Genomic DNA, 144,179 nt, shown 5'->3' with positions numbered 1-144,179 from the left:
AAACCTGACTGAGGGAAGGTCATGTGACAAACACTATTGCATCTGTACAACTATGTCAGTAGATGGCAGCATAGGGCAATTAACTTAATCACATAATACATTTTTCAACTCCTCAATAACTAGACAACTATAATCTCCAGTAGCTGGGAGAAGGTACTACTAGCTGCAGCTAATGTTGGACGTTGTTCCAATTGTCTGCTGGGCACGCATGCTGTTACTTAGTGTTAAGTCATATGTCTACATGTAATGTTTGTTGGCTTTTTCAGTAAACATTAAGTTTTATTATTTTTATCACGTTTTGCTTGATTCCTTTGCACTGGTGTATGATTTGGAATAGGGCTGGTTTACACTGCTCACAGCTATGCCAACCCCAGTGGTTCCCAAATTCCCTGATAGTTTATTTTGAACCATATTGCTCCAATTTCAAACATCCCCACAGGTATAGAAAATGTTTTTCACAGGATGTTTTACCATCCATAGGACACATGGAAATCCACATATGAGGCCATATGTTGCATTTGCATAGTCATTAACCATCTTTGTAGGGAAGATTAATGAAGCTATCAAAAAGAAAAGTTGGCATTGTTGCCCATAGAAACCAATATCAGCTCACAGATCTTATTTCTGGAGAGCAATGTAATAATAAGCTTTATTTATATAGCATTTACTTAATTCACATTAAAAAACCCTATACATATCATAGCATACATAAGCAAAACAAAATGAGCTGCTACAGGTTGCCTTCACATTGTGTTAACATTGTGTTTAATGTAAATGCTATATAAATATGGTGCAAACATAATGATAATTCTATAAGTGGCCGCACACACGTGGCTTTAACCCATGAGTTTGAAAACACAGAGAGAGATTTGCCTAATCAAACAACTGTTAACTTTAGAGTTTACAAAACACAATTGTTAACACATGTTAGCACTTGCATTAATGTCAGCGTTAACAGTTGTGTTAAACACAAGTGTTAACAGCTATTTAATTAGGCAAATCTCTCTTCAGCTGTTGCAATGCATTTTAAAACACATGCATTGAAGACAAAGTGTGACTGGAAACAGACATGTATGGTAGTCAGATACCACAGACCAGCACGGTGCCGTGGATGGTAGTCCTTGCATCATAGAGTTATATGATGCACAGAGCCCTTCTCCCAACCAAATGAACGGCACATGGCATGTTGCTTGCGGCCTGAAAAATGTACACAAATGTACGTCCTGAACGCAAGCATTGAGGTCTATTCAAAGCGCATATGCACTTGATGAAGAAGGCAAAGCACGTTTGCTAGCATTTAGGTCTAAACATATATGTGTTTTGGGAGTTACTCCCAATGCGCTTCAAAACGAAACTCAAGCGCATCCATAAGTCTGTGGGTGAAGACACACGTGGCGTTTTTGGGCCGTTTTTACTAAGTGCGTTTTCAGATCGTTAAAAAACGCATCCGTTTTTTAAAAACGCATGCGTTTTTTGAAAATGCATGCGTTTATGTCCGTTTTCATTGCGCAATTTCGGAAAAACGGACAAAAACGCATGCGTTTTTTAACGCATGCGTTTTTAACGATCTGAAAACGCACTTAGTAAAAACGGCCCAAAAACGCCATGTGTGTCTTCACCCTGTGGGGTAAGGAAGAATGAATCCAGATTAAAGGGAACCTGGCTGCCTGCCAGCAAATTGCACTGCGTTGGGGGGCATTGGAGTCCCTGGGCCTGGGGTCATCATCATCACCTCCACTCTCTGTTAGATCTTTCCCCTCCCCTCGCCACAGACAAGGGCTGATAGAGATTTGCTTGGAGCACAGATAATGGCTGCATGAGAGAGAGAGCTAGCAGAGCAGAGACTAGTCTAACAGTTTTCATTTTAGACAGTTTTGAGAAATATGCCCCCCCCCCCCCAAAAAAAAAAATCACTTTTTGAAAAGTACAAAGAGAAAATGATATTAGGGACAGCAGACTGAGAACTGTTTAATAGTAGTTCAGTTGTTATATTACGTGAAGAGGTAATTACTTATCAACCAAATTTACAGTACCATTTTAATAGCGGCTGTGTAGAGTTAAAATAGGTTCTAGGACTGACCCCTCAGGAACCCAGCCCGAAAGGACAACAAATACATACAGAAAATGGTGTACCGACAGTGCAGGAATAGATTAGAAATCTAAGAAAGCAGTAGTCTTTCTGGTTATTCCAGGAAATATATTTTTGGCACACCCACAGGATTTCCCATAAATGCTTGATGAACATTAATATTTGTCCCACAAGGTGGGGCTAATCTATAAAATGAAGCCATGATGCAGCTTCCCAGAGCTTCCCCATCCATGCTTACTGTGGGTTACAGAAAAACACTTCTATGGGAGTCGCAACCACTTCTGACTGCATTTGGATGGTTGGAAGTGAGGTCAAGGCTTCATTTTAGGGATAAATATGGGCTTGATATGGGGGATCCACATCTATCAGACACTTTTGATATGCCATAAATATCTTTCCTGGAAAATCCCAGGACGATAAAAGAATCTAGCATCCTAAGAAAGAGTTGATAGTCAACAGTCTTGCCTGCAGAGAAATCTAAAAGACGAATGTACATTTACATTTAAATAGATCATTAGAGTACAGTTTCAGTACCACATAAGTCCGATTAAAAAGGCTTGAGAAGTGGGCTTTTGCGAGTAGGGTCTTCATTACTATTAATTCATCTGAGTATTTTTTTGCTTTGTATTGTCTTGTTTAGACATGTACCACATCATCCGAAAGCACTGCAGATAGTGGATTGGTTAAGAATAAGCCAGGAGTTTGGAGATGAAGAGAAGACTAGAGGTTATGTTGAAGCATAGAAGATCGCTACCAGAAGAAAATTAACAGGAGTAGTGATAGCGGGGGGACTCAATGCGGTATAAGGATAGCTCATGCAGACAGGAAGACAAAAATAAGAGCACTGAGACAACTTCAGTAACTTTGTCAAAGGCGGTGAGTGAACAGAGTGAGGTAAAGGAGAGAAGAGGATCAGTGCTTCTAGGGAATTGATAAAGAGGACCTTTCACCACCTCACTTATATGGAGATTAGCCTTCCATTCTGGAGGAGCCGCTACACAGATTCAGGGGCACTTTGAGGTTTCCTTCTAGCCCCCATGGTTGTGGAGTTATTAGTCCTGAGATCTGACCATTATAATCTGTGTTTGGTCAGAGAGGAGGAGATGGGGCTGGAGCTGGAGGTGTGTGTTATGCTAATTTTCTTTCATACTGTCAGCAGTGAGCTGTAATTTCTCTATGTACATCTAAAGGCTATATTCACACTTTCTAAAATTCTGTTGTGTTTACAAAAATGCAATGTTACACGCATTGTAAACATGCATGCAATGCTATGTAAACGTAAGTGCAAACGAGACATCAATGCATACACCATAAGCATAAACGCGATGCAAACAAGACAAACGCAAACGGCATGTAGATGTAAGTGTAAATGAAAACGTGATGGCACAAAAGTGTAAATGTGCTGTAAAAGCAAGCACCATTTATGTAAGCATAAGCATGTAAGTCAAACTTGACATAAAGCAAACGCAGCATAAGCGTAAACGTGACGCAAAGGCAAATACCACGTAAGCTTAAACATGATTCAAATTCAACACAAACGGAAAATCTGTGTATGCGTAAACACAGCTCAAACTGTGTAAGTGTAAATGTGACACAGATGCATACGCATAAACATAATACAAATGTAAGCCAAACGGCAAGTAAGTGGAAAAGTGCCACAAAAGCAAAAACGCAACACAAACGGCCCGTAAGCATAAACGTGACACAAATGTGACGCAGATACAATGTAAAACGCATAAACATGCTGCAAACGCAGTGTAATTGTGCCGTAAACTTGATGTAAACGTAAACTGAGCATAAGCATAAACGTGATAAGCACAAACACCACATAAAGATGGCGCAAATGGTATGTAAGTGTATACAGAACGCAAACCCCATGTAACCGTAAACGCAACACAAACGCCACAGAAGGATAAATGCGACAAAAGCAAACATTACATAAGTGTAAATTAAAGAGGACCTGTTAACCTTAAAAACACCACTAGAAGCCACTTCCTAAAGTAAGCAGCTCCTAGTGCTACAACAGTCCCAGCAGTGTTACACTGCTAGCGTTATCAGAAACCTCCTAACATCGCATTTGCTTTCACAACCCATTTGCGATGTAAAGGTAATGTCCATGCAAAGTGAACGCAATTTTGAAACAATGTGATTATGCAAACGCAATGTCAACAGAAAATTAGTGGAATGTGTGTGAACACAGCCTTTAGATGAGCATGACTACATCACAGCTCAATATTCATGATAGCTTCTGACATTGCCTGCCACTAATCTAGGAGAGAAGATTAGCATAACACACGCCTCCAGCTCCTCCTCTCTGACCAAAGACAGATTACAATGGTCAGAAACAGGGAATGATATCTCCGCAACTGTGGGGGGCTAGAAGGAAAATTCTAAGTGCCCCTGAATCTGTGTAATAGCCCCATTAGAATAGGGTGCTAATCTACACATGTGCGATGTAGTGAAAGGTCCTCTTTAACCCCTTCCCGACATTTGACGTAATAGTACTGCATCGCGGGAGGTGCGTTCCCGCAAAATGCAGTATTATTATGTCAAGCTTCTGGTGCCGGCTCCTGAACGGAGCCGGCGCCAGAAGCTGCGGGTGTCGGCTATATATTATAGCCGACACCTGCCTCTAACACCCGCGATCGGAGATTTCTCCGATCGCGGGTGTTAACCCCTAACACGCCGCGGTCGCGCTGACCGCGGCGTGTCAGAGGCATTCAAATTTAATGTAAGGTGAATCAGAACCCCCCGCGGCGCTTACCGGGGGGGTCCGCTGCTCCGATCGCAGCCCCGGGACTGCCGGTGCCCGGGGCTGCGAGATCTTGATCCGGAAGCCGGGTCCGTGCCTCCTGGCAGGACCCGGCTGTAAGACACTGTAAGACACTGTGTAATTACACAGTGCAATACATCTGTATTGCACTGTGTAACCTGTAAAATAGCTTGAACGAGTGATCAGAAGATCACTTGTTCAAGCTTAGATGTCAGTAACAGTAAAAAAAAAGTTAAAACAATAAAGGTTTTTTAAAATAAAATAAATAATAAAAGAAAGTGAAAGTCCCCCCCAAACACCACATTTCCCTGTACACAAGTAATAAAGTATAAAAAACACTAAATCACAAAAAAACCCACTTATTTGGTATCGCTGCGTCCGTAACAATCTGTACAATAAATCATAATCTTAATTGGACCCTCTAGGTGAACGTGGTAAAAAAAAAAACCCAAAAACTTGCCAAAAATTAAAACTTTTTATCAAATTGCTTTACAAAAAATGTTCTAAAAAGTGATCAGAAAAAGTTACAAGCGCCAAAATGATACCACTGAAAAGAACAACTTGTCACGCAAAAAATAAGCTCACAAGCAGCTCCGTCAACGAAAAAATACTATAGTTATGCTGCTATAAAAATGGCAATACTAAAACAAATGCAATTTTTTCTATTCTAGTTTTCCTTCAATAAAATTGGACAAATATAAATAAAACTATATAAATGAGGTATCGCCGTAATCGTAGTGATCCGTAGAATAAAGATAATATATTATTGTTATGCTACAGTGAACACCCCCCAAAAAAATGCTAAAAATCCAAAACAAGAATTGATGATTTTATTTTCCTCCACTGTAGACACAGTGATCGGGGCAGAGTGGCGGCTGTTCCTGACAGCCACCAATTGTGCCTTGCGGTCCAGAGGGGTTTTGTTTCCCCCCTCTGTCCATGTTTGCTGTTATTGGCTGGTCGATTTGGTCCAGCCAAAAGCAGCAATATTCGTCACAAAGGGCATCGCTAGGTGAATAAGAGCAACACTTGGTGATAATTTCCCTATGAAAAACAAAGATATGGTACAAAAGCGCTGGCCGTGCACATTGTACAGATTATGCTGTACAACTCTTACGAGCTGTTCCAATGTGCATGTCCTGCCGTATCATTTCTCAGTTTTCAAGAGGAAGATATTAGGAAACTAATATTGGGACAAGAAGGACGTGGCCCCAGTACCTCTGGTTTAGATGTTCCTGTATTTTGCCAGGGCAGCATTTTCCCGGTGAATTCTGCTGCTTCTAAAGGAAGGACTCAATAAAGAGTCTGTTCCAAAAGAGGAGTTAGGATGGACACTATATACTAAGGATGGACACTACATACTACTAAGAGACCTGCGACAACTCCAAGTGTGACAAAAGTTTAGTTGGTCCCTTGGTATATTCCACCTCCTTATACGCAACACATTCACAATTCACGCCCAACCTGTTGTGAATTCAGTAAAATGAATAACTGTAACAACTGTTATGTCCCGTTGCTCCCTATACCCCTCGATTATCTCATAAGGGGCGCCACATAACGGGCACTGAACTTTCCAGAAATAATTGCAATTTCCATCTTGGACTCCATTGTACATCGTATTTGGAAACCACCTGTATGTTCAAAATGCTCATTTCACCACGTGTATTACACTACACCACATATTACACCTTACTATATAAGGGGTGTACATTCAACAATTAGGGTCACTTTTCGGGTTTTCCTCTGCTTTGGTACCACTACGGCTCTCCAAAGGCATCCTGACACATGTGAAGGATTTCTGTAAAATTTAGCCTCTAAAAGACAAACATCCCTCTTTTCCTCTACTGTGCGCCCATAAAGCATTTTATATGCACATGTGGGGTACTTCTACACTCGAGGGAAATAGTTTTACACCTTTTTTGGGGTTATTTAATATATTATCCCTTGTGGCTTACATAAATTAGGAGTAAAGTGACATTTATAGGAAAATTTTCACCGTTTTAATGTTTAGGGCCTAATTGGATCGTTCACCTGTAGGGGCAAATACATATATTACACATTGCGAAATTCTCTAAGGCAGTGATGGCTAACCTATGGCACTGGTGCCAGAGGTGGCACTCAGAGCCCTTTCTGTGGGCACTCAGGCCATCACCAGAGATGACTCCAGATATCTTCCTGCAGTCCCAGACAGCCCAGGACTTGCTGTGCACAGAGCTATTTTGAAGTGACAGCTGGAACTGGGACTATTTTCTGCTTTATTGGTGTCCTCAGGGGGCTGGTATCAATGAAATCTGTGACAGAGAATGGAGTATAAACCACAAATTAAATTTCTGTGTTGGCACTTTGCGATAAATAAGTGGGTCTTTGTTGTAGTTTGGGCACTCAGTCTCTAAAAGGTTCACCATCGCTGCTCTAAGGGGTGTGTGTTCAAAAATTAGGGTCACTTTTAGGATTCTTATCTGTTTTATACCACCAGGGTTCTCCAAATGCATGTCAAACATTTCTGTCAAATTTGGCTTCTAAAATGCAAACCTCCCCCTTTCCTTTTACTGTGCGCCCATACAACATTTTATATACACGTGTGAGGTACTTCTACACTCGAGAGAAATAGCTTTACACATTTTGGGGGGTTATTACATTTTTTTTATCCCTTGTGGCTATAAAAAATTAGGGGTACAATGACTTTTCATAGTTTCTACGGTTGAAAAAAGACACTTGTCCATCAAGTTCAACCAAGGAAGGGAAGGGATTGGATGAGGAAGGGATTTAGGGGAAACAATTCTATATAACATAACCATCTATGTTATTTAGGTGTAAAAAGGCATCTAGACCCTTCTTGAAGCTCTCTGCTGTCCCTGCTGTGACCAGCTCCTGAGGAAGGCTATTCCACAGATTGACCGTTCTCATAGTAAAAAAGCCCTGTCGCCTCCGGTGATTAAACCTTGATTTCTCCAAACGGAGACAGTGCCCCCTCGTCTTTTGATTTGATCTAATCTGAAACAACTTACCACCAAATTTTTTGTATGGACCATTCATATATTTAAATAAATTAATCATGTCCCCTCGTAGTCGTCTCTTTTCCAGACTAAATAAATCTAGTTGTTTTAATCTTTCCTCATAACTGAGACCCTCCATACCCCTTATCATTTTTGTGGCTCTACGTTGAACCCTCTCCAGCTCCAGGGCATCCTTTTTATGGACCGGTGCCCAGAACTGGACAGCATATTCCAGGTGAATAAGAAAATGTTCACCTTTGTCCTATTTAAGCCCTAATTAAATCAAACACCTTTATGGACAAATACTCATATTACACCTTGCTAAATTCTCTAAGGGGTGTGCTTTCCAAAATGGTGACACTTGTTGGGGTTCCCCTCTGTTTTGGTACCGCTACGGCTCTCTAAATGCATCCTGACACAGGTAAAGGATGTTTGTCAAATTTGGCTTCTAAAAGGCCAACGCCCCTCTTTCCCTTCTGAGCTTCACTGCGTACCCATACAACATTTTATTTGCATGTGTGGGGCAATTTTATACACGGGAGAAATGCTAGTACACATTTTTTGGGGTTGTTTCATCTTTAATGACTTATGGGATACAAAAATTAGCCGTAAAAGTGACTTTTTGGGGAAAATGTTAATCTTTTTCCTTTTAGGGACCTAATTGAAGCAAACACCTGTGGGGGAAAATATACATATTACACCTTGCTAAATTCTCCAAAGGGTGCACTTTCCAAAATGGTGACATTTGTTGGGGTTCCCCTCTGTTTTGGTACCACTAGGGCTCTCCAAATGCATCCTGACACATGTAAAGGATGATTGTCAAATCTGGCTTCTAAAAGCCCTTCTGAGCTTCACTGTGTACCCATGCAACACTTTATATGCACAAGTGGTGCAGTTCTGTGCTTAGGAGAAATAGTTGTACACAGTTATGGGGGTTGTTTCATCTTTTATCCCTTGTGGCTTACAAAAATTTGGGGTAAAAGTGACTTTTTTTTAGAACATTTTCACCTTTTTTCCCTTTTGGGGCCTAATTGAATAAAACACCTGTTGGGGCAACTACACAAATTACACCTTGCTAAACTCTCCAAGGGCTGTACTTTCCAGAATGGTGTCTCATGTTGGGGCTTTCCTCTGTTTTGGTACCACTATGGCTCTCCAAATGCATCCTGACACATGAAAACTTTTTCAGCCATATTTGCCCTGCAAAAGCGAAACAACGCTCTTTCCATTCCAAGTGCCCCCCTGTGCCCGTACAGCAGGCTACAGGGACAAAATGGGTATTGGCATGCTCAGGAGGAATTGCCCTAAACATTGTAAAATGCATTTTCCTTTTTAACCCATTGTGAAGGTGCAAATTTTAGTGTTCAATGAATCTATTGTAAGATAAAATTACATTTCTGTAATTTCACTTTCATTTATCTTTCACCCTCATGAAACGCTCATAGGGTTAACAAAATTCCCAAAGGTTGTTTTGAATATTTTCAGGGGTGTAGTTTCTAAAATGGTGTCATTTGTGGGGGTTTTCTGTCATGTAGGCCTTATAAAGTCACTTCTAACTAAACTGACCCTCCAAAAGTAGGTTTTGATGATTTTCGTGAAAATCTGAAAAATTGCACCTAAAGTTATAAGCCTCCTAGCATCCTAAAAAAAAGGAAAAGATGTTTGAAAAATGTTGCCAAGTTAAAGCAGACATATGGAAAATGTTAGTTATCAAGTTATTTTAGTGATATGACCAACTTTCCAAAAAGTAGAAAATTCTGAATTTTGGAAACATTGTTTTTTTCAAAATTTTTGGCAAATTTCCATTTATTTCATAAATAAATACTAAATATATTGATTAAATTTCTCGACCAACATGAAGTACAATGTGTCACAAAAAAAACAATCTCAACTGGATATGTTAAAGTGTTCAAAAGTTATAACCACTTAAAATCTGACATGTGTCTATTTAAAAAATGGGCCGTGTCAGGAAGGTGAAAAGTGGCTTCAGCGTTAAGGGGTTAAATTATTTATTCATTTGGCGAGGTAATGGGAAGAGTTATAGGTGCGGAGCATAGATCTGTAACAGGATATCTATTAATTGATCTACTCTGTATGCTCAAATATAAGCAGAGTTTTTCAGCACAAAAAGTGTGCTTAGAAAAAAAAAATTTGACTTAGATTTGAGGAAAAAAAAAAAAAGAAGAAAATCAGTACTTTCCGACACTCCCCGCAGGTCCTCTTATTACTTGGCAGCAACATTTGCGCGGGCCGTGCACACACTATGATGTCAGAAAGTGAGTGTCAACAGAAAGAAAGAAGAGGTGAATATTGAGTTTATTTTTTGTATACTAGGGGTAGGCTGGCTGGCAATATACTGGGGGAGGGCTGGCAGACTATATACCAGGGGCAAGGTGGCAGACTAGCTATATACTGGGAGTGGGCTGGCTGACTAGCTTTATTCTGTGGGTGGGCTGGTTGGCTGGCTATATACTTGGGGCAGGGGGCTGGCTGGCTATATACTGGAGGAAGGCTGACTATATACTAGGGGACATTGGCTGACAGGTTATATGCTGGGGGGCATGGGCTGACGTGCTATATACTGGCGGCTGGCTATATACTGGGGGGGCAGGAGGCTAAATAGCTATATACTGGAGGGCAGGGGATTGGCTAGCTATATACTGGGGGAGGCTGTGACCAATGCATTACCCACCCTAGGCGAATACTCGAGTTAATAGCTTTTGCCAGTTTTTGTGTGATACAATTAAGTAGCTTGGGTCGGCTTATACTCGAGTATGTGAGTATGAGTATGTGATTTCATTCAGATATTTGGCACACCATGAGGAGCTAAAATCTCTGATGTGCTGTGATTGGTTACTTGCTCCTCTCTTGGCATCTTCAACAACCAAACTGTGATTTTAGTAAAATAAGAATCAAACAAATGTTAAGTTTAAACAGAATGTTTTATTCATATATAAAAAAAAGGCACATTGGAAAAATAAACGTTTGTTACAAAATATGCTGCAGCATGTAGAAAATTGGTAGTACAGAATAAGAACTTGCATCTTTGCCAAACTCTCTGGCAGCAGAATCATATTAACTGTTTTTTCAACAGAATTCAGAAAATACTTTGTGTTGGGTAAACTAAAAAAACTTGTTATTCAACTGTTAGTGGCTGCAAGTCTAAAATAGACAACATTAGAAGTAGTCTACACTGTAAAAATGGAATGTACATTTTGTGCAAAGGCCGCAAAGGCAATAGAACCACATATTCTTTTAAGTCTTTACAGTTAAATCCCTTATAGCAGAATAAAGACCATCTTATCCCAAAATCAGCGAGGCCTGTGGCAGTAGTTAATGTAAGAATTTATTTGGTAACCAAGGCTTATATCCCCTCAAAACACAGACCCCAAACAGTCTGCGTCATCACAAGGACAGACAGAGCTTTTGTTGAGGTTAGTGATCTCAGATTTCCCACTTTAATAATCACCTGTCAACAGAAAGAGGAAAAAAATTATATAAATGTTTCAAAGGAAAAAAAAAGTTGTAAGTTTCATTTAAGTTCTTGATAACCCCTATCAAGTTTCCATAGAAGAGCACAAATATGCCTCAAACGATAAATCAGAATCTTTATTATCATTTCAATCGACAGTATATTACAGCAAATACATAAATACAGGGTGCGAAACGTGCATTGGGGTGTCGGACAGTGTGTACTGGTAGGGCTGTCATGGCGTCTGGTGGGTACTGGTTAATACTTTTGTGTTTGTGACATATGTTTGAATATGTGTTAATACAATGTACAATATTTATTTTCTGAATTGGGCATGTAGCAATAGCAGTACCTGTCATATATAATGTTACATTGGCCTGGATAGTGTTCAGGCCAACACCAGCGTTGCATATACATGTAATAGTGTACCCCTCAGTTTTCCCACAGTGTCCGTATTTGCGTTTGTTTTTAGATGTCCTTTTTTAATGGGGTTTTTTAGTATTTATGTATTTGCTGTAATATACTGTTGATTGAAATTATAATAAAGATTCTGATTAATTTATCGATTGAGGCATATTTGTGCTCTTCTATGGAAGCTTGAAAGGGGTTATTTTGAAGTTTCTGGGGCCTTCCTACTCTTTTGAGCGGAGATATTTGATTAGATAGTGATTTATTCCTGCAGTTAAAGATTTTTCAGTTGTCTTCATTTAAAGGAAACCTACCACTTGTAGTGGCAGGTTTCCGATGGAAATACCGGGCACCAGCTCAGGGTGAGCTGGTGCCGGAGCTTATTTTAGTTAGTGTTTTAAACCGCGGTATCGCGGTTTAAAACACTTTTTAAACGTTATAGCCGGCGCAGGCAGGTACGCGCTCGGCTCTTACCGTGCACGCGGCTCTCATTCACTTCCTATGTAGCCGCGTGCACGGTAAGCGCCGAGCGCGTACCTGCCTGCGCCGGCTATAAAGTTTAAAAAGTGTTTTAAACCGCGATACCGCGGTTTAAAACACTAACTAAAATAAGCTCCGGCACCAGCTCACCCTGAGCTGGTGCCCGGTATTTCCATCGGAAACCTGCCACTACTAGTAGTAGGTTTCCTTTAAGTTCTTACCTTCTTAAACTTCTTGACTCAAATATTTTGTCTTCATCGCTGTCCATTGATCCCAGTTCCATGGTTTCATCATAATCTGAAAGAAGCCCATACTTCTTTCTCTGTGGCTTCTTTTTTAGGCTATAAAATAATAAGGTAAACATTTTTACAAAAGTTGACGTTTAAAACGGCATTTCTAAAGGTCAAACAATAACCCTTTGATGCGCAATGGTCATTTGTACCTGAATGTCCACTCCGTTCTGCTCTTCTTTGAACTATGATATCTTTGCAACCACTTTACACATCATAACAATTTTTACTTTTTTTTTTTTTTCATGATATGTGAGACGTCAACTTGATGGGATAGTTTTATTAATTGCTCAATATGCTCATAAGGGCCCTGTAAATTATGACGGTAGTTCTAATGAGGTTAGAGGTCAGCAATCTTTTATAAAGTGCACTTTTTTATATTGAATAAGCTGAAAGTTCCAACCTTGATACTGCCCTCTGTTATAAAAGATCGGTTTTACATTAAGTCTTTTATACAAATTAGTGGTCAAGCAAAAATTAATTTTATGATTATACTTGCAAACACCAGTTCCTCGGTGTAGGCCGTCTACTTTTGAACTTCTCTCTTCTCTGGCGTGGCGTTGCATAGTATCTAGTGCGGATGCATGTGATGTCTCCTCTATGCCGGAATCCTGGCGTTACAGAGAAGCCGCCAGGCGGCTCAAAGTGATGACAGAGTCCTAGGCAATATCATGCTTGTCTGTCAATGGACTACAATGTATTTAATATAAAAAAGTGCACTTAATAAAAGATTGCTGACTTCATACTAACACCATAACTACCATCACAATTTAAAAGGGCCCTTGAATTTCTGAACAATAAAACTATGTATTTTGAGCTACTATTTTATGGATTGATATATTAGATGTAACTTATTATATGATCATGTTTTTATTGTATATTTTAATATTTTCTGGATATATTCGTCTTATTATTAATTTGGTATAATGAAACAAAAAGGAATATATAGTACATTTCCAAATATATGGGTTCTGTGCCATATTACATATAACATTGGGCACGAACATATATATAAAAAATAGAATGTAGAGTCCCTTCTTGTACATAAAATTATTTTGCTTTATCAGGTTGCAATCCTTCCTGGATTTGAGGGACGGTAGCTCAGCTTGCTACGTAGAAAGAAGGGGTCAACGGAACTCACCCCTCCTACCCCGGCCAGCTTGTGGCTCACGGAACACGTCCGCTCATGTGGACAAGTACATGAAGCTTAGCCAAGAGAAAAATTCAGGGTGGGATAATAGAAGACAGGACTTTCCTGCCAAAGGACAAATCCGCAGAGACATATAGTAGTATCTGAAAAAAGTATGTGGAGAAGTCCAAGTAGCTGTTCTACATTTTTAGGCTACATAAAGTGCCCACCTTGTAGCAAGTGCTTGTATGGAATGGGTACAGATCTGATTTGGAGGAGAGACACCTAGAGGAACTGTAGGCCATGCTAACTTTTTGACTAATACATTTGATATAGTTGCAGATGAAGCTTTCTACTCTTAATTAGCTCCAGCCCAAAGGATGAACAGATTGTCTGGCTTTCACCATGCAGAATTTTTGAAGATATACAAAAACAATTCTCATAATATCTAGATTGTAGATAGAATTCTTCCCCTTCGTGGTGGCCAGTTCCCCATTTCTTCTGACTAAAGAAACTGCAACTAGAAATCTACCTTCAGAGACAGCAGCTTATTAGAACTATTCTGAAGGAGTTCAACAGAAACCAGAACTAACAGACTAGAAACATCTTGTGATGGTAAGAACATCTTACTGTGGGACATAATCTAGAGACTGCTTTTATTAACCTAATCACCCCTGGATGATCTGGCAACTCTGGAAAGAGGATATGACATTATGGCTTTCTTGATTTTAACCCTTTCATAGAAATATAAGAATGCTCTAAATCTAGTGGGGAGTCACGTATGAAGAATAAAAAAAAAAAAAAGTGTTTACAGACTTGGAAATAGATCCTGTAGTTTACGGACTTCCTACTCTTTTAGAAGCCCCTAAGGATCTTGTTACAGAGATTTCTTCCTGTTTCAGAGCATGATGACTTTGCTTTGTCTGTTCCTGTGATGTGAACTGATCCTCCCACTTGGGCTCCCTGACCTTTGTGACTTGTGTCTCTGGTAACTATAAGAACTTCCTTTTGGAACTATAACCTCCCTCCTAGAATCTATACAAGGGGCTATTTTTCATACGAACACCGGCATATGATGAAATTCTAGTCCCTCTGGCGCTGGTGGATATATCAAAAAGCTCCTGCCTCTTGATACATCTGCGTGCCGAGCTGTGCAATATATATTTTTAGAAATATGCACAGCAGAAGAGCTTTCACTTGTAAAAGTTCACTTGCTACAGTAAGTGCGCAGGTGGAGGAGCTTCCCATTCATGCCCACTCTTGCTGGCCATGTCCCTTTGGCGTGGAGATGGTGTAAAGGGGGAAATGATCACAATTTCTTGTAACTCCTATTATTTCAGGGTTTCTACACCAGTTTTCTGGTGTAGAAGCCAGATAAATCTCCCCGTAGGGGTCTAACCAGCAGACTTTCTAGTGAGGATTGCAGCCTATAAAACAGAACTAAGCCCAGAGAACAGCCATGATGGGGCCACCATAAGAACTAGGAGGGAAGTGGCTGGCCTTAAAGAACATCTACCACCAGGATCAAGGATTGTAATCCATTTTGCCATAGGGGGCACGGGCCAGCATATAAGTGTGCTTGGTTTACCATCCTTGATCCTGGTAGTAGATTCTAAGGTTCATTTTAGCCTGGGGACATCCAACGCCAAAGCCACTTTTCAGCTTCCTGACAGGGCCCATTTTTTCAAATCTGCCCTGTGTCACTATAAGTGGTTATAACTTTGGAACGCTTTAACATATCTAAGTGATTTTGAAATTGTTTTCTCGTGAGACTTTGTACTTCATATGTCAGTTGAAAAATTTTGGGGGTATGTTTTGTTTTGCGTTTATCTATGCAAAATAGATATTTGGTAAATAATTGGAAAAATTCTTGATTTTTGAAATTCAAAATGTTCTACTTATTCCATACATAGTCATAACAGCAAAAAAACTTTAACATTCACCGAATGTCTACTTTATGTGGACATGGGCTTTGAACGTTAGGTGCAATTTTTCACATTTTCATTAAAAAAAATGGAAAACCCTGCTATTGAGGGACCTGCTCAGGTTTCAAGTCACTTTAAGAGGCCTAAATAAAAGTAAAACCTCATAAATTACCCCATTATAGAAACTACACCCCTCAACGTACGTAAAACAACTTTTATGAAGTTACAAAATCGGATGCAATTTTGTAATTTACATTTTTTTGGCTAAATTAATGTGTTTTTCATAAAATGTACAAATTCTCAGTGGATTAAATACCAAACGGTCCACAAAATTTGATCCCCAATCTCTCCCGAGTATAACAATTTCCATATGTGGTGGTAAAGTGCTGTATGGGCACATGACAGGGCACTGAAGGGAAGCTGTGCCATTCAGGGCAGATTATGCAATGTCCCTTTTTATTGGCTATACAATCTTTATTTTTTTGGCAATTTGGACATACAAGGGCTTATTTTTTGCGACATGAGATGAACTTTACAAATACTTCATTTTAGTGTGTCATTAGCTTATTGATGAGATTATTAACTCTTGAATGTATAGAGGAAAAGAAAATTGTAAATTTTGGTTTCCTTTGTATTTTTTGGGGGTTGTACATTGTACACTGAAAATACTACCGTATATACTCGGGTATAAGCCGAGATTTTCAGCACAAAAAATGTGCTGAAAAACGTCCCCTCGGCTTATACATGAGTCATACAGTCATAAAAAATCTTTAAAAAATAATAAACTTATATACTCACCCTCCGGTGGCCCCAACCTGCAGCGCTGCTCCCCCGATGTCCGCGCGGGTCCTCTTCTGGCTTCGGCGCCCGTCTTCACTAAGTTCGTGACGGGCGCCGCCATGTTTTTCCTCCAGGCGGCGCCTAGTATGACGTCACCAGTGGCGCGTCATACTAAGCGCCGTCCGGGAGAGAACAATGGCGGCGCCCGGCACGAAGTTAGTGAAGACAGAAGACGGGCGCCGAAGCCGGAAGAGGACCCGCACGGACATCGGGGGAGCAGCGCTGCAGGTCGGGCCACCGGAGGGTGAGTATATAAGTTTATTATTTTCTTTTAATGAAGGGCTGGCTGTATACTAACTACTGGGGGCAGTGCTGTATATACCACTGGGGGCAGTGCTGTATATACCACTGGGGGCAGTGCTGTATATACCACTGGGGGAAGTGCTGTATATACCACTGGGGGCAGTGCTGTATATACCACTGGGGGCAGTGCTGTATATACCACTGGGGGCAGTGCTGTATATACCACTGGGGGCAGTGCTGTATATACCACTGGGGGCAGTGCTGTATATACCACTGGGGGCAGTGCTGTATATACCACTGGGGGCAGTGCTGTATATACCACTGGGGGCAGTGCTGTATATACCACTGGGGGCAGTGCTGTATATACCACTAGGGGCAGGCTGTATATACTATACTACTGGGGGCAGGCTGGCTAGATACTGGGGGAGGGGGGTCTGTGACCAATGCATTTCCCACCCTCGGTTTAAACTCGAGTCAATAGTTTTTCCCAGTTTTTGGTGGTAAAATTAGGGGTCTCAGCTTATACTCGAGTATATACGGTAACTGTAATATTTTTTTTGGTTGACAGTGCTGGTTTAGGGCTTATTTTTTATGTGTTTATGTGTTATGAGTCGTCCTTTTCATTGGTACCATTTTGGCGCACATAATTATTTTAGATCACTTATTAGAACATTTTTTTTAAGTGAGTTTTTTGGGTTTTGTTTATACGGCATTCACCAATCGGGTCCAATAATTTTTCTGAGTTATTGTACAGATTGTTACAGATGCAGCGAAACCAAATATGTGGGTTTTTTTTGATGATTTAGTGGGGTTTTTTTTTTTTAGACTTTATCAGACATGCATAGGGAATGTTTGTGTTCAGGGGACTTTTACTTTAATTCTTTTTATTACAAAGACTAAGTTTTTTTAAACTTTTTAAAAATCATTTTATACTTTTAAACAAGTTGGCTTGAACAAGCGATGCGCTGTCATAGTGACCGCCGCATCTATAGTGCATCGCTGCAGGGCACGGAGGTGCCGATCATTACCATGGCAACCCTGAGGTCCGATAACAGTGCAGCTGTCAGCAGGCTGTAAAAAATACGCCCAAAAACTACATTAAAATTATGAAATGTTCACATCTGACCTCTGAAAATTATCAAATAGTAACATCTACCCCGATATGATACCAAGAAAAAGTACAGCTTGTCCCACAAAAAATAAGCTCTGTAAACAAAAAAAAATATAAATGTTATGCCCATTAATACATAGCGATGCAAATACAAGCAAATCTCTCACAAAATGAGTTCTATATTCTACAAAACAAGTTAACCGTAAAAAAGCTATATAAAAGGGGTATCGCCGTAATTGTGATGACCCATAGAATAAAGATAACACATTATTTTTATGGTACAGTAAATGTCCGGAAAAAATAATGCTAAAAACCATAAACCATAAAATCATTAATGATTATTTTTAACCACCACCAAGAAAGAGTTAATAATAAAAATAAAAAAAAACAGCTATTGAATCCCCCTGTAAATGATGTACCTGAAAAGTGAATCTCATCCACAAAAAAATAATCCCCCATATGTCCAATTTACAAAAAAATAAACATTTTATAGCATGTAAAATGTGACAATGCAGATCTGCTCCAAATGGCGCTCCTTCCGTTCTATGCCCGGCCGTGTGCCCATACAGTAGTTTACCACCACATATGGGGCATCCTCATACTCGGGAGAAATAGGGTTTCAAACTTTGTGGAGTTTTTTCGTCATTTAATACTTTGTGACGGTTTAATTTTGGGCCAAAATTAATATATTGTCTAAAAACATTACACCTTGCATCTAAAGGATTAACACACTTCTTAAAGTTGATTTTTCACACATTGAGGAGTGTAGTTTCTAAAGTGGCATGATTTATGGGGTTTTACTATTAGGCCTCTAAAAGTCACTTAAAGTGTAACCGTCATTCTGAGCAAAAAAAAAAAAACAAAACAAAAATACATAATTCTGCTCCAAGTGTCCCTGGGAATCATTCCTCAAAATATTTTGCCTCTCGGTCCTCATTTAGTACCTTTTTTGGCCCATAGCAACCAGGGTTTCCAGCTCTCAAAAAAAACTACAATCAGCAAGATGAAGGGGCGGAGCCTGCCTCCTGTCACCTCATCACAAGCACGAGGTGCTGACCAATGAGACCAGAGCTATCTATCATCTATCTATCTCATATCTATCATCTATCTATCCATCTCATATCTATCTAGCTATGTACCTATCTAAGTAACACCCCAGCACAGCACATGAGGGCACAGCTTGGAGAGTGTCTCCTGCCACTTCCTTGTGTGAGGTGATGGGGGGAGGGAGGGCTGCAGCTTGTGTCTGTGTGGATTATTTCTTTATACTCAAGTGTAGGGAAAGCTGAGGAGAGATAAGTGTAGATGTTTGGTCACTACATTTAGTGAGGGCTTCTACCTGCACATGACTGAGTGCTGGGGCAGTGACACATGACTGCTGCAGACATGAGGTAATCAGCTGTGAGCAGAGAGGGGGATGGGGGCGTCTCTCCCTCCCGTAGTCTCAGCTTCTTTATGAAGACGGAATGTCCATAGTAACAGACATCTGAGCAGTCACTGCCATCTCGGGGAAGTCTGCAGAATACAAGAGGAAGGAGCAAGATTTGGGTAACTAATCCAATTGCAAAAGTGCTTAAAATTACCTGCCCTACAACATATCAAATGACGGTTACACTTTAAAGCTGGGCAGGTGCCTCTCAATAAGGTTTTTGGCAATTTTAATAAAAATGAGAAAAATTGCACAATTCTGGACCTCTTAACATCCTATAAGAGAGAGAGGATGCATAAAACCCTGTGCCGATATAAAGCAGAGATTAATGTTAGTTAGAAAGTTACTTGCAATTAAAAATGTTTGACCTGAAAAATTCTGTGAAGCTGGGGCAAAAAGAGCCCAGAATACCATAGTAGACTATGAAATTCCATACAATTTACAAAGTAAACATACTATATAAATGAATGTATGTATAGCATACATGAGGGATGTCGAATTACTGTACTGATTTCTCACCTACACGTCCGGATCACAAAGTAGAGTACAGCTAACACACTGATTCCAATCAAAACATAGAAGGCTCGCTGCATCATTTCAAAGTTGTCCCAGAAGGATAACCGAGTAGGTTTTGTAAATGAAGAATTTGTGGCCAGTGTTGAACTGGTAACTGTGACAAGCGTGGTATTTTCCTGTCCCTCGGTACTTCCAGCCACAGGCATCATAAAAATGAGCAAACATGGGTAGCACCACATCTGCAAGAACATACAAAGCAGTGTGTCAAACAATTACACAAAATTCACAGTACCTCCAGGCATGTGAAATACAGCTGACCTCAGCCCATGAGCCCTATCCATGAAGGTTCTACATGGACAACATTGACTATGATTAAGTGGGAATAGCTCATTGGTGGGCATGTCAAAACACAGGTCCCTACTTATTGAAAGCTTTTTATTTTTTACAAAACCACGTTTCACAGCTTTTTGATACAAGAGCCATGAATAGAATATGTTTTTTTATGGATCAAGGATCCGTTTTATTTTTTATTTTTTTAGACAAAAACATGTTTATTGATCATTCATCAATATACATAAATTAATTCAAACAACAAACCAACGAATCTTGCAGTGAGTTGCTGGTTATTACAATACAAAGATGAAATCGACATTATTTCCTAAACATGAAAATGTCAACAGATATATTTGAGGAGGAGAAATCCTCCCTTCACCGTATTTCTCCCAATACTTAAATATGGCACATGTCTACAAAAAGAGTAAGTAAATAGATAGGAAGGAAAAGAAAGAATGAAAAGAGAGATAGGATAGATATGTTATTCTACTGTCCTAATACACTAATGTACTAACAGGGGTCGGATTACTACACAGGACCTAAGGAGGCATCTCAGTTCCCGAATTTATAGGGTATTTATGATCTAATGAACTAAACTAACATTAAAATTAAAATTAGAGGGGCATATTTAGGTTCATATATTTAAACTTAGCCACAGACGCCAGTTATCTTTAAAATGTTTACTTCTTATTATACCTTGTTCCCACATGTACATTTCGTAGCGGTGGCATACATTCATACTCTCTATTATTGAATCCATATTAACATGGCTAGCAGATTTCCATTGTTTTGCAATAATCATTCTCACCACCGCACAGTCTGCTTGTTAGCCATTTCTCGTTCTCAGAAAACCCCCTCATGTATATGTCCAGTAGAGCAATGGCGGGGCAAGGTGGGGTATAAGTATTCCTTATCATTGAAATAAGGTCAAAGGTATAGTTCCATATATGCACCACTCGATCACAGGTCCACCACATATGTAAGGTTGATTCTATGGCCGTACATCCCCTCCAGCAGTACTCGCTGGAATCTTGATTACCCTTTGCAAGTTTTTGGGGAGTTATATACCACCTGCTCCTAATTTTGAACAGATTATCCATGTGATTTGTGCATAGCAGGTTCCTGTTTGAATCCTCTATTGCCTTCCTCCACTGTTCTTTTGAGAAGGACAATCCAAGTTCTTTTTCCCACCTTGCCATATACGGTAATTTACCCCTACTATATCGGTGGATAAGATCCCTATATGCTGCAGAGGTGCCTCCTTTTGATCTAGATGACTTTATATATGTTATGAATCTCAGACTAGTGTAAACCGATTCCTCTGAAAGATCTTTTACTGAATGGAATAGGGATTTTAGCCTAAGATGTTTGAACCAATCCGATGAGGGTATATTAAATTCCTGTCTCAGTTCTCTAAATGGTATCCAACTACCATTTCTCTTCAGGGCCTTAAGATTTTTAATTCCTGCCTGTATCCATACTGTCAAATCAAGGTCATCTACTAGACATTCTACAGATATTAGATCTATTTCATCCAGGGAAGGTTTTATTTTATCCTTAAAAAGATAACAATACTTGCTCCATGCATGCAGCATCGCACCTGTCGTTACTAATATATCCCTCCCTAAAGTACCTACCGTATTTTCCGGGCCATTAGGCGCACCGGAATATAAGGCGCATTAGTCCGATGCGCCTTATATATGTAATAATTCCATATATAAGGCGCATCGGACTATAAGGCGCAGGGTCGGGGGCGTGGCGGAGGTGCGGGGGCGGAGCGGAGACCCGACGGGACGCGACGCCGAGAAGAGACGCGGCAACGCGGGGAAGGTGAGTGGGGAAGGTGAGGGGGAGGTGGAGGAGGGCAGCGGACCATACTTACATAGGTCCCCGCTACCGGAGACAGCAGATCTCCAGCGGGAACTGCAGACCACGCGGCAGAAGTGGAAAGTACGGTAATCTTTTTTTCCCCTTTAGTTCTAGAAGTTTATCCAACAACAGAGCTTTTAATGAGCGTACATTTGCTACCTCTGATTCTATTCTTTCCCACCTATCCTGTACTCTCCCTGCAGACCACCACTTCCTAATAGGTTCTAATAATGCTGCTTCTTGATAGAGTGCAATACTAGGAAGACCTGCTCCTCCCGAACTCTTTGGGCAGTTTAGGACCCTCCTCGCTATTCTTGGTTTTTTATGTGCCCAGACCCATGTAACTAGGTATTTCTCTATTTCCTTAATAACATGCTTAGTTAAAGGAACCGGAATACATCTAAAGTTGTACAGGATTATCGGCAAAATATTTTGCTTGACATAAAAGACTATCTAATAAAGCTGTCACTAAAGATGAGCCTTTTTTACACAACTCTTTGACCTTATCTAGTACAAACTGGCTATTTACTCTTCTTGTATAATCTATTGTCCGTCCTATTTTTATCCCCAGATATACAAAACTTTTTTTTTGCAATTACATATTTAAACCTGTTTGCAATTTCTTGCTCCAATGTGAGACTACCATTAAGGACCAAAATATGGCTTTTGTTCGCATTTACTTTGTAATAAGACAATATTGAGAATTCCTCAAGCGTGTCCCCTAAGGCCTTTAGTGAGACTAATGGGTCGGAACATGAGATCACGATATCGTCGGCATACAAACTAATTTTATACTCCGATATATTTGTTTTAATTCCTTCTATTTCACAGTTATGCCTTATTGAGCACGCCAGCAGCTCGATAAACAGATTAAAGAGCAGGGGTGACAGTGGGCATCCCTGTCTTGTGCCATTACTTAGTTCAAATGATCCGTTTTAAAACTCTAGTCACCCCTTTAATACAAAAACTACACATAGGCTGATTCTTAACAATAAGAAACATGGGTGAGTTAATAGAGCCTGTGTGTACCAAAGGGTGTGTGCCAAGTTAAATTTTTATTGTTCTCATACTATCAATACCTGGGGAAAGACACCAAGCAAAGCACCAGAGCAATTTCAGGCACTACTTTAAAGGGGTTGTCCGAGGGTATAAAGAAACCCTTGGGTGGCTGGGAAGGGGTGGGTTAAATGGGTGGGGCAGTCCCTCCCAGGCTCCAGCCTGCAATCTCTCTAGTCCGTGCCCCATGTAAACAAACAGGGAGATGGAAGCCACGCTGCATTCAGCATCTTGGTGGGTGTGGCCAGCGGGAAGCTGAATGCAGTGCGGCTTCAGTGCCATTAGTTTATATGGGGCCTGGAGCGGAGAGATAAGTAAATGTTTATTTCTTTTAACCCGCCCCATCCCGGCCACCCAAGGGTTTTTTATACCCTCCAACAACCCCTTTATAGTAAATGGAGTGGCATTACATATGCTCCACCAATTATTGAGAACAGGACCCCAATTCTTGTGATCGGAGGGGTCCCTGCAGTTGATTAGATTGTTATCCCCTATCCTGTTGATATAATATAACAATATAACTTTGTACAACCCTTTAAGGATAGGTAATCAATATTAAAATCCTAACAAAACCTTCTACCTGCAGAATCCAACAGAAAAAATTACATTCCACAGATTTAAAAACATTATTATCCATGTCATGTTTTAGTCATAGTTTAACAACACAATGGAGCCATTTTCAAACAATGTTTATAGGCAGTATGTAGTTATTAACATACCTACCAGAAATAATTCAATTAAATAATTACAGTGTCCCATTATATCATAATTTGAAAAACATCTGTGCAATAACTTATCCTTCTAAAAAAAAAAAACGGGTTCAGCAATACAATTAATTTACCAACCTCCATATTTTACTTCTGGGCTGTTGTCTTGTGGTGGTTCTTCAATGGTGTTTTACTAGCTATCAGAAGATGTAAAGAAAAAGAGTTAAAGGCAACTTCATCACAAGACACAATTCACCCACAACTGTTTGACCCCACGCGGGTGCGTAAAATGGTGAAAAGATCAGCAGTTGCCCACACCATGCTCACAGTGCTCTGGTAAGCACAGAAAATGGACAGGGAGAGGACCTTCCTGTCTGCTCAGGTTAAGATTTGAAGAAAAACGGAGCAGTAAGTCAAAAGAAGGTGGCATGATTCACTAGCAGCCTGGAGAAAACTCGACTCATCTCTTCAGAAGTTAACTCATCTCTACTCATTTGCATATCAGAAAAATGTCTGTAATTAAATTCCAGTGCCTCAGTGGCCGTTCATTTTAGGTGATATGGGGAGGACATTTGTCCCTTTACTAGCAGGTATTTCTGGTGTTAGGGGTAAAATTCTGGTTACAGGTCTTCAATAAATTGCAATAATATGATCAAAAGTTGTAACACAGTAATGGTCAAAATTCTGTCGAAAGTTACAGATGTTACAGTCCTCCTACTTTCCAAAGTCTACAGTCTCTGTAGATTGAATCAACTACAATGTCCTGTATACGTTGCATCTGGCATCACTTGCGGTAGGGTAAACTGTTCAATCTAAGTGCCCCCGCACACAACAGTTTTTTTTTTTTCTCCATGTAAAGAGCCATGTGAGAACTTTTTTGGCATAAAAAAATTTTACTTCTCAGTGACGTTATCTATTATTCCACGCTGTGTTATTTATTCTTTGGTTCTGTACAATCACGGCGATACCATATTTATATAGGTTTTATTGTGTTTTAACACAAAAAAAAAAAAAGCTGTAAGGAAAAAAAAATTGTTCACCATTTTCTGACGTTAATAACGTTTTCATACTTCGGTGTATAGAGCTGTGTGAGGTTTCATTTTTTTTGCGAGATGTGCTGATATTTTCATTGCTATAATTTTGAGGACTATGAGACCTTTTGATCATTTTTTAATTAAATGTCTTATGTTACGTTAGGTGGTTCAGTGCCGGCAATAACCGTTTTTATATTTTGATAGATCCGGCATTTTAGGATGCGGTGATACCAAAAATGTAATTTTCACTGTTTAGTTTTATACCAGTTCTAGGGTAAGGGAGGGGCGATTTGAATTTATATTTTTTTCACTATTTCTTTGACCCTCTAGGGTACTTTAACCCTAGATCAGTGATGGCAAGCCTTTTGGTGGCCGAGTGCCCAAACTGCAACCCTTATTTATTGCAAGGTGCCAACAAAAAATTAAAGCATTAACTTATTATTGCTTCCTGTTCTTCAACAACTTTCAATCATTTTGGCCTACTGAGGACAAGATGGAAAATTTGCATCATTTTAGCTTCTTTCCAGTGTCCCTCTGCACACAGAGAATCGAGGGTCAGCAGAAGGTCCTCCAAAGATAATTCGGCCCTATATACTCATTCTCCCTCTTCCTACAGTCCCAAGCAGCAAAGTAAGTATCACTTTAATATAGGACCAAAAGCAGCATCTTTTAAGTTGCTTGGAACTGCAGGAAGATTCTTTGAATCCTGTCTGGTGTGCTGGGGCAATGGCCCAGGTGCTCACAGAAAGGGCTCTAAGTGCAACCTCTGGCACCAGTGCCATAGGTTCGCCACCACTGCCCTAGATGGTCTGGTCGTTCCTACCATATACTGCAATACAACTGTATTGCAGTATATGGCGTTTTGACATAGGATTCATTACAGTGTCTGTCATGGCAACTGATCGCCTCTCCCCGATGACATCAGGGGGAGTGGTAATCTCAACAAAGATGGCGCGTCCATTCGTCTCAGTCTTTTACATGCCGCCGGCGATTGAAGGGTTAACAACCGCCACTGAAAATGCACAGAGGTAAAAATGATTGTGATGTTTGGATGGGGGCAATATAAATTCAACACAAGTCTCAGGAACAACAAACTGGTCCCACCAATGCTTGAGAATTGCCTACTGGAGAACTGCTAAATTTTGCCAATAAATATTTTTAAAAATGGTGGTAGTGTTGATAGATTATGCCATTCTGGTGGCCCATGAGACATTCAAATAAAATTCTTCTACTGAATATGTATTCCATTGGAAAGAACTGTGCTTAGATGAAATAGCAGGCTCAAAAACAGCAAGACCAACTTAACAGCTACACAAATCAGAGTCTCCTCATACCGGACACCAGGCGTTAACCTGACATAGCTGCTTCTACTAGAGAGGCATACAGTGTTAGAAATGCCCTGAATGGTGTGTGCTTTTCACAAACAGGAGCTTATGCGGATACGTCCTGGTATCATGGGGTCCCACAACCTGATAGTACATATCTGCTGACATGACTTGGGGCCAAATACACGCTATCTTACCAGCACCTGTGCCCGGTGCTATCATAGGCAAAGCCGCATGGAGCAGCCTCCCCTGTATAAAGCTTTACTATCTACTACACATAGTCCGGGGAACATCACACAGTACACCAGAGATCCGGGAGACACACTTCAAGGTGTCTAAAGCTACTCACCACCTGTCCAACCGCCGGATACCCAGATGTTACCTTCCACTTCCTGCACCAGCCCCGCCCACCACCACGCGCTGGACACGTCACTAAGCAATGTCATGTGATCCGAGAGGTTAGGGGGGAAATCTATGCTGGGTCATGTGATCGGCCGGAACCTGCCCACGGAAAAGAAGGCGGGGGATAAACAGTTAGATTAGAAAATAAGTGTGTTTGAGGGGACCTGGGGACAATGTGTGTGTGAGGGGCCGCAGGGACCTGGGGACAGTGTGTGAGGGGCAACGTGTGAGAGGCCGCAGGGCCCTGGGGACAGTGTGTGAGGAGCCGCGGGGAACTGGGGATAGTGTGTTTGAGGGGACTTGGGGACAGGGTGTGAGAGGCCGCAGGGACCTGTGGACAGTGTGTGAGCGGCAGGGTGTGAGGACCGCAGGGACCTGGGGACAGCGTGTGAGGGGCCGCAGGGACCTGGGGTCTGTGTGTGTGTGAGGGAGCTAGGGGCAGGATGTAAGAGCCCCTGGGGACTGTGTGTGTGAGGGGCCACAGGGACTTGAGGACTGTGTGTGTGTGAGGGGCCACAGGGACTTGGGGACTGTGTGTGTGTGAGGGGCCGCAGGGTCCTGGGGACAGTGTGTGTGTGAGGGGCCGCAGGGACCTGGGGACAGTGTGTGTGTGAGGGGCCGCAGGGACCTGGGGACTGTGTGTGTGTGAGGGGCCGCAGGGTCCTGGGGACAGTGTGTGTGTGAGGGGCCGCAGGGTCCTGGGGACAGTGTGTGTGTGAGGGGCCGCAGGGACCTGGGGACAGTGTGTGTGTGAGGGGCCGCAGGGACCTGGGGACAGTGTGTGTGTGAGGGGCCGCAGGGACCTGGGGACAGTGTGTGTGTGAGGGGCCGCAGGGACCTGGGGACAGTGTGTGTGTGAGGGGCCGCAGGGACCTGGGGACAGTGTGTGTGTGAGGGGCCGCAGGGACCTGGGGACAGTGTGTGTGTGAGGGGCCGCAGGGACCTGGGGACAGTGTGTGTGTGAGGGGCCGCAGGGACCTGGGGACAGTGTGTGTGTGAGGGGCCGCAGGGACCTGGGGACAGTGTGTGTGTGAGGGGCCGCAGGGACCTGGGGACAGTGTGTGTGTGAGGGGCCGCAGGGACCTGGGGACAGTGTGTGTGTGAGGGGCCGCAGGGACCTGGGGACAGTGTGTGTGTGAGGGGCCGCAGGGACCTGGGGACAGTGTGTGTGTGAGGGGCCGCAGGGACCTGGGGACAGTGTGTGTGTGAGGGGCCGCAGGGACCTGGGGACAGTGTGTGTGTGTGTGTGTGTGTGAGGGGCCGCAGGGACCTGGGGACAGTGTGTGTGTGTGTGTGTGTGAGGGGCCGCAGGGACCTGGGGACAGTGTGTGTGTGTGTGTGTGAGAGGCCGCAGGGACCTGGGGACTGTGTGTGTGAGGGGTAGGGTGTGAGGGGCTGCAGGGACCTGGGGACTGTGTGTGTGTGAGAGGCCGCAGGGACCTGGGGACTGTGTGTGTGAGGGGCCGCAGGGACCTGGGGACAGTGTGTGTGTGAGGGGCCGCAGGGACCTGGGGACAGTGTGTGTGTGTGTGTGAGAGGCCGCAGGGACCTGGGGACTGTGTGTGTGAGGGGTAGGGTGTGAGGGGCTGCAGGGACCTGGGGACAGTGTGTGTGTGAGGGGCCGCAGGGACCTGGGGACAGTGTGTGTGTGAGGGGCCGCAGGGACCTGGGGACAGTGTGTGTGTGAGAGGCCGCAGGGACCTGGGGACTGTGTGTGTGAGGGGTAGGGTGTGAGGGGCTGCAGGGACCTGGGGACTGTGTGTGTGTGAGAGGCCGCAGGGACCTGGGGACTGTGTGTGTGAGGGGCTGCAGGGACCTGGGGACTGTGTGTGTGTGAGGGAGCTGGGGACAGTGTGTGAGGGCGCGTTCACACGTTCCGCTATCGTCGCGTTCATAACGCGACGCTAGCGCACAGTGGGCGGGGATCGGGTCGATCGCATATGCTTTTCCCGGGAAACGCATGCGATTAATAACCCGATCGCATGCATTTCTCTGGAAACATATATGCGATCGCCCCAAACTCCGCCCCCTGTGCGCCAGCGTCGCGTTATGAACGCGCCCTCAGGGACAGGATGTGAGAGCCCCTGGGGACTGTGTTTGTGTGTGAGGGGCCACAGGGACTTGAGGACTGTGTGTGTGTGAGGGGCCACAGGGACTGGGGACAGTGTATGTGAGGGGTAGGGTGTGAGGGGCCGCAGGGACCTGGGGACTGTGTGTGAGGGGCCGCAGGGACCTGGGGACTGTGTGTGAGAGGCCGCAGGGACCTGGGGACAGGGAGTGAGGGGCCGCAGGGACCTGGGGACTGTGTGTGTGAGGGGCCGCAGGGACCTGTGGACCGTGAGGGAGAGGCTGGGGGACCTGTGGACCGTGTGGGAGGGGCCGCAGGGACCTGGGGACAGTGTGTAAGGGGCCGCGGGGACCTGTGAACCTCTTGAAGTATCTGGCAAGATGGAGGAGAGCACCTACCAATGATAATTTCCCCCCTTGTACTTGTTTTTAATCACCTGCATTTCAGTGAAAATGCAAATGAATTCACACCTAGCCCCACCATGTTGCGTTTGAATTGCCTTTCAAAGCACAATGGGGAAAGCACTAAAAGGGGCCAGAGATGTGTTGAGCTGTGAGTCTGATTATATTGGGGTTACAGTGGGTACGAAAAGTATTCCGACCCCTTCAAATTTTTCACTCTTTGTTTCATTGTAGCAAATTGGTAATATTAAAAAAAAGTTATTTTTTTCCCTCATTAATGCACACTTTGCAGAAAAAACAAATGCAGATATTTTTGCTAATTAAATAAGAAATATCACATGGTCATAAGTACTCAGACCCTTTGCAGTATTGAGGTACCTTTTGAGCTAGTACAGTCATGAGTCTCCTGGGGAATGATGCTGTTTTCACACCTGGATTTGGGGATCCTCTGCCATTCTTCCTTGCAGATCCTCTCCAGGTTCAATCAGGTGGGTGGTGAACCTTGGTGGACAGCCACTTTCAAGTTTCTCCAGAGATGGTTTGGGTCAGGGCTTTGGCTGGGCCAGTCAAGAATGGTCACCGATTTGTTCTGAAGCCAGTGGTTTGTTACTTTAGCTGTGTGCTTAGCATTATTGTCTTGTTGGAAGGTGAACCTTTGGCCCAGTCTGAGGTCCAGAGAACTCTGGAAGAGGTTTTCTTTAAGGATATCTCTGTACTTGGCCCCATTCATCTTTCCTTTGATTGCAACCAGTCAACTTGTCCCTGCAGCTGAAAAACACCCCCATAGCATGTTTCACTTGGAATTGTATTTGGCATGTGATAAGCAGTGCCTGGTTTTCTCCACTCATACCGCTTAGTATTAACACCAAAAAGTTCAATCTTGGTCTCATCAGACCAGAGAATCTAATTTCTCATAGTCTGGGTGTCTTTAAAGTGCATCATTTGCATACAGTCTTTAACCCCTTCCCGACATGTGACGTAATAGTACGTCACATGTCTGGTGCCAGTACATGGAGAGGGCTCGCGGGCCGAGCACTCTCCATAGCCGGTAAGTCTTTGCTGCATATCGCAGTAAAGGCTTGCCGGCACCGATCGCGGGTGTTTTACTGTTGATCGCCGCCGTCAAAGGTGCCGGCGGCATCTTTCCGTGGATCGTCGCTCCCCGTGACGCCAGCGGGGAGCGGCGATCCGTCGCCATGGTAGCTTCGGGTTAACCCATTTATTACAATGTGCTATCAGCAGATTGTAATGTATGAGTAGTAAAATCCCCATATACTGTAGTATGGCAGTATATGATAGGATCGTACAGACACCCTAGGGTTAAAGTACGCTAGGGAGTCTGAAAAATTGTAAAAATAAAAAAAAGTTAAAATAAAAAAATTAATTAAAAAACCTAAAAATTCAAATCACCCCCCTTTCCCTAGAACTGATATAAATATAAATAAACAGTAAAAATCATAAACACATTAGGTATCGCCGCGTCCGAAAATGCCCAATCTATCAAAAAGTAGAAAATGGCACTTTTTTGCCATTTTAAAAAAAATTTAAAATTCTATAAAAAGTGATCAAAAGGTCGCACAGTCCTAAAAATGATAACATTGTAAACGTCATCAAAATCTGCAAAAAACGGCACCACCCACAGCTCCATACACCAAAGTATGAAAAAGTTATTAGCGCCAGAAGATGGCAAAATCCCCCCAAAAAACTTTGTACAGGAGGTTTCAATTTTTTTAAATGTATGAAAACATTATAAAAGCTATACAAATTTGGTATCCCCGTAATCGTACCAACCCAAAGAATAAAGTAGACATGTTATTTGGGGTGCACAGTGAAATCCGTAAAATCCAAGCCCACAAGAATACGGCACAAATGCGTTTTTTTACCAATTTCACTGTATTTGGAATTTTTTTCCCGCTTCCCAGTACACGGCATGGAATATTAAATAACACCATTTTGAAGTGTAATTTGTTACGCAGAAAATAAGCCGTCACACAGCTCTGTACATGGAAAAATAAAAAAGTTACAGATTTTTGAATGTGGGGAGTGAAAAATGAAAACACAAAAACGAAAAAGGGCTGCGGCGGGAAGGGGTTAATCCTGGTGGTAAATGTCCTTCAAGGTGTTTTTTTTTGCAAACTGTATGCAGGCTTTCATATTTCTTGCACTGAGGAGAGGTGTCTGCCAGCACACTGTGCCATAAAACCCTAACTGGTAGGGGGCTGCAGAGAAAGTTGCCTTTGTGGAACTTTTCCATCTCCCTACTACATCACTGGCACAGCCACAGTGGTCTTGGGGTTCTTCTTTACCTCTCAACAAGGCTCTTTTTCCTATGATGCTTAGTTTGGCTGGATGGCCAAGTTGAGGAAGAATTGTGGGCATCCCAAAGTTCTTCCATTTAAGGAGTATGGATGCCACTGTGTTCCTAGGAACCTTGAGTGCTGCAGAAATTCTTTTGTAATCTTGGCTAGATCTGTGCTTTGCCACAATACTGTCTCTGAGCTTCTTGGGCAGTTCCTTACACCTCATGATTCGCATGTGCTCTGACATGCACTGCGAGTTGTGAGGTCTTATATATACCGGTGTGTGCCTTTCCTAATAAAGTCTGATCAGTTTAATTAAACACAACTCCAATGAAGGATTAGAACCAACTCAAGGAAGATCAGAAGGAAATGGACAGTATGTGAGTTAACGCTTTGAAAGTACGTCCTTGCGGGAAGTATCTTCCCACACTTGGATGTTCTATTACGACCTGCTTCTGGCACTGTCTCACGAGTCAGCACCGAAAGTAGAGTGTGCCAGCTGTATATCACAGTTGATAGAGAGCTCAAACACCCGTGGTGTGTAGGGGTCTTCCCTGTACAGATCCAATCCCCTGTGCCACTTACTGGGGCATCCAATCCTCTACCGGGTAGCCCCAAGGTCTGCAAAGTGGCCCAGGGCTTCACAATGTCCTGAGCAATCGGACTCCTTCCAGGTCTGACTGTAAACTGTCTGCGCATGCGTGAGCATTCCATATTTTTTTAATACCCTTTAAAAAATGCTCTACAACGTGTTTAAAAAATGTTACGCACTCCAAAATAAGACCACGAAAAAGAACAAATCTTCTCACAAAAAGTCCTTAGCCAGATAAAAACGTTCTGTCTCTGATAAGATGGTGATGCTAAAATTTACAAGATTTTCTCCAAGCTAGTTCAGTAAAATTGGTGGGAAAAAGCCATATTAATGAGGTATTTCCGTTATTGTGGTGAAAGACAGATTAAAAAAATATATACCGTATATTCTTATGGTATGTTTAATGGCTATTAAAAAAAAAAAGCAAAACAATCTTACCAAAAATGTATGATTTTCATTTCCTCCACCAGCAAAGAGTTAATAAAATCTCATCAATTAACTATAGATGCCCCAAAACTATGCACAATAAAAGTGAATCTCATATAGCCTATACAATTTGATAGTCCAAATCTGCTCTGAATGGCGCTGCTTCCATTCTATGCCTGGCCGTGTGCCCATACAGCAGTTTACCACCACACATGGCATATCGGCACACTCAGGAGTAATTGGGTATCAAACTTTGTGGAGCTTTTTGTCATTTAATCTATTACAAGTGTTTAATTTTCTGCCCGAAAAGAATGTATTGTCCAAAAATATACAATTTGTAGACACCTCCTCTTTGTTTTAACCCCTATAAAACACCTAAAGGGTTAACAAACTTCTTAAAAATGTTTCATTCACTAAGGGGTGATGTTTCCATAATGGTTTAATTTATGTGTCTTACTATTATTTAGGCCTCTCACAGTCAATTGAAAGTTGAGCAAGTCCCTATAAATATAGGTTTAAGAAATTTTTCCAAATTGTAAGCCTCATAACATTCTAGTAAAATGTGTGGAATCTGAAACAACCATGCCAACATAAAGCAGACATTTGGGAAATGTAATTTATGAATTCATTTGGGTGCTAAAACTATCTGCATTAAAAGTAGAGAATTTAGAAATTTGAAATTTTTTTTTACATTTTTGAACAAATATTTTTTTTTCATAACTAGACACAAAAGATATCATCCAAATTTTTAAACCAATTTGAAGTACAATGTGTCGCGAGAAAACAATCTCAAAATCCCCTGTGTATGTTAAAGCGTTCCAAAGGTATAACAATTTAAAGTGGCACAGGGCATTTTTGAAAAATGGGGCTGTGTCCTAGAGGCCAAGCTCCTGAAGGGGTTAAATATGCAACAAAGGGTCCGAATACTTATGACCATGTGATATTTCAGTTTTTCTTGTTTAATAAATTGGCAAAAATATCTACCGTTTAAACTTGATTATAAGCCGACTCGAATATATTAACTCAAGTATAAGCTTAGGGTGGGAAATGCATTGGTCACAGCCTCCCCCCAGTATACAGCCAGCCCCCGTTTGCCCTTGTTATACAGCCAGCCCTCTGTTTGCCCCTGTTACACAGCCAGCCCCCGTTTTCCCCTGTTATACAGCCAGCCCCAGTTTGCCCCTGTTAAACAGCCAGCCTCAGTTTGCCCCTGTTATATAGCCATCCCCCGTTTGCCCCTGTTATACAGCCAGCCCCAGTTTGCCCCTGTTATATAGCCAGCCCAGGTTTCCCTTGTTATACAGCCAGCCCAAGTTTGCCCCTGTTACACAACCAGCCCCAGTTTGCCCCTGTTATACAGCCAGCCCCAGTTTGCCCCTGTTATACAGCCAGTCCCCGTTTGCCCCTGTTATACAGCCAGTCCCCGTTTGCCCCTGTTAGACATCCAGCCCCAGTATACAGCCAGCCTCCGTTTGCGCAATTCATAAAAAAGAAAGTATAAGTCAAGCTTTTCAGCACAAAAAATGTGCTGAAAACCCCTAATTATACTTATAGACTTATACTTAAGTCTATTAAAAAAATATGTATTCGCCTTCCGACACGCCTCCACCCGGGAGGTCTTCCTCCTCAGCTTCGTGTCGGCGTGCGGTCTGTCACAGGCATCATGACGTCAAAATGTGGGAAATGCATTGGTCACAGCCTCCCCCCCAGTATATAGCCATTCAGCCCCATGCCTCTGTTATACAGCCAGCCCCTGCTTGCCCCCAGTATACAGCCAGCCCCCATTTGCCCAATTCAGAGCCTGTAGGCTGTATACTGGGGGGGGGGGGGGCAGGGGCTGCAGGCTGTATACTGGGGGGGCAGGGGCTGTAGGCTGTATACTGGCGGGAAGGGACTGCAGGCTGTATACTGGAGGGGCGGGGGCTGCAGGAGGTATACTGGGGGGGCAGGGGCTGCAGGCTGTATACTGGAGGGGCGGGGGCTGCAGGCGGTAAACTGGGGGGCAGGGGCAGCAGGCGGTATACTGGGGGGCAGGGGCTGCAGGCTGTATACTGGGGGGCAGGGGCTGTATACTGGAGGGCAGGGGCTGCCAGTCCCCGTTTGCCCCTGTTAGACAGCCCCTGGGGGGCAGGGGCTGCAGGCTGTATACTTGGGGGGCAGGGGCTGCAGGCTGTATACTGGGGGCAAGGGGCAGGCTGGCTATATACTGGGTGCATAGGGATGGCTGTATACTGGCGGTATGAGCTGGTGTTCTATATATTGGGGGCAAGGGGCTTCTGGGTCTCGGCTTATACTCTAGTATATACGGTAATAACTTATCTATCCGGAGCCTCCCGCAGGTCTTCTCTAATGCAGGTCTTCCCCGCAGATTGCCGAAGCTGAACCGGCATAAGAAAGCATGGCGTGTCAACTGTAACTAACAGCTAAAATCCCTAAAAGAGAAATAGAAACAGGCAGATTCTTGTATTCAGACTCACGGCAGCATACACACTTTATCCATAGGTAAACATAATCGTATAAGCATGATACAGATTCTTAAAACACAACATTTAACATTCTTTAAAACCACTTACTACTGTAGAAAAAAGTAATTACAGCTTAATTGACACACTACTATGATGTATTTGTGCCAAACTGCATACCTTCAAGAAGAAATAAATCTGAGCTTGATAGTACTACATGTATTAGCCCTAAGTACGGGTAGAGTGCATAGATACATAGTGTAGAAGGGTTATACCAATGCTCATAGAGAAAGGTTGGGTTTCACCATTACATCAACTGAGTTATCAGCTTCAGTGTCCAAGTCTTGTCTGGAGACACCTTTTATATCTTATTCTTGCCATAACCCAAATATAACTCCCTGTCCTTACATTTCTCAATGTGGTATGCTATATACCTATTGCATACCTCCCAACCGTCCCGCTTTCAGCGTGACAGTCCCGTTTTATGGGCTCTGTCACGCTGCCACGGAAGGGGGAGAGAATGTCCCGGGCCCCGCCCACTTTTTCCGCTTTGTCCCGCCTCCTCCAGCCCCCGTAGTTTAGAGCTGCAGAGCAGCCAAGGCATGGGGGCCGGGAGGAGGCGGGACCAGCCCCTGCTCCCTCCTCACATGATGTCTGCACCAATCATGTGAGGAGCGAGCTCCGCCCCCGGCTGGCCACGCCCCCTCCGCGAGTCCAGGGGAGAAGATGAAATGACAGCAGGTAAGAGACTGAGGGGACAGGGGGGCCACAGGGAGAGGAGCCAGGAGGAGGATGGAGGCTACAGAAATGACAGGGGGGCTGGGGCACAGGAGGAGGACAGGGGGTGCTGGAGGCTACAGGGGGGGGGGGCTGGAGGCTACTGGAGGAGGAAAGGGGGGCTGGGGCACAGTAAGAGGACAGGGGGGTGCCGGAGGCTACAGCAGGACAGGGGGGGCTGGAGGCTACAGGGGGAGCTGGAGGCTACTGGAGGAGGAAAGGGGGGCTGGGGCACAGTAAGAGGACAGGGGGGTGCTGGAGGCTACAGCAGGACAGGGGGGAGCTGGAGGCTACAGCAGGACAAGGGGGGCTGGAGGCTACAGGGGGAGCTGGAGGCTACTGGAGGAGGAAAGAGGGTCTGGGGCACAGCAAGAGGACAGGGGGGTGCTGGATCCTACGGGGGGCTGGAGGCTGCTGGAGGAGGAAAGGGGGGCTGGGGCACAGGAAGAGGACAGGGGGGTGCTGTAGGCTACAGGGGGGGGCTGGAGGCTACTGGAGGAGGAAAGGGGGGGCTGGGGCACAGGAAGAGGACAGGGGGGTGCTGGAGGCTACTGGAGGAAGAAAGGGGGAGCTGGGGCACAGGAAGAGGACAAGGGGGTGCTGGAGGCTACAGGGGGGGCTGGAGGGTACTGGAGGAGGAAAGGGGGGCTGGGGCACAGGAAGAGGACAGGGGGGTGCTGTAGGCTACAGGGGGGGCTGGAGGCTACTGGAGGAGGAAAGGGGGGGCTGGAGGCTACTGGAGGAGGAAAGGGGGGGCTGGGGCACAGGAAGAGGACAGGGGGGTGCTGGAGGCTACTGGAGGAGGAAAGGGGGAGCTGGGGCACAGGAAGAGGACAGGGGGTGCTGGAGGCTACAGGGGGGCTGGAGGCTACTGGAGGAGGAAAGGGGGGGGGCTGGGGCACAGGAAGAGGACATGGGGGTGCTGGAGGCTACAGGGGGGGCTGGAGGGTACTGGAGGAGGAAAGGGGAGCTGGGGCACAGGAAGAGGACAGGGGGGTGCTGGAGGCTACAGGGGGGGCTGGAGGCTACTGGAGGAGGAAAGAGGGGCTGGGGCACAGGAAGAGGACTGGGGGTGCTGGAGGCTACGGGGGGCTGGAGGCTACTGGAGGAGGACAGGGGGGGCTGGAGGCTACAGGAGCAGGACAGGGGGGTCTGGAGGCTACAGCAGGACAGGAGGAGGCTCGTGGGGGACAGGAGGAGGCTGCTGGGGGACAGGAGGAGGCTACTGGAGGACAGGAGGAGGCTACTGGAGGACAGGAGGAGGAGGCTGGGGACAGGAGGAGGCTGAGGACAGGAGGATGCTTGAGTAGGCTGGGGAACAGAAGGAGGCTGGAGGGCAGGTGGAGGCTGAGGACAGGAGGATGCTTGAGTAGGCTGGGGGACAGAAGGAGGCAGGAGGAGGAGGCTGGGGGACAGGTGGAGGCTGCTAGGGGACAGGTGGAGCCGGGAGGAGGCTGCAGGAGGACAGGAGGAGGCTGCAGGAGGACAGGAGGAGGAGGCTACAGGAGCACAGGATGAGGCGGCTGGGGACAGGTGGAGGAGGCTGGGGGACAGGAGGAGGCTTCAGGAGGAGGCTGCTGGGGGACAGGAGGAGTAGGCTGGAGGACAGGAGGAGTAGGCTGGGGGACAGGAGGAGTAGGCTGGAGGACAGGAGGAGGAGGCTGAAAGACAGGTGGAGGCTGGAGGACAGGAGGATGCTTGAGGAGGCTGGAGGACAGGTGGAGACTGCTGGGGGACAGATGAAGGCTGCAGGACAGGAGGAGTAGGCTGGGGGACAGGAGGAGTAGGCTGGGGGACAGGAGGAGTTGGCTGGAGGACAGGAGGAGGAGGCTGAAGGACAGGTGGAGGCTGGAGGACAGGAGGATGCTTGAGGAGGCTGGAGGACAGGTGGAGACTGCTGGGGGACAGATGAAGGCTGGAGGACAGGAGGAGGAGGCTGGGGGACAGGAGGAGGAGGCTGGAGGACAGGGGGCTACAGGAGGAGGCTGGAGGACAGGGGGCTACAGGAGGAGGCTGGAGGACAGGGGGCTACAGGAGGAGGCTGGGGGACAGGAGGAGGAGACTGAAGGACAGGAGGATGATTGAGGGGGAGGTCGGAGGACAGGAGGATTCTGGAGGGGACTGTGGGACTGGAGGACAGGTGGAGGATGCTGAAGGAGGAGGCCGGAGGACAGGGGGCTACAGAAGGAGGCTGGAGGACAGGGGGCTACAGGAGGAGGCTGGAGGACAGGGGGTTACAGGAGGAGGCTGGAGGACAGGAGGCTGGAGGACTGGAGGCTACAGAAGGAGGCTGGAGGACTGGAGGAGGAGGCTGGGGGACAGGTGGAGGCTGCTAGGGTACAGGTGGAGGTGGGAGGAGGCTGCAGGAGGACAGGAGGAGGAGGCTTCAGGAGGAGGAGGCTACAGGAGCACAGGAGGAGGCTACAGGAGCACAGGAAAAGGCTACAGGAGCACAGGAGGAGGCGGCTGGGGGACAGGTGGAGGAGGCTGGGGGACAGGAGGAGGCTTCAGGAGGAGGCTGCTGGGGGACAGGTGGAGGCTGCTGGGGGACAGGAGGAGTAGGCTGGGGGACAGGAGGAGTAGGCTGGGGGACAGGAGGAGTAGGCTGGAGGACAGGAGGAGGAGGCTGAAGGACAGGTGGAGGCTGGAGGACAGGAGGATGCTTGAGGAGGCTGGATGACAGGTGGAGACTGCTGGGGGACAGATAAAGGCTGGAGGACAGGAGGAGGAGGCTGGAGGACAGGAGGAGGAGGCTGGGGGACAGGAGGAGGAGGCTGGAGGACAGGAGGAGGAGGCTGGAGGACAGGGGGCTACAGGAGGAGGCTGGAGGACAGGGGGCTACAGGAGGAGGCTGGAGGACAGGAGGCTGGAGGACAGGAGGCTACTGGAGGACTGGAGGCTACAGGAGGAGGCTGGAGGACAGGAGGCTGGAGGCTACAGGAGAAGGCTGGAGGACAGGAGGATACATTATGAGCAGGATAGAGAACAGGGTCCACACCATGTGAGGAGTGGTGGGGGTAGGATACAGATAATATTATGTGTAAGTTTGGGGAGATAAATAAAAGTGGAAAACGAAATGTCAAGGGAGGATAAAATTATAGAGGGGGTTTTATATGTTGCAGATTTGCTTTATGGGGTATTATACGGGTCCATGGGAGTGGGGGGTGGCCAAAGTAAGGGGCACTGTACTATGTGGGGACCGTCAAGGTTGATATTATGCTATACTTGTGGGTGGGACAATGGGCGTGGTTTAGAAAAGGGGGAGGGGCTTTTGTCCCTCTTTCTCTTGTCCAAAAGTTGGGAGGTATGCTATTGTACCCTCAACATTAGAGAGTGGCATCCCTACGCATTTCATGCACCCGTTTTAGTGCAGTCATGAGGGGAACATATCCTATGTTTATTGCCTCCCAGTTAGAAGTCTTATCGGACAGACTCTGGGTAAATTAATGCACAGCTTGAAGCGATGACTCTGAAGCTGTACATTAAGTTAGTACATGCTGTTGCAGTGGCTAAGCCACTTGTTCAAATCCTAGTGCGGACAAAAAAAAAAGTTTAATAAAACATAAAACACAATAAAATGTGAAATTCACTACACAAACAGCACATTTTAGGTATTGCCACATCTGTAACAACCCGTGCAAAAAAACAAAATAATTACTGAACCCGTATGGTGAACGCCTTCCAAAAAAAAACACAGCCATTTTTGCACATCCAAACAAACAAAAACACCATAAAAAGTGATCAAAAAGTAACTTGTAATGCAAAAAATACGCCCTAAGACAGCTCAATAAACAAAATAATACAAATATTATGCCGCTTACAAGACGACAATGCAAAATCAAGCAATTTTTCTCTCCAAATTAATTTTTATTGTGTAGAACGAGTCAAACAATCTAAATGAATATAAAAAATCTATATAAATGGGATATCACTGTAACCATACTGACTAAGTAACATGTTAGCTATGCTATTTAGTGTGTAAAACACAAAAAACATGGATTACTGAACAGATTTTTTTGTCAAGGCCCTTCTCAAAAAAAAAAAAGCTAATAAAAGTTAAACAATGGGGTATTGCGCCTCCAAATATAGTGTTTCTGCAATCCTTGAGGGGTCTGGTTTTTAAAATGGGTACAGACTTTGGAGGTTTTTACTGCCCTACTACATATATTAGGCGCTCAGCCAATGAGACGTAGTGCCTGAAATCTGTTCCAGCAAAATCTGCCAATTGACTCTCCTTCCCTTCCAAGCCGCATTGTGTGCCCATACAGCAGTTTGTGATTACTGTGGGATATTACTGCATTCAGGAGAAACTTTGTAACAGACTATGGGGTGCGTTTACATCTTTAAACCCTTTTAAAAATAATTTAGGGGCCATTTATAGGGGGGTTCATTTTTCTTATAGCTCAGGAACTTTTCAAATATATAATGGCACCTGAAAACAACGTCGTCAAAATATGCCCTCCAAAAACTCAATGCCTCCTTCCGTTCTGCGCCCCTAAAGTAGTTTACATTGTCATGTGGGATATTGCTGTACTCGTTAGAAACTGCACAACAAAATCTGATATGTGTTTTCTCATTTAATTCTGCATGAACATGTAAATTTTAGGACTAAATAATCATTTTATTGTCAAAGTGTAAAAATTCCAAATTTTGTTTTAATTCTTGTCAGATGCTTAAGGGCTTAACAAGCTTCACATAGGCTTTACTGCATAGTTTGAAGGTGCACTTTTAAAAATGGGGCAGCATATAAAGCAGACATGGCTAATGTTAGTTAGCAACCAATTTGGGCAGTAAGACTAACTGTATGATGAGTATAACATTTAGAAATCAGAAAAATAGAAACATTTTTTTTAAATTTTCACCACATTTCCATTTTTTTTACAAATAAGTGCAATATATTTCAACTAAAATATAGCATTAATGTGAACTACCACATGTAATGAAAAAAACGTTCCAAAGTTATAACTGTATATTGTGACATGGGCAGATTTGACCTAGCCCTTAAGGGGTTAAAGTCAGCATACCATATATACTTGTGTATAAGTCGAGTTTTTCAACACAAAAAATGTGTTGAAAAAACCCACCTTAGCTTATACAAGAGTCTATTAAAAAAAAAAACTGATATGCTGATGCTTGCCGTGGCTCCCCGATGCTCCCGTACCCACAGCTCTTATGTCTTCTCTCTGCTGTAACAGCCGGCAGAGTGCATGGATGGATGGTTGGCTGGCTGTATACAAAAGGCGGCTGGCTATATACTACTGGGGGCTGGCTATATCCTTGGAGGCTGTGACCAATGCATTTCCCACCCTCGGCTTATACTCGAGTCAATAGGTTTTCTAAATTTGCTGTTATTATACATGTCTGGGTTTTTTTCTATGTCTTTGAGTTGCGTTTTTTTTTTTTTTATGTGACTTTAAGGTGCATATATGGAAATTAAGCATGGCGCCAGTTGTGCTTAGTTTTGCGCCTAAAAAGTCTCTACAAAAAGTCGCAGAACAAAGAAAACATCTGTCTTGGAAATATACATTTAGGAATACTGCAACAGACATACCCACCAGCTAACTTCTTTAGACCCTGGCATAGTTCAAAAATAAATAAAACATGCAAAAAGAAAAGAGAAAAACAGATCAAAATAAAGAAATGTGTCCCCTATTATCTCAGAAAATTAGAATAATTAACCCAAAACACCTGCAAAGGCTTTCTAAGAGTTTTAAAAGCTACCTTAGCCTGGTTCAGTAGACAACACAATCATGGGAAAGACTGCTGACTTGACAGATGTCCAGAACGCAGCCATTGACGCACTGCACAAGGTCGTTACTTAAAAAGGTATTCCCATGAAGACAAGTTTCTTAAATGTCCCCAGGATAACAAAATAACACCGTCTCTAATTCAATTTTATTAACAGAAATGCAGAATTTTACACATATAATTCCAACATGTTTTTATCAGTCCTGGTGTAAACAATTTTGGTTGCCCCTAGACCCGACCCTGTATCTTCTGAGTTTAGGATTGGCAGGCATCTTCTTCTCCTGTCTGATGCTGCACTGAGCTATTCTCCTCTCTGCCTCTAGACCCCACCCTTGCTTTCCAGTACAAGCTCACAAACACAATGGGGCAGATTTATCAAGCTGTCTGAAAGTCAGAATATTTCTAGTTGCCGTGGCAACCAATCACAGCTCAGCTTTCTTTTTACCAGTGCTCATGAATATTTTTAAGGGGAGCTGTGGTTGGTTGCCATGGGCAACTAGAAATATTCTGACTTCCAGACAGCTTAATAAATCTGTCCCAATGACTTTCTGCCAGCAGCTCGTGAGCAGAGTAAAGCTACAGACAGATAAGATCTTTATCTGGGGGAGGCACAAAAGATCTGACAGTATGTGTTATAGGTGAGATATAGCAGGGCTGTGTATGTTGTAGCTGCGATAGTAGTCGTGTGCAATATTAAGCTCAAGGATCTCATTATCTCTGATCTGCCTCATCTCTCTTTTTCTGTGTGCTAGATACTAATAGAGTGTTCAAAAGCCAAATAAAAGTGTATATAAACCATGTATCCTGATAATCCAAGCACATTTTCATCACATAGAACTATAGGGATCATAGTGTGTCTGCTTAGAGAGTCCCTGCTCACACTCTGGAACTTTACACTGACCATTACTGAGTGAGCTAAACAGCAATAAAATATATGTTGTATCAAAGCATATAAATGGGAAGTTAAGTGGAAGGGAAAGTTCAGTAGAAAAGGGGACACGAGTACCCGGGATAACATCAGCCTTGATAGGATTGTTAAAGAATGGCCATTAAAAATTTTTGGTGAGATTCAGGAGTGGACTGCCACTGGAGTTAATTCTTCAAGAGCTACCACACACAGACGTATCGAGGACATAGACTACAAGTGTCACACTCCATACGTTAAGTCACTCTTGACCAATAGACAATGTCAGAAGCATCTTACCTAGGGCAAGGAGAAAAAGAACTGAACTATTACTCAGTGGTCCAAAGTGTTGTTTTCAGATGAAAGTACATTTTGCATTTCATTTGAAAAACAAGGTCCCAGAGTCCGGAGGAAGAGTAGAGAGGCGAACAATCCAAGCTGCTTGAAGACTAGTGTGAAGTTTCCACAATCAGTGATTTGTTTGGGGAGCCATGTCATCTACTGGTGTAAGTTCACTGTGTTTTATCAAGACCAAAGTCAGCACAGCCATCTGCCAGGAAATTAGAATTAAGCTTTTTGGAGATGGAAATGTAATTTTCCAGCAGGACATGCACCTGTCCACACTGCCAAAAGTACCAGTACCTGGTTTAATTGGTCAGAAAGTTGAAACTAGTTAACACTTTAAAGGAAACCTACCACTTCTGAAGGTAGGTATGAGATGTAAACACCGGGCACTAGCTCAGGGTGAGCTGGTGCCGGAGCTTACCTTAGCTAGTGTTTTAAACCGCTGTATCGCGGTTTAAACACATTTTGATTTACAGCCCCGAGGTAGCTTCGGCCACGCTGTGGTGCCCGGTATTTACATCTCATACCTACCTTCAGAAGTGGTAGGTTTCCTTTAAGGACAGAAGCCATCAGATTACCTATAACCTGACTATTACGTACCTCAGGGAGCAACATCAGGCTCCAATGTAATACAATTCATGTACACCCTGGGGCTGTGCCAGCCGCATTCTGAGAGCCGGTGAGATTTGTAAAGAGAGCCAGTGAGTATAATACAGTGCAGCCTGATGTTGCTCTCCAGAGCACCACAGGCTAGTTTGCATATCTTTTAAACTATCATCAGGTAATCCTTTAAGGACAAAACCACATTTTACAAATCTGATATGCAGTCATAACTTTTAAATGCTTCAACATATCCTAGTAATTTTGAGTTTGTTTTTCGTTACATATTGTACATTATTATAGTTGTACATTTTGATTGATGTGATGTGTTTATGAATACAAATAGTTGAGGCATCCAAATTAGTTACTAAATAACATTTACTATATGTTCCCTCTATGTTGGTATAATTTTTTTAAAATATCCTTTTATTATTTTAGGATGTTAGAAGGTTAACAAATTTAATAGCACACATCTCAGGAACATTTACATATAAAGTTTTAAAGGGGTTTGAAAAACCTCTTTAGATTCCCCCATTTTGTTAAACTACCCCATTAAGTTATGCAAAACAGCTTTTAAGTTTGTCAACCCTTTATGTGTTTTATAATGAGTTTATAAGGATGTGACGTGCACAAATCACTTGAGACAGCTCTTTTCTCTGAACTCCTGGCAGGTTGCGGAGATCAGAGCTACTGAGGCAAGATTCTTTCTTTTAGCTATGACTGTTCAGTCAGATTTGACTGACCAATCACAGCAATCATTTTGCAGGGACAGCTGTGAGAGGTCTTGGGAGTGATGATCCTGACGATCAGCCATTTGAGACAGCTTTCACCACTGTTATATCACCTTGTGTTTACACAAATTGACACTTCAACTGAATGACGATATAGATCGTCCTAATGCCACAACAGCAGGGTAATCGTGCCAAATTATCTCGTCCTTTGTATTCAACCAATTAATGAACACTTTGGCATTTGGATAGGTATGAAGAAAATCGCGGCACTCACCAGGAACGCTTCAGTATTTATTCATAACAGAACGCCGACATGCGGCAAGGCGACGGGCTGTTTCGCGCTAGACAGCGCTTTCTCTAGCCTCTGACGTCATCCTCCCGGGGCATGCGTGTTTTAAGCGCTGGCCCCGGAAGGTCGTCATGGATACATGGCAACAACAAAACATGCAGGTGCATAATCATTACAATACGTGATTAAACTAACACTAAGTTAAAAACAACAGCATATAAGGGAATGCAGTTTGCAGGCAATAGTACTATGTGATTAAGACTGGTATGGCTGGTTTAGGTCAAATTGAGGATACACGTACAATATTGGGTTTTACAAAAAAACGCTCAAATCGTTGCGGTCATTCAAACCCAAGGCGCCCATGGCGTTACACCTAAGAATCCATTTAGCCTCGTGGCGCAATAAGGTTTTTTGGCGATCCCCACCTCTTGGATTATTGTCCAGCCTTTCTATACCGGCGAAGCGAAATGGATTCGGTTCGTTAGGGTGGCAAAGTCTTGCGTGCTCGATCAGCCGCGGACAGCCATTCCCAGTCAAAATGGAGTTAAAATGTTCTCTGACTCTGATAAACATACTTCTAATTGTTTTTCCAATGTAAAATTTATTACACGAACAGACGAGGACGTACACTACAAACGTCGTTCTACAGGTCATGAAGCTCTTAATGTCAATTGTTATGCCTCCTAGGTTCAAAGTTTTGGCTTGTAAATTATACCTGCAAAAATTGCAGTGCCCACATTTAAAGTTTCCCTTAGGAGCACCCTTACTGAGCCAATTTTGTCTCGGAACAGAGTATCTACTCTGGACTAGCTCAGTTCTCAATGTGGGGCTGCGTCTGAAGGTAACGAGTGGCTTGTGGGCCGTAAGCTCAGCCAATTTTGGTTCCTGACGGAGGATGTTCCAATGCTTATTGATGGCTTTACAAATAGCGCCATCGTTAGAATTAAACTCAAAGGAGAAAGCAAATCTCTTATCTCCATCATTTCTATATTTCTTTGCATTGGTGAACAGACTTCGTCTAGGAATAGCCTCGGCTTTTTTTAGGGCGGCCTGTATATCCTCGTTTGAATACCCGCGTTCTAAGAACCATGTGGTGAGTTCCTGCGCTTGCTGTTTGAACCTTATGTTGTCACTATTAAGTCTCTTGAGACGAAGAAATTGGCTGAAAGGGACGCCGGATTTGACGTGTGGGGGATGGAAACTATCGTGATGCAGAAGTGAGTTTGTCGCTGTTGGTTTTCTGTAACCTTCCGTAAGCAAAATGCCATCCCCTGTTTTAATCCTTACGTCTAAAAAGTCAAGAGAGTCGCCCCCAAATGAAGAAGTGAATTTCATATTCATGTCATTAGTGCCATTTAGATAGTCGACAAATGAAGTGAATTCGTTATGTGACCCGTCCCAAACAATGAAAATATCGTCCACGTATCTAAGATAAACGAGGATATTTCTGATGAATGGGTTGCACAGAGAGTGGACAAAGCGGGATTCAAAAACTGCCAAGAAAATATTGGCCAATGTACAGGCTACGGGTGTACCCATTGCCGTACCCACTCTCTGTGCATACCAAGAGCCATCGAACATAAACGCGTTATGTGAAAGGACAAAAGTAAGTGCGTCACTAACAAACTCGATATAGTCTGTATCTTTACCTGCGTTCCGCAGGGTCAGGCGGACAGCCTCGACGCCAAGGTCCTGCGGGATGCGGGTATATAGGCTTTCAACGTCAATGGATGCGAGTTGGAAACCGTCTTGCCATACTAAATCTTCGATGGCTAGGAGAAAAGTAGTGGTATCTTTCAAGTAAGCAGGGATATCATTTAACCCCTTAATGACCGCCCTATCAGGTTTTTACGGCGGTCATTAAAGGTACTTCTTCTGATGCGACGCCTTTCTACGGCGGCGCATCAGAAGAAGTTTTCGGGACACCGGGTCTCGCTGGTGCCGGTGTCGGGCTGTGATATCACAGCCCAGACCCGGCACTAACACCCGGGATCGGAAAAACTCAGATCCCGGGTGTTTAACCCCTTGCACGCCGCGGTCAAGCATGACCGCGGCGTGCAAGTGTGTCCCCCGTGGATCGGACCCCCCCGGTGTGCTTACCGGGGGATCCGATCCCTCCTGCCGCTGCCCCGGGTTCCGACGAGTGACCCGGGGCTGTCGGCTCCTCTTCTCACCGGGTCCTGCCTTCCTGGTGCGCATGCTCAGTTACTTTCACTATACACTGCAATACAAGTGTATTGCAGTGTAAAGGCTTGAATAAGCGATCGGATGATCGCTTATTCAAGCCAAGAAGTAGAAAATGTAAAAAAGTTAAAAAAAAAAAAATTAAATCTTTTTATAATATAATTAAATAAATAAATAAAATAAAAGTCCCATAATCTCCCCAGTAACACATAAAATGCAAATAAAGTAAATAAAACACAAAAACACGTACATATTTGGTATCACCGCGTCCGTATTAATCTGTACAATAAATCTAAATCAATATTGAACCCGCTTGGTGAACTACGTAAAAAAAAACTCGAAAAACTTCCCATAATATACAATTTTTCATCAAACACCATCACAAAAAATGTTCTAAAAAGTGATCAAAAAAAGTTACGGTACCTAATATGATACGACTGAAAAGAACAACTGTTTTCGCAAAAAATAAGCCCTCAACCAGATCTGACAACAGAAAAATACAGAAGTTATGGCCCTGAAAAGTTGTCAATAGTAAAAACAATGCGATTTTCTCCAATATTGGTTTTGCTCAGGAAAATTGAGCAAAAATAAGAAAAACTATATAAATGAGGTATCACCGCAATCGTAGTGAACCAGAGAATAAAGATAAAATATTATTTTTACGTTACGGTGAGCGGGGGGGGAAAAAATGCTAACAATCCAAAATAAAAATGGATGATTTTGTTTGTGTCCCCCTTGAAATAGTTAATAAAATCTCATGAATAAGCTTTAGACTCCCAAAATAAATTATTTATACATTGTATCTCATCCCATAAAAAATAAGCCCTCATATGTTTGCATTACCAAAAAAAATAAAAATTTATAGGTCGTACAATGTGACAATACAAATCTGCTGTGGATGGTGCCTCCATTCATTCTATACTCGGCCGTGCGCCCGTACAGCAGTTTACCACCACATATGTGGTATCAGTACACTCGGGAGGAATTGGGCATCAAGCGTTGCAGTACGTTTCATCATTTAATTTATTCTGAAAATGTCAGTTTTGGCCTAAATGAATGTATTTCCAAAAAAATTCCATAGTTTCTAAATCGCAGGTCCATATTTTTTAACCCATGTGAAACACTTAAAGGGTTAATGGACTTAATAGAAGTTGTTTTACATATGTTGAGGGGTGAACTTTCTATAGTGGGGTAATTTATGGGGTTTTACTATTATTTAGGCCTCTCAAAGTCACTTGAAAGCTGAGTTGTCCCTCAAAATGTGAGTTATGGCAATTTTCATGAAAATAAGAAAAGTCGCACCTAAAGTTCTGCACCTCATAACATCCTAGAAAAATGACTGGATGCATAAAATATCATCCCAACATAAAGCAGATATTCTGTAAATGTTAATTATCAAACTTTTTGGGTAGTTTTACTTCCTGTCTGGAAACCAGAACATTTCAAACTTGGAAAATGAAGAATTTTTACAAACTTTTGCCAAATTTTCACTTTTTTTCAGAACGAAACGCAAAACTTATCACTTAAATTTTATAACTAACATGAAGTACAATGTGTCACGAGAAAACATTCTCAAAATCACCAGGATATGTTAAAGCGTTCCGAAGTTATAACCAATTATCGTGAGACATGTCAGATTTGAAAAATCGAGTCTGGTCATTGAGCTGAAAACTAGTGTCGGTGATAAGGGGTTAACAATGGGCGTAATAACCAATCCAAGTATTCAGAGATGGGTTCTGTAATAGACCCTATACCAGCGACGATGGGACGTCCCGGTGGGTCACAGAGGGTCTTGTGGATCTTAGGGAGGAAATACCACACGGGGTAAGTGGGATTTTTTGGAAACAAACGGTCTGCTGTTCTCTTATAAAGGACTCCTTTTTCAACATTACGCCTAAGTAACGTCTGAAGATGTGATGTGTATTTGATGGTAGGGTTCTGGTCGAGACGTTTGTAAGTGCAGTCATCCCCCAACTGGCGTTTCGCTTCCGCTAAGTAGTAGTCTCGCGTCATAACCACCACGTTCCCACCCTTGTCTGCTGGTTTTATAATTATGTCATCCCGCGTCTTAAGATGTTTTAGAGCTATTTTTTCACTAGAAGACAAATTGTCAGGGGTGGTTGGATAAATCAGCGCCCTAACGTCTTCAGTGACGCATTGGACAAAAATGTCTATGGGATGACCAGCCGGCAAGGGTGGGCAAAAAGAGGAGGGGAGCCCCCCTTTAAACTCTTCAATGCATACCTGTGTGGTGTGGTTATTTTTCTTCCTCGACCGCCTCGTCCTGCCCCGGCGGGTACATCGCCTAAAGGGACAGGAACCTCTGGAGTGCTCTCATTGCCCAAAAGGCCGGTATCTTTGTTGCTCGGTCCTGCTTCGTCGGATGGACTGGAGTCAGACTCCGTTGTCCAAAAGTCTGTATTGGTTCTATTTCTGGTATTTCTCCTACGGTTCCCTCCTCTTCTTCTATAGGTGCTGCTATTGAACTGCCAATCGAAACATCCGTCCCTCGTCGAAATCTTGTTTAACGCGAAGGAACTTGTCTCTCTTACGATTTTTCACTTCTATTTGCGTTAAAAGCATTTTTTTCTCCAATTTTTTGGAGAATACTTGAAATTGACTCTCTGAAAGGCGCGATCTTAACTCAGTCTTGGCCTTACAGAGATCTGTAGTGACTGATTCATATTCAATTCTGTTTCTATCCAGCACTAATTGCATTATCTCAAGGGAGTGCTTAAGATGTAACTTCTTCCAGGTATCGAAGAAAGCAGGGTCATCTTTATATTGGGCCGGTTCTTTATATACCCGTAAACCTCTGGGAACACGTCCGTGAGCTTGATAGGACTGTAGAGAGTGATTAGTCCAAAATAGTCTGATTTCCTTGTCCGCAAGCGAGAATACTTTGTGCTCCAGAGTTTTTGTACTAATCATCTGCAGCATGTCCCTTTTGTTGCAAAGTTCAACCTGTCTGTTATGAATAAATACTGAAGCGTTCCTGGTGAGTGCCGCGATTTTCTTCATACCTATTCAAGATTACACTATTTTCCTGCTGAGCACCACCTGTGGCTTCATCTTACTGCAATATATGCCATACGTCACCTTAACGGAACCGGGGCTCAATTGTGCCGCAGGGTGTTTGGGGGTAGTGCCAGAGCCACTTTCTTCTCTCCTTCGTGTGACTTTGGCATTTGGGTTTGAATAAACTGCCTGTATGGCAGAGTATATAGTGCAGACCAAAAGTTTGGACGCATCTTCCTATTCAAAGAGTTTTCTGTATTTTCATGACATCAAAAGTATGAATTATGTGGAATTATATACTTAAGAAAAAATTGTGAAACAACTGAAAATATGTCTTGTATTATAGGTTCCTTTTGGTTTGATTACTGCTTTACACACTGTTGGCATTCTTTTGATGTGCTTCAAGAGGTAGTCACCTGTAATGGTCTTCCAGATATGCTTAGCTTTTGTTGGCCATCACTCTGCAGTCCAGTTCACCCCAAACCATCTTGATTGGTTTTAGGTCTGGTGATTGTGGAGGCCCAGTGATCTGGCGTAGCACCCCCACCACTCCCCTTCTTGGTCAAATAGCCTTTATACAGCCTGGAGGTGTGTTTTGGTCATTGTCCTGTTGAAAAATAAATGATGGTCCAACTAAATGCAAACCGGATGGAATAGCATGTCGCTACAAGATGCTGTGGTAACCATGCTGGTTCAGTATGCCTTTAATTATGAATGAATCCCCAACAGTGTCACCAGCAAAGCACCCTCACACCTCCTCCACATGCTTCACGGTGGGAACCAAGCATGTAGAGTCCATTTGTTCACCTTTTCTGCATTGCACAATGATGCCATGGTTGAAAACAAAGATCTCAAATTTGGACTCATCAGACCAAAGCACAGATTTCCACTGGTCTAAAGTCCATTCCTTGTGTTCTTAAGCCCAAACCAGTCTCTACTGCTGCCCTTAGCAGTGGTTTCCTAGCAGCTATTTTACCATGAAGGCCTGCTGCACACAGTCTCCTCTTAACAGTTGTTGAGATGTTTTTGCTGCTAGAACTCTGTGTGGCATTGACCTGGTCTCTTATCTGCTCTGCTATTAACCTGCGATTTATGAGGCTGGTGACTCGGATGAACTTATCCTCCATAGCAGAGATGACTCCTGGGGCGGACCTCATGTTGGCCAGTTTCTTTATTGCGCTTGATGGTTTTTGCACTTGGGGACACATTTCTTAAAGTAATGATGGCCACTCATTTTTCTTTACTTAGCTGCTTTCTTCTGCATCGCCGCTATCCCCTGGTGTTTACAGTATTGCATCATTGCTATAACATGTCTTGGTGCCTGACTACCCAAAGTAAATCCCTATCTAGTCATCCTTAATACAATAGGGATAAATCTAATCAATCTAATCAATTTGTTAGAATTTTAGCTGAAAAATTGAAGTTGGTGGTCTCAATGGGAGGCTTACCAGGCTTAGGGATGGTGGCTATTAAAGCAGTGAGCATATAAGGTGGAAAACGGCCATTAGTATTTCAGGTAGATCTATGGGGGCAGTGAGTTCTTGTAGGTGCTCAGGGGAAAGAGAGGGTAAGGATAATTTGTTCAGAAGCTCTTCAATCACCAGCTGTGAGGGGTGGGAGATGGTGGTATCATTCTTAAGATTATACAGAGAACTGTAATAATATTATAAAGCTTTTGCAATACCTCAAGGAAAGAAGATATTGGGGCTTCTGTTCTTTAAGAAACCCCAAAAAGTTCTTCCAAACACATAAATAGATTTTTTATGTTATTATCTTCCTATCCTGGAGTAAAGTAGAGATCACTGGCTCTGAAAGTCCTTTCCCCTTTAAGATGTGTCACTCAGCATCCAAGCAGTTAACTTTAGACGAAGAATGTCTGGGTGATGAACTGGCCCCTGAGATAGAAGATCCGGGTCCAGAGGAAGGGTACAAAATTCCCCTGCTGACATCCGAAGAAGGAGAGGCAACTCTCTTGCTCTCTTTTCCCACAACGGGGTATCAAGATTACCTTGCCTTGAGAAAGTATAAACTTCTGAACAACCGTTGAGATGATGGCAAACGAAGGGAATGCGTAAAGTTATACTTAAGGCCATGTCTGGGAGAGAACTTCCAACCCTTTTGAGGTTGTCCTCCTAACGCAAGTAAAAGAATGCTGGAACTTGGCAATTCTTCCTGGATGCAAAAAGGTCCAGTATTGGAGTACCCCATCTCTTGATGATTTGGAGGAAAATCACTGGGGATAGAGTCCATTCTCTCTCGTCCAGGCATACATGGCTCCAAAAATCCACTTTGCTGTCCCTTTTAGATGAACCGCAGAAGAAGGGAAAGAATATTCCTTTCTGCCCAACAGAATATTTGAGATGACAGATTGTTCAGTTTCTTGTTTTGCGTGCCCCTTTGCTTGTTCAGTTGAGCCACAATGGGGTCATTGTCTGACATGATTTTCACATGACATGCTTGGGTTTCCAGGAGACGTCCCTCTGTAGGTTTTTCTTTATGAACCACCAGTTTAGGTATTTCTTTATCTCCTGTGGTATCCTTCTTTTTGCTTCGAGACCCATAATATCCTTGTTCCAAACTCTGTGTGTGTGTCTCGTGTGCATCTGAGCCCATAACACTGAAGATATTGTGGATATGAGAACCCCCATTAACCTCATCACATCTTTGATAGAAGGATCGATGGAGATTGTGCTGCTAGAAGGAAGTCCTCTAGATAAGAGACAATTTGTATCCCTGCTGACAGGCCCAAAAGGAAGCACTCAGAACAGAAAGTGCTGTTCTATCCCCTCTATGCAGACTCCAAACTTGCGACTTTACGTGGATTGGAATGTGATAGTATGCATCTTTCAACTCCACTGTCACCAGGAATGCATCTTTGTCCAGGAGACAAGAAGCAGATTTTATCGTCTCCATCTTGAACAGCTTGTAAAGTAGGCATTGGCTTAGTTGTTTTAAATTTATTATTAACCTGAAGGTCCCGTTTGTTTTTTTCCTCAAGAACATTGAAGATTAGAATCTTGTCTTTTCCTGTTCGTGGGGAACTCTGGACAATACATTCTTGTGCAACAGGGATGAGATTACCTTTACCAAGAATTGATGTTCTTTTGGAGGTAGCTGTACCAAGCAAAATTTGTCTTGAGGGGCCCGGCTTGAAAATTCTAACCGGTAACCTTGACTGATAAAATACAGGATCCAAGGTGATAATGTGATCTTCTGTCAAACCTGGAGAAACCTGGAGTTGATATTTCTATTTTTTTATGTTTTTTTTTTTTTACTGGTATCAGCTCGAACCTTTCTTTGATCACAAAAGGACTTCCTCTGGTTATATATCAGTTCTTGCAGAAATCGCTTCCTCCTCTCAGAAGCCTTTTCAAGAATATCATCCAAGCTTGACCCAAATAGGCAATCACCTTCATGAAGTATCCCTATCAGCTTGTTTTTGGAACCTGTGTCCACAGACCATGTTCTTTTTGAATTTGCAAGGGCCGCCCCTCTTGCTGACAACTTTATAAGGTCGGCTGATGCATCCGCCACATAGTTGGCTGCCTTTTTTTAATAAAGGTAAGGGTGCAATAATGTCTTCTCTTGGAGTTCTTGCTGAGAAATGTTCCCTCAATTGGTCCAGCCACATAGACATTGATCTACTGGTACAAGTGGCCACTATACTAGATCTAAGCATAGCCATGTTGGTCTCCCAGGATCTTTTTAATAGTGATTCTGTTTTTTTGTCCATAGGGTCCTTAAGGAGACTAGTATCCTAGAATGGGAGGGATACCTTTTTATAAATACCCGGGATAGGGGCATCTACCTTTGGTATTTTGTTCCAGATGTTTGAATCTGGTTTGCGGTTAAAGTTTTCTGTAATGGAGTCTCTTCTCTCTGGGTCTTTCCATTTTTTCGAAATCAGTCCTTGTATGTTTGCGTGGACTGGGAACACCCTGGACTTTTTCTCCCCCAAACCCTGAAACATACAATCTTGTATAGACAGCGGTTCCACTGAATTGTCCAGATTCATAGTGGTCCTTACTGCTCCAAGAATCTCATCCGTATCTTCCATGTGACATAATGGCTGACCTGCCGTTTCTTCTAATTCACCTTCCTCTTGGGAAAGATTTCCCCTTCATCTAAGAGAATAGGACCCACTGGTCTGAGGGTATCCTCCAATAAGGCTGCCAATGAAGTAGAAGGTTTAGGAGATTCATTCCACTTCCCCACTGCTACTCCAACTTCATCTTTAATTACTTTTTTAAGCGTAGAGAGAAGAGATAGTGATTTCATCCGCTACATTTTGTATATATTTGGAGCAAAATGCATTTTTGTATGAGGATGACAGCAATTTTTTTATTTTTTTTTTTACAAATTCCCCATTTTTTGGAGGGAGTTTTTGGTGGAACAGTCTCATAAGTGTACACATTTTTAGGACATAACTGTATATAACTGAGGAAGAGCCCGGGCCGGGCTCAAAACGCGTATTATTCAGCTTATGAATAAAGATATTCATTTATGAAAAGAAACTATTCTGAGTGATTTGGCGCCGCTTATAGCCTGGAAGATTGCCATACATTTACTACTCTGTTCTCCGACGAATTCTATCGCTGGAAAAAAACCGGGACGGCTGCCGAGACCACTACAATACCTAAGCTACTATACGAGTTGTACCGCTTGTACAACCAGAAAAGGGAGCAGATTACCAATCATAATTTTTTTTTTTACCAAGCCAGAAACTGCTTTCACACATGTGGCGCTTGTATCGCTTTTCTTTCTTCTCTTTCTAATTCTAATGCTGGACTGGAAGGGGGCAACTAGTTTAATCAAATTTGAAGTGAAGGGGCTTCTGAGAGCCTCCTGAATGTTTTTCAGCATATTCTCATAGACAGCTTTGTTCGATTTCTGGAATGCTTCAAAAGCATCAGCTTCATCAGAGTTAACCAGTTGCTGTATGGAATTGGATTCCTTGGTCTCAGCCGAGGGTCCAGTGATAGCCTTTGGCGTTCTTTGGCTGGGCTTCCTTAGGGGGACAATGAGCCTGCAGGGCTTCATACAGATGACAGGGAGGTAGCAGGGAGCACTATTGCCGAGGTTGGAGGCGGGTGCAGTTTGTGCACTGGTTTTACATGCTTTGAAGTGGAGGATGCCATTTTAGGTGAGTCCACTTGCCTGGGACCTCAGTGGATCAACAGGAGATCGGGATTCTCTGAGAGGTGTTGTCAGACCTGAACTGGAGCTCTGAGGAAGTGGCTGTAGATTTCACTGAAGAGTCTGCTGCTTGGGTGCACCAGAGATGTTCAGGCAGGAGGTGTCAGCGACACTACGGTGGCTACACAGTGCAGAGAAGAAAAACTGTTGGATTTGCCTCTAAGGCTGATTGGAAGTGGTACCTTTCTTGCCCATAAGCTAGCAGGTAGTCGCCCAAGTCCCTAAAAGTGGGATATCTGATTGCTAGCAGTAGGTAAGCTCAGTTTTGGAGCTGTGCTACGACAGTGCTCAACCTTCACACTGCTATTTTCCTTGGCAGCCATGCCACACTCCCACAAGTTCTTCATACCACCATGTACAGAGATGTGTAAGGAGTCATTTTTCGCTAGACTTTTTTTTTTTGCCAAACTTCCACTCTGCCTGCTGCACGAAAATCGTCTCCAACTCAACAGTCCTGTTTTCCTGGTCAATATATCAGTGCTGAGATTAATGTGGGCATTCCTTCCCAGTGCCTCATTCTTCTGATCTGTAACAGAGGAGCCTCACTATTGAGCATGTACATAAAGTGCAGCACACATTCATCTCAACTTAAAGCCTTGAGTTTTGGTCTGCACCATACTGACCGTCAAAGGCCAATGAGCTCTTCCGTAACCGATGACAACGTTCATTGGTGCCGAAAATCAGTTATCAGTGAGTGCAGCTGAGACATCCTTACTCCTGCACGTGCCCTCTCCTGCTCGGCTCTGTGTCCTGACTCCTGACACAGGTTGAATGTGTTGAAGTAAGGACACAGAGGAGACCAGCTCAGTGGAGCAGAAGTTGCAAGTACTTCTTAGCTATACTGCACTGCTCCTAGATCCTCTCGTGCTCTTAGCAGAGCTCTAATTTCTGTCCTGATGCTGGAGCATACAACCAGCGTGGGACACATGGTTGCACATAATAGAGAGAAAAGCTGCAGTCTGGCACAGGGAGGAGAAAAGGGGCTAGGAAACGAGAGGATTTATTTTTTTGTCTGTCTCCAGGATTTGTTTGCTTTGGAGGTCTCCAGTATTTTTATGCTCTGGGGGTCTACCGTATTAGTGGTTTTATGCTTGGGGGGTGGGGTCTCTTGTATTATTATCTGCTAATGGGTCTACAGTATTATTATTGTCTACTCTGGGGGGTCTCTCCATTTATTAACGTTGTCTGCACTGGGGTCTCCACTATAATTGTCTGCTCTTATTGTAGTATTTGGTTTCTAGGGGGTATTTAGAATTTCTGTGGTGACATTTTCTGCTATACTGTGGTTGTTGGTGCATCTAGAGTGCTGGACCAATAAATGTTTTTTGGCCCCCTGGCCTAAATCCTCGAATCAGGAATAGACAGACTGACATTTAAAGGAAATTTCATAATTAAAATTTAATTTATCACTAATTCAACTCCACTAAAATGGTCACAGACTCCAACTCCACAGGCCTGATTTGCATTGATACCATTCTTGGAACTGAAAATCTTGTGATAACCTTTTAAACTGTACAGCGTAAACCAGTTGGAAAAGTGATTTTGTTGAGAAGGATTTTGGGAAGTGAGGATTCCATAACGTGTTTATGATTTTAATTATTTAAATACTGTATATTTGTTCTGGGAAGGAAGATCTTTTAGAGAAATGTATAAATGCATTGTTTATGTATTATTATATGCGCTTATAATGTTGATTTATGTGTTTGTTAAAAAGATAGGTACACTGTAGACCTCTCACACAATTCATTGCAATTCAGTCCTAAACCTTCTACAGTTGAGATATTTTATATTTATTTTTGGTTTGATATCACCAACCGTATAGGCTGCGGCAATTTATTATTTGGCAATATTAGTTCAATTCAGATACTGCCATCTAACCTTTTGACTCCTGGTCAAAATCGGTGCGAGTCTGGACTCATTCACAGTTTTTATTTTTTCTTCTTCGCATACATGCTTCAGTAATTCAGTCATGGTAGAATATAGTTGTATGAGTTGTCTGATCCACTTTTTGTCTATGGCCTTTTTTAATATTTTATTTAAAAAAAAAAAAAAACACTTGGCCAGGTCCTGCTCAATAATTCGTGGATTGTGCATTCTGCACACACACGGGCTTTGGAAGTCACAGTAATGTGTATCAGTATTAGTATTTCAGCCTAGTGCAGCGGTGCAATACCCCCACACACATCCTGTCTTGCCAACCCAGCAAGTTAACGCCCCTAACTACGAGCCATGGCTGTGATTATCCAATGGGACACCCCTGGCCAATCAAAGCCATGGCTAGTTCCTAGTGGCAATAATATGCCATATCGGCTGTTCACACCCTAGCGAGAAGTTTGTGTCCACTCATCTCTAGTTGGAGGTTACATCCCCTATTAGAGATATGTTAGGTGTGAATTTAAAAATAGAGTTGAAAAAGAAAACTTAATTAAAGAAATGTTTATGTTTGAAAAGGAACATTCCATTCAAAGCATCATGTACGTATATGGCGATGCCACAAGCACAAACCAAACTAATTGGTAGTGTGTAGCCTTTATACTGGATCATATTGTATCGCTATGAGCATTCAGTGTGTCTGAAGGTATGGCATTCTAACCTAGCAGCAATGTTTGTATATAGAACTATGTTTTGGGACAATAGGAGGCTATGGTGGTTTTAGTTATGTTCAGACAAGTTCCTTGGGACAGGTCTATGACTTTAGAGCTCCACTGTCTGGCTGTGAGTGGCTTTGGCCCTTTAATAAATCTGTCTGCAGTATTATTCTGTACTACTGCATTGTAGATGCATAGAAAACAGAAATATAGTAAGAAATTTGCAATAGTGTAATGTCAGGATTCTAAATTAAAAACTGGTATGAGTGATTAAAGCGATAACAATCTTTATTACATGAAGTAACATCATTTTCTTGGAATGTGCTTTAATGAAAACGCTCAGAAGACTTTTACACCAATATAACCAAAATACATTGGGACAGATTTACAAATACTGTCTGGCTGGGAAAGAGTTGATAAAAACTATAAAAAGAAAAAATTTGTAGCAAAAGAAATGTGAAAATGAACAAAAAACTGTCTTTGGTTTTGCCACATTTGCTTCAATCTGACTTATAAATGTAGCTTAATATTACACCCCATTAAACAATTTAAAAAAAAAAAGAAAAAAAGATAAAAATTACAATCACCCAAAAAAATCAAGCAAAAATTACATGTCTTTAGAATTTTTCTAATCACACTGTGAACACTGTGAATTAAAAAGTGGAAAAAAAGTGTCGTAATTATAGTTTTTCCAATATCGCCCCAAAAGGGGGTCAGTAAAAGTTTGTAAATAAAATATATCTACTCCAAAATGGTACAATTAAAAATGTGAACCCAATCTGAAAAACGCAAAACTTTATAAGGCAATGGTGATGTAAAATGTAATAGCTTTTCAAAAAAAAAGTTATGGCTTCTGGAGGTGATAGTAAAAAAAAAAGTATTTGAACATTTAGGCCTAAAAAGTAAAACAACAAATTTATCATTGACCAGGACGATCAATGTGGTACATCTTTAGAGATATTTGTCTAATTCTACAAGACCTTTTTGTAGTTTATTCCACCCATTGTTTATAAGTTTGTGGTGAAAATATGGTCAGAATTCTGGTGCATTGTTATTAATGAATCTGCCCCGTGGTTCTAAGAAATAGCCTCAGATATTTAAAATACAGGCAGTCCCCGGGTTACGTACAAGATAGGTTCTGTAGGTTTGTTCTTAAGTCGAGTTTGTATGTAAGTCGGAACTGTATACTTTATTATTGTAACCCCAGTCAAACTTTTTTTGGTCTCTGTGACAATTGGATTTTAAAAATGTTGGGTTGTCATAAGAACCAGAATTAACAATAAATCTTAATTGCAGACACCTTTGATAACTATTACATCTGATTATTGTAGCCTAGGGCTAAAGTACAGCAAATTACCAAAATCCAGAGGTCCGTTTGTAACTAGGGGTCATATGTAAGTCAGGTGTTCTTAAGTAGGGGACACAGCCACACGTTCAAGCTCTGGAAAAACATAACTTTTCCTTGTCTTGTAAACTTATGTAGAGTAGAACACATTGGGGCAGATTTATCAAGCAGTCTGAAAGTCAGAATATTTCCAGTTGCTCATGGCAACCAATCACAGCTCAGCTTCCATTTCACCAGTGCTCATGAATATTTTAACGGGGAGCTGTGATTGGTTGCCATGGGCAATTGGAAATATTCTGACTTTCAGACACTTGATAAATCTGCCCCATTGTATTTATATTCCTGGTTCATTGTAAGGCAAATAAAAAGCTTTAGCTTGTGTTAATGTGATATAATGCAATATATCTACTTCCCTCTATAGTGCTAAATAAGGACATATACCGTATGTTTGTTTTTACAAATGTACATGATACGCAATGACATATTACGCCATTATTCTACCAAAGAAGTCAATTTCGACTACCTCTAATATTGTGTCTAGTGCAGCATTGGTTTTCTCAATTGGGTTAAAATAAAAACTGTCAAAACATATTCCTTTCTATCAAGCATATACACTTAGGTTGTCATATTACATCTCTGTGCGACAATTTGTTTGTAGAAAGTGTTTATAGAGAAGTCTGAATGAGTTCTAGCTTGTTAGCAAATGGGCAGTTATTGGGTACACGTGTTACTATGAATCCTTTTTAACCCCATATTTTGCCCCTGTAAAAGGACCTTTAGTTGTCTTTAGTTATCTTAAAGGAAATCTACAACCTGGATCCCACATTGTTAACCAGGCACACTTACATACTTGTGTGTGTCCCCTCTGGTAGGTTTTGCTCTTCTTTTAGCTTCTTATTTCCATGTTTTGACCAAAAAAAAGCATAAACAATTTTGTAACTGAGCCTGAGGGGCTCCAGACTTGATAGCTGTAAATTGAGCCTATAGCCACTCAGGTAAATTAGCATAATTTTATTACTGTTTAAAAAAAACAGGAGCATAAGAAGCTAAAAGAAGAGCAGATTCTGCCAGAGGGGGCAAACATCTACATGTAAGTGTGATTGGTTTACAATCATTTATCTTTGATGGTAGATTTCCTTTAATTTACAGTAGATAAAAAGGTAACTTATTTGATATCCATGGCCTCTTTCATTCCAAAAGCAACTTTTAAATTATGTTGATAGACCAGAAGGTTTCTGGGGGCGTTGCCATAGCCCCTCCGTGCAGGTTGTTACACTGTGCAGAGCACTACCCCCTCCCAATATTGTGAGATTGCAGCAAACAGATGAAATGCTGAGGAAGCAGGGGGAGGGTGAGACAGTGTAACAGCCTGTGAAGCTGCCGCACGGAGGAGCTCTGGCAATACCCACCAGAGACCTTCTGGCTCATTAGCATAATTTTACAAGTTGATTTTAGAAGGAAGAAGGCCATGGATAACAAATATAAGAAAATTACCACAGCCACAGTGCCTGGATCTATGAGTGGGTGTCCTTGGTTTATCATGCTTGATTTTTAAGGTAATTACCACATCATAGCAAAGGTTAGAATGTCAACCGAGTTAGCTACTCCTGTGTAGGACATGTAAATAAAGTTAAAATTGATGAAAATAAAGTACAATATAGTTCTGAATGACGTGTACAGTGTAGAATACAATATGCTGACTTTTAGTAAGATTTATGCTTTCTGCATTTTAGCTATTTTGAGTAATGAAAAGTAAAAAAATATGATACAATGTTCCCACAAATGGGATGTTGTCCATGTCCCGAAAAGAAATCATTTGTATCTTATATTTGGGGATTGTCCTCTGTATCCTGAAAAAAAAACCATGATGAATTCAATTTTAACCTCACCTTGTAGACTTTAGAATGCTTGCACATGGTATGGAAAAAGCTGACAGCCACTATTGACATGGCTCATCACCTTCTGTTTAAGTTGTGCCACCTGCTCTCTTAATACACTAGCAGTAGAAGCTAGGTCCGTATTCTGTATTTTAAGGTTCTTAACTTTTTCTTCTAACCTTGAAATCCGTTCAAGTTTTCGTTTTCTACATTTGGAAGCTGCTATTCTGTTTCTTAGTTTCTTTCTTTCTGCTTTGATTCTTTCCTGTTTATCCATGTTGATTGGTGATAATGGAGGGCTATCTCCAAAACTAGTCCCTTCTGGGACTATTTGAGGTTCATCCTTAACTGGATGCGGTCTATGTGTAGAATAAGAGAACTGTTGCTTCATGTTGTTAGGCAAAGGAGAGTAAGAGAGATGATCTGTATTGTAGTTTACTGTAGTGCCTACAGCTTCATTAACATAATTGTTAATAGTGTAAACTGAGGTATGCGAGGGTACAGGTGGATGAATGGTGGCAACAGGAGACAGAGAGCTCATTTTCATAGTACTGTTTGTTTGGTCTTGTTCATGCAGATCCTCAATTGGCAATCCTAATCCATCCGCAATGGGCATATTAGGGTACAGACAATGGCTACCAGTGGGACTTGCAGTGACCATGCCATTTGGCTGGATAATAAGTCTCTCAAGATCAAGTGAGGCCAAATTCATAAGGCCAGTGTCAGCAGAGTTTACAAGTCCATTCCCTTCAAGAAGGTGAGGCTCTACATGTAACAGCACTTCTTCATTTATGTTGGCATTCATATCCTTTTTCAAAAATTTTCCCGCAGTGGAATAAGGCATGGGAACTGGGCATCGGTTTAACACATTTTCATGGTAAAAAGACATATTTATATCCTCTGTCACAAGCAGAAACACATTGGAGGCATTACTGGTTAGAAAGCACAGACAGATAAGCAATGCTTGTAGACTTTGGTTATTCCTCACACAGGTCACTTGTATCCATGTGGGATATCTTCTTAGCAGAACACTGTCCTTCCAAATATTCTGATTAGTAAATTGGCCCTGCAAATATGTTCTTTCCTTTAAGGCTTTCTGCAGTTAGTTCTCCGTTCTTTGTCATCTATTTGCAGTGGTAATTCTCCACTCACTTCCTCACTGCTCTCTCATGCCGTAGTGAGCCGTGTCACAGGCTTCTTTCTCTTATATGACTTTCCAAACACATGATAACAATTGTGCTCTAAGATTGGTTCACTATGATGTTCCAAGATTCCCAAATTTGCATAGTTGTCAGGGTAACTTTCTGTATACGGCAAACAGCGAAAGGGAGTATGGGCTTAGGTCATTTCTTAACCCATCAGTTGCTGCACAACGTCCACCAATGAGCAAGGGAATCAACGACATATGACGGTTTATTTTTGTATTAAAGATTTCACTTCAGCAGAGAGAGAACATCATGTATATTTATAGGCGTATGCAGTGTAGTGAAAGTTACTTCAAGGCTTAACTGTTCTGAGTTAGTTGATAGAACAGTTAAAGAAGTTATCTTTATATAACTAAGTGTACATATAAAGAAAGCCTTGAACTAAATGAGATGCAGTTTAACTGGGCATTACCTACTGTCAGTTTTGAAGCATGTTATGATATCAGATGAAATCTGTATTTTAAAGGCATTTTGTCCCTTAAAGGGATAGTCTCTTCTCTGCATCTTTTTATGAGTATATACAAAAGATATGCTATTAATGCCTAAATGATGCACCTCTGCAAATCATCGTGTTTATCTTAATTAGTGCATTATATTTTTAGAGTCATTAACAATCATTGATACATTAACTGCAAAATCCCTGATTCCCTGAAGAGGTGTTTTGTAAGCCTGTGACAAAAGTGTAAGGATTATTTATTTGCAGTAATGTTGTTTCCATTGGTGCAAGTATCTGAGATTTATTTCTGTATTTGAGTAGCTTAAAGGAGAAAGTGATGTCACCCCTGCCCCCCCTCTCCACCCCCTGCTCATGTCTGTTTGTAAAGCATTTATAATGTCTGTGCTTTATCTGCTGACATGCCCTCTCCTCCTTTACACGTGTGAGAGACACAGACATCAGCTACACAAGTACCTGACATGTTCTGCTATACACATAGCTGAATCCTGGAGCAGGTAAATCTCTCATACACAGGGGGCGGGGCCAGCAGCACCAGGAAGTATAGAGAGGAGCCAGCACCAGGAGTGTCACATCATTGTACAGGCTGTCAGTCAAGCACTGGGGGGGGGGGTTGTGCCTGCCACTCATTAATAAACTGGACTGCTGAAAAGACACCTGTCATCATCAGCTCACAAGGATTCTATCCCAGCCTTTATCTAGTCAATTCATACATTAATCATTATAAAATCATCTTTTCTTTATTATGTAAATGAGGCTGGTCACATGATCAGATGTAGTGATGTCACCCCTGTGTATCCCTCCCTTCTCCTTCCCTTGTTCATGTCTGTGTGTAATGTATCGTAAAGCATTGCTACTCTCTGTGCTTTATCTGCTGACATGCTCTCCCTCTTAATACACATGTGTGAGACACAGACATCAGCTACACAAGTACCTGACATATTCTGCTATAACATGGCTGCCTGGAGCTGTTGTATCTCTCCTATACACACACAGGCTGCAGGGGGCGTGGATGCCAAAACCAGAAAGCACATGGAGAAGCCAGTACCAGGAGTGTCACATCATCATACAGGCTGTCAGTTATGTGTATAGGAGTATCTGATATATACATAGGCTGCAGGGGGTGTGGCCACCAGGAAGCAGAGGGAGGAGCCATTACACCATTATACCTCACATCATTATAAAGGCTGTCAGTCAAGCACTGGGGGTTTGGTTGTGTCTCCCACTCATGAATAAGCTGGATAGCTTGAATATGATAATGACTCATTGGACATCTCACATGTCATTTGCATACAGCTTTAGGATCTCATTGCTTAAGTTTACAGGCATCTAGAGGGACAATGAAGAAATAGAGGCAATGCTTTCTAATGGCAGTTCCTGCTCCCTAGTATATAGCCAGCAGCCCCCTATGCTCTGTCTCCCCGCGCACTGCCACCGTATATGGTGGGTTCCGATGGCGGTGAACACACTATGATGTTGGCAAGGGGCTAATGCCATGGTGTGTGCGACGCAGCAGGGACCTGAAGACAGAGCCGCAGCTTCAGAAGACAGAAGCGTACCTTCAGGGGGCGCCAGAATGGGTTTTTTTTTTTCATAGACTTGAGTACAAGCCGAGTAAAGGTTTTTCAGCACATTTTTGTGCTGAAAAACTTGACTTATACTCAAGCATATATGGTATTTTGCAAATACCAGAGCAAGTTTTGAAGAAGTTGACCCTGTATTTTCTTCATATTGACATAAGCCTCCCAAAGTGGGACTATGTTTTTTCCCCACAATCCAGTCTTCCCTATTGGATAAACTTATGAATAGAACGATATACTGCAACCTGAAAAGGGCACCATCTTCAACCTTAAATAACGCTTAGCCAAAGTCTTGGTGGAAAAAACCTTTGAAGGGGTATTTTGGGTATATGATCGTTTAATGCAAAAACCCATAATGCTATAAATAAATTAATACAACAAAACTCTATGTCATACAATCACAAAATGGAGCATAACAGTTTGCTTTCATAATTCCTAAAAATTTTATGGGCTTTCTAAAGTAGGCGGAGTTATCCACAAGATGACAACACAGGATGCTACAACTCCCATGAGCCCTTGGTTTTCAGTAAAATCTCCTCTCTCTCTCTCTCATGATCTGCTCTCTTAAAAAATTCTGCCATTCAGCCATTTGTCATGGCTGCTTTCTTCAACAATTAGCGCCGCATCTGACTGCAGTTTGTACTGGTATTGCAGCTCAACTGTAGAAAAATGGGTGTAGCTGAGCTGCAAAAAAATGCATTGCCTGTTTATGGAAGGAAGCAGACATGTTTTTCAATTCAGAGACCTCTCACCTCTAAATCCACCAAAAAGCAGTTAAAAAAAAAACTGCAAAACATACAGTGCTACTGATAAGGCACTCTCTGAATCCTTCCAACACAATCCTGTGTAAATGCATCCCTCCTGCTCCCCCTCCTAACACACAGTCCCATGTAAACACACCTATCCTGTTCCCCCAGGCTCCTAATATGCTGTTCCATGCAAAAATAAAACCATCCTGTCCCACCAGCCTCCTAACATGAATGCATCCTTCATGTCTCTCCAGGTTTCTAACTTCAGTGCTCTATAGCTCCAGACTCTAACATGCAGCCCCATGTAAATGCAACCCTGTTGTCCCTCAGCCACAACAAATGACATCACTTATGTCCAGTCCTGTTCTGCCTCACACACCTTTACTTCTCTCCTTCACAAACTTCTCTGCTCCTTAATGATGGCTCTGTCCGATAATCGCAATAGGCCCCATCCAGTGGCGTAACTAGGAGAGGCTGGGCCCCATAGCAGATTTCTGCATGGGGCCCCCTTCCCCTTAAAAAAATACACATAAACGTGTGCCTGGCAGGCACACATGGGCGCGCTGGAGAGGAGGAGAGGCGATCGCGGCTCACCCCTCCCCTCTCCATAGAGAATAGAGCCAAATGGTCATTCTTATGGCATAGATAGAGCATGCTCTATCTCTGTTGCGACCACGGGACGAAACAGTGAGTACTCGTTGTGCTCACCATACCGAGCCGAGGCGCTATAGACGCTTATGAGGGATGTATATCGGTCAGCAAATTTGCAGCCAGATATACATTCCCCATACGTTCTTGTGAGTGTACCCCTACCCAGACATATTTCTACAAGTACACAAATTTATACACTGATACATACACACCTTTATATACACATAAAGTTCTACACGTATATATACACATCGCACCCATATAGATACAAGTATACACTTATACACACACATTTATGCACTCATATACATTTATACACTAATATAGAGTGTATACAAACTCACACAGTATATACACTGACCATATACACATACATACAGTATAAAAAGACCAAATACACACATTCAGTATATACAGCATTTATACATACTATGTAGACAATATACACCATATACACAGTATACGCATATATACACCATATACACCGTATATACACCATATACACCGTATATGCATATATACACCATATACACCGTATACGCATATATACACCATATATGACCGTATACGCATATATACACCATATTCACCGTATACGCATATATACACCATATACACCATATACACAGTATATACACCATATACACAGTATATACTCCATATACTGTACACAGTATATACACCATATACTGTACACAGTATATACACCATATACTGTACACAGTATATACACCATATACACAGTATATACGCAATATACACAGAATATACATATATACACAGAATATACATATATACACATATACGCAGTTTACACACTATATACGCAGTTTACACACTAAATACGCAGTTTACACACTAAATACGCAGTTTACACACTATATACGCAGTTTACACACTAAATACGCAGTTTACACACTATATACGCAGTTTACACACTAAATACACAGTTTACACACTATATACGCAGTTTACACACTAAATACAAAGTTTACACACTATATACACAGTTTACACAATATATACACAGTGATAAATACACATGTATATACTTACCTTTTAAGATGTTTGGGTGGCCGTGGAGTCAGGCGGGTGTTCCGGTGGTTATTCGGGCGGGTGTTCGGGCAGGAGGGGGGGGCGAAGGCAGAGGGTGCGTTCGCCGGGCGGGAGGGCGAGGGGGTGCGTTCTTGGGGGGGCGGGGTCGTATGGACGTCAACAGTGCCATCGGTAGAATGTGTCAGCGGCCAGCTTTGCCTCTATGCAGAGGGGTAGGCGGGCCGCGGTCACCTGTGCCGGCTAAGGGTAAGGGGGGTGGCTAGCGGACGGGCAGGTCATGGGGGTGATGGACAGGTCAGGGACGTGGCTAGCAGACGTACGGGTCAGGGAGGTGGATAGCGGAGGGGCGGGTCAGGGAGGTGACGGGCGGGAATTTCAGGGACTGGGCGGTCCAGGAAAGGTGTGTGCCCCAGGAGAAAGGTGGGCGGTAGCCGGGACACAGAGGGGGGGCCCGGGGACACTATCTGCCAGGCATCGGCTGTGCATTCCCGGTCCACTTGCCAAAGCACTGCACACAGGGTCCGTGCATCCCCGGGCCCCCGAACCTCATGGGCCCCGTAGCAGCCGCTACGCTGCTACGGCGGTAGTTACACCACTGGCCCCATCCCCTCCATGACATCAAACCCACAGAAAGCGACCAAACATATTAATAATCACATGACCTGCCCATGCCATGTGTACATATGAACCAGCAGCCATTTTCAGTCCTGCATCTATTACAGTGGGACAAAGACACAGGACTGATTAAGGGACAGTAGCATTTTAATTGTATGGATTCCATAGGGTCAGTAATTGACATATTATTCCCAGGAGAACTCAAGGATGCATATATTCATGTTTCCAGTTCTCCTGGCAGACTGTGGCTTTCTAAGAAGCTCTTTTTGAAGGGGAACAAAAGTCCTTCATCTTCAGTTCACATGTCTGCCATTCAGAATCTTGACTGCCCTAGAGTTTTCACGAAACAATACTTGTGCAGCGCCCCTAGGGGGATTTTTCCAGGCAGGTTTGCTCACTGCATTTAAAAGGTTAACACCCACAATAAGAGCTGCATACACATGGTGCATAGTTTTATACTGGACACAAACAACAATTCCATTGTCTGTTGTGTCATCTGTCAATTCTAAAAGACACACACATACCACACATCTGTAAAACGTGGGGCTGTGCATGAACCCTTAAACTGGCCAGTACTTGGAGGATTGGTTTCTAAGACCAATCCACATCCTATTCATTCATCCTGCCATTGTTATCAGATTTCTTGAAAGAGATGATTTACTAATAAACCACAAAGAAATCTTGCTCCAACTCTGTATGTCGGGTTCATCCTGAAAAGATTTATCCAAACAGAGAATTATCAGAAGAAGGGAATCAGATTTGATTAAAAAACACAGCACAGTCCTGGGACGCCTGTGACATACACTAATTGATGCAGTCCCCTGGGCCAAATTCCAATTCAGGTTCCTGCAATCCAACGTCCTCTTCTGCTGGAGCAGGTGTCCACGGCTTTAGATGATCTGATGAAAAACTCACCCGAGACCAAGAGAGATCTGAGGTGGTGGCTCAAGAAGAGCCTCTTGCTGGTCACTCCTTAACCCTTTCAGGACCTGGCCCTTTTTTGTTTTTTTATTTTAATTTTTTACTCCCCATGATCAAAAATCTAACTTTTTTATTTTTCCATGTACAGAGCTGTGTGACGGCTTATTTTCTGCGTAACAGATTGCACTTCATAGAGATGGTATTGAATATTCCATGCCGTGTACTAGGAAGCGGGGAAAAAAATTACGTCACGGGGAGCGGCGATCCTCGAAAAGATGGCGGCGCCCATGCGCAGCAATCCTTTTGAAGCCGCCGGCAACTTTGCCGGCAGCGATCAGCGGGAAAACACCCGCGATCGGTGCTGGCACCGATCGCGGGTGTTACCAGTAAGCCTTTGCTGCAATATGCAGCAAAGACTTACCGGCTATGGAGAGGGCTCAGCGCGTGAGCCCTCTCCATGCACCCGCGTCCAACCCGTGACGTGCTAATACGCAACGGGTCGTGAACGGGTTAAATCCAAATTCTAAGTAATCAAGACTACAGATGCCTTAACGAACGGGGAGCCCACATGAGTAATGGTCAAGGTGTATGTCGATACCCTCCTCTAAACTTAGAAAATTGACAGTAGTTAAATTGTCTCGGATGTATTCAAGAGCACAGTTCTGAGGGTGCAGTCAGACGTTGCAGTTAAAACTGCATCGCAATCAGCTTTGAGGTGGTTTTAGGTGCAGTTTTGTTAATGTCATAGGTGAAAAACATAAACTGAATCGGTGAACTTGATTATGAAGGGGAAACCTGTTCAACAAATGTCATTCACCTGTTGATTTAATGTTTTTCACTTGTTAAAATAAAAAAACTGCACCTAAAACAACCTCAAAACTGATTGTGATAAAGTTTTAACTGCAACGTGTGACCGGACCCTGAACAGAGTAGGATTAGTTTAATCAGACATTTCTCTAACTGTCCTCTACCTAATCAGGAAGGGGGATCCAGGAGTAATGGTCAGCTGCTGATTTTTACAATAGATGCAATCGAGCCTGAACTAGCAGGTCTTTGACCTAATTTCTCAAGATTGGATCATTGTTGCTCTTAAATGTGATGGCTTCTGATTTAAACAAGGTCAAAACATATGCCTCACTAAACAGAACTTCAGATGGCCATAACTTATAACCAGTGGCACGGACACCATTTTGATTTACCATGCTATTTGAGGGACCATGTATGGAGGCAGTGAACTAGTAGTAGATTAAAGGTGCTGCAGTTAAAACTATGTTAGTTGGATCTTGGGATGGAGCTGGCGCTCCGCTGCCAGGCGAGCTTTCGCCAATCCAAGCCCCTGTCTCTAGGCTACTCCCCAAACAGCACTTCTAAGAACCTTTTGCATAAGATCAAGTGTAGTAGTGTTCTTATAAGTTTGGGTTATGGCGGGTGAGGGGAATGTAAACGACGTGTGGAGGCTGCTATGGAGACAATTTAATTTGGATAGTGCCTGTATGTGGCAGTCCAAAAAAGTTTTCAAACCAGAGGAGCAGGTAGGTGGTCCTCCAGAAAAATTAAATAGATTGAGTGCCTGCATGTGGCAGTCCAAAAAAGTTTTCAAACCAGAGGAGCAGGTAGGTGGTCCTCCAGAAAAATTAAATAAATTGAGTGCCTGTATTAGGCAGTCCAAAAAAGTTTTCAAACCAGAGGAGCAGAAAAATTGTTTAAAACAGAGGACCGGGTAGGTGGCCCTCCAGAAAAATACATAGAGTACTATAGCTAGAGCCAGTTGGCCCTGGCAAAAAATAGGCAGTTTCCGCTTTAGTGTACAAAGAGGAGGAGAAGGAGGACGATGAGGAGGAGGAGTGCATACATTATTCAGGTTAAGCTTCTTTCACCTGGTGGAGAATGGAAATCCTGAGAAATCCAGGCTTTATTCATCTTGATAAGCGTCAGCCTGTCAGTCGACATGCATTCTCACACTCCTTTCCTCTCCAGGGATGAGAGTGGAAAGATTTTGCTTGTACCGTGGACATGAAATCTGAAATCTGCCATATGCGCCAGAGTCCCAACGCGCAAGAATTCACTCCCCTCACTGGCCTGACTGTCCATTTCCTCCTCCTCCAACTCCTCTTCTTCTGCCCATACACGCTGAACAGTGAAGGACTGAACAATGATCCCCTCTTCTGTCTCGCCAACATTCTCCTCCTCCTCCTCCTCCACCTCCTCCGATATGCGCTGAGAAAAAGACCTAAGGGTGCTTTGGCTATCAACAAGGGAATCTTCTTCCCCCATCTCTTGTGACGAGCGCAAAGCTTCCGACTTCATGCTGACCAGAGAGTTTTTCAACAGGCCAAGCAGCAGGATGGTGAGGCTGATGATGGCGGCATCGCCACTGACCATCTGTGTTGACTCCTCAAAGTTACTCAGCACCTGACAGATATCAGACATCCACGCCCACTCCTCATTGTAGACTTGAGGAAGCTGACTGACCTACTGACCTGACTACCAGTTCTGGTGGAAGTTGACATCTTGCAGTCTACAATCGCTCTGCGCTGCTGGTAAACTCTGGATAACATGGTTAATGTTAAATTCCACCTGGTGGGCACGTCGCACAACAGTCGGTGATAGGGCGGTTGGAGGCGGCGATTCGCTGCCCTGAGAGTGGCAGCATCAGGGCTGGACTTCCTGAAATGCGCACAGATGCGGCGCACCTTCGTGAGCAAATCAGACAGATTGGGGTATGTCTTGAGGAAACACTGAACTATGACATTTAACACATGGGCCAGGCATGGCACATGTGTCAGCCTGCCGAGTTGCAGAACCGCCACCAGGTTACGGCCATTGTCACACACAACCATGCCTGGCTTCAGGTTCAGCGGTGCCAGCCACAGATCAGTCTGCGCTGTGATGCCCTGTAATAGCTCTTGGGCGGTGTGCCTTTTATCGCCTAGGCTCAGCAGTTTGAGCACCGCCTGCTGTCGCTTAGCGATGGCACTGCTGCTGTGCCTAGAGCTACCGACTGGTGGCGCCATGCCCACGGATGGTAATTCGGAGGAGGAGGTGGGGTGGGAGGAGGAGGAGGCATAGTAGGCCTTTGAGACCTGGACCGAGGTAGGCCTCGCAATCCTCGGCGTCGGCAGTATATGACCAGCCCCAAGGTCAGACTCGGTCCCAGCCTCCACCAAGTTAACCCAATGTGCCGTCAGCAATATATAGTGGCCCTGCCCGGCAGCACTCGTCCACGTGTCCGTGGTCAGGTGGACCTTGTCAGAAACGGCATTGGTCGGGGCACGGATGATGTTCTCTGACACGTGCTTGTGCAGGGCTGGGGCGGCACATCGGGAAAAGTAGTGGCGGCTTGGGACCGAATACCGAGGGGCGGCCGCCGCCATGAGGTTTCGAAAGGCCTCGGTCTCTACCAGCCTATAGGGCAGCATCTCCAGGCTAAGCAGTTTGGAGATGTGGACGTTGAGGGCTTGGGTGTGTGGGTGGGTTGCACTATACTTCTTTTTGCACTCCAGCGTCTGGGGTATGGAGAGCTGAACGCTGGTGGATGCTGTGGAGGATCGTGGAGGCGAAGATGGGGTTTTCGCACGGGAGGTGTTTGGGACGGGGTCCTGGGCAGGGGGCTGACTAGCAGATGACACAGGGGAAGGAGCAGTGGTGTGCCCGGCCGGAGGTGAACGGGCTTGGTGCCATTGAGTGGGGTGTTTAGCATTCATATGCCTGCGCATACTGGTGGTAGTTAAGCTAGTAGTGGTGGAACCCCTGCTGATCCTGGTTTGGCACAGGTTGCACACCACAGTCCGTCGGTCATCCGGTGTTTCTTTAAAGAACCTCCAGACTTTTGAAAATCTAGCCCTCGCCACGGGAGCTTGACTACGGGAAACATTTGGCGCTGATGTACCAGCTCTGGCCCTGCCTCTCCGTCTGGCCCCACCACTGCCTCTTCCAACCTGTTCTGCTATAGGACTCGCCTCCGTCTCAGAAGCACTGTGTTCACCCGGCCTATCAACCCAGCTTGGGTCTGTCACCTCATCATCCTCCGATCCCTCAGTCTGCTCCCCCCTCGGACTTCTCCACTGTCTGACAACCGTGTCTCCTCATTGTCCGACACCTCTTTACACACTTCTTCCACTACGTCAATAATGTCATCATCACCCACAGACTGCGACCGGTGGAAAACCTGGGCATCGGAAAATAGCTCAGCAGCAACCAGACAAATGGTTTGTGACTGTGGGAAGGGTCCTCAGAGTATGCCGGTTCAAATGCCAAATTTTGCTGTGAGGGGGCAGACTGGGGGGAAGGAGGCTGAGGTGGAGGAGTGCTGATTTCGGTGACATGGGTGGACTGCGTGGAAGACTGACTGGTGGACAAATGGCTAGAAGCATTGTCCGCAATCCACGACATCACCTCTTCGCACTGTTCTGGCCTCAACAGTGCTCTACCACAAGTCCCAGTAACTTGAGACATGATGAACCTAGGGAGTGTAGCTCTGCGGCGTTCCCCTGCTCCCTCATCAGCAGGTGGTGTCTCACCCCGCCCAGGACCACGGCCTCTGACCCCTGCAGTAGTTGGACGCCCACGTCCATGCCCTCGTCCTCTACCCCTAGCCCTCGGGTTAAACATTTTCCAAATTAAAGTGTAAACTTTAAATTTTTTTTTTTTTTAAACAAAACGATGCTATCCTATTGCTATGGCTAGTTTCTAACCTACACTGACAGCACACAACTGGATTTTGTGCTGTGCCTGATGACTTTGAGTTATAAAAAGAAATAAACGTAAAAAAAAAAATCAGAATACTGTGCCTAATTCAAATCTAATGCCTAATAAATTGTCCCACTTCGGTGTTTGAGGTGGATATGTGTGTCACTAAGAGCTAAACACAACGGTCGCAAGTCTCCCTGCAAATTACTCACAATATGGTACTAGCTGCACTACTAATGGCAGCAAGCCCAGCCACAAGCAAACCAAAAAAAAAGGAAAATATAACTGTATTGTAGGCCTACATAAGCCGTTGGGGTTCTCCTATGGCTATTTTCTAGCCTACACTGAAAGCACACTGCTTTGCCAGATTACTTTGAGTTATAAAAAGAAATAAACGTAAAAAAAAATAAATCAGCAGACTGTGCCTAATTCAAATCAAACCCCTAATAAATTGTCCCACTTCAGTGTTTGAGGTGGATATGTGTGTCACTAAGAGCTAAACACAATGGTAGCAAGTCTTCCTGCAAATTCCTCACAATATGCTACTAGCTGCACTACTAATGGCAGCAAGCCCAGCCACAGGCAAACCAAAAAAAAGTAAAATAAAACGTGATTGTAGCCCTAAGAAGGGCTGTTGGGTTCTTGTAGAATCACTCCTGCCTAACACTATTCTAATACAACACCCTAACGCTTTCCCTGACCAGCAGCAGCTCTCTCCCTAGCGGCATCCAGACAGAGAATGATCCGAGCAGCGCGGGCAGGGGCTAGTCTATTCCATGGTCACCTGATCAGGCCAGCCAACCACTGCTATCGACGTGTAAGGGTACCACGTCATGCTGGATGGAGTGCAGAGTCTCCTGGCTTGTGATTGGCTCTGTTTCTGGCTGCCAAAAATCACAACGGCGGGAGATGCCATTTTCTCGAGCTGGCGAAATACTCGTCCGAGCAACGAGCAGTTTCGAGTACGCTAATGCTCGAACGAGCATCAAGCTGGGACGAGTATGTTCGCTCATCTCTATATTTAACCCCTTACTTTACGATTTTACTGCTATTATTTACTGTTATTGCTATTTTGGCTCCTATCACTGAGTGGTGGTCAGTGTAAGATTCACTAAGCTCGTGCACCTGTGTTCCTGCATCCATCGCTTCCCCCACTGAGGTCCGCCGGAGTTCACCTTCTTCTTCCTGGTGCATGTGAGTGCTTGATCTTGCGATACAAATCCTTTTTTAAATTCTGTCACTGATATTCATGCCTTATTTATTTCTGGCAAACTGGCTTTCCTGGGCCTTGCAGAAACATGGCTAAATCCTTCGGACACTGTTTCCCCTGCTGCCCTCAATAAACCTGGTGGAGGAGTTGACATCCTCTTGTCTGACAACTGCTCCTTCAGCCCAATCCCACCTCTATCAACTTTCACTCTTTCGAATTCCACTCCATCTGCATCTATACTCCCGCTAACCTCCAAGTGGCTTTCATCTACCGACACTCTAGTCCTGCCATTGCTTTTGTTGATCACTTTAATACCTGGCTTATTCACTTTCTCTCCTCTGACATCCCTTCAATCATCACCGACACTAGTTTTCAGCTCAATGACCAGACTCGATTTTTCAAATCTGACATGTCTCACGATAATTGGTTATAACTTCGGAACGCTTTAACATATCCTGGTGATTTTGAGAATGTTTTCTCATGACACATTGTACTTCATGTTAGTTATAAAATTTAAGTGATAAGTTTTGCGTTTCGTTCTGAAAAAAAGTGAAAATTTGGCCAAAGTTTGTAAAAATTCTTCATTTTCCAAGTTTGAAATGTTCTGGTTTCCAGACAGGAAGTAAAACTACCCAAAAAGTTTGATAATTAACATTTACAGAATATCTGCTTTATGTTGGGATGATATTTTATGCTTCCGGTCATTTTTCTAGGATGTTATGAGGTGCAGAACTTTAGGTGCGATTTTTCTTATTTTCATGAAAATTGCCATAACTCACATTTTGAGGGACAACTCAGCTTTCAGGTGACTTTGAGAGGCCTAAATAATAGTAAAACCCCATAAATTACCCCACTATAGAAAGTTCACCCCTCAACATATGTAAAACAACTTCTATTAAGTCCATTAACCCTTTAAGTGTTTCACATGGTTAAAAAATATGGACCTGCGATTTAGAAACTATGGAATTTTTTTGGAAATACATTCATTTAGGCCAAAACTGACATTTTCAGAATAAATTAAATGATGAAACGCACTGCAACGCTTGATGCCCAATTCCTCCCGAGTGTACTGATACCACATATGTGGTGGTAAACTGCTGTACAGGCGCACGGCCGAGTATAGAATGAATGGAGGCGCCATTCACAGCAGATTTGTATTGTCACATTGTACGACCTATAAATTTTTATTTTTTTTGGTAATGCGATCATATGAGGGCTTATTTTTTATGGGATGAGATACAATGTATAGATAATTTATTTTGGGAGTCTAAAGCTTATTCATGAGATTTTATTAACTATTTCAAGGGGGACACAAACAAAATCATCAATTTTTATTTTGGATTGTGAGCATTCCCCCCCCCCCCCGCTCACCGTAACGTAAAAATAATATTTTATCTTTATTCTCTGGTTCACTACGATTGCGGTGATACCTCATTTATATAGTTTTTCTTATTTTGCTCAATTTTCCTGAGCAAAACCAATATTGGAGAAAATCGCATTGTTTTTACTATTGACAACTTTTCAGGGCCATAACTTCTGTATTTTTCTGTTGTCAGATCTGGTTGAGGGCTTATTTTTTGCGAAAACAGTTGTTCTTTTCAGTCGTATCATATTAGGTACCGTAACTTTTTTTGATCACTTTTTAGAACATTTTTTGTGATGGTGTTTGATGAAAAATTGTATATTATGGGAAGTTTTTCGAGTTTTTTTTTTACGTAGTTCACCGAGCGGGTTCAATATTGATTTAGATTTATTTTACAGATTAATACGGACGCGGTGATACCAAATATGTACGTGTTTTATATACTTTATTTGCATTTTATGTGTTACTGGGGAGATTATGGGACTTTTATTTTATTTATTTATTTAATTATATTATAAAAAGATTTAAATTTTTTTTTTTTACATTTTCTACTTCTTGGCTTGAATAAGCTATCATCCGAGACCCGGTGTCCCGAAAACTTCTTCTGATGCGCCGCCGTAGAAAGGCGTCGCATCAGAAGAAGTACCCTTAATGACCGCCGTAAAAACCCGATAGGGCGGTCATTAAGGGGTTAAACATTCCCATTGATATAGCTCATTCTGCTACCTCTAAACTCCTCTCGCTTACCACCTCATTTAGCCTTCCACAGCCACTCACAAAGAGGCCCACACGTTTGATCTCATCATCATCCGCCTCTGTTCCCTATCCAAACTCTACTCTCCTCCTATTCAACCACAACGTACTCACTTTCTCTACTAATCTGGTTTCAACCTCTCCTGCAGTCCATCGGCCTATATACCCACGTAGGAATCTCAAACATCTGGATACCTGCAAACTCTCTGCGACTCTCCAACCTCTCCCTTCCATATCCACATTAAATGAGCTAGAAACTCTGCCACCTTCTACAACACCAGTTTCTTCAGCGATGGATGCTGTAGACCCCCCCCCCCCCCTTCACTACATTTAGACAACCTAACCGGCAACCCTAGCACACCAGCCTCACAAAACATATGAGGCAAAGTCCCAGTAGTGCTGAACAGCGTTGGAAGAAATCCCTCTCGAAGGAAGACTTTTTGTAATACGAGCAGGTGGTCTTCACCTACAAATTTGCAGTTGCTAAACTTCATTAATCTTATATCTTCTTTATTATTTTATTATCTTTTAACTATTTTCTGCCTTTAATTCATTTCTACATCCTCCTGCACCCTCCCCAACCTCTCATTTCAGCTGAGGAATTTGCCTCACTTTAAAAACAAAATAGACATCATCAGTGAAAGTTTCAATCTTCATCCCCTGTAACCCAGCCACAACATTCAATACCCGTCCCTATTAACCAACAGTATTCAATTCCAGTCCCTGTTAACTAACTTCTCTTCCCTTACTGATGAGAAAGTTTCCCCCATGCTGTCAACCTCACATCTCATCACTTGTGAGCTTGACCCAATCACATCACATCTTATCCCCAACCTCACCACTGCGCTCATTCCAGCACCAAATCATCTCTTTAACCTTTCTGTATCCATTAGTATTGTTGCATCTTCCTTTAAAGATGAAACTGTCACACATGCTAAAGAAGCCCTCTCTGGACCCATCCACTAGAAAACAATATGTCCACCTAGAACAGTAGTGGCGAACCTATGGCACTGGTGCCAGAGGCGGCGCTCTGAGCCCTCTCTATTGGCACCCGGGCCATCTCCCCAGCATGGAGTTCACCAGACATTACTCTTCCTACAATGATAGGCGAATTTGCCCTCCCCATATGTGGTGGTAACCGGCTGTATGGGCACACGCCAGGGCACCGAAGGGAAGCTACGCCATTCAGAGAAGATTATGCATTGTCACTTTTTATTGGCTATACAATCTTCATTTTTTTTTGGAAATTTGGACATAAAGGCTTATTTTTTTTGTGACACAAGATGCACTTTACAAATTTAGTGGGTTATTAGCTTATTGATGATTTTGTTAACTCTTGAATGTATGGGTAAAAAGAAAACTCAATTTGTTTCCTCTTGTATTTTTGGGAGTGTACACTAAAAATATATTATCTTTATTCTATAGATCACTACAATTACAGTGACACCTCATTTATATGGTTTTACAATTTTACTGTAAAAAAAAAAAAAAAGAGGAAATTGTTTTTGCATCGTCATCTTTTCGGAGATGCAACTTTAAAATTTTATTTGGTTGATGGAGCTGGTTTGGGGCTTATATTTTACGTGTCGAGTTGTTTTCAGTGGTACTATTTTGGCGTACATAATTTTATATCACATATTTTCAGTGTTACAGCTGGGTCCTGCCCGAAGGCAATCTGATTTGTGTTTAATGCCCTTACACGCCCCGTTAATGTGACCGCAGCATGTTAGTTAACCCCTTAAGGACGCAGGGTTTTTTTGCTCATTTCTCGCTCTCCACCTTCAAAAATCCACAACTTTCATTTTTACATGTACAGACCTGTGTGAGGGCTTATTTTGTGTGTAACAAATTTTACTTTCCCGTAATGTTATTTATTTTAACATGCCGTGTACTGCGATTGAAAACAAAATGCACGTGCGTCATTCTTGTGGGCATTTTTTTACAACTTTCACTCTAAAGAACACGCCTACTTTATTATTTGGTTCGGTACAATCGCGGTGATACCAAATTTATATAGGTTTTGTGTTTTAATACATTTTTCAAAAATTAGTGTATACAAAAGAAAAAAATTTGTCATCTTCTGAAGCTAATAACTTTCATACTTTGGCGCACGGAGCTGTGTGAGGTCATTTTTCGAAATGAGCCGATGTTTGCATTGCTACCATTTTGAGGTCTGTGCGACATCTTGATCATTTTTTAATTCCATTTTTTGCAATCTAAAAAGGTGACATTTGGGCGCCATTTCCTGTCTCGTAGGTCACCGCTTTTATATTTTGATAGATCGGGCAGATACCTAATGTGTCTGATTTTTACTGTTTATTATATCAGTTCTAGGGAAAGGGGGGGGTGATTCAAATTTAATATTGTATTAATTTTTTTTCACTATATCTTAGATGGTCAGATCTTTCCTACCATATACTGCAATACTTCTGTATTGCAATATGGCATTTTTTGCAGCTCATTCATTGCAATGAGCCACTGGCTCACTAACAAATCTGCAGAAGCCATTAAGCCTCAGGTCAAACGAAGACCCCGAGGCTACCATGGCAACCGATCGGCGCCCCTGAAGACATTTGGGGGCACGGCCATCATAATAAAGATGGCGGCGCCCGCGCGCTGCCGTCTTTTAAATGCCGCTGGCGACATTGAAAGTGTTAATAGCCGCGATCGGTGCAAGCACCAACTGTGGTTATTAGCGGTGGGGGTTTGCTGCAATATGCAACGATCCCCACCTTTGTATGAAGAGGACTTAGCCCGTGAGCCCTCTTCATACATTCCCTATACCTCTGCGCCAGAGCTTCGGTGCACAGCATTAAGGGGTTAACACCCGCAGCTTCTGGTGCTGGCAAAATGCAGTACTATTACATCAATAGCTGGGAAGGGGTTAACAGTTTCAGCCACCCCCACACTCCAGTCAATTATACCAACCAAGAGGGAAGAGACATGTAAAGTAGTTTTATACAACCTCTAGGATATTCCAAGACAACTCCTTTAAAATTGTTGCACCCAGCTCAATGGGGGAATTATTGTGCACCAACTTTGATAGAGGCCAGATCCCCTTAAACCTCTTGAGGAATCTGTTGATTTATATTGCAAGGATATGTAAAGTTTTCCAACCTACCTTTACAAGGGCCAAGACATCTCACTGCAGCCGTCACCAATGTCCCCCACTGATTTCAACGTCTACAGGTTTAGCAGAGGGGCTTCAAAGAACTATGCTGAGCAAATTTGTTCAGCAGGATGCTAGAGCTCATGCCTGCCTCTCCATAGAGAACATGCCGCCGTATGCAGAGAAAAGGTGCCCCATCTTCACGGAGTGGTAGTGCCTCATGTATGCCACACTGTACCGATCCCATAGAGCGCAGAGTATAGGCCGTGTGTACGTCGGCCATATATATGTGCCCCATACGACAGTGAATGCAGCCCAAGTATTGCAACTTTTTAAAAAGCACAACTGCACAAATTGTAATTTTTAATTTTTATTTTTTAACAAACACCAATCCAAATGCTCCGTTCTCCACTGACAGCCTCAAGACCCCACCTGTGTATAAATAAAAAAAATACATGTTAAAAAAAAAACTTGTAGAATTGAGATTTGGAGACAAGTTACTGCAGTGTGAACTAAAAGCTTGGTTCCATTTTTAGAGTAATCAAATCTCAAAATTTAATCCAACATAGCAATGACCAATGTAACCAGATTTTAGGTCCTGAACACCAAATCTATAAATATAAAAGTATCTTAAGGCTTGTTACTAAATGGGTTGGCTAGCATTATTTAATATGTACCCTGCAAAAATACCAACACTTTAAATGGGTTCACCATTAAAACAAGGAAAACATCAACAGAATAGGCCCCACTTGCCGATTGGGAGTCTCCACGAGTCCCACACAGATCATGGGAACTGGGGTCAGATGTAAGTAGTCGACTGTCCCATTCATTCCTATGGGGCTGACGCAGATTGCCAAGCTTCATATAGATGAATGGGGCAGCTGGAACATGTGCACCTGCTCATCTTTGAGTGACTAGGAGTAGTACTGGGCTACATAAGAAACCTAGTTTAAGTGATCTGTGGGAGTCCCCAACAGAGACCCCCAGCCATTAGCAAGTTAGACCCTATCCTGTGGGATGTTTTACTTTGTGTTAAAGCCTTCAAGGAAGGGGCAGTCATATGGATGCTAGGAGTATTATCTACTGTGCAGAAAGTTACTGTGATCAGAACTGAGCAAAACTGTTAATTGCTTATGGCAACCAGAACAGTTACCTCAGACATCACCATAAATCTACCCCACTTCTAGCTTTTAACTTTTAACATTAGGTGTGGCTGTTAACACTTGTTAAATGTTTGGTTAAAAGCCTAACCAGAGGGCATGCCATCAGTAATACAACCTAGTCAACCCAATAAAGGGGTCTTTTTTGAGTGCTTAATATGCCACTACCAATTCCCACACAATTCCAATATCAATTTATTTAGGGAGGCGATTAGTGCAGATTGTGATTTTTACGGTTTGACACATCAAAGACCCCTAAAAGCCAAGGGCATCCTGATGCTATGGGACAAGGCATTACAATTTACTCTGTACAGAACTGCAGACTATGATGGCGCTATATAAAGCAGAGGCATTTTAAACTGACAATGCACTTAATTTTAAAAGTTTCATTTTACACACATTGCAATAACTATTTTGTACACTGACCTCTCAATGGCAACCACAGATTAGTGTTGTCCGCCCAACTGGTCAAACAAGTTTTGAACCGGCAAAGGTTATCCTCTAATTAATCTGAAAGAAAACATTTCCAGTCAAGACAAGCAATGAGGAAGCTCATTTATCATGTAATTCTATACAATGGCTACATAAGTGCTACCACTATTCACAATGTTAAATCACTGTCACCACAATTCTAGAGATAAGTTTGCAGTGGGTTTACAGAAAAGCTCCAGTTAGGCACCATCAAATTGACTAGACCTGAGAGCTATCCCATTGTATATGCACAACTACCCCATGCAAAAAAAAATTCTGATAATGACTATTAACTTTGCCCATTTGCAAAAAAAAAAAAAAAAAAAAAAAAAAAACCACACCTTAATAGCTGTATTAAAAGTTTGCAAATATCAAAAAACCCACCCTCTAAAGGTTCCGCTGATTTACAAAAAGTAGGACTTGCAATTTGCTGAACATATCACTATTGCATGGGTATGTGATGGTCATTATATTGTCTAATCAGCAAGGATGCAAAGGCAACAAGATGCATGAAACCGTTCACTCAGCTCAGCACTTTAACCAAGAGTTTCAATTTAAGAAATTGCTTCCAGACGGACGAATAGACAAAGGTTTTCTAGCACTGTACATTTCTAGGAAGCTAATGCTAGAGAACCAGTGCTTGAGTCATTTTCAGTGTGAAAGAGCAAACTGTACACTTCATAAGCACGATGAGAGCTTAAGGAAGAGGGATGTGGACATGAGCAAAAGAGTTACCTCAAAATACTGGACTAATTCCGCATATGAACTAGCCAAGAGCAGCTTTCGTCAGGCTTCACAGGATCACAACACTTGACTTCTCCAAGGAAATTGCAGAGTCTGTACTCTAGTAGAGGATTCTCAGAAAGCAACAGCATTGTACCATCTAATATGGTGTGTAGTCTAAATTCCCTGGAACTATGGGGTTAGTACAAACTCAATATTGATCAGTCTAGATTTACCATAAAGCCAATCTTGTGAAATTTTTCCCTACAAAACCAGATAAATTAGGATAAATCTGCAATTCCAATCCCCCCCCCTCCCCCAAAACACAATGTAAATGCATTTCTCTTACTTGTACAGCATTTTTAAGCAATTAAAGCTGCATGGGCTATGCCAATTGCTGGACTAGCTATAAGATTGGCTGACCACCCAACTAATATTTTGATTAGATAACTCATTGTATCCTCAGTAAGAGATATTGCATAATATTATTGCAGTCTGCTTTTAGCTATGCAATGACAGTACATATAGCAATGCTGTACTTTGTTTTGATTATTTGATAAGGTGCCTCTACGAACCCCTTTGTGTGCAAAGCCCAGCCACATCCATGTTGTGCAGAAGGTAAATGTCAGGAGCACGTTTCTTTTCATACGGTCTTTTAATAGGCTTCGTGAAGCCAAACGCAAGTAGAATACAAGAATTGTGTAACCACTTCAATACAATTTCTTCCAGTAAAAAAAGGACAATATAAACAAACAATTTCAAGAACTTGTGACCGTTATTGGAGAGATTGGACAGGAGTTTGCTTTAAGTATATCAAGGAGGTTTAGCCACTATTTACATCGCACCCCGGCTCTGATCTACCTTGTTACACTAAAGGAATTTGTCAAAAGAATGAGGATTTGGGGACATTAACCCCTTCACTATATACAGCAGCAACAGGTCGAGAACCCATGTTGCATTGAGACCAAGTCCTACAGCAAAAAGGCAATAGTTTCCACCAGTGCCACTATAAAAAAAATTCCTGTTGCTGAAGGAGCTGATCAATGCCAATTCACTCCACATAACTCCCAACTAATATGCCTCAAATGAAACAGCTTTGACAGGCTATCATGCCTGCCAACACAGTAACATTAGAAAAAGTGGATAAAAAAATAAGATTAAAATAAAAGCAATTGCCCCATACAGGACAGCTGTTTCACATTAACTAGAGGCAGTCAGAAATATGAAATGTATATAAAAAAAATGAACAGAAGAGGTACTACATATTAACGATTCTGCGAAGCTCCAAAAATCTTTATAAATACAGCCATTGGAAGGACGATCTTGAGTCAGGAAGGTATTTTACTCGTGTGTAGCTGAGAACAAGAAGCAGGCACAGTTGTAAAGCACTTGCATATGGACAGATGGTAGTATAAATGCCCCTATTCTATTTAGTCATTACCCCATATCCCATTCAGGTCTAGACTGCAGCTTTAGGGTTTTTCACTTATTTAAATTTAAGACCAAAACCTTAACATGCATTTAACAAAAATTCCCGTCAGCTATTTAGTAAAAACATGCGCCCCAAGCCCTCCACACCAGATCCCTGTCAGCAATTTACTTACCATAACTGTCATAGCTGTCTCTGTATGAGCCTGAAGATCTATCGCCATAGCTACCTTGACTTCTACCACTGATAATGGTGAAAAAAAAAAAAAAAGTATAGCCTTAGAAACTAAAAAGATATAGCAAGATTGTGACCTGAAACGTAGTAAATACAATAAGCTTCCTAACCTTCCATAGTAGTCACGAGAGCCACCACCATATCCTCCACTCCTGTTGTCGAATCGGCTGCTTCCATAGCCCCTGTCTCCACCTCCTAGTTAGAAAATAAATGCATTATAGAAGCTCTACAATTCAACAAGACTTTAAACTTATGTCTGGTATCAAACAATGAAGACAAATTTACAGAAAATGTTTTAGTGTCACACCTGAATTTTTACATTACAATGCATGGATAGACCAATTAATTCTGCAACCATACATACCACGTCCTCTGCCACCACGGAAGAATCCCCTGCCACCAGAAGAACCTCCTCTGTAACCTCCACGTCTATCCCCAGAGGACTTTCCAGCCTGGTCAACACGGATTTGGCGTCCATCCACAGACTGAAAACAAAGAGGTGCAAGTGGTGTTAGAGAAATTAAAAAAAAAAACCACAAGTTCTAGGAATGTTAAATATAGAACATTGTACATACTTTTCCATTCATTGCTTCCATGGCATCCTTGGCATCATCTGGACTTTCAAAGGTAACAAATCCAAATCCTCTGGATTTCCTTGTTTCCCGGTCCTTCACTACCACCACTGGAAAAGTATGTAATAAAAGCCATTAAAAACCTCACTACAAATGACATATGGTAGCACTTACTGGATAGCAAAAACTATTACACACCTTCACAAATCTGACCATATTTACTGAAAACCTGTTCCAGGTTCTGTTCATCTGTATCAAAGCTCAGACCACCGACAAAAAGCTTTCCTTCATCCTTAGACATGATGTAGTTATCTGTGGAGGAAACAACAAGATCAGACTACGCATTAACAAAGCCAAGATGGCGCCCGACAAGCGACTCGTGGGCGTTCCCTGCAGTCCTGCTGACGCCATCCCCTTCCCACACGAGCAGAGGCAGTCCGCCATTACCAGCGCACCAGCCTAATCCTTTCTATGAGGAGAAATGCACTACTGCAACTAGATACAAACCCGTTTTCAATACGTTACAATTAAAACATTCCTTAGTCTCTTCTCTACAAAACAGCAAGGTCACATCCCACATAAACGAGCATTATAGTATAAAACCCCAACTACATTCATGTACGCAACAGAGCTATCCAGCAACGAACAATAACTATTATGCCATAACTGAAAAGAAAGTAATATAATTCCTCACCTTACTCCTTAGGAGGACGTTAGCACACGAATGACAAAGGACTAAGAATGCCGCAGTGCTCGCGACACGTCCTTATATTGCTTTCATAGCTCCGCCTAGCTTATGTAAATAGCTTACAACGCCTCTGGAATGAACCATATCTTTGCATAAAGAAAGATGACTTATAACAAAAAAATACTAACGTATTCAGAAATGTAATGTACTATTGTAGGTTAAAATGATTTTTTTTTTGCAATTATTTCATTTTTTCAGTTTGTTACAAACGAAACCCCTAATATCGTACAATGCACCCTTCCGCACTGCAGTAACGTCATCGCATTAATATGCGGAACGCGTTTAGTAATAGAAACTCACCGATTGGTTGTCTCTGTTGCCGGGCGTTGTTGGGCAGAAAACAAAGGACGACATTTGACGAGAAGCGCCATTTTGTCGACAACGTGGCTAAAATAGCTTGCTTGCTTATTTATTTTTAGAGCATTTGGATGAATTCACAATGCGCAAAATTTAAAAGTATTTGGTGTTAATACAATTTGGAAGATGTTAGGCGGTAAAATATTTGCAGCACCGTCCGGAGTGAGTCGCTTAATTGTGTATAATGGGGAAGATATGTAATAAAATCACACATGGGGTTTATATGGTTATGCTTAATACACGTAGCAGTGTAGAGAGGTAACAGTGTTAATGATCGCCAGAAAAAGCTGGCAATTTTTTGTAATGTCCTGCATATAGTGGAATACACCAAGTGGATAATACACTGCACATATGCAGGTTATGGGTGTAATATATGTATGCATTTGTGTTATCTGAGGACTCCATGGCAGAAAACCCATGTAGTGTATTTTTTTTGTTCTTTAGGGCGCTGTCCCACATTGCGTTTGCAAACGGAGACCAAACTGCACCCATCGGGGCGGCCTGATCGCATCGGTGTTTCTATGGAAACGTCTGCGATCAGGAACAAGCCACTCGTTCTAGATCTCAGGCGTTTCCATAGAAACGCTGATGCAATAGTTCCGCAGACCAAACCGCAACATGGAACAGCGCCCTTAGGCCGCGGTCACACGTACCGCTAGATGTCCGTTCTTAACGCTATGCAAGCGCACAGGGGGAGGTCCTTGGCCCGAACGCACTTGCGTTTCCAGAGAATCCCTGGAAACGCATGTGCGTTCGGGCCAAGGACCTCCCCCTGTGCGCTAGCGTCGCATCTTGACGGACGCCTAGTGGTACGTGTGACCGCAGCCTTAGTGAAACTGTAGGTTATGCCCAAAATCTCTAATCTCAAACCGCATTGCAATTGCTTAGGGTGATGCCACACATGGCGTTTGAACCCATTTTTGGCCCGTTTTTAAGCAGTCCATTAAGCGCATGCGTTTTTGACAGGTTTGACCAATTATCTTAATTAAAACTGTTCAAAAACGGATGTGTTTTCAAAAAACGCATGCACTTTTTAACAGACTGCTTAAAAACAGGCCAAAAACGGGTTCAAAACACCACGTGTGCCATCACCCTTAGGCCGGCGCCACACGTGGCACTTTGTCTGCGCTTGCAAATGCAGACAAAGTCGCACCCACCGGGCGGGCCTCAGCCCGATCGCATCAGCGTTTCTATGGAAATTAGATCGCAGGCGTTTCCATCGGGAACGAGCCGCCGGTGTTTTGCGTTAATTTAACGCGAAACACCGGCGGCTCGTTCCCGATCGCAGGCGTTTCCATAGAAACGCCGATGCGATCGGTCCGAGGCCCGCCCCGGTGGGCGCGACTTTGTTTGCGTTTGCAAGTGCAGACAAAGCGCCCTGTGTGGCGCCGGCCTTAGGGTGAAGACACACATGGCGTTTTTGGGCCTCTTCATGTATCGGGCTACGAATTTGCAGCGGCGGGGCTATCATATGCTGGCACACGAGCGCCAGCGTATGATAAATATCCCCCATAGTTTTGCCCTTATACAAATCCCTGGTCAGACCCCATATGGAATATTGTGTACAGTTTTGGGCACCAGTGTATAAAAAGGATATAAGAGAGCTGGAACGGGTGCAGAGGAGAGCAACCAGGATTATTAGGGGAATGGGGGGATTAGAATACACTGACAGATTACAAAATTTGGGATTATTCAGTTTAGAAAAAAGACGACTGAGGGGAGACCTCATTACAATGTACAAATACCTGAACGGACAGTACAAGGATCTCTCCAAAGATCTTTTTATACCTAGGCCAGTGACCAGGACAAGGGGGCATCCTCTACGCCAACAGGAGAAGCGATTCTACCATAGCCATAGACAAAGGTTCTTTACTGTAAGAGCAGTGAGACTGTGGAACTCTCTGCCGCAGGAGGTTGTTATGGCGGACTCTATGTACATGTTCAAGAGAGGCCTGGATACCTTTCTGGAGAGAAAAAATATCACGGGTTATGGGGATAAAATATTTATTTAATTCTTAAAGGTTGGACTTGATGGACTTGTGTCTTTTTCCAGCCTTATATACTATGATACTATGATCCGACCCAGTCCAGCTCTGATCCGACCCAGTCCAGCTCTGATCCAGCATCAGCCCCCTCAGGGGGTCATTTTCCTCTGTAACTGGGGCTCTTAATTAGTTCATGTCTTTCACCTGTTCAATTGACAAAACTGCACCTAAAACCACCTCAAAGATGATTGCGATGCAGTTTTAACTGCAACGTGTGAACGCGCCCTAAGAGTTGCCTTGATGAACCAATGACAATAATTTATGACAATAACGAAAATAAGCTCCGGCACCAGCTCACCCTGAGCTGGTGCTCGGTATTTTCAGCTTACACCTACTATTTCACGTGGTAGGTTTCCTTTAAACGGGTTATCCGAGACTACCAATAAATTAGGGACTGGCTGGGGCGGGCTTTAAAAAAAAAAAAAAAGTGTACTCACCTCCTCTGTCGCTCCTGATGCCCACTGTACGTCTGATCTTTAAGCAGAGAGTTGTTGCTTTCTTTTAAGTCTATGATTAACCTCTAGCTGCCATCGGATTTAGAAACCAAAAACTTTGAGAATAAAGATGGATTTTGCATCCATTTTGGATTTTTGGTAGGCATCAACCCTGGTGAATAACACCTAAAACCTAACAATCTGTGGTAGCTAGGTGGAAAAATAATACTGTAAACTTTTGGGAGAAAAATGTCTGATCCTAGAAGGTCCAGATCTGGAGGTGGAGGGAAAAAGATGACTGTTTTCTTCGATAAGGATATTGGTAAGCTATCTGGCAAACAGATGACTAGACTCAAAGCATAGTAAAATGGTTATATTTTTATAGTGTGGTATCCATCCGTAGTTTTAGCCATATGGGCCTATGTGCTAGTGTCATCAACTTTCCAACAAAAGCATCTTTCATTGATGTTTCATAGATTTTCTGCGAATTAACTTTTCTAATCACACCTTCAAAAATGTTTCTTAGCTGACTGAGCAAAATCTTCTTTTGATTCTATACAAGAGGGGGGGGGGGGACATCAGAAGCAAATTTGAGTCCCACCTATAAAAGACTGAGAGAATGAAGAACCCCTTGATTTGTTTTATTTCTCTAGGTTATCACGGAGACAAGAATTTGATTTCTGAGTCTCTTCTGTCCTTCATTTCTGGGTTGCATACACTGTGTAGTGTTGTCCCGAAGATGTTCTTTTCCTGGGCATATGTTGTGGCACACGGGCTCTACTAGCCCCTTTCCCCCCATGGAAGATTTCCTGATTGTAAGGGGCAGGGTGTTGTACTATGGTGAAGTACTCACACTGGCTGGATGAGGAAGACATGGCATACAGGGTTCAACCACACTTGCCTTCCTCCCTGCCCGCTGTGTGTGGAGCATTCTGGAATGGCCTCTTATCTTTCCACTCCACATGTGGAGTGAGGCACTGTAGAGCACAGTTTCTGGCCTATCTAGACTTACCTGCTACCTGAGTGAAATTGCTGCATCCTGGAGTCTTCTGGAAGTGGCATTTTAACACCGAGTACAGGCGCCAAGTTTGATTACTGGCTGCTGGACGCAGGGAAGGAAGACGGAATTTCACTAGAGAAACAACACTTAAGGAGGCCTGGTGTGTGGTGGTACTTGCTAGCGTCTGTTTTCCCGGAGTGCACTTGGCTGTTTTACCTCCTGATTTGCCCTCTGCCTTTGTGGTAGGTAGGGTTACTCTGCTTTGATTCCTTACCCCTGGGGGGGGGGGGAGGGGGGGAGTGGGACCTATTACTACACATGTAAAAGCTTTGCATGGAGCACATTATAGAGTTTTACCTTCAATAATCATCTCCTCTGCTCTGAGGGGTTGTATGTTCTATATGTTATACTATCAGTTTATGATCCATTTAACACATCACCTGTTATGATCCATATATTGTTCGTAAGTGGTCCTCTACTACATGTGTTAGAAGCAAGGGAGCACCTGCCATGAGGCGAGTTGAGAATCTCGCCTCAGGTGGCGGCATTGTGCGCCTGTAGGTCCATGCTGCTGCCTGCCAGTCCGCCCATGCTGCCATCTGCCCGACTGCCACTGCCCAGGCCGGCACATTCCCCTGCATGCCAGCTGGCACATCCTCTTTTCCGCCGGCCACCACATCCCCCTGCCTAAAGTGCAGCCCCACCTGTCCGCTCCCCCCACCCCATCACGCATCCAAATCCCCCGCAGCTCCCTCTCCTCTCCCTCCACCATCCGTTCCGATCCGTCCCCCCCCCCCCCTCAGCTCCAGGTCCCCCTTTCCCCCAAGTGGAGGACAAGGCAGAACCTTCCTGGACATTAAAAGAAAGTTTATCTGTGTATGTATATGTATGTATGTGTATGTATGTATGTATTGTGAGAAAGTAAGAGGTATTGTGTGGGAAAACCGCTATCTGTCCTACAGGCAGATGAAATACATGTGGTAAAAGCCCTGGGTTTGTCTGCAGTAACCCAAGGGTTAATGCAGACATGATAAGCAGGAATAGTCTGTTTTGTCTGTTTTGGCCTAGCTAACACAGACACATTTGTAATGTCCGTACTGGGCCTGCTTATTATGGAGTAGGGGTAGGCTGGTAGTGGGACTCCTACTCCACCCAGGCTTCGGTCCTGGGTTTGTGAATTGCCCACAGGTGCGGGTCATAGGCCTCGTTAGGGCCTGATTTAGTCTGCAGGCCAGAAGCAGTAGGAGAGGCCCTACCTGGAGAGCTGAAAGCGAGATTGCATTCTCACAGCAAAGGTAACTGAGGGCCTCCTGTCTTGCTGCTGGCCAAGAGCATGTGCAAGGCAGCCTGGTACCCGGATAGCTAGGGTCCGTCAAATGTATTAGACAGCGCCTAGCCGGGCAGGAATTACTTTTGTAGCGTTTTTGCATGTGCCTAAGCCAAGGCTGAATTTGTGTTCTGTTTTGCAAGTGTGAATAAAACACTGAAGTTGGACTTAAACCTGCGTGTGTCACTGCTTCCTGCACTGCTACCAGTCAACTACCAGAGCAATTCCCCACACATGGTGGATTGGAGCGGGCAAAGTGCAGCGAAGTATACACTAGTGCATGTCCTGGAAGTCGACAGCACTGAAGCTGCAAGCCACAGCCATGGAGGAGTTAATCAAGCAGCTTGTCCAGTCCAATGTGCAGCAGCAAGAGACAAACAGATTGCTGCTCCAGCAGGTAACAGTCCTGACCGCTGCTCAGCAAAGGACTGTCCCAGCAATGACGGTGAAGGACGCCAGGAAAGAGGTCCGCAAAGCTATGACCAAGATGACCACCGAGGATGATGTGGAGGCCTATCTGACAGGCTTTGAGAGGGTGGCCACCCGAGAGAGGTTGCCACAGCAGCACTGGGCAGAGGTGTTGGCCCCCTTCCTCGTCGCTGATCCCCAGCAGGCATACTACGACCTGAGCGAGGAGGATGCCCGGGACTACTCCAACGTAAAGGCAGAGATCTTGGCCCGACTAGGAGTGGATCAGCATCTACGCGCTCAAAGAGTGAATAGCTGGAGATACCAGGAGGCGCTACCACCGAGGGAGCAAATGCACCAACTTGTTCACTTGGTCCGCAAGTGGCTTCAGCCGGAGACATCCACCCCAGCCCAGATGGTCGAGAAGGTTGTTTTGGACCGCTTCCTGAGGGCCTTGCCGGGTGAGATCCAACAATGGGTGGGACACGGGGACCCGTCTGATGCCGAGGCGCTGGTGGGGTGCCACATTTTCCCGGGGCAAGACAACTCCCAATGTCCGGGATGTACCCCAGGGGAGGAGGAGGGGGGAGGTTCCCACCTGTTGGACCTGCCATGAACCAGGTCATATTGCAGCCCATTGCCCCAATTCCTCAGAGCCCATGGACTGCAGTTCCGCCAGAAGGGTTTCTCTCTATGCTGCCCTTGTCTACATAGCTACTAGACCCGACTCTGCTGATGAGCGCCACCTGTGCCGGGTGACTGTGGCAGGACATCCAGCGTTGGCCCTACTGGACTCAGGCAGTCGGGTGACCTTGATTAATGGGTCCCTCATAGACCCAAAGACAGTCACAGGGCGCACAATTGGTGTCCTGTGCATCCATGGGGACGTAAAGGACTACCCCACCACAGTTATTAACTTCCAGACCTCTTGTGGAGAGACACTACATGAGGCCGCGGTTGTCAAGAACTTGCCCCATGACCTTATCTCGGGACGGGACTTCCCCATGTTCTGGACTCTATGGCGGGGAAACCAAGAGTTGGGGGGTTGTTCTCCTGTGTTGTCTAGTCAGATCTCTGAACCCGAGCCTGATGACCCAGACTCTGGAGTTCCTGCCGTAGGGGTGACCGCCACAGAAGATGGAAGTGTAATGTTTCCCCTAGATGTTATGGCAGGTGAAACTGAGGAGGTAGTGACAGGACCGCAGTTGTCGGATTTGGAGGTATCCCGTGACAACTTTGGTACTGCACAACTCCAGGACCCCACTCTGGTCCGCGCCAGAGAAAATGTGGTAGAGATTAATGGTGTACCTCAGCACCCAGGTGCGGATAAGTTGTTCCCTCGTTTGGTGGTAAATCAGGAGTTATTGTACTGCATTGATAAGGTCCACGGTGAAACCCGGGAGCAGTTAATGGTGCCTCAGCCATATCATCAGATGTTGTTGGACCTTGCACATAAGCATGTGATGGGAGGGCACCTAGGTGCCACAAAAACTCTGGAATGCATCTTGCAGCGTTTTTATTGGCCAGGAATGTATGATAGGGTAAAAAGGTATTGTGAAACTTGCCCTGATTGTCAATTGCATGCTCCCATGGTACACTTTCGAAGTCCGTTGGTACCTCTGCCCATTATTGAGGTACCCTTTGAAAGGGTCGCCATGGATTTGGTCGGTCCTTTGGTTAAATCCGCTCGGGGGCATCAGCATATCCTGGTAGTCATGGACTATGCTACCCGATATCCTGAGGCCATCCCACTACGGCACACCTCAGCGAAACTAATTGCTAAAGAGTTGTTTGCCATGTTCTGCCGGGTGGGACTTCCCAAGGAGATCCTCACAGATCAGGGGACTCCTTTTATGTCAAAAGTCACCAAGGAGCTATGTCGGCTCTTTAATATTAAACAGTTACGCACCTCTGTGTACCATCCTCAGACGGATGGATTGGTAGAACGCTTTAACAAAACTTTAAAAAGTATGCTAAAAAAGGTGGTAAACAAGGATGGGAAGGACTGGGATGTACTGTTGCCATATTTAATGTTCGCCATCCGAGAGGTCCCACAAGCCTCTACTGGGTTCTCACCGTTTGAGTTAGTGTATGGCAGACATCCCAGGGGTCTCCTGGACATAGCCAAGGAGACATGGGAACAAGAGCCCACCCCCCACAAAAGTGTAATAGACCATATCTCAGATATGGAGGATAGGGTGGCGGCTGTCATGCCCATTGTCAAAGAGCATATGGAGGAGGCACAAAGGACTCAAAGCCGGGTTTATAACAGGTCAGCAAAAGTAAGGACCTTTAATCCCGGGGATCGTGTGTTGGTGCTAGTCCCCACTGTAGAAAGTAAGTTTGTCGCTAAATGGCAAGGACCGTATGAGGTTATAGAGAAAATAGGAGAGGTGAACTACAGGATACGTCAGCCCGGACGGAGAAAACCCGAGCAGACTCTGTAAATCTGTTAAAGGCCTGGAAAGACAGAGAGAGTCTGCATACAGAGATGGTTCTGGCTAGTCCACCTCCTGCGATACCCTCACAGGCTGCAGGTAAGCCTGTGCTGGAGGCAGAAGTGCGAATAGCCGATACCCTAACCAAAGAGCAACAGCGAGAGGCTCGAGAGTTTGTAGCAAGAAATACAGATGTGTTCTCAGAGTTGCCAGGCTACACATCTGTAATTAAACATGATATTGTCACTGAGCCAGGGGTAAAGGTAAGATTAAGGCTGTACCGAGTCCCTGAAGCTCGTAGACAAGCCATATCAGAAGAAGTTCAGAAGATGCTGAAACTAGGGGTTATTGAGGAGTCCAAAAGTGAGTGGGCCAGTCCAATTGTTCTAATTCCCAAACCGGATGGGACGTTGCGATTTTGCAACGATTTTAGAAAATTGAATGAGGTGTCTAAGTTTGATGCCTATCCCATGCCCCGGGTGGACGAGCTTATTGAGAGACTAGGGGGAGCTCGGTACTTCACCACATTGGATCTAACTAAAGGATATTGGCAGGTACCCCTGACAGATAGGGCTAAGGAAAAGACCGCCTTTGTTACCCCTGAGGGCCTTTTTCACTATGTTGTGTTACCGTTTGGGCTTCATGGGGCCCCCGCTATCTTTCAACGGTTAATGGACATAGTGTTAAAGCCACATAGGAGATACGCCTCAGCCTATCTGGATGATATCATCATCTACAGCCAAGACTGGGAGAGTCACTTGGCCAAGGTACAGGCCGTAGTAAACTCTCTAAGGGCAGCAGGCCTGACCGCAAACCCCAAGAAGTGTGCGCTGGGAATGGAGGAAACACACTATCTGGGGTATGTGATCGGTCGAGGTATAATTAAACCTCAGGTCAACAAGATTGACTCTATACAGGGTTGGCCTCAACCAGTGAGCACAAAACAAGTCAGGGCGTTCCTGGGCATTGTTGGGTACTACAGACGGTTTATACCGAACTTTGTCCACTCCCTTAACAGACCTGTTGAAGGGTAAAAGGCCTGTCATGGTGCAATGGAATAAACAAGCAGAAGGGGCTTTTCAGGCCTTGAAGTCTGCGTTGTGTGGATCTCCCGTCCTCATTACGCCAAACTTCAAGAGAGAGTTTATTGTGCAGACGGATGCGTCAGATGTAGGGCTGGGAGCGGTCCTGTCTCAGGAGGTGAATGGAGAAGAACACCCCATTACCTACCTGAGGAGGAAGCTCACGCCAGCAGAGAAAAATTACAGTATCGTAGAGAAGGAATGTCTGGCGATAAAGTGGGCATTGGAGTCCCTACGGTACTACTTGCTGGGACGACAGTTCCGTATCATAACTGACCACTCTCCTCTCACGTGGATGAGTAGAACTAAGGAGAAGAATGCCAGGGTCACTAGGTGGTTCTTGTCCCTCCAAAATTTCAGCTTTACGGTGGAGCACAGAGCTGGGAAACTACAGGGCAATGCGGATGCCTTGTCCCGAACGCATTGCTTAATGTCAGGAGTTCGCCCCGGTGGGTCTGAACTGAGGGGGAGGGTATGTGAGAAAGTAAGAGGTATTGTGTGGGAAAACCGCTATCTGTCCTACAGGCAGATGAAATACATGTGGTAAAAGCCCTGGGTTTGTCTGCAGTAACCCAAGGGTTAATGCAGACATGATAAGCAGGAATAGTCTGTTTTGTCTGTTTTGGCCTAGCTATCACAGACACATTTGTAATGTCCGTACTGGGCCTGCTTATTATGGAGTAGGGGTAGGCTGGTAGTGGGACTCCTACTCCACCCGGGCTTTGGTCCTGGGTTTGTGAATTGCCCACAGGTGCGGGTCACAGGTCTCGTTAGGGCCTGATTTAGTCTTCAGGCCGGAAGCAGTAGGAGAGGCCCTACCTGGAGAGCTGAAAGCGAGATTGCATTCTCACAGCAAAGGTAACTGAGGGCCTCCTGTCTTGCTGCTGGCCAAGAGCGTGTGCCAGGCAGCCTGGTACCCGGATAGCTAGGGTCCGTCAAATGTATTAGACAGCGCCTAGCCAGGCAGGAATTACTTTTGTAGCGTTTTTACATGTGCCTAAGCCAAGGCTGAATTTGTGTTCTGTTTTGCAAGTGTGAATAAAACACTTAAGTTGGACTTAAACCTGCGTGTGTCACTGCTTTCTGCACTGCTACCAGTCAACTACCAGAGCAATTCCCCACAGTATCTATATATATATATAAAAATTAGTGGAGAGATGTAGCAGAGTTGAGGTGGATACTTCAACTCTGCTTTGTCTGCCTCCTCTCGGCAAGCTGTATGCATTTTGTACTACATGGTGGCACGCTGTATGCATTTTGTACTACATGGCGGTATGCTGTACGCATTTTGCACTACATGGCGGTATGCTGTATGCATTTTATACTACATGGTGGTACTCTGTATGTATTTTATACCACATGGCGGCATGCTGTATGCATTTTGTACTACATGGTGGTACGCTGTATGCATTTTATACTACATGGCGGTACGCTGTATGCATTTTGTACTACATGGTGGTACGCTGTATGCATTTTATACTACATGGCGGTACACTGTATGCATTTTGTACTACATGGCGGTACGCTGTATGCATTTTGTACTACATGGTGGTACGCTGTATGCATTTTGTACTACATGTCGGCATACTGTGTGCATTTTGTACTACATGGCGGCACGCTGTATGAATTTTCTACTATAAGGCGGTACGCTGTATGCATTTTGTACTGCATGGCGGTACATTGTATGCATTTTGTACTACATGGCGGTACTACATCTGGTCTTGACACTCCCTGATATATTACGTATATGGCTCTTTATGGCTCTCCTCAGGCTACAGAAAGGCATGGTTCACCACTGGTTAGAAGCATGACGCTAGTGCCTTCAATTCTCTTTTTGGGAAGATTTTGTACACCCATAACCAAGAGGCTTCTCCTCTTGGAGAGGTATTAACACTCATGTATGTAGAGCATGTAACCGGTGTCTTGTTTAAGTAACCAACCAGTTGTGTGCTCAGGTATATACAGGCAGGTGTAGAGGTTTATAATCGATGTCCTGTTTTCTGGAAGTAACTTACAGCCACTCATGTGCTCCGGTAAATACTTTCAGGTGTAGAGCAGATAACCTGTATATATGGCAAATACCAATAAGAATACCCAATACTCATGTATAAGTCCTCTAGAGGAAGCGACGGTGAAAGGTACGTCGGGGTGGTCTGTCTTGGATATAATGCAAAGCCCTGGTGGGTAAAGTGATTATCTGTACCTTTGTATGCATACCATGTTATATCCACTTGGACAATGGATAGGGGATGTACATGTGATTGATTGTGAAGACCACCACCGCACTTTTTTGTGTTTTCCCTTCTTTTGAGGTCCACGCCCTTAGACTTTTTCGCCCATTCTCTCTTCGTGTGGCTGTAGTACATCGTCCTCCTGGCTCACCCTATCAGTTTCCTGACCACTTTGCCTCTTGGCTCTCTCACTTTCTATCCTGTGACATTCCAACCATCATCATGGGAGACTTCAACATCCCTGTTAACACTTCCATTTCCCCTCCTGCCTCTCAGCTCTTAGCACTAACTACTTCTCTAGGTCTTTCACAACTCTGCGTTTTCCCCACTCATAGTGAGGGAAACATCCTCGATTTGGTCTTCTCCCGACCATCTTCAATATCTGATGTTACCAATTCCTCCTTTCCACTTTCAGACCATAATCTCCTTTCTTTTACTTTCAATAATCCTTCTCATTCTCAGAATCCTTCCACCCATCATTCATACCAGAACCCACGTGCAATAGATACTCATCAACTCACAGAAAACTTACAGTCTGCACTATCCCCCATATCCTCTTTCACCGGTCCAAACCTGGCTACTAACCACTATAATCACTATAGTCAGAAGCGCACTAGATGAGATGGCACCACTCACTATCCGAAATTTTCAACACACACGCAGGCAACCTTGGCACACTGAACAAACTCGTTTCCTTCGGCAGTGCTCCAGGATTGCTGAACGTCTGTGGAGAAAATCGCGCACATCTGCAGACTTTGTTCACTTCAAATTTATGCTAAAAACTTATAACTCTGCCCTTCACCTTGCTAAACAGGTCTATTTTACTAATCTCATATCCTCTCTCTCTAACAGCCCCAAAAGGCTCTTTGATACCCTTCACTCCTTACTAACACCAAAGGTGCAGCCACCTGTCACAGACCTTGGGGCTGAAGATCTGGCCACCTACTTTAAGGATAAAATTGATTGTATCTGCCAGGAAATAATTGCTCAATCCACTCACCTCTCCAATCCCCTTCCCTCCCATACCTTATCTTGTTCACTCTCTTCCTTTGAGCCAGTAACAGAGGAAGAAGTGTCCAGGCTCCTTTCCTCTGCTCGCCCCACTACCTGCATCAGTGACCCCATCCCTCACATCTGGTACAGTCTCTCTCCCCAGCAGTCACTTCTCACCTAACTAAAATTTTCAATCTCTCTCTCTCTTCTGGTGTCGTCCCCTCTTCTTTCAAGCATGCTGTTGTTACCCCTTTAATAAAGAAACCTTCACTGGACCCATCCAATGCTACTAACTACAGACCAGTTTCTAACCTCCCTTTCATCTCCAAACTCCTGGAACGCTTGGTCTATTCTCGACTAACCCACTATCTCTCAGCTAACTCCCTCCTTGACCCCCTACAATCTGGTTTCCGCTCTATGTATTCCACTGAAACTGCTCTTTCTAAAGTCTCCAATGATCTCCTCACTGCAAAATCCAAAGGTGACTATTCTCTCCTCATTCTCCTGGATCTATCGGCAGCGTTCGATACTGTGGACCACCAGCTCCTCCTTAGGATGCTTCACTCGATTGGCCTAAAGGACACTGCACTCTCTTGGTTTTCTTCCTATCTCTCTGACCGCACTTTCAGTGTCTCCTTTTCTGGATCTTTCTCTTCTCATCTTCCTCTCAGTGTCCTCTCAGAGCTCAGTCCTAGGTCCTCTTCTCTTCTCTCTCTATACTGCCCCCATTGGACAAACCATCAGCAGATTTGGTTTCCAGTATCATTTTTATGCTGATGACACCCAGCTATATACTTCTGCACGAAACATCACCCCTGCCTTAATCCAGAACACTAGTGAATGTCTCTCTGCTGTCTCTAACATCATGTCCTCTATCTTCTTCAAACTTAATCTTTCTAAGACTGAACGTCTTGTCTTTCCACCATCTACTAACCAACCCAACCCCGACCTCTCCATCTCGGTCTGTGGGATCACTATAGCACCGATGCAGCAGGCCCGCTGTCTTGGAGTTGTGCTGGACTCTGACCTCAGAATCCGGCCCTTTCTGACATTTGAAACTTCTAAAATGCTAATTGTTGCACTTATTCACTCTCGACTAGACTACTGTAACTCCCTACTAATCGGCCTTCCACTGACTAAACTCTCTCCTCTTCAATCTATTCTTAATGCAGCTACCAGGATCGTCTTTCAGGCCAAACGCTACACGGATGCCTCCAGTTTGTGCCAATCACTGCACAAGCAATCATCTGATTGCTTGTTCATAATAATACCCTGCAATACTTATGTATTGCAGGGCATTATCAGTGTCAGCCTATGCACTTGCATAGGGTGGCACTCTGCCAGTAAGATGACGTCACAGACGCCATCTTACCGGCAGTTCCTGCATGTAACACTGGGGTCCAGATCGGACCCCAGTGATACCGTAGCAATGATCGGTGCCCCCCGAAAATGATTCGGGGGGGCCGATCGTGGGGGAAAGACACCCCAGATGCATGTTAGATGCCGCGGTCGCGATGACCGCGGCATTTAACGGGTTAATCACCCGCGATCAGAGACAACTCCGATCGCGGGTGTTTCACTGGGGTGCCGGCTATCAGTCACAGCCGGCACCCCGTGTTTCTTGATGCCGGTTCGGCTCAAATCTTGAGCTGAACCGGCATCGGCTCAGCGTCCGATATATCGGACGCTGAGCGCTAAGTCACTGAGCTCAGCGTCCGATATATCGGACGCTGAGCGTTAAGAGGTTAACAACACTCATGTATGTAGAGCATGCAACCGGTGTCTTGTTTAAGTAACCAACCAGTTGTGTGCTCAGGTATATACAGGCAGGTGTAGAGGTATATAATCGATGTCCTGTTTTCTGTAAGTAACTTACAGCCACTCATGTGTTCCGGTAAATACTTTCAGGTGTAGAGCAGATAACCTGTATATATGGCAAATACCAATAAGAATACCCAATACTCATGTATAAGTCCTCTAGAGGAAGCGACGGTGAAAGGTACGTCGGGGTGGTCTGTCTTGGATATAATGCAAAGCCCTGGTGGGTAAAGTGATTATCTGTACCTTTGTATGCATACCATGTTATGTCCACTTGGACAATGGATAGGGGATGTACATGTGATTGATTGTGAAGACCACCACCACACTCTTTTGTGTTTTTGTGGATTTCTATCATAGTTTTTAACTTTGTGTTTGGATTGCCTTGATTTTGTTGTAAATATTGTTTCATTTCAAGTGGAGTTATAGGGGCACATTTACTTACCTGGTCCATTCGCGTTCCAGCGGCGGCTTCTCTGACGAGCGTTCGGGTGTTCCGGTGATTAATGGCGGTCCTGCGCCTGATGTCCACCAGGTGGCACTGCTGCGCCGAAGTCTGCCGAGTTGCCCCAGAGTTCATCGTCTTCATCGTGGTGCATGTGAGTATGGCCCGTGCGACCAATTTTTTTTTTAAATGCGGCGGTTTTTCCGAATCCTTCGGGTTACCGTTCGGCCACGCCCCCCGATTTCCGTCGTGTGCATGCCAGCGCCGATGCGCCACAATCCGATCGCGTGCGCCAAAATCCCGGGGCAATACAGGGAAAATCGGCGCAAAACGGAAATATTCAGGTAACACGTCGGGAAAACGCAAATCGGACCCTTAGTAAATGACCCCCATATTGTTTACTATATGGTTCATGACTACTTCTTCCTATAACCTGTATATATGTTGAGTCTGTAACAGTATTAACACACATGTTTTGGAAGCTGTTACCTATGGCCTATGTTCTTACCCATTTCTGCTCTCCAGTGGAGAGTATACTATATAACCTGTGATACCAATAAGACTGAATCTCCAATATCACCATCTGTACTTTCAGAGTTAGAACATACTGAAAATCTGGTTAAATCCTCACTTACTTCTCTTAGGCCTCATTCACACTACCGCATGGGGGACGTATATACGGCCGACACATATAAGGCCAATATACGTCCCCCATAGACGGCAATGGGAGCACGGCGCCCTACGGGAGCGTGCGGCACCATACCACTCCATACCCCGTGAAAAAATAGGACATGTACTATCTTTTCACGGCATACGGCGCCGTGCGCCATATATCCCTGTGGAGAGGGGCGGGGGTGAGCAGCACTCTCCCCCTCCTCCTCTCCCCGCGCACTGCCGTGTGCCCGCCGTGCTACGGTACGGTGGGCAGTGGTAGTGTGAATCCAGCCTTAGTCTTTTAGCCTGTGACCTCTTTTGGGTGTATTAATATCGCATCTACTCCTGTGTTCTTGAATATAAGATTTTATTCCTGCATGATGTGTATATAACTGGTGGCAACAAATTATACGACCCCTTCTATCCACAGTATAATGACCTGTGATTCCTGTGATTCCAATTGCCTGGGAATGTCTAATAACTCTGCCTTCTCTATCCTCAGGCATATAATCTATGATTTATATGTGAACCTTGCTGTCATCTCTCAGATATGATGGGAAGATATTCTATGGCTCAGTTATACTGTACATGGCTCTGCCACCGCAGCTGTCAGGTATGGAGAGTATCTAACCTACAGATCCTACATACTGTTAATATGATTTTTCTTTACCATCTGTAGTCCGAGGAATATAGAGCATAAATACAGCTGTTTATTGTCAAGATTCGAGATGCGTGAATCCTCTGGACCACCACGGGAGGTGGTACTAGCTGACACCTGGGACCGGAGTCTTTACCAGAGCCCGCCACACGGCGGTATGGTCTTGCTGCGGCAGGGTACCACCAGGTCGTTCCACAGGTGCAACTAGCCAGCGGTGGTAGGCAAGGTAGCTTAGCGGAAGACAGTCTTGTGGTCAGTGCAGGTGGCAGAGATGCAAGGTCAAGTCCAATCTGGGATCAGTAACGGGAGGTCCAGGCAGATAGGAACGGGAACACAGGTACACGGGACACAGGAACACTGGACTCAGGAGCAGGAACACACAGGACGGGAACTCAGGAGCAGGAACACACAGGAATGCAGGAATACTCAGAAATGTCGCAGGGAAGCTTTCTCTAAGGCATAGGCTCAAAGATCCGGATAGGTGTGAAGGGAGAGGCAGGTTTAAATAGCCTCCTGTGAAAATGGCCAGCGCCAATTAATGGTGCGCTGGCCCTTTAAATTTCCTAAAGCTGGCGCGCGCATGCCCTAGGACACGGGGACACGCACACAAGGAGCGAGGCCAGATATCTGGGGCGGGGACAGGTCAGTGGCGCTGCGCCTGCTGGCAGTGAGGGGCACGGGTGAGCCTGCGATAAGGGTCGCATACACCCGTGAGAATAATGGCCTCCCCCTCTCCATGGGCTGAAGAAATCTCTGCAGGAGATCATGGTCCAGGATGTTGTCCTCGGGCTCCCAAGATCTCTCCTCCGGCCCAAACCCCTTACAGTCAACCAAAAACAAACACCCTTCACCATCTTTATATCGAGGATCTCCTTTACTTCATAGATGTCAGAGGAGTCAGCCACAGGAGCAGGAGGAGAAACTTGCCGGGGGAAGCGTTTCAGGACGACAGGCGCAGCTTGTAGGACACCGGATTGATGCGAGTCAGGACCTCAAAAGGACCCAAGAATTGTGGACCAAGCTTGTACCCGGGAATCTTCAGCCCAATGTACCTAAAGGATAACCAGACCTTGTCACCAGGAGAGAAGACTGGAGGAGGCCTGCGTCTCTTGTTGGCCTGGAGCTTGGTATGGGCAGAAGCCTGTAACAACGAAAGGCGAGTCTGCTGCCAGATGGACTTCAGATCTCGTACCAACTCCTTAACAGCAGGGACATCCGAGGTCACAGGCAGGAAGAGGCCGTGGATGCTGTTCATAGACAATTAAGAGAGCGGATTCGGAATCCATGGAGTCATAAGAGAACTTCGCCCACAGCAACAGAGTGGACCAGCCATCTTGACGGGCGAAACAAAATTACGGAGGTAACATACCAGAGTCTGGTTTACCCTCGCCACTTGTCCATCAGACTAAAGGTGGTAAGCTGAGCAGAAGTTCAACTTTACCTGCTGTTTACTGCAGAGAGAAGGCCAGAAGCAGGAAACAAACTGAACTCCCCAATCATAAACAATGTGTTGAGGAAGACCATGTAGCCGGAAGATATGTTGAAAGAAGAGGCTGGCAAAACGCGGAGCAGACGGAAGACCTGGAAGAGGGATAAAATGAGACATCTTCGAAAACCGGTCTGTCACCACCCTGATGACAGTATTGCCGAGAAAGATGGAAGGTCTATGACAAAGTCCATAGCCACGTGTGACCACGGGCGACTGGGTATCGGCAACAGAAACAAGAGACCAGCCAGTTTCAGACGGAAAGGCTTATTACGGGCACAGGAGGTGCAGGATCCCACAAAGTCCTGAACATCCTTGACCAAGTCAGGCCACCAGTAGTAGCGGGAGATGAGGGCCACGGAGCGTTGCAACCCAGGGTGCCCAGCCAGGTGTGAAGAATGTCGCCAAAACAAAATCCTCTTCCGCAGAGCAGGTCGGACATACATCTTGCCAGGGCGAAGCTGCCGAAGATCCACCGGAGCGGCAATAACCAACTGTTCCGGAGAGATAATATGCTCAGGAACCGGCTCTTCTCCAACGACATCGGAGACACGGGAAAGGACATCCACCTGGATATTCTTCTCCGCTGGTCGGAAGTGGATCATCAGGTTAAAGCGGGAGAAGAAGAGTGATCAAGGGGCTTGCCTGGGATTAAGACGTTGAGCTTTCTGGAGGTACGAGAGCTTCTTATGATCTGTGTAAATGCAGACTAGATGGCGAGCTCCCTCCAAAAGATATCGCCATGCTTATCTTCCAGGGCAAGTTTGATGGCGAAAAGTTCTCTATCCCCTATAGAGTAATTCTTCTCTGCAAGAAAAGGTTTTGGAGAAGAAGCTGCACGTGAGCGTTGGGCCCTTAGGACCTCTCTGGGTGAGCACCACCCCTGCACCTACAGAAGATGCATCCACCTCCAGAATAAAAGGCTTCTCCGTATCAGGTGTAGAGAGGAGAGGAGCCGTAGCAAAGGCAGACTTTAACTTTGTGAATGCTCCCTCAGCCGCCAAAGGGCATGGGCATGGATTAGCGCCCTTCTTGGTGAGCGCCATGATGGGAGACACCAGAGTAGAGAAATGTGGGATAAACTGCCAGTAGTAGTTTGCGAAGCCCAGGATCCTCTGGATGGCTCGTAGACCTTCTGGATGCGGCCACTGCAGAACTTCCGACAGTTTGGCTGGATCCATCTGGAGAACTTTGTCGCAGATTATGTAACCGAGGAAAGGTAGGCTTCATTGATGGAACAGACACTTCTCGAGCTTGGCGTAGAGACGATTATCCCGTAGACGGGCAAGAACTTGCCGCACGTGAGACTGGTGGGACTCAAAGTCCGGAGAGAAGACCAAAATGTCGTCCAAGTAAACCACCCAAATAAATACAAAACATCAAGCTCCGGTTTATAGGTTCAGTGTGAACACTGGTCTCCTTATTCAAGGCTCTCAATGCTTGTGAAACTGCTGCATTCAAAGATCACAATAAGACCATAGAAAATATGTAATCCTTCTTTATATGTAACTTGGTTCAAAGACATACAAGGCATCAATACATCACCACACTTCGGTTAGATGTGAACTGTCATTGCTTCCACTGATACAAAGAACGCCCAGTGTGACGTTTCGGAGGAGGTTCCTACTTCCTCAACCTTGTGCTGTGAATGCAAGGTAAGACTTAAAAAACTATGATCTCTACCATCTATCCACATATAAATATAATGAAAAACTATCTACTTTTTATATATAATTATACTGCCAACCCTACTACAGACGATAATGCAGCAAATGCGACAAAACACATAAATATAAACATTAAAGTTACATTGCTCATTGTCTAATTTAGTAATCCAGTAAACCTCACGTTGGAGTAATTTCTTTTTTAAAATCTCCTCATTTCCATGTGGGAAGCTTTCTAACAATAACCAGCTCAATTCACTGACGTTATGTTTTAATTCACGAAAATGTCTAGCTACGCCTGTTTCATGTTTGACCCTTTCACTGCCAGTATTTAGTTCTTTTTCATTCTTAGTAAGATATTGCCTAATAACCGATTTGTGCTCATTCAATCTTGTTTTTATAGCTCTAGTTGTCTGGACCACATATGCCAGCCCACATGGGCAGGTTGGCTATTACATGTAAAGAACCTTTTTATTTGAATTATAGTTCCTTTTCTAAGGTGATTAAAAGAATCCCCTTTAATGATACCATTACAATTTTGACCGGATAAGAAGGCAAAAGTACCTTTTCTTTTCCCTGCCAAAAATGTTTGGTGCGACTTTTTCTTTTCCTGGATATCTGATCTAATTATTTAATTAGCAATTGAATGTCCTTTTCTATAGATAAATTTAGAGGGATCTTTAAACAATACTCCACATTTAGGGTCACGATGTCAGACAAAGATTTGAGACCCGTGGCACGCCGAGAAAGAGAAAATCATACAACTCTGATGATAGTCAAGGTCATCTTAAGGTAATCAATCTTTCAGACTTACCTCTGACAGAGGATCAATTATCTGTATCGTTAGGCCTTAATTTTTGTCCGGTCTCCAAAATGGACGACTTTACAGTCATCAAGGATGTATATTTGTTTGCTCGTAAGTTACTACTTAAAAAACATTTTTCCAAAACTGATCCTCTTGACTCTCCTGATTTGTCTTTAGCCCAAGAGGACCTGGACATGCTCAGGGCGCTAGAAGATTTATCGGGTGACCAACAATGGGTAGCGGGTAAGTTTCCTGCTTTCACTAAGCCCAAATCTACCTGGTCCCCTCAGATGGCGACGTGTCCAGTATGTGTCCGTATGACAGTGAATGAGCTTCGGAAATTACCGCAGATTTGCGGTCCTGACAATCTGAGCTCTAATCAGAGGAAAGCTCTGAAGGAGCCGGCTCAGATGAAAAGTGTTATTTTTAAACCTGCGGATAAAGGGGGTAATGTGGTGGTCTGGCCCAGGGCCATGTACGAAGATTAAGCTCATCGTCAATTGAGTGATGTAAACTGTTATATGCCCTTGAAGAGTGATCCAACCATGGTATATAAAGAACAGTTGGACTTGATTCTTGAAGAAGCACTCAATAACAGGGTATTCAATAAACAAATTTATGATGGTCTTGTGGTAGATTGTCCTGTTACACCCACACTATACCTTCTCCCCAAAATTCACAAAGACCCGTTGAAGCCTCCAGGTAAGCTCATTGTGTCAGGCTGTGAAAGTCTCTGTGAGCCTGTTTGCAGATTCATAGATTTCTACTTAAAGGGAACCTACCACCACAAATCTACCTATTAAGGTATATCGGGTGGTAGGTGGATCAATAGGACATTTAAGGGCTAATCCTCACGTCCCTGCGCTGTTTTGTGAACTTATATTATCGCTTTATGCTAATTTTGTTATGCGGCTACTGGGGCGTGGAGTAGCCGCAGCTGTGGCTACACGGTGCGGCTACTCCACACCCCAGTAGCCACTTTACCCCTCCTACCCACAGAACAGCAGGCCCGCGCCTGTGCGGTCACTGCTCCGAAACAGGGGCGGGCCGAGGCAGGACGGCAGGTTCGTCGGACGAGAAGATTGTGGGTAGGAGGGGTAATGTGGCTACTGGGGCGTGGAGTAGCCGCGCCGTGTAGCCACAGCTGTGGCTACTACACGCCCCAGTAGCCGCATAACAAAATTAGCATAAAGCTATAATATAAGTTCACAAAACAGTGCAGGGACGTGAGGATTAGCCCTTAAAAGGGCTATCCTCACGTCCTATTGATCCACCTACCACCCCATCTACCTTTATAGGTAGATTTGTGGTGGTAGGTTCCCTTTAAGACCTTGAGTGGAAAACTTGCCCTCATATGTCCAGGACTCAACTGATGTCCTAAGATGTATTGATGGGGTGTCTTTGGAACCTGATATGTACATGGTTTCCTGTGATGTTGAGTCCCTTTATACCTGCATCAGTCATGAACTCGGACTAAGAGCGGCCAAATTTTCTCAAACAGTGTAATTTGGATGGTCAACTCATTGATTTACTTCTTAAATTGCTCCGGTTTGTTTTGGAACATAATTATTTCACTTTTAATGACAAATATTTAAGTTCAATATGCCATGAATATATCTGATGGCTTGTTGTTGTCATGGATGTGTTTCATTGACGACATTCTGTTTTTCTAGCAGGGCACCAGACAATCACTTGATGATTTTCTACATGTATTGAATTTTAACAACCAGAATGTCAAACTAACACAAGTGGTGAGCCAAACAAAGATGGAGTTTCTGGACATTAACATCAAAGTAAGTAAGAACGGCCAACTTAACACATCTGTATTCTGTAAAAAAACAGCCGTGAATTCTTTATTATACTCATCTTCATCTGATCCCTCTCATACCATCCGCTCCATCCCTATAGGGCAGTTTTTACAAGCCCGTTGCATTTGTGATACCGAACAACATTTTGAGGATGAAGCAAGTATCCTCAAGCGACGATTCAAACAGCGGGGATACGCCACAAAGAATATTGATGGAGCATATAGACGAGCAAAAAATGAAAACCGTAACCATCTTCTTAAACCCAAAATCTGTATAGGCAAAATTGTACTTTATTTCTGGCATGATGGACTGGTAGGGGGTCCAACCATTACAACATCATATACTGTAATGTGGTTATTTGCTCACTTTATATATATTCCTGGGGTGGCTGACCATCAGTCGAATTAATATTTGTTATTTGGTCTCCTTTATACAAAAAATAATATTTTTTAACCTTTATGACAATATATTTTTTGATTATTTCACTTACCGTATATACTCGAGTATAAGCTGAGACCCCTAATTTTACCACCAAAAACTGGGAAAACCTATTGACTCGAGTATAAGCCGAGGGTGGGAAATGCATTGGTCACAGACCCAGCCAAGTATATAGCCAGCCAGCCCCCTATAATATACAGCCTGCCCCCAGTAGTATACAGCCTGCCCCCAGTAGTATACAGCCTGACCCAGCCTGCCCCCAGTAGTATACAGCCTGCCCCCGCCACTGCTGACGTCATACTAGGCGCCGCACGGGAGAAGAACAATGGCGGCGCCCAACGCGATGTTAAAGAAGACAGAAGACGGCGTGGAAGCAAGAGGAGGAACCGGGAAGCCAAGAGAGGAGCCGCGATGACACGGGGGAGCAGCGCTGCGCATCGGGGCCACCGGAGGGTGAGTAAATAGTTTATTTTTTTTTTAGTCCATTTTTAATTATTTTTTTACAAGTATTGACAAGTGTATAAGCCGAGGGGACGTTTTTCAGCACATTTTTTGTGCTGAAAAACTCGGCTTATACACGAGTATATACGGTATATAATATGAATTTGTCATATAATTGCGTTGTGCAATAACTTTTAATTTTTTATTTGCAATTGGTGTGTTGTGTCTAATAATTTTCACTGCTTTTCACACTGTACACTATGGCGATTTGTGCCTCTGTATTTTTATTTTTTTGAGTGTGTTTGCTTTTTTGCGGTTTGTTTTGTCCCCCCTTCCCCCTCTTTTCTTCTTTTACAATAGGTGTGAGTACCATTTATCAATTAGTCTTCACGTCTTTTATTATGAGGTACCTGAATAATCATAACAGGCGAAGTATTATTGTCCACTTTTTTCACTTTCACCCCTTCACAGCACATCTATATTGCACCTTGCACTCCATTCCAGCATATCACATCCCTCTTTACATCCATATTTACTGCACAAGCTCATCTTCCTTCATACCTTCCTGCATACACTCACCGGCCACTTTATTAGGTACACCTGTCCAACTACTCGTTAGCACTCAATTTCTAATCAGCCAATCACATGGCGGCAACTCAGTGCATTTAGGCATGTAGACATGGTCAAGACAATCTCCTGCAGTTCAAACCGAGCATCAGTATGGGGAAGAAAGGTGATTTGAGTGCCTTTGAACGTGGCATGGTTGTTGGTGCCGAAGGGCCGGTCTGAGTATTTCAGAAACTGCTGATCTACTGGGATTTTCACGCACAACCATCTCTAGGGTTTACAGAGAATGGTCTGAAAAAGAAAAAACACCCAGTGAGCGCAGGTTTTTTGGGCGGAAATGCCTTGTTGATGCCAGAGGTCAGAGGAGAATGGGCAGACTAGTTCGAGCTGATAGAAAGGCAACAGTGACTCAAATCGACACCCGTCACAACCGAGGTAGGCAGAAGAGCATCTCTGAATGCACAGTTCGTCCAACTTTGAAGGAAATGGGCTACAGCAGCAGAAGACCATACCGGGTGCCACTCCTTTCAGCTAAGAACACGAAACTGAGGCTACAATTTGCACAAGTTCATCGAAATTGGACAGTAGAAGATTGGAAAAACGTTGCTTGTTCTGATGAGTCTGGATTTCTGCTGCGACATTCGGATGGTAGGGTCAGAATTTGGTATCAACAACATGAAAGCATGGATCCATCCTGCCTTGTTTAAACGGTTCAGGCTGGTGGTGGTAATGTCATGGTGTGGGGAATATTTTCTTGGCACTCTTTGGGCCCCTTGGTACCAATTGAGCATCGTTGCAACGCCACAGCCTACCTGAGTATGGTTGCTGACCATGTCCATCCCTTTATGACCACAATGTACCCAACATCTGATGGCTACTTTCAGCAGGATAATGCGCCATGTCAGGATAAAGCTGGAATCATCTCAGACTGGTTTCTTGAACATGACAATGAGGTCACTGTACTCAAATGGCCTCCACAGTCACCAGATCTCAATCCAATAGAGCATCTTTGGGATGTGGTGGAACCGGAGATTCGCATCATGGATGTGCAGCCGACAAATCTGCGGCAACTGTGTGATGCCATCATGTCAATGTGGACCAAAATCTCTGAGGAGCTTCCAGCACCTTTTTGAATCTATGCCACGAAGAATTGAGGCAGTTCTGAAGGCAAAAGGGGGTCCAACCCGTTACTAGCATGGTGTACCTAATAAAGTGGCCGGTGAGTGTATATTGCACTTTCTGTTGCCCTCTCAGCTCGCACGTCTTTTTCTCACCACTAGATGTCTCACATGTTCTCTTTTGTTTTTTCCGCTACTGCGCATGCGTGAAATGCGGGCGCTATTGCGCGTCGCGTTGTACAATTGTTATTGCAGTTTTGCTGTAGTTGCACGTTAAGCGTGCCAAGCCTCGATCTGGGACCCACTATTTCGCGATCGCTTGTGCTCCACTTGGTCTTTTTGGAGCGATTTTCCACATTGGACGAGTCTATGGTAAATACACATTTTATTTATGCTGAGCAGATTACTCTTTATTTGATAAGTAGTTCGTCTGGTGTGTTTGGGTGTATGAATGTGTGTGCCTCCCCCCATGTGATGTCATCTTCTTTTTTGTGATTGGTTGTTAGCCCTACCCATCATGCTTAAATAGGTACAATGCCTTTTTGTTACCATTACCCCCTGAGAAAGCGACGGCGAAACGCACGTTCAGTGGTCCATCACCATATTTCCTACAATGCAACTTAGTCAGTATATATGAATTGATATGAATTGTTTTGCACAGTGCACTTTATTTTATGGTCTTTGACTTCTATATGACCTCCTACCAGGATCCACTTTATGCGGGATCCAGTTTACCTATACTCGTTGTATTCATCAACTATTGTATGTGACATTATGTTTTCAGGATTGGTTATGTACTTTTTTTGTCCACCGGGGATTGTTTTATGGGTTGATTTTAATTGTGATTAAACATGTGTTATTGGTTTGTATTATAAATAAAAAAATTATTGAATCTTGCATAAACTGCTGTTTAAAGTCTTTTGAATAGTTTATACGCGGCCTGTATATAGGTATACATAGTTTCTTGGTAGCAGTCCTTGTTTCTTATATAATTGTCTGGACAATTGGTATTTATGGTATATTTTGGTCCCAGAGATGTTTCTTGATATTCTGGTATGAGGCCCTGGTCCTTTGCAGAGCTGTAGATAGAGATGAGGTATTTTGGAATGTAATGGGTACACCACTTTGGATGGTGCCTCATTTTCGTCTGAGGCGTTAATGGTCAAGGGACTCCATTGGAATATAAATATATAATACGTGTGAATTTGGAATAAAACTGAGGGACTAGAAGCTTTTATTGTTCCATTGCATTATTAAATATGGACTATAAATTTCTTGCATACAATCTAGCCACTAGATTAGACCAGAATTCAGAGATCCTCTCCCTAATCCATCCCAACCAATCTGGCTGCCTGGAAAATCTGTGTCCAACAATACAAGTCAGATGACTTTTGGCATCAATCCTGTGGGCCTATTTAAAGGTGATCTATCATGCACTACCAGTTGAGTTTTTTTCGCTACCAACAGATAAACCATTTTCTCCAATTCCTGCAAGATTCTGCTGACTTGCTTCCTGCCCCCTCAACCATGGAGTTAGCTAGCTTACAGTGCCCTAACTCATTTGGTACAATTTCTGCTCTGTCACAGTTCTCTTCTATGCCCTCTTTTTCCTTTAGGTCAGCCGGGGAGTAGATTTTAAACCTTGGTTTGGTACCTTTCCCCATTTTGCTCAAGTATCCATTAACCTCTTCACGCCCATGTACATCATGGAGGGGCTGGGGCTGAAGAGGGCTCACGGGTATTAATCCTACTGAAGCCGCCGGCATGCCACCATCTTTGCTCCAATCCTCACTCCCCGGGATGTCAACAGGGAGCGGCAATCGATTGCCAGCGGCTCATTGTAACTGTAAAAAAGGCCAAATACTGCAATTCAGTAGTATCTAGGGTTAAAGTACCCTAGAGCAGCAGTCTTCAACCACCAGGCCAGCAGTTGGTCTATGAAACTTGGGGCGGGGTGTCAAAACTTACCTCCGGCTTCTTCTATCCCTAGATTCCCTACAGTGCCGGCAGAGGCAAGTCTGTTCTCTGCTGCATGCACTCGCTGTGATGATGTAATCAAGCAGCGACACGGCCGCCTCACAGTGGGTGCGCGGGGCAGAGATCACAGACGCACCTCTGCCAGCACTGCAGGGAATCTAAGGGTAGAAGAAGCTGGAGCCAAGGGATGAAGAGGACGCAGAAGGTAAGAAGTTTCTTTATTTTTTATGGGGCCTACGATGTGAACATTTCTTATGAGGGATGTGTGCATGGCTGGCCACATATTCTGGGGGGACCAATGCTGGGGACATTTTGTCGGTGGGTAGCGGCGTGAGAGGACTACTGGAGGCATTTCATTGGGGGGGGGGCTCTGATTAAGACATTACATTAATGGTGGGGATGCTGCGGCTTGGACATGTTATTAGTGAGGGGAGGGCCACTGCTGGGACATGTTAAGATTAAACAGCCGCTACAGGAAAGGGGCCATTATATGGATTGTGGTTAGATATGGACTATTTGCAGGGCACACAATTTTATTTTCCAGGGACCATGGTAAGAGGGTTACCCCGCCCAATCCCTGGTAAAAAAAAAAAAAATTGTTTGGGTGCAGCTGGTCCCAAGATACAAAAAGGTTGTGCAACACTGCCCCTAGAGAAATGGTGGCAAACCTATTGCACAGTTGCCAGAGGTGGCATTCTGCTCTCTGGGCACCAAAATCATTAACCCATTACAGAGTTCAGCAAACTCAGAATCTTCCTACAGTCCCAGGAGACCGCGCTACACATAATTGTCTACTTGGGACTACAGGAACAGTGAGAGTTGTATAAAGGGCTGCATTATTTTTGGAGGTCCTCCTGCTGGCCCCACATTTCTTGTGTTGTGGTAACAACTTACTGCTCACACTACTGATGGCACTGTGATAAATAATTGGGCTTTGGTTGTAATTTGGGCACTTGGTTCGCAATCGCTGCCCATAGAGCGGCAAAAAAAAAAAAAAAAAAATTTGACCAAAATTACAACTTGCACAGCTCTGTACACTACAGCATGAAAAAAAAACTAACGTGTATTAAAACCTTTTATAAATTTGACATCTCTGCTATCGCACGGAGCCAAAGAAAAAGTAGATGCATCATTTGGAGTGCACAATGTAAGTTGTAAAAACTGAGCCCACAAGAAAGTGACGCAGATCTGTTTTTTTATGTCAATTTCACCACATTTGGATTATTTTTCCAGCTTCCCAGAAAACAGCAGAGAATAGACATCACTGGGAAGTAAAATGTTACGCAGAAAACAAGTCCTCACATGCAAAAATGAAAGTGATGGATTTGATGGTGGAAAGCCAAAAATTGAAAAATGCTGCATCCTGAAGGGGTTAACATCTTTGTTTTAAGAAGGGTATTCAACAACCCAGACTCCAAAAAATTTACCCACTCCTCCCCTAATCAATTTAGAGGATGCACACATGGTGGAGGAAGGTCTGAATCAGGGTGCGTTCACACGTTGCAGAAAAAACAGGTGAAAGACATGAACTGAATGAGTGAATGACATTTGTGGAGCAAGTTTCCCCTTCAAAATCAAATTCACTCGTTCAGTTCACGTCTTTCACCTGTTCAATTGTCAAAACTGCACCTAAAACCACCTCAAAGCTGATTGCGATGCAGTTGTAACTGCAACGTGTGAACGCACCCTCAGGGTTAAATCAGTATATCTTCACTGGGGTAACAATGCATAAACTCAGAACATTTTTCTATTGCCCCCAAACAGCACATCATTTGCTGCCAAGATGATTCCCCCAAGTCAACTTGTTTAAAGCGGAATGGTCTTGGATAGTTAATGGCAAATGTCGGAAATTTTCATTAAGACATCTCTTTAGTTCAAAAAAGTGATTGTTGTGCCCTTGACACTGCAGTTCACTGCCTGTTCTTTGTTTTTTTTTTATACTTATTTCAGTTACTGGCTACATTTGGAATCCACCCCCACCTTGTTCATGCAAGCGCCTCAGTATTGTGTATGTGTAGCTAAGTACTCTGGATTTTTTTGTTATGTTCATCTTCTGGTTATAGCTTTGTGCGATTCCATTTGTAAAGTCTGGCAATAAAAGCTCTTCTGAAGTTAGGTGGGTTTACTGCCAGTTACTGTACAGCATGATGATAACTGGGCAAGGTTGAATTATGGGAGACAGGTAGAAACACAGGCAGACTTGTCTAATGAACATTGTGTACATTAAAGAGGTTGGTCTCTAATCCGTGTCAGATTTTTTTTTTTGGGGGGTGGGGTACACAACCCTTTATCAGTAAGCATTGATGGTGTGAGTAGAATTCTGGCAACAGGTCTTTAACTGGTTCACAACTGCCCACCGTGTATGCAGTCGGGTCCCGCTGCATGGAAAGGCCTCATGGGCTGAGCCCTCTATAGCCGGCAAGCCTTTGCTGCATATTGCAGCAAAGACTTACCGTAACACCCGTGATCGGAGCTAGCACCGAACGTGGGTGTTATCACAGCAATTGCTGCTGGCAGCCTCAAAAAAAGGTGTCGCTCCCCGTGACATCGGGGAGTGGTGATGTGATCTGTCTCCATGGTAGCCTTGGGTCTCCCGAAGACCTGAGGCTATTTTGTTTTAACCCCTTCTATGAGGAGTGAAATCCCCATATACTGCCATACTGTAGTATAGCAGTATATGATAGGATTGATCAGACAACCTAGGGTTAAAGTACCCTAGGGAGTCTGAAAAATATTTGAAAGAAGTTTAAAAAAAATTCAAATCACCCACCTTTCCCTAGAAATGACAAATATAAATAAACAGTAATCAAACACATTAGTATATTTTGATCGGGCATTTTCGGACGCATTGATACCCAACGGTTTTTCAATGCATTTAACCCTGTAATGGAAAAGTGCCCAAAGTCTAAAATGGCACTGCCATTTTGAAAAATATTTAAAAATTCTATTAACCCCTATGGGAATCAGCCTCTTTTGGCCTTAAGGACGCTGCCCCATTTTTCAAGTCTGCCCTGTGTCACTAAGTGGTTATAGCTTTGGAACGCTATGAGATATCCAGGGGATTTTGAGATTAATTTGAAGTAATGTGTCATGAGAAAACAGTTTAAAAATTTGGATGAAATCTTTTGCGTTTAGTTATGAAAAAAAAAAGTTGGGCAAGAATTTGGAAATATTCTTTATTTTCAATGTTCTAAATTCTCTTTTGATGCAGATAGTCATAGCTCCCAATAAATGGTTTTTTAAGATTCCACATATTTTACTAGAATGTTATGAGGCTCAGAATTTAGGTAACATTTTTTGTAAAATCACCAAAACCCTCATTTAGATGGACCTGCTCAACTTCTAATTGGTACGGAGAGGCCTAAATAATAGCTAGACTCATGGAAACTACACCCCTCAACGTATGAAAAACCACTTTTAAGAAGTTTGTTAACCCTTTAGGTGTTTTATAGGGGTTAAAAGAAAATGGAGGTGCAGTCTGCAATTTGTAATTTTTTCACAATACACTCATTTTTGGTGGAAAATTAAACATTTACAATGGATTAAGTGAAAAAAGGCTCCACAAAGTTTGATACACAATTCCTCCCGAGTACACCGATACCCTTTATGTGGTGGTAACCTGCTGTATGGGGTGGGGGCGTGGTGTTTATACATGTGTTTATGGGAAAGTGACATTTTAGGGACTTATTTTAATGTATTTTTCTTACTTATACATACCTGAACTAGCGATGCCGATCGCTGGTTCAAGTTCAATACACTGCTCTACAATACTATTTTATACTGTAAAGCAGGCGCATGCTCAGACAGTTTACAGTCAGACCCAAAGTGTAACCACTCATGTCAACCATTTTTCTATATTCTAGTCCACAAACCCTTGTTACAACAAAACATTTTTTTTTTTAAAAAAAGCTTTATTTCAAAACATTAAACCCCATATATAGCTGACACAGGCACCTGTGAAGAAAAAAAATATAAAGTTAAAAAAGGCCTGCTTAGGCACAATCACACAGAAGAAAATTGACATTACTGTAATCAACTTTGAAAACAAGTTCTGATTGCTATGTGCAAGACTAACTCAATGCCAGCAGCACTTTATGAAGTAACCAGGAACATACATTCCCAGGAAAAATATTTAATGGTGGTGTTCAGGCAGTTATTGTACTTTAGATTTCTGATCAAAAAAAAAAAAAAAGCACCAACACATTTGACATTAAAGGAAACCTAACACTTGAAGTGGCAGGTTTCAGATGGAAATACCGAGCACCAGCTTATTTTTGTTGTTGCTGTATCGCGGTTTAAAACACTTTTGAAACTTTATAGCCGGCGCAGGGAGGTAAGCGCTTGCCGCTTACCATGCGCACGGCTCTCCTTCACTTCCTATGTAGCCGCGCGCATGGTAAGCGCCAAGCGCGTACCTCCCTGCGCCGGCTATAAAGTTTAAAAAGTGTTTTAAACCGCGATACAGCGGTTTAAAACACTAACAAAAATAAGCTCCAGGTAGTTCCCCCCTTATACCTGCCACTTCAAGTGGTAGGTTTCCTTTAAGCAAATAACCAACATAATACCTACCTGAGAATGTACACCTAGTAAAAATCCATGCATCCACAACCATCAAGCTAATTGACTAGAGTAATGATTGGTTCATCAACTTCATCCTAGAAAAAAAACAAAAAAACAAATCATATATAAAGTTGTTGAGTTTACACTAGATCCACAAAAGCACATTTTCATTTCTATAAGTGAGCAGGTTCATATTTACTGTAGGTGGCTGTCCAACAGTTGACTTAGTGGGGAGGAATAAATAGTGACAAGTTTTTTTTTGTGTGCAAGTATTCTGCTCAGTATAATTAAACCAAAATCTGGAGAGTCCTCCAGGCAGAAGACTTCTAAATCTTCAATTTTCTCTGGCCAATAAATTCCAGTAAAAAGAGTAGTGTGAAACTAAGAAATTTGCCAGTATATCCTGAGCAATGTGCAGTAGCTTAACTTTGACATCTACAAACATTTTGGCAATGATAAGTAGCACACTAGGTACCACATTATGTTGAAGCTATTTGCACAAGCACATAATGAATGCAAGAAAGGTAGGTGGACATGAGCAAAAGAGTTACCTCAAAATACCAGACTAATTCCGCAAATGAACTAGCCAAGAGGAGCTTTTGTCAGGCTTCACAGGATGCACAACACTTGACTTCTCCAAGGAAACTGTAGAGTCTGTATTCTAGCAGGAGATTCTCAGAAGGCAACAGTATTGTTCTAGCATTTTAACCCATCCTCTAGAGAGAATCTGAGCTGCTTCATTACCCGTTACTCTATTGTCTGCTTAAAAAGTACTTAGGCAGAAGTTACTCATGTGGGCTCCATCAAAGCCAAAAAGGAACCATTTACACTCAAGGTACTTTTACACAGGCATAGCCCTAGTAGTCACAATTGGCATTTAAACTGCAAAATATAAATTATATGATCATGATTCCCTATTCCATAATGGTGGATTTAATGCAAAAGCAGTAGTTCAGTAAATCTACCATAAACTCAGATGCAGACACCGACAGGTAATCAATATTTGTAATACATGGCCACATTCCGAAGGAAACTTTAAAATTATGCTCATGTGCCTGAAGGGCTGTTATTATTAACAGACCTCTACACTTCCTGCTGATATATTCCACATGCAGAGGGAGAAAGTGGCAAATTAATCTTGTAACCACCTGTGAATCTGCAGCACTGAAAGGCTCTTGCAACACTTAAAGGGACCTCCAGGCACTAGATAAATTTTAGAAAGCAGACCAAGGCTAAAAAGGTAAGATTAATCTAAGCCACTGCTTTGTTATGCATAATTTTGCTAGAGACTTGAGGAATTCCATTAGAGGAAAAGTTACATAAAAAACATCATGGTATGTGACCAAAAGTAGTCTGCATGCCCTCTTAACACTCCATGAAATATGCCAAATACCAAAAGCATCAGTTTGCATAAAAGTCTGGAGGGGGTAGAGGTAGGTAAGAGCAGTAGGTAACTGCTCTTCAGCTCAGGGAGAATGGAAATCTGGCAAACAATGCAGACTCCAAGTCACAAAATGGCCAGCAACAAATATGTATTCCAACAGATTTATTGCAAAGATTTTAGGGCAAGCTGCCATAATAGGCATGTTCTATGCATAGACCAAGCTGAAGAGGAAAAGTGGACAGCAAACTTATTGTATGCATTCCATAATGGGCTAAAGGAAGTGGTTGCATACATGTTCTATTCAAGAGAGACTTTAGCACCATCAAGTCTCATGTGGTGCCCCAGTATGATGATTCATCATTTCAATTTACACCAGTCAACCTAGATTTGTATGGTGAAAGGCATATCTTTAATGGATTGAAATTTGTTTTGCTTGAGACTGCCTATAGACATTACAGAGATCAGAGAATTCCATGGAATATAATTGCTTGCTGTTGCATCTACCTAGTAAGTGTTGTGCAGAAGGCAAGTGTCAGGAGCAGGGTTTCTTTTCAGATGGTCTTTTAATAGGCTTCGTGAAGCCAAAAGAAAGTAAAAATACAATTCTTTAGGCAATTGATAACAGGATTTGCATCTTTCAGGTAAAAAAAACGACAATATAAACAAACATTTTCAAGAACTTCTTGTGGTTTAAAGCAATCGGTTTGCTTTAGTAATATCAAGGAGGCTTAGCCACTATTTACAATGCACCTGGGCTGTAACCCACCTCGTTATACTAAAGAATTCTTCTCAAATTATGCATCAGGGATAGGGCAACCCAAAAGCTACTGGGTCACTGCCCTCTTCAATATAAACAGAACGGAAAGTGATAATGTAGTTCATGGTGCAGGATAGAGCTTGTACATTAATAGATTCTCTTCCTGAGCAGGAACCAGTATGTTACCAATGCTTAGATCTGCCAACTTCAAAACAAGGAGCTCCCATCTAAGCAGCCCAATAGAACAGCAAGACCATAACATTAGAAACAATGCAGTAGTCCAATGTTAGAACTTAAAATCAACTGTTCCAAGTTCTACCAGTGAGGCTGTCAGGAAAATTTAACAAATTGTTATAAATGAACACAATTAGATAAGACTACACGTTAACTGTTGTGCGAAGCTCCAAAAATCTTTATAAATACAGCCAACTGGAAGGATGATCTTGAGTCAGGAGTTTTAGTCGTGTGTAGCTGAGGACAAGAAGCAGGCACAGTTGTAAAGTCACTTGAAGCATAGGTCACAACATTATAATCCCTACAGCAAGATGTCCAGACCCACCCCATGTAGAATGAAAGCTATTGTACCATAAATGTATCAGAATTCAGACAGCCCCTCGTAATGAATAAATGGGCAGCTGAGCAAGGCTATAATGCCAACACACATTCAGCCCACCATCAAAAGCTAAACCCCTTGCATATGTTACTTACCATAACTGTCATAGCTGTCTCTGTAAGATCCACCAGATCTGTCACCGTAGCCACCCTGACTCCTTCCACTACAAAAGTAAAGAATTTTAGTAAACGAAAACCAAAAAGCTGCAAACACACAAGTCAATGTAATTTATAGCTTACCCTCCATAATAATCTCTGGATCCACCACTGCCTCCATAACCACTCCTGTTATCAAATCGGCTGCTTCCATATCCTCTGTCTCCACCACCTTCGGAAAGTAAATAAGCATGTTCAGCAATTGAAACAAAGTTGCAAATTTACATCTATATTCAGTATTTGAGGGGAAAAAAATAAAAATTAAGGCTACATTCATGCTGCCAGGGAGAGGGGGGAGAGGGGGAAGAGCGCTGCCTTCCCCCACCCCTCTCCATAGGTATACATGTCACTGTATTCCAGAGAAAGATATGACATGTCCCATCTTTCTACGGGATGCGGATTGGTGCCACACTACCACTCCTGTTGGGCACTGTGTGCCCATTGCCATCTATGGGGGACATATCTGCCACATATGTCCCCAATATGGCAGTGTGAATGTAGTCTTAAATAGATACAAGGACAAAAAAAAAAAAAAAAATTATATATATATATGCGCAATTTTGCTTAAAGCCTTGTTTCCCCACACTGTCCACCGGAGGTCACACTAAACCACTGGAGTAATGTTGAAGCATTTTTGGTGATAACCATCTAGTTGCTCAAATAAAGGAACACCTAGATGTTAAATCACACTATAAATAACCATTACAAATCAGTAGAAAAATAGACAATATTGATTTGTTAACAGAAAACAGATGTAACAGGCTCTTAGAATTACATACCACGTCCTCCTCTGCCACCACGGTAAAATCCTCGTCCTCCAGATCCACCTCTATAACCTCCACGTCTATCACCTGAAGACTTGCCAGCCTGATCAACACGGATCTGTCTTCCATCAACAGACTAAAAACAAGAACACCTGGTCAAAAATCTATGCAATACATGTTTAAAACAAAACTATGAGCACACATTATCGGCATATTCTTAACATTTGCAAACAATTTATACCTTTCCATTCATTGCTTGCATCGCATCCTTTGCATCTTCTGGATTTTCAAAGGTAACAAATCCAAAGCCCCTAGACCTTTGTGTCTCACGGTCCTTCACTACCACCACTTAAAAGGGGAAAGAAAAAAAAACATCAGAAAGGAGCATCAAATTATGTCTAGTTAGTAAAAATCATTTCCACAGTAACATGAACACTGCACAGGCACTGAAAGCTCCATAATATATTTATATTTGTGTAATCAATTGACACAAGCTTTAAATGCATTTACTTTTTTGATTGATCTACAATTTTACCAGAAACAGTGTTCTATATATGCTGCTAAAACCTACTACTTTCATGTGAAAGTAACAGGTTCATAATATAGTTAAGCCAACAGGACACTAAACAAAACATGCAAGTAATAAAGATCTTCCATAAACGTGAACTACATTAAAACTATAGCAACACAGGATTATTCTCAGGAGCATCCATTACAGAAAAAAAAAAAAAAAAAAAAAAAATTTATAAACCATCACAATATGGAAGCTTAAAAAAAAAAAAAGTGTATTGATACTCACCCTCGCATACGGTTCCATATTTACTGAAAACCTGTTCCAGGTTCTGTTCGTCGGTATCAAAGCTGAGTCCTCCAATAAAAAGCTTTCCTTCATCTGATGAAGACATGATGGGCTCTGTAACAAGACAAAGGGCGAGGTAAAATATTAGCCAAACACATCTAAAATGGCCGCTGCTGAAAGACGCCGCCATTACCACGCGGCTTACAACAAAGACACCCAAAATGGCGCTTTCTAACCAAGGCGGGAAAACGGCAAATATATCTCACTACACAATGTCTATGAAACAATGAGTACTACGCTACCCATAACATACAGCCAAGCAATTTTACAGTAGACTCCTGAGCGAATTATATAAATCGTTTTCTTACCTTACAGATTTTGTTCCGAGCGTGTCACACCACAAAGCAAGCAGGTCGAAGTGCGCAACGAGAGCGCGACCAGTTCTTAAATAGGGCATGTCTCCGCCCACTCAATGCATTATTCATTAACAGCGGACTGTACCATCTAACCATTCTCTGGGAGGCGGCTCTTACTCACGTATGGTTGCTAAACTGAAGCGAAGCTAAATAGTTAGACACTTTACGTAAGGAAAAAAACAGGACACGACAGGAAAAACTATTTATTTCTATTTTTTTACGAAAATCACCTCTTTCGTCTAATTTATTTTGGTATACTGTGCCACAGAAAAGGGGTGTGGTAAAATAGGGGTGGTGTGATTAAACACTGTTGGGAGGGGCAGCATCTCCCGCCTTCACAGGCGCGTTGAAAGGCGGTAGCAAGATCACGGCGTTTGGGCGCCATTTTAGATTTTCGGTGGATTTCACAAAACTATGTCGTTTCTGACATTAAAAGCTTTTGAATGGGATTAAAATTCTGACGTATTGATATTACCACGTGTTGGATATTGATTGTTGGTTGCCTTATAGCTAGAATTTATAACGCATCAAATGGACATTTCCTACCTATTGTGGCTTGAGATCTCAAAATGGCGGCTGAACGAAGAGACACGTGTAAGCCTCTAGCTGCCGGTTGCAGTTTAGAGCTTCTTACAAGAGGTAGTTTCATAGTTCGGTCTTTTAACTACGTGCGTTTAGTAAGTATTTTCGGTCAGCAAACAAATATTTCATCATGTTACTTTTAAGCCAAATGCACACAGTTAATCAGCTGGCTTTTACGGATCATCTATATACTGTGTTACAAATGCCCACTGTATTCGCACAATGCAGAATTTACACAGTGAATCCAAAAGTAACAGAAACCTTTGGTTATTTGTTAGTGTCTGAGGGTGCGTTTACATGATGCGTCACGTTACTTTTTTAAATGTGGTTTTGCCGCATTCCAAAAGGCTTCAGCCTTGATCACATGCTGAGGTTACATTGCGTTTTTGCAAATGTAGTGGAAATGCAATGTACACTCTGCATGTGATCAAGGCTGAAGCATCAAAAAAATGTGATGCAACACACTGTATGAACGCGCCATGAATTGTTGAGTCTCTTTATTCGTTTTTGCCGCTTCAGCCTTGATCACATGCTGAGTTGCATTTCCACTACATTTTGCTAAAATACAGTGAAACCTCAGAATGTGATCATTGCCTGAAACGCATTTTCGTCAAATCCCTTTCACTTTTGTTTTAGATGTGTTTAAAAATGTTAGAAAAACACCACGTGGGAAGCCGCACTTTGGACACTTTCAGGCTGCGGTCACACGTTCCGCTAGGCGTCTGTCCGTAAGGCGACGCTAGCACACTGGTGTACAGTAGCAGTTGCTAGGATATGGTAGGAACGATCTGACCATCTAGGGTTAATGTACCCTAGAGCAGTGATTTTCAACCAGTGTGCTGCGACACATGGTCGGGTGTGCCGTGGGGAAAGTTTCCCAAACTATGGTGCCCCCTGTGTTTTGTTTCCCAGCGATGCGCAGTCACGGCTTCTTACAATGTAGGAGACGTGTACAATAACACATGCGCAAGCTTTGAACCTCGCTCGACAAAATGACGTCACCAAGGCCGGCGCATCATCCTGAGAGCGGAGAGACTCTCGCATTTGCCCACCAATAATGCTGACTATATGAGCTTTTGCCTGAGTATATGAACTGTTGGCAGAATACTCAGCATATGAGCTGGTACTTTTAGTACTCCAGCAGTATACTGCATATAACAATGAGAAATGTAAAATGAGAAATACTATAGTCATGAGGCTGGAGTACTACAAGTACCAGCTCATATGCTGAGTATATGAGCTGGCACTTGTACTCTGGCCTCATGGCCATAGTACTTCTCATTGTACCCCTTTATTTTGCAGTATATGAGCCACATAAAAGCACCATATACTAAAAACAGGGAGAAACTGAGAACTGTTGAGGAAGAGCTTCGTGTGTGTCTTTCCACCATTACTGCCAGGATATCCCTTTTGTGTTTATCGAAACAGGCCCAGGTTTCACACTGAGTGAGGAAAATAAATTTAGAATCTATATTATTAACTATATGTATAATATGACTGTTTTAGTGTCATTTTGTGCTATTTTGGTTGGTGGTGTGCCCCAGGATTTTCTAAGTACAAAAAGTGTGCCGCGGCTCAAAAAAGGTTGAAAATCACTGCCCTAGAGGGTCTAAGAAATAGTGAAAGAAAAAAAAAAGTTAAAAAAATGAATAAAATATTTAAAAATCAAATCACCCCCCTTTTCCCTCGAACTGATATAAAACATAATAAACAGTAAAAATCACAGACACATTAGGTACGATGCGTCCCAAAATGCCCGATCTATCAAAATATAAAAACGGTTATTGACGGTGGTGACCTCCAAAACTGGAAATGGTGCCCAAATGTCCAAAACGTGACTTTTACACCTTTTTACATGATATAAAAAAATGTAATAAAAAGTGATTAGAATATCCCACAGTCCTCAAAATGGTAGCAATGAAAACGTTGTCTCATTCTGCAAAAAATGACACCTCGCATAGCTCCGTATACCAGAGTATGAAAAAGTTATTAGCATCAGAAGATGGCAACGTTTGTTTGTTAACGCAATGTTAACAAAATGTACATGTTAATGCATTGTTTACATATGTGTTAACATTTAGTTTGCAATGTGTTTTGTAAACAGAAATGTTAACCGTAATGTAATTAGGCAAATCACCTCTCCTTAGCTGTTGTAATGCGTTTCAAACGCAATGAAAATGCAGGCAACGCAACGTGTGAAATGAGGAAATAAATCCCTCATCCTTAATGGGTTAATGCATTTGTTAACATAGCGCTAACAAATACATGTGTTACCATTGTGTTAACACTGTGTTTTGTAAACACAATGTTAACAGCTCTCATCAGGCAAATCTCTTCTCATCTGTTCTGATGTGTTACAGCCATGTGTGAACGCACCCTGAAACCGCTGCAAAACACCACCTCTCTGAGAGGACCCTAAAAGACTTTTTTTTTTTTTTTAAATTCAGTCACTATTTTTTTTTTTTTTTTGGTGTTCTACAATATGGAAACTGCCTCCTATCTGCAGAAAACCTCTTTCCTATCCAAAGAGATCTGCTCATAGAGTTTGCACTGTATATACACTGTGCTCTTTGTGCAAAATCTGATCCCAGTCATTAGAATTGATGGGAAGCCTGAGCTAAGTAAGGCTCATTCACATGGCCGTCTGCAGGGACGCACATGCAGTTGCTAATTTGCTGCCGCATGTATGATCCCATAGACGGCAATAGTGGCACAACGGGGATACGGTGCCACACCGCAAAAAGATAAGAGCATGCTCTATCTTCCGGCGAGTGTGCGGCCATGTGCCGCTGTTTTCTATGGAGGGAGGAGGGGTCTCCTCCTCTCCAGCACACGGCGGTATACCGCGTGTGTATGTACCCTTTATTTGTGCATTCACACTTTCATACATAAACATTTCTACTATAGTCAAACATAAACAAATCTGCTACATACCCATGTAATGGGATGAGCTAAAGCATGTCATTAGTCATATGCTTATGACATCACTGCAGGTCCTGGAGCTGCCGTGACTGATATTGGTTGACCTTAGAATGTTTGGGCTCGGGGTAGGTTCTACCTGGAGCCCATACATTCTAGCATTATCACTAGGAGGAAAGCCTAGAATGTATGGGCGTCGGGTAGGTCCTGCCTCCTGCCCATACATTCTAGGATTTTCACCTACCGTATATACTCGTGTATAAGCCGAGTTTTTCAGCACAAAAAATGTGCTGAGAAACGTCCCCTCAGCTTATACACAAGTCAATAAAAATAAGTAAAAATTAAACATATATACTCACCCTCCGGTGGCCCCGATGTGCAGCGCTGCTCCCCCGATGTCCGTGCCGCTTGTCTTCAGGCTTCCGCGCCCGTCTTCTGTCTTCTGCAGGGCGCCGCCATTGTTTTTCTCCTGGGCGCCCCTAGCATGAAGTCAGCAGTGGCGTGTCATACTATGCGCCTGCCGGGAAAGAACAATGGCGGCGCTCTGCAGAAGAAAGAAGACGGGCGCGGAAGCCTGAAGACGAGCCGCGCGGACATCAGGGGAGCAGCGCTACGCATCGGGGCCACCGGAGGGTTAGTATATAAGTTTATTTTTTTTAATGCTGGGCTTGCTGTATATTACTGGGGGAAGCTGGGGTGACATTATACTACTGGGGGCAGGCTGTATACTACTGGGGGCAGATGGGGTGACCCTATACTACTGGGGGCAGGCTGTGTACTACTGGGGGCAGGCTGGGCTGCCTGTATACTATAGGGGGCAGCGGCTGGCTATATACTGGGGGGGGGGTCTGTGACCAATGCATTTCCCACCCTCGGCTTATACTCGAGTCAATAGGTTTTCCCTGTTTTTGGTGGCTTATACTCGGGTCGGCTTATACTCGAGTTTATACGGTAATTAATTGCCTAGAATGTATGGGCTCCTGGGTTGTGACTATAGCATGTCCATATATTTTTGTTTTATCAGTGGGGAGCATTTATTAAAAAAAGCCAATACTGCATTAACAATAATGATATTATAAAATATTAAATATGATGCAAAGAGCCCCTTGTTACCTGTGTAAGAGTGCTAAACTGCAAACCTAATTACAGTTTCAGCGCTGCCGTTTTGCAGGAAAGCAGGAACTCCTTGCATCATATACCATTGCAATGCTCAGAGTCCTGTCATAGGCACCGTGTTAGGCTACATGCACACAGGACGTTGTGTTACACAAGACATAAGGAATGGATCCGTATCCAGTATTTGTCCCGTGTGTTGAGTTTCTGAGCTGTCTGGACGCAGATGTGTCCTTTATGTTACCCAAATTGGTGGACCAAAAATATAAATAAAACTATGAAACAGATAAGTTACACGTATAAACATTTTAATAAAAACTGTTTTATAACCATAAATTACAAATCAAATTTTACATGTAACAATTATTGTACAAAAATTGTAGAATCCACTCATATAAAAAGGATCGGCAGCAATAGTTGTTCCCGGCCAACCCTTAAAAGAGGTCCTTGTCCCCATGGGGGCTCACTATCTAACCAACCTACCAGTATGTTTTTGGAGTGTAAGAGGAAACACACGCAAACCCAGAGAGAACATACAAACTTTTTGCAGATGTTGACAAAGTTGAATCACAATATTTATAATTTAAAAGACACCTACCACCAGGATGAAGGACTGTATGCAAATGAGGCCGAGGGGCTCCAGGCTCTATTAACAACTATGGAGTCTGGAGCCTCGCAGGCTCCTTTGCATACAGTCCTTCAACCTGGTGGTAGATGCCCTTTAACATGTATAACTGTTGGGTACACTTTATTTTAGGAATATTCTTTTTTTTTTCTTGATCTGGAATGTTCAATTAAACCTCCCCCCCCCCCCCCCAAAAAAAAACAGGAAAGTTAGAAGATTATGGGTCACAGTTCAGGCGTATGATCTGTGATTTAGTCGCAATACAACTGCCCTCTATACCAGTTGGGAGCATGCGTTGTTGTGCAGTGGGCCAGCACGGGGCTCACTGCCAATGGACATGGGCTTTGTGTTAGTTATGGTGCTGTGTAATTGACAGTAACAGAGGTTAGTATTAGATCTTCCTCCTTCTAAGGCGAGTTTATTTATTTAAAAAAAAAATTTTTTTGTAAAAATGTTTCATTAAAATAACACGGTCCCTGAATAACCATTTTTTTTTTAAAATAATAGTCATCGGCCTATGCCACCAAATCTGTCATAGACCAGCACAGTCCACATCTGAAAAAAAAAAACAGTTATCACTATAAGGCTACATTCAGCCAAAGAGCTGCTTGCCCTCGCCCCTCTCCTCAGAGAAACATGGCGCACGACGCCGTATTATGGGGAAAGATAGGACATGTCCTATGTTTTCCCCATGAATGGTATGGTGCTGCACGTGTCATGCTCCGTACTGTGCTGTGCGCCCATTGTTGGCTTATGGGGGATATATCTCGGCGGTATACACGTCCCCTAACGGCCATGTGAATGCAGCCTAACACTAAGGCCAGCTATCTACCCCACATAGGCAAACACAGAACAACCCCCCCCCCCCATAGACAGCCAAAGAACATCTCTCCCGTACCACCCCACTGGCAAACATAGACCACCACTCCCCCCACATGCAAACATAGCCCTAACCCCATACCTTACTTACAAACACATCACCACCACCCTCCGTACACAGACAAGCCACCTACCCCACTGGCATAAACTGACCACCCTCCAAACCCCACTGGCAGCCCCCCATACCTCACTGGCAAACACTGGCAGCCCCCCCATGTCCCACTGGCAAGCATTAGTCGCCCTCCCCATACCCAAGTGGCAAACATTGGCCGCCCCCCCCCAATCAATATGCAACTGGCAAACACTGGAAGCCCCCCCTATACGCCTCAGGCAAACACTGGCCGTCCCTCCATACCCCACTGCCAAACATTGCCCCCCCCCCATACTCTCCTGGTAAACACTGGCCCCCGCAACCCCCATACTCCCTTGCAATCACTGGCCGCCCTCCCCTCCCCCCCCACAGGCAAACACTGCCCCACCCCCCATAAACCAAAGGCAAACACTGACTGCCCTCCCCCATATCCCACTGGCTAAAACTGGCTGCCCCCCCCTGGCAAACACAGACCCCCATACCCCTCCCTGGCAAATACTGACCTCCCCCTCCCCCCTCCTACCTCCGGTAAACACTGACCCCCCTTTCCTCCCCTCCCCCACAGGCAGAAACCCCAAGACAGATGCCGCCACCTCCCCCCTACACACACAGGCAGAGACCCCCAGGCAGATGCCCTCCTCCCGGCAGAGACCCAACAGACAGATGCCCCAGACAAATGCCACCCTCTCCTCCCTCCCCCACCCAGAGAACCCTAGACAGATGCTCCCCTCCCTCCCCCACCCCACACAGGCAGAAACCCCCAGACAGATGCCCCCCTCCTCCCACAGGCAGAGACCCCCAGACCGATGTCCCCCTCCCCCACCTCACAAAAGCAGAGACCCCCAGACAGATGACCCCACTCCACACAGCCAGAGACCCCCAGAAAGATGCCCTCCTCCCATCTCCCCGCACATCCAGAGACCCCCACCTCGGACAGATGCTCCCCTTTCCCTCCACAGACAGAGACCACCATTCCAGACAGACCCCTCTTCCACTCCACAAAATACCTTGTAAGATGAAGGTAAGTGCTGATCCATGATAGGCAGCAGAGCCTCCTCTCTCCTGCAGCGCCGGCAGTTCCCAGGCTCACAGCAGGTCACGTGAGAAAGAGATGCACGTGACCCTGCAACGTCAGAAACGACAAGGAGCCAATACATTCTAGGCACTAGCAAACTGTACACCATGTATGTGATTACATGAAATTACAGTAGCCTTCATGGAGGATGGAAAGGAATAGAAGTCCATGGAGACTGCTGTGACTAGATACAGTCATGGGCAAAAATTTTGAGAATGAACAAATGTTAATTTTTACAAGGTCTACTGCATCAGGTTTTGTAATGGCAATTTGAATATACTCCAGAATGTTATAAAGAGTGATCAGCTTAACAGCAATTAATTGCAAAGTCAATATTTGCCTAGAAAATCAACTTTTTCCCCCAAAACACATTTCAAGGAGCAGCTAACATCGTTTCAGTGATTGCGCCAACACAGGTGTGGGTGTTGATGAGGATAGGGGTGGAGATCAATCTGCCATGATTAAGTAAGAATCACACCACTGGACACTTTAAAAAGGAGGCTAGTGCTTGGCATTATTGTTTCTCTTCTGTTAACCATGGTTATCTCTAAAGAAACACACGCAGTCATCATTGCACTGTACAAAACTGGCCTAACAGGGAAGAGTATCACGGCTAGAAAGATTGCACCTCAGTCAACAATCTATCGCATCATCAAGGAATTCAAGGAGAGAGGTTCCATTGTTGCCAAAAAGGCTCCAGGGTGCCCAAGAAGGACCAGAAAGCCCCAGGACCTTCTCTTAAAAGTGTTTCAGCTTCGGGATAGGGCTACCAGCAGTGCAGAGCATGTGAGTGCATCTGCACGCACTGTGAGGCGGAGACTCTTGGAGCAAGGCCTGGTGTCAAGGAGGGCAGCAAAGATGCCACTTCTCTCCAGAAAAAACATCAGGGACAGACTGATATTCTCCAAAAGGTACAGCGAGTGCACTGCAGAGGACTGGGGTAAAGTCATTTTCTCTGATGAATCCCCTTTCTGATTGTTTGGAACATCTGGAAAACAGCTTGTTCGGAGAAGATAAGGTGAGCGATACCACCAGTCTTGTCTCATGCGATGTAAAGCATCCTGCAACCATTCATGTGTGGGGTTGCTTCTTAGCCAAGGGAATCGGCTCTCTCATAGTCTTGCCTATAAACACATCCATGAATAAAGAATGGTACCAGAATGTCCTCCAAGAGCAACATCTCCCAACCGTCCAAGAGCAGTTTGGTGATCAACAATGCTTTTTCCAGCATGATGCAGCACCTTGCCATAAAGCAAAGGTGGTAACTAAATGGCTCAAGGAACAAAACATAGAGATTTTGTGTCCATGGCCTGGAAACTCCCCAGATCTTAATCCCATTGAGAACTTGTGGTCAATCAAAAACCAACAAATTGTGACAAAATGCAAGCATTAATTGTGCAAGAATGGACTGCTATCAGGATTTGGTCCAGAAGTTGATTGAGAGCTTCCAGGGAGAATTGCAGAGGTCCTGAAGAAGAAGGGTCAACACTGCAAATATTGGCTTGCTGCATTAACTCCTTCTAACTGTCAATAAAAGCTTTTGTTACTCATAATATGATTGCACTTGTATTTCTGTATATGATAAAAACATCTGACAAACTCACATAAAAACCAGAGTGCAACAGATCCTTTGAAAATATAATATTTGTGTCATTCTCAAAACTTTTGGCCATGACTGTACATGCACAGGGTACAGTTTGATATTGTTAAGAGGCTAAAGGTCCTGAGATGATATCACATGACATGAACTGTGACCAGTAAGGAGCCATAAGGCATAGGGAGGAGTAGATGGGAGGAGCCGGCCAAGCAGGACACTCCTCCCTCTGATGCCAGGTAATATAAGATATAAGGTGATTTCTAACTTGGGCGCGCGATCTGCATGAATCGCGGCAGATGTGGATTACAGTGGACAACGCACCTCAGCTGCTGAATAACATTTCCCATGTGTCTACTTTACATTTTCATAATTTTTGAAATGTCTGGATAATTTATTTTGATGTCACGTAGCTTATGGGTCGAATATAGATTTATTTTATTTTATTTTTTTCATTTTTTATTTATTTTTTTTTCCCGAATTTCCGATCCAGAGCCGAGCCGGCATCACCTCAGCGGCGGATATATCCACCGCTGAGCGCTAAGTCACTGCGCTCAGTGGCGGATATATCCGCTGAGGAGCGCTTAGGGGTTAAGGACAAAAGTAAGGATAATTGAGAATGATAGAGAGTAATGTGATATGGCAATAAAAAAAACCCTTGTTACTTTTAGTAGGAAAAGGACAATAAAGTCGGAATTAGTATAAAACCTGTACAAGAAGGAAATAAACATGAATTGGTTACAGTACAATGTTCCAAAAGGTAATTATAAATGTGGAAGTTGTAATCACTGCTCTCAATGCTGGCATTTGGGGACCAAAAAATTCCCTATTTTTAACACATTTACTTACACGGAGTTCATCAAAGCTGCATTGTCCGATGATAATGCACCCTGCCGCGATTCACTAAGATTGTGCGCCCGATATCCTTTATGTGTCGCTTCCCCGCTAAAGTCCAACAGAGTTCACGGTCTTTTAAGGGGTGCATATAAGTGCATTGGATTGCGACACAATTTGAAAGTTAAATCCCGCGCTCAGTCCGATCAGTCGGATCGTCTGACGACACACTTCCTAAATTGTGTCACATGGAATCCACCACAGCTGCATCAAAAAACGATTGCGTGCGACACAATCCCAGTGCAGACACCTGTTAAATACTGAGCCCTAACGTACAAACAGGCTGCATTCTTAAGGGGATAAAAGATGTTCTCATTGCTGAAAAATATAAAGCTTTTCAAGAGAAATGTGATGGTATGCTATTACAACTACCAGGGCCGGATCATAATGGGGGCCCCCACCACTTTGCCTTTATAGGGGCTCCCATCAAATGCATGACCGCCCAAATCGCATGACACGCCCAAATCGCCAACAGTTCATTTGTCTCTGGGCTCCCCGGGTGGCGGGCTGAATCTCGCCGATGTGCCTGACTTTTGTCTAAACAAATATTTGTTTAAACCCGATATCCACCTGGCACCAGAAGGGAAGATGAGGACGGCGCGCATCGGGGGAACGATGGAAGGTGAGTACAATTTTATTATTTTACCTAGGACTGTATATAGTTATGATAGGGGGATTGTATATAGTTATTTATTATAGGGAGTCTGTATTTAGTTATAGGGGGAATATATATAGTTTTTTTATAGGGGACTGTATATAGTTATTTTAGGGGGCTATATGTAATTATAGGGGGTGTATATAGTTATTATAGGGGGCTGTATATATTTGTTACTGGGGTCTTTATAGTGATTGCTGGGGAAGCTGTATATAGTAATTGCTCGGGGAGCTGTATATAGTAATTACTTGGGGCTGATTACAGTGATTGCTGGGGAGCGGTATATAGCGATTGCTGTTCCCTGTCTGGACTACATTCAGTGGGGGCCCCCACTAACCTTAATCCGGCCCTGACAACTACGCAAAGACGCTGAATTTACAAAAAGACAAAAATGGATCAGAGATGAGGAAGATTATTGGATTGGTAATTTGTACAATTGGCAGGGACAACAATCACAAAATAATGGATCAAATACACATGAGATGCAATCTAGGAAAAAAAAAAAGAAGTCCATCTAAAACCAGGATTATGCAGGCAACAGGGAGTGTGGATAATGACACTCCCTCTACGGTTGAGTCTCCTTTTTTTTTAGATGCAAGTCGGACTACAAATCCCAGGGAAGGACCAGAAAAAGAGGCAAATGACACTACAAATGAAGAAAAAAATAAGAGTTTCAAGAAACAAGACAGCTCTCCAGAAGGTGGGACACAACACAAGAAAGAAGATGTATCATAGTTTGGTCTCTCTGAGGTGAATTCTAGAGACTTTTGGCGGCTAGTTTTTGCACCTTATGTATGATCATGTCTTTTTACTTGTGATACATGTTCAGTTTTTCCTATCCTAGCAGGCACAAATTTCGGCTTCTTTTTGAGACTTTTTGTTGCAAATTTCTCAAATCCACATGGATACAAATCACATGAGGGGGTTATATACAGGAGAGGATACAAATCACGTGAGGGGGTTATATACAGGAGAGGACACAAGCCATGTGAGGGGGTCATATACAGGAGTGGACACAAGCCATGTGAGGGGGTCTTATACAGGAGTGGACACAAGCCATGTGAGGGGTTATATACAGGAGAGAACACAAGCCATGTGAGGGGGTTATATACAGGAGAGGACACAAGCCATGTGAGGGGGTTATACACAGGAGAGGATACAAGCCATGTGAGGGGGTTATATACAGGAGAGGACACAAGCCATGTGAGGGGGTTATACACAGGAGAGGATACAAGCCATGTGAGGGGGTTATATACAGGAGAGAACACAAGCCATGTGAGGGGGTCATATACAGGAGAGGATACAAGCCATGTGAGGGGGTCATATACAGGAGAGGATACAAGCCATGTGAGGGGGTCATATAGAGGAGAGGATACAAGCCATGTGAGGGGGTCATATCAGGAGTGGACACAAGCCATGTGAGGGGGTCATATACAGGAGTGGACACAAGCCATTTGAGGGGGTCATATACAGGAGTGGAGACTTTTGGATTTAACATGTTGTGTTTTTAATGCATTTTGAAACCTATTACAACAGCTGAGGAGAGTTGATTTTCCTAATTACATTATTGTTAATATTTGAATGTACTCCCCTCCTTACCTATGTTAAGGAAAAATATAAGGCATGGACAGCACTGCCACTATCGGTAGTTGTCAGAATTAACCTGGTCAAACTTATAATTCTCCTGAAATGCCTTAATATCGTACAGCATGTGGCGGTCCCTCTCTCCAAAAACTCCAAGAACTCCACTCTTTAACAGGAGTATTTGTATGGGCCACCTCTAGAGCTAAGTTGAGTCTTGCCACTTTACAACGACCAAAAGATGAGGCAGGCTTGGCTCTCCCAGATTTCTATTTGTATTATATAGCTGGACAACTCAGATATTTACAGAACTGGACGGGAGGCCAGCCCCTGCCTAGCTCTGAACATCACCTGGAATATTACTTGGGTCTTAATACACTATGGCCGATTTTAGAACCACCCCAGCAGGCCAACCTACCCTTGTTACCACTGCACAGACTAGCTAGACAGGTATGGGGAGTAGCTAAGCAACTTGCGGACTTTGCTGATATCATAGCTGAGACCCCACTGTGGAACAACCCTAAACTTTCACACATACAGAGCTTGGAGGGTGCGGCCCCCTGGATACAAAAAGGCATAACAACACTAGGAGATATATACAATGCAAACGTCCTTAGCTCATTCCAAGAACTGCAGAATAAATATGATCTGGATATTTTTACAAATATCTGCAGCTCAGGCACGGGCTGGAGGCTCTGTTTCCAACCCCTCACCCTGTTATATCCTCTTACCCACTAATTGGCGTATATAGAACTCAAGGACCCAGAGGCATTGTTTCAGCGCTCTATACACATTTAATTCATAAAAAGATCCTAAAAGCTCCACTGACAGTAATCGACAGATGGAAATCACGTATTCCCTTGTTAGAGGAGGATTCCATTCCAGACATTCTATCCTCACATCTTAAGGTATCACCTTCAGTGAACAATAAACTCATCCAACTCTACTTCATTCATCAAGCGTACTTAACCCCAGTCCGGATGCGACACATGGGTAGGGTATCGACCACAGCATGTCCCAGATGTGGTGACATGGATGCAGACTTCTGGCATATGAGCTGGAGCTGAACACCAATCCAAAAATTTTGGAAAGATATAACAAACTTTCTGACAAGCCTTTTACCAGCTCAGGTAACACACGCCCCGGTGACATGTTTATTTGGCCTAATTCCTGATGTAGATTGCACTCATTACCAAATAATAATCTTGCAGGAAACTTTATTCCTGGCCCGAAAATGCATAGCACTGAGATGGTACTCCCCAAACACTCCTACCCTCAGCATGTGGAAGTTACAGGTGAATCAAATCCTGGCATATGAAAAAATAATTTATAAACACAGACAAAAACCAGGCAAGTTTGATCACATTTGGTGAATATGGCATGACTCACCAAGAACCAACTATTCTCCACCCAGACTGAGGACAGCACTGAACGCAATCTAACCTGATAGAATGAACGAGGAATATGGTAATAATATATGTGAGGATATAGTGATAATATTACAACACCAGAATAGGATACTGCAGCGCTCCTATGTGGGAGCTGTACAGGAAACTAATAACACTATGATGCATGCCCTGGGGACTGCCTTGAATTTATAGAAAAACACAAGAATTTATTCCCTAGGGAACACTATGGAATAACTGTGCAAAAAAAAAAAACTTTCAGCGTAATCAAGACAGTTGGATGGTAATAACTCAATGTTTATTGTTTTTTCTTCCGTTCATTAGTTTATTGCAGGAAAAGATGACAATTTTGATGACATGTAATGCTGTGAAAGATTGTAAAGTATAATATGACAATGTACCAATGTCTATTATTTGTTTTACTCAATAAAAAAAAGAAAAAAAAATATATTTGAATGTACAAAACACACAGTAAACCGCAATGTTAACACATGCGTTAACGTGGCGTTTATATTGCGTTTTGTAAACAGTAATGAAATAATGCAAATCACCTATTCTCAGCTGTTGTAATTAGTTTCAAAATGAAAAAACGCAATTAAAAACGCAATTAAACAGCTACGTGTCAAAAATTAAAAAATTTTGACAAGAGGTTACTGTGCAAAATGCTAAACAGTTAAAGCATGTGAAATAATTCCAATTTACATGTTAAAATCGGGGCCATGAAAAAAAAACTTCCTTAGCACCTGCCCTGGACCAGGTGCAGAATTGTGCCAAAAGTGGCGCAAAAATTGCACAAAAACGGTGCAAAACCGGCAAAAGTTGCACAGAACATCTGGAAAACAATGATACATTAGGCACACTGCACAAAGTTGCAGACAAACCGTAATTGAAAAAGAACAGGGTTAAAAGTTGCAAAAATGGCGCAAAAATGGCAAAAGCCGTTTAAAATTGGACAATTTGCCTAGCTGAAACTATGATACATGTGTCCCTTAGAGTCTACAGTTGTAAATATCTCATCTAAGACTTTTTCTCCCATAGAATTGTCAGTATTACAAAAGGGACTTTCATCTAGTCCATGTAGTAAAACCTGATTGGTTTCAGGTAAAGTTATATTTCGATGCATCAAACTAAAAAAAACATTTTTGAGCATATGTTCCACTGATGTTCCTGAATTTAAAACCCATCCATTAATTGCATATAGGAGAGCAAAAAAATATTAAAGACAGAGCAGTGAAAGCTGATGTCAGCCCATTAAAGCTCAGTATTCAAACAGGCATCCATGGCAAGCAACACACAGGGAGTTTCCCTTGTAGAACATGTGTAAATTTTTCTTACATTCCAACATGAGGGTAAGGAATATAAAATAAAACACAACCTATATTGTACCAGTGATCATGTGATCTATATTTTGAGATGTCCATGTAATCTAATATACATTGGTGAAATGTTAAAATGAGATTTACACACAGGGGCGTGGCTAGACCCTGAGCCTGATGGCAGCACATTGAGACAGCTTTGCAGCCCCGGTGCCTATTTTACCCTAAAGGAGGGGACCTACCCTGGCCCCTAAAGCTAAAAAGACCCCCAGAAGGGGAGTAAAGACCTCAAGACCCCAGAACGCGAAACGGGTGGGCGAAATACCACTCACCCGCTTTTTCCTCCGCTCTTCTGCAGCAGCCAGCACAGGACCACGTGCTGCCCAGGGAACCGACGGCCTGCCGAGGAACCAGCCACAGCCGACAGACGCCCTCACCATGGCACCCACGCCTGCAGCGGGTAAGCGGGGATCCGCGGTATCCACCGCCGCGCCGCCTCCACACGTGGCCCGCGGCGATCCAGTCCGGGCCTCTCAGGCCGCGCCGAGCCGCCATCTTGGCACGCAGCCAGACAGACAGTGCGGATCTCCTGAGGCGCAGCAGCGCCAGAATAAAGTGGCGCAGCAGCGCCAGAATGAAGCGGCGCAGCAGCGCCAGAATGAAACAGCGCAGCAGCGCCAGAATGAAGCGGCGCAGCAGCGCCAGACTGCAGCGGCGCAGCAGCGCCAGAATGAAGCGGCGCAGCAGCGCCAGAATGAAGAGGCACAGCAGCGCCAGAATGAAGCGGCGCAGCAGCGCCAGAATGCAGCAGCGCAGCAGCGCCAGACTAAAGGGGCACCTCCGCAGAATCCTGACCAGAAAGGCAGCCCACCCCACACTGAGGGGGGGTCGCCCCTCCATCTAAAACAGCCTAACCTGCAACATCTGCAGACCTCTGAAGAAGAATACGACCCTATGGATGAGGGTCAGTTTGAAAGCGAAGGACAGGGGCGGCATCTTGAGAACATCCCACTGAGATCCCCCCAACTCCCACAGCCTGGGGAATTTGTTCCTGGAATCCCGTTTATCCTCCGGTCCCAAGCTACGGAAGATGAGCTAAGTGCAACCCCTACTCTTGCCCGCTACGCTGCACCTTCCCCAGAATGGGCGTCATCGCCTGAGCACTTCGGCACAGACGAAATGGCGGTCAAGAGACCACCGGTATCAGAACCACTCTGGCACGCTCATCTTCAGAATCTCCCTACCAAAGAGGACTTTAAATCTTTAATTGCTGAAGTGAAGGAGGCTTTCAGATCTGCAATTTCGGAGATACGGCGTGACATACAGGGCATGACGCAGAAAATTGACCACCTAGAAGCTGGACAGGCGGACTCAAGGCGCCAGATTGCACATACGCAACATACCCTGCACTCTCATTCTGTCACACTACAAGACATGGCCAGACACCTGGAAGACCTCGACAATAGAGGAAGGCGTAATAATATAAGGGTGAGGGGCCTATCGGAGGTGGAAGGTAAAGAAGATGTCCGTGCCACACTTCAAGCGCTTTTCTCGACACTATTGGGGGAGCCGGAAACGCAAGTAAAGCTTGACAGAGCTCATAGAGCATTGAGGCCTAAAGTAATGGGAGGAAATCCGAGGGACGTGGTCTGCTGTGTACATGACTTTGAATTAAAGGAGCGCCTCATGTTTGCGGCGCGGAAGAAAAAGAATTTAGCTTTCAATGGGGACACCATACAGCTCTATCAGGATCTCTCTGGGATCACCCTTCAAAAGAGACGGATTTTACGGCCGTTGCTGGACATTTTACGTCAACACGACATTTCCTATCGCTGGAACTTTCCTTTTGCCCTGTCGGCCACTAAAGATGGAATAACGGCGACGCTCTCAACGATGGAGGAGCTGCAGGAATTCTGCGACATCTGGAACATCCCGACTCCACGACTGGACGACTGGGGGGACCTTCCCCCCCAGATGCGACAAACGCAGAATAAGACCCAGCTGCAACAGAAGAGACGAAGGCCGCGAACCAGAGCTCCATCCCAGGACTCTTATGATTAGAGAGGAACATCTGCTGAACATATATCCTTTATAGTTATTATACTTGTTTGAAGGGGGTCTTATGTTTGCCCATATTTGCATTGATTTGGGGTACCCTTCCCCTCCTTTGTGAATTCAGATGTAATTTGCACAAGGGCACCGGGGTTAGTGTCTCGATAGTTAGAGATATATCTCAGTTTCTATTTTGGTGTAGAACTACACTTGATGCTTTTTTCTTTTTTCCTCTATTAGGTTCTATTGCCATGTTTTTCCCCACCGAGTGGGTCTACTCCGGATCCCGCCCTCTGACCCTGGCATAGGGTTGATACAGGAGGTGGTGAAACCGGTTCAGCTGACTATACTCCCCCATCTTAGGGGTAGACCAGCTGAATAGACCTGCACTAGGGCCAGGAGATTATCCTCTCCCTGGTTATAGTATAAGGAATTTATCCTTGTTTTCTTATTACCCCCCCCCCCCTTTTTTTTTTTTTTTTCTCTCTCGGGGGGGGGGGGGGGGGGGTTGTTGTTTTTTCTTTTTTATCTGTCTTGACTGTTTGTCTTGTGGAGTGCAAGGTTTGTCCTTTCCCCTGTCGCCCCCCCTGTTGCCTCTGCGGGTTTCTCTGACGCTCTAGGCTTCTGTACACTGACACCCTTTAGTACAGTCACTCTAGGGCTTTAGGGAGAAAAAGGCCACACTTAGCCTCTCCCACCTCCCTCCCCCCCTCCTAACACAGAACTTGTCCAGTTACATCCCATTCAGGGGAGACAGCGTATCTTGCCCAAGAGTATTGGTTAGCTAACTCACCATGGTTCAGCTTTTGACACTCAATGTAAAGGGGCTCAACTCAGCTCGCAAGCGACGTCTCACGCTTAATGAGCTAAAGAGGAGTAGAGCAGATGTGGTGTTCTTGCAGGAGACACAGTATGATACGACGGGGAACTTTAATTTTGCTAAGCACCTTTACCCGGTATCTTATATGGCATCTACAGAGAACAAAAAAGCAGGAGTGGCGATCCTGTTCTCCACCTCGTGCCCCATAGTGCCTGAGACAGTAACTGCGGATCCCATGGGCCGCTTTCTCATTATTCAGGGCAAAATGTTCGGCTCGCCTGTGATTTTATGCAATATTTACGCCCCCAATTCATCGCAGGTCCGCTTCATTACCAAGGTCCTGAATAAAATAGCCAGACTCCCAGCAGCACCCCTACTGATAGGAGGGGACTTCAATGTAATCTTCTCAGAAAATATGGACCGGCTGGCTATCGACCCCAATCCCGCCACTAGATCACAGAGCACTATTTCAGCGGCTTTCCGTAGAGTCATCAGGAGGTTTGCTTTATATGATTTGTGGAGAGTGGGCAACCCGGGCGACCGCTCATTTACTTTCTACTCTGCACCACATGGCACCCATACTCGTATAGATTACTGGTTTGGAGACATCCAATTCTTGCGAATGATGCATTCCGCAGAGGTGGGAGACATATCGTGGTCAGACCATGCGCCAGTCCTATTACAGCTTAGTGAGGGCCATACCACAACGAGGGCATGTCATTGGCGTTTAAATGAATCCCTTCTTAAGAAACCCCTGATCAAGGAGGAGCTAAATGGAGCATTACGGGAATATTTCCAGCTTAATGAGGATTCAATCCCCTCTATCCCTATGATATGGGAAGCTCACAAGGCGGTCTTCAGAGGCCATTGTATAGAACAGGGAACCAGATTGAAAAGAAACAGGGTCCATCTGGAAAAGGAATTGAGAAAGGAGATTGGTAAGCAAGAGGCAGCCCTATTAGCCAAACCCACTAGGAGGAGACTCCAACAGTTAATTGAGGTTAGGGAGCAGTTGCGAGAGGTTCAGACTCAAGAGGTAGAGAAATTACTAGTGTTTACTAGGCAACGGTATTACGAACAGGCCAATAAGCACCATTCTCTCCTAGCGAGACAATTGAGAGAGAAGAGAGAGCACCAAACTCCCCATGTTATACGGGATCCCCGGGGAAATCTATTACATGACCCGAGAGCGATTGCCTCTCGCTTCCAAGATTTTTATGCCAAACTGTATTCCCTGCCAAATACTCTACCCCTGGATGAGGGCCTTAGAAAAACGCTGCTCTCTGACTTCTTGAGCTCCTGCTCCCTACCGGGACTCCCCTCAGAGGCCATCGAGACGCTCAACTCAGAGTTAACGTCGGATGAGATAGAGGAGGTGATCAAAGAAATGCCAAATGGGAAATCCCCGGGCCCAGATGGGCTCACATATCTTTACTATCAGACCTTCTCCCCTGTGGTGCTGCCACATATGACAAAAGTGTTTAACGCGTTCTTACAAGGTGAACCCATGCCTACAACTTTCACCCATTCCTATATCACCCTTATCCCCAAGCCTGGGAAAGATGCAACCGATTGTGCTAATTATAGGCCGATTGCACTTCTAAACGCAGACCTAAAAATATTCACAAAACTACTGGCCAATCGCCTGATTCAGTGGATTCCTCAGGTAATCCATAAGGACCAGGTGGGCTTTGTACCTGGACGACAAGGTGGCGACAACACGAGGAGAACAATTGATCTTATCGATGTAATTAATAAGCAAAAAGATCAGGCCCTAATTCTCAGTTTAGACGCAGAGAAGGCGTTTGATCGCCTCAGCTGGCCCTTTATGTTTCAAGTCCTGGAACACATAGGAATAAAGGGTCCCTTTCTCCAGGCTCTGAGGGAGTTATATTCAAATCCCACAGCAGAAATTAAGCTCCCACACGCGTCCTCCCCACCTCTGCAGATCAAGAATGGTACACGTCAGGGTTGCCCACTCTCTCCCCTCCTCTTTATTCTTTGCATTGAACCCTTGGCCTCCATTATCCGTCTAGACCCCAATATCCATGGCGTTATGGTTAGAGACAAGGAATTTAAATTGTCGTTATTCGCAGATGATATCCTGCTCACCATCACTCAGCCCCTAATCTCCCTACCCAACCTACAAGCGAGGCTACAACAATATGGCCGTCTCTCGGGCTATAAAGTGAACACCTCAAAGACGGAGGCATTGCCCCTCAATTTTACCCAACCGCTGGTAGACCAATTGAAGGGCACATTCAGATATAACTGGAAAGCAGACACTATCAAGTACCTGGGGATACTCCTGACCCCCTCTTACAATACACTGTATGGGCAGAATTTTCCTGGTAGTTTTCAGGAAATAAGGACTCTCCTTAATAACTGGAACAGTCTCCCCCTCTCTCTTTTTGGCAGGATAGCAGCGGTCAAAATGACTATTCTGCCTAAGCTGCTGTACCTTTTTGAAACCTTGCCAGTAGCGGTGCCGTTGGGCGCTCTGAGGTCCCTGCAAGCATCAATATTGCACTTTATCTGGGCGAAAAAGAGACACAGAGTTTCCAGGTCTGTTCTACTCTCTCACAAATCCAGGGGCGGCCTATCGGTGCCGGACATAACCAAATACTACTGGGTAACATACTTGAGACGCATTCCTGCATGGTCCACCCTACTGGCATTCTCTAAGTGGATGGAGATAGAGAAACTGTGGCTGGCCCCCTTTCATCCTAACTCCTACCTTTGGCCCAAAGAGGCGCCTGCGCTGCCTGATTCCCAACTAGGCCCTATCTCATTCACGATTAAGTTATGGAGGGCCTGTTTGGCCAGGTTCCCATTGGTGTCCAAGTGCTCCCCTATGCAATCCTTTTTACACACTCCCCTCATGCAACAAGCTGGGGCTGGGCAGGAAATTAAACCCTGGCATGAGAAGGGTTTATTCAGATTTTCAGATATTGTGGATTACCGCGATAGGAAGATCTTGCCCTTTGCAGCCCTACAGGATAAATTCCATCTCCCACAGGCGGCCAATTTTCACTACATTCGAATTAGACACTTTTTACAATCCCTGGACAGTGCTGAGACAGTCTCGGCACCCACTACGTTTGAACACATTTGCAAAACTGCGACCCAAACATCTGGACTCATATCAGATATCTACATGATACTACTCCATCCCAGCCCAGACGAGCTCATTGCACACCCGTATATGGCCAAGTGGGAGAGCATAGTGGGGGGGCCGATATCTCAGGACATTTGGCGACTGATTTGGCATAGGGCGGCTAAGACCTCCCTGTGTGCTACACATAAGGAGAACCAGTACAAACTGTTGATGCAGTGGTACCATACCCCATCCTTGCTGCACAGATTATTCCCAGACACACCAGATACTTGCTGGCGATGTGGCTCAGTTGGAGGTACTCTTCAACACATCTTCTGGACGTGCCCATTGTTGCAGCCTTTTTGGCAGGAAGTAAAGACTCTCCTTCGGGAGGTCGTAGAGGTGGATATCCCACTCTCCCCATTATTTCACTTGCTGAACGTCTCTCCACACCCCATGGCCAAGGCGACCACAAAACTGAGCCTACACATTCTCACAGCTGCGAGATGTCTGATAGCGCAGTTTTGGAAGAGACAAGCCCCCCTCTCCCGAATGGATCTTCTCTCTAGGGTCAGAGAAACTCGCAGTATGGAATGTCTGACCGCTTCCCTGAACAATCGTATTCCACAGTTTGACAAAACCTGGGATCGATGGGACCGCTACTGGATTGAGGAACGAGCAAGAGGAGGAGAGTGACAGGGCCATCCTTTTAGTGTCTTCCCAAATGGTACCGTATTTTCTGGACTATAAGACGCACTTTTTTTCCCCAGAAAATGGGGAAAAAACAGTGGTGCGTCTTATAGTCCGGATGTAGCTGCAGGAGGGCACCTGGATGCACAGTGAGTGCCGCTGCGCTCCTCTCCTCCTCTCCCTCCACTGCTGGAGGGAATGGATGGCACCCCATGTGCTCTGCCAGCTCTGCAGTCCTCTAGGCACCGATATACAGGAGCGTAGCAGTGGAAAGAGAGGGGGAGGAGAAAGGCACTGACTCTGGCCAATCCCCGCTGGCTTGTAAGTAGCCCGGGAGGCTCAGAGTGAAGACAGAAGAAGAAGGCTGCGGCACAGTGTGTGAAGAGGAGCCTGTATGTGTCTGACCTGTAACTTCTCTCCGGAGCACAGGATCAGATAAGTGTTAGTGCTCCCTTCCCCCGGGTCTCTGCTCTCACACTCTTAACCCCTTGTTGCCTGGTTTGTAGTGGCTGCTGTCTTGTAAAAGTACTTTATCCCACAGACCAAGCTCTTGTGGCCATTGTACAGGGACTGTCACCTTCTGTGTACCCTCATCCTCCTCATAGATTGTAAGCTCTTGTGGCCATTGTACAAGGACTGTCATCTCCTGTGTCCCCTCCTCCTCATAGATTGTAAGCTCTTGTGGCCATTGTACAGGGACTGTCATCTCCTGTGTCCCCTCCTCCTCATAGATTGTAAGCTCTTGTGGCCATTGTACAAGGACTGTCATCTCCTGTGTCCTCTCCTCCTCATAGATTGTAAGCTCTTGTGGCCATTGTACAAGCACTGTCATCTCACGTGCCCCCTCCTCCTCATAGATTGTAAGCTTTTGTGACCATTGTACAAGCACTGTCATCTCCTGTGTCCCCTCCTCATAGATCGTAAGCTCTTGTGACCATTGTCACATATACTCATACCTATACAGCCCTGTAACTCTTGAGACCCCCCGACTATGTGCCAGCATAATTCTATCTAAAGATAGACATCAGTGTCCAGGAGAGGAGGAGGGGGTGACCACTGCTTGCCCCTGCCCCTCTCTAAAGAGAAACATGGCTGCACTGCACCGCCCAGTTACTTTATTAAATATTTTAGCATACTATTTGGGGAAAAAAACATTTTTTCTTGTTTTTCCTCCTCTAAAACCTTGGTGCGTCTTATGGTCCAGTGCGTCTTATAGTCCGAAAAATACGGAAAAATGTTGTCGTAGTGAGTATGAATGACTTTGTCTTTGTCCGTACCCTTTTTCCCAACCTCTTCTGAATGGTTAAGCATTGATATGATGCCATCTTTGGTATTTGTTTTAATATAGTAGGCATATGTTACTGCTGGATTTTGCATTATGATACGCAAACAGGATATTTACACTGTTGATACTCCACGGGGAAATAGATCCCTTCTCTTTTGTCTTTTAATTATTTTATTATTGGAAAATTTTTATGTGATATTTGTACATGATAACTTGTTTGTTAAATATTTTTGAAAAATAATAATAAAAACACAATTATATAAAAAAAAAAAAATGAGATTTACACAACACCGATTTTCTATTAGGAAAAAACGCAAAGATTTGCCGTCTCACATCATTTTGTGGAAGACGGCCTTGTAACTCCCTGCACTGAAGACCTCAGCCTTCACCAATGGAGAAGGTGAGGTGAGTATATATATTTGTTATTATGTACTGGTATATAGTAAGGTTGGGGTGATGTGGGGGGAATGGCTCCTGTATATTACAATGGGGTCCAGGGGGGAAAATGCAATAATGGCTCCTGTATATAATGTGTGGGGGGAATAATGGCTATTGTATATAATAATGGAGGTTGTGGGGGGAAATAATGGATGCTTTATATAACAAAAGGGGTGGGCTGCTTTGCTACTTTAATATTTAGCAAAGCAGTACCCCATTAATTTAAATCTAACCCTGCACCCCCATCATTAATTAATGAATGGGAGTAAACCTAATTATTAAGAGGATGTCGCTGCTGTATTTAATTTAGGAGATTGGGCAGATTTACTTACCTGGTCCAGTCGCGATCCAGCAGCGCATTCTCCGACGCAGATTCGGGTTCTGCCGGGATTCACTAAGGTCGTGCACCCGATGTCCACTAGGTGTCGCTGCTGCGCTGAAGTCCACCAGAGTTCACCTTCTCCATCTCGGTGTATGTGAGTGCTATTCGTGCGACACAATTTTTTTTTTAAATTCCGCGGCTTTTCCGAATCCGTCGGGTTTTCCGACCGCCCATGCCCACCGATTTCTGTCAGCCGGTGCCGATTGCCACAATCCGATCGCGCATGCCAAAATCCCGGGGGAATTTGGTGCAAATCAGAAAAATTTGTAAAACCCGATGAAAATGTGCAATTCGGACCCTTAGTAAATGAGCCCCAGTGTGTGTTTGTGTGTTTTTTTTATGTGACATTATACTGTGACTGTGTTATATTTTGGGGTACAGTTTGGAGATGTGCTGCACGGAGCTGAAGACGTCTTTTGAATTCTGTAGCAATAAGCCGCGACTGGAGAAGTTATCAATGTTCTGTAACTGATGGAGAAGAATTGTCATCTGTGAGGAGCCACCAAGATGAAGACCAGGACGGATCAGAGGTACCGTAAGTGATGTCTATATTTCTATTACTGTGCTGCTATTAGTATGTGGGTATTGGTGTGGAGATATATATTTATGTGCATCTTTAATTCAGTGTTTATTATATATGCTGTTGTTGTAAATGTAATTGTACTGTATACATATTGTGAGTAGAGTATGCATGGTGATGTGTTTATATATCGGTAAATGGGAGCCCTATATACAGTTTGCATCTGCTATGTCCTTTAGAGTTCTGATCTGTGTAATAAGGCATCAAGTTTGTTCCAATATAACTTTAATCTTACCCTTCCCGTTGACGCCGCCAATCCGGAAGGATTCGGGTCTGCTGCAATTCACTAAGATTGTGCGTCCAATTTCCTGCATGTGTTCACCTCCCTGTGTGCTACACATAAGGAGAACCAGTACAAACTGTTGATGCAGTGGTACCATACCCCATCCTTGCTGCACAGATTATTCCCAGACACACCAGATACTTGCTGGCGATGTGGCTCAGTTGGAGGTACTCTTCAACACATCTTCTGGACGTGCCCATTGTTGCAGCC

General features: G+C 43.9%; 4 protein-coding genes and 1 long non-coding RNA gene across 9 annotated transcripts; 1 reads left to right on the top strand and 4 right to left on the bottom strand.

Moving 5' to 3' along the window:
- Positions 1–10,781: 10,781 nt before the first annotated feature.
- On the bottom strand, positions 10,782–26,528 carry FAM174C (family with sequence similarity 174 member C). Of its 2 annotated transcripts, none has more exons than XM_072111791.1 (5): positions 26,375–26,528; positions 23,805–23,863; positions 19,705–19,940; positions 12,440–12,559; positions 10,782–11,327 (listed from the first exon to the last, which is right to left on the bottom strand). In XM_072111791.1, exons 2-5 carry the CDS (start codon positions 23,808–23,810, stop codon positions 11,324–11,326), a joined length of 366 nt encoding a protein of 121 aa, XP_071967892.1. In that variant the 5' UTR covers positions 23,811–23,863; positions 26,375–26,528; the 3' UTR covers positions 10,782–11,323. The 2 variants fall into 2 exon arrangements, with proteins under 2 accessions (XP_071967892.1, XP_071967899.1); XM_072111798.1 differs by lacking the exon at positions 26,375–26,528 and adding an exon at positions 26,223–26,357.
- A 30,820-nt stretch (positions 26,529–57,348) lies between these two features.
- LOC140064666 (transcription factor JunD-like) lies at positions 57,349–61,468 on the bottom strand. The gene has a single exon (XM_072111779.1). The coding sequence runs from the start codon at positions 61,165–61,167 to the stop codon at positions 60,301–60,303; it is 867 nt and encodes a 288-aa protein (XP_071967880.1). The 5' UTR covers positions 61,168–61,468; the 3' UTR covers positions 57,349–60,300.
- A 17,519-nt stretch (positions 61,469–78,987) lies between these two features.
- LOC140064654 (cold-inducible RNA-binding protein B-like) lies at positions 78,988–84,052 on the bottom strand. Of its 2 annotated transcripts, XR_011847792.1 has the most exons (8): positions 83,917–84,052; positions 83,421–83,534; positions 83,226–83,332; positions 83,015–83,135; positions 82,761–82,845; positions 82,592–82,659; positions 80,220–80,303; positions 78,988–79,065 (listed from the first exon to the last, which is right to left on the bottom strand). XR_011847792.1 is itself a non-coding variant. In XM_072111750.1 (7 exons), exons 2-7 carry the CDS (start codon positions 83,521–83,523, stop codon positions 82,329–82,331), a joined length of 498 nt encoding a protein of 165 aa, XP_071967851.1. In that variant the 5' UTR covers positions 83,524–83,534; positions 83,917–84,052; the 3' UTR covers positions 81,624–82,328. The 2 variants fall into 2 exon arrangements, 1 of the variants encoding a protein (XP_071967851.1); XM_072111750.1 differs by lacking the exons at positions 78,988–79,065; positions 80,220–80,303 and adding an exon at positions 81,624–82,342.
- A 245-nt stretch (positions 84,053–84,297) lies between these two features.
- On the top strand, positions 84,298–109,344 carry LOC140064660 (uncharacterized). 2 transcript variants are annotated; one of them, XR_011847795.1, is made up of 6 exons: positions 84,298–84,489; positions 99,705–99,815; positions 103,713–103,802; positions 103,993–104,058; positions 105,492–105,608; positions 105,724–109,344. It is a non-coding gene; the product is annotated as an uncharacterized lncRNA (long non-coding RNA). The 2 variants fall into 2 exon arrangements; XR_011847793.1 differs by having other exon boundaries at positions 105,489–105,608.
- A 3,982-nt stretch (positions 109,345–113,326) lies between these two features.
- LOC140064639 (cold-inducible RNA-binding protein B-like) lies at positions 113,327–119,662 on the bottom strand. 2 transcript variants are annotated; one of them, XM_072111739.1, is made up of 8 exons: positions 119,565–119,662; positions 119,197–119,310; positions 118,639–118,745; positions 118,413–118,533; positions 117,718–117,805; positions 117,574–117,641; positions 114,734–114,819; positions 113,327–114,118 (listed from the first exon to the last, which is right to left on the bottom strand). In XM_072111739.1, exons 2-7 carry the CDS (start codon positions 119,300–119,302, stop codon positions 114,815–114,817), a joined length of 495 nt encoding a protein of 164 aa, XP_071967840.1. In that variant the 5' UTR covers positions 119,303–119,310; positions 119,565–119,662; the 3' UTR covers positions 113,327–114,118; positions 114,734–114,814. The 2 variants fall into 2 exon arrangements, with proteins under 2 accessions (XP_071967840.1, XP_071967832.1); XM_072111731.1 differs by lacking the exons at positions 113,327–114,118; positions 114,734–114,819 and adding an exon at positions 116,653–117,336 and having other exon boundaries at positions 119,565–119,661.
- Between the last annotated feature and the right edge of the window lie 24,517 nt (positions 119,663–144,179).

Source organism: Engystomops pustulosus, chromosome 1, assembly GCF_040894005.1.
Source record: "Engystomops pustulosus chromosome 1, aEngPut4.maternal, whole genome shotgun sequence".
Classification (NCBI taxonomy): Eukaryota; Metazoa; Chordata; class Amphibia; order Anura; family Leptodactylidae; genus Engystomops; species Engystomops pustulosus.
The sequence above is the reverse complement of the archived record's forward strand: the minus strand, read 5'-3'. Positions and strand labels throughout refer to the sequence as shown.

Bases quoted from the DNA above. Each gene is read 5' to 3' on its own strand.
- FAM174C (XM_072111791.1), bottom strand. The intron at 12,560-19,704 runs GTGAGAAATCAG...ATTATTTTATAG, and splicing joins TTTGTGATCCGGACGTGTAG to CCTAAAAAAGAAGCCACAGA.
- LOC140064666 (XM_072111779.1), bottom strand. From the start codon at position 61,167: ATGTCTTTTTACCATGAAAATGTGTTAAACCGATGCCCAGTTCCCATG.
- LOC140064654 (XM_072111750.1), bottom strand. From the start codon at position 83,523: ATGTCTAAGGATGAAGGAAAGCTTTTTGTCGGTGGTCTGAGCTTTGAT. The intron at 83,333-83,420 runs GTGTGTAATAGT...ATACTTTTCCAG, and splicing joins ATATGGTCAGATTTGTGAAG to TGGTGGTAGTGAAGGACCGG. The intron at 82,846-83,014 runs GTATGTATGGTT...TTTTCTAACTAG, and splicing joins CCGTGGTGGCAGAGGACGTG to GAGGTGGAGACAGGGGCTAT.
- LOC140064639 (XM_072111731.1), bottom strand. From the start codon at position 119,302: ATGTCTTCATCAGATGAAGGAAAGCTTTTTATTGGAGGACTCAGCTTT. The intron at 118,534-118,638 runs GTATAAATTGTT...TCTTGTTTTTAG, and splicing joins TGCAAGCAATGAATGGAAAG to TCTGTTGATGGAAGACAGAT. The intron at 117,642-117,717 runs GTAAGCTATAAA...TTACTTTTGTAG, and splicing joins TCCAGAGATTATTATGGAGG to TGGAAGGAGTCAGGGTGGCT.